At 42.9% G+C, this 143,149-nt stretch overlaps 3 protein-coding genes and 1 pseudogene across 12 annotated transcripts; 2 read left to right on the plus strand and 2 right to left on the minus strand.

The window, feature by feature from the left end:
- The first annotated feature begins 1,536 nt into the window (after positions 1-1,536).
- SLC35B1 (solute carrier family 35 member B1) lies at positions 1,537-8,342 on the plus strand. 4 transcript variants are annotated; one of them, XM_081272321.1, is made up of 9 exons: positions 1,542-1,831; positions 2,630-2,733; positions 3,299-3,429; positions 3,721-3,751; positions 4,334-4,491; positions 5,285-5,411; positions 6,590-6,696; positions 6,869-7,022; positions 7,612-8,342. In XM_081272321.1, the coding sequence occupies exons 1-9, from the start codon at positions 1,620-1,622 to the stop codon at positions 7,662-7,664; spliced, it is 1,077 nt and encodes a 358-aa protein (XP_081128447.1). In that variant the 5' UTR covers positions 1,542-1,619; the 3' UTR covers positions 7,665-8,342. The 4 variants fall into 4 exon arrangements, with proteins under 4 accessions (XP_081128448.1, XP_081128447.1, XP_081128450.1 ...); XM_081272324.1 differs by having other exon boundaries at positions 1,796-1,831; positions 3,324-3,429; XM_081272323.1 differs by lacking the exon at positions 1,542-1,831 and having other exon boundaries at positions 2,636-2,733; positions 3,324-3,429.
- Positions 8,343-23,890: 15,548 nt separating this feature from the next.
- Positions 23,891-98,648, plus strand: SPOP (speckle type BTB/POZ protein). Of its 6 annotated transcripts, XM_081270467.1 has the most exons (12): positions 23,891-24,180; positions 29,009-29,120; positions 32,217-32,241; positions 77,638-77,781; positions 78,431-78,552; positions 80,691-80,842; positions 80,942-81,069; positions 87,875-88,052; positions 91,842-91,897; positions 92,361-92,483; positions 95,973-96,115; positions 97,600-98,648. In XM_081270467.1, exons 4-12 carry the CDS (start codon positions 77,704-77,706, stop codon positions 97,742-97,744), a joined length of 1,125 nt encoding a protein of 374 aa, XP_081126593.1. In that variant the 5' UTR covers positions 23,891-24,180; positions 29,009-29,120; positions 32,217-32,241; positions 77,638-77,703; the 3' UTR covers positions 97,745-98,648. The 6 variants fall into 6 exon arrangements, with proteins under 6 accessions (XP_081126593.1, XP_081126591.1, XP_081126594.1 ...); XM_081270465.1 differs by lacking the exon at positions 32,217-32,241; XM_081270468.1 differs by lacking the exon at positions 29,009-29,120.
- On the minus strand, positions 41,891-44,186 carry LOC308636334 (U2 small nuclear ribonucleoprotein B''-like; annotated as a pseudogene). Its single transcript has 2 exons — positions 44,168-44,186; positions 41,891-42,513 (listed from the first exon to the last, which is right to left on the minus strand). The product of its transcript is annotated as a U2 small nuclear ribonucleoprotein B''-like (transcript).
- A 17,032-nt stretch (positions 98,649-115,680) lies between the features above and the next one.
- NXPH3 (neurexophilin 3) lies at positions 115,681-120,153 on the minus strand. The gene is made up of 2 exons (XM_081271699.1): positions 119,651-120,153; positions 115,681-117,253 (listed from the first exon to the last, which is right to left on the minus strand). Exons 1-2 carry the CDS (start codon positions 119,702-119,704, stop codon positions 116,549-116,551), a joined length of 759 nt encoding a protein of 252 aa, XP_081127825.1. The 5' UTR covers positions 119,705-120,153; the 3' UTR covers positions 115,681-116,548.
- Between the last annotated feature and the right edge of the window lie 22,996 nt (positions 120,154-143,149).

The raw sequence follows: 143,149 nt of genomic DNA on the forward strand, positions 1-143,149 counted from the left end.
TGACAACCACCCAAGGAGAGAAATGTAATAAGTCCCATTGTACTGATGTGGGAAGGTCAAAAAGATTGAATAACTTTTCCCAAAAGACAGACACATAGTGGGGGAGCTAGGATTGGAAACCTGATCATTTGAATACATTGTCCATGCTTCTAATGACAGTGCTCTCCTGCTTGTTATTATATTCCCATTAATTTTACATGAGGAAACTTGACTCAGAGGTCAGGTGAATTGTTTGAGGTCCCAGCTGGCAAAGAAGCAGAGCTGGAACTAGAACTCAGATCTGGTCCCAGCTCCTGTTTGGTTCCCAGGAAGTGCCGCCTGATTCAGTGGAGTAAGCTAAGAGGCAAGAGAGCAAAGGTGTGGGGACCCCTGTCTCCCACCCATAAAAAGAGCTGGGGACAGACCTTGTATTCTATCTACTACTCCTCCCACTCCATGAAAGATATCTGGCTTGCCCCCAAAGCCTTAGTGAGTCAGGCCCCAGGCGATGGGTGTGGTGCTGCCCAGCGTTTCCTTCCTTTGCCTGAGGTGGTGCCAAAGGAATAAGCTGCTAGAGAGAAGCTCAGAGTCCAAGGGGCCACCTGAGAATTGGGCCAGTTATTAAGTGGAGGGTTGGGGGTGGCAGTGGAAAGACCTAGTGTCAGTCTTGCCCTGGCAATTCTGTTCAGCGGGTGGAGATCTAACCCTTGGATGGGGGGGGGGCGGGGGGGCGAGGTCCCAAGAGGGCTTAATAATGGTGGGAAAGAAGCTGGGGGGCAGCCAAAGTATTTGCTCCATTGTTGGTGAGCTGGAAGGCCTTTAAGAAAATTCACTTCAATAAGCTTGCATTTCCACCTCCAGGATGTGATGAAATAAGATCGGAGTTGAGAAACAGTAATGACCAATAATATCTTAAATTTCCACATCACAATTTACAGTTTATAAAACACTTTCATAAACCTCAGCTCATTTGATCCTCAGAACAGTCAAGGGGCGACAACGCGGCTATTACTAATTATCTCTATAGTTTTCTGAACGTGGCTCAGAATTTAGGCTACAAGTGTAGGATGCCCAGATCTAAAGTGACAAGAGCCCTGACCCACCGCTTTGTAAAGAGCCCTGCTCCTCTAAGCCAGGCCTTGAACGCTCTGGAGGAGCCCGCTCGAGTTGCTGACGCTATGTAGCAGCTAGAGGGCGCCAAGGCTCCACCTGCTTCTTGGTGTTAGGACCCAGCAGAAGCCGGGCTGCCGACCCGTAGAAAGACTATTTGATCGGCTCCGCCGGCGCCCCTCCTCCTTCCCCGCCCACCCGTCTATCTTCACGCATTGCAGCCAATTGGTGACCTCCACATCCTTATACGTCATCATTACACGCCCGGTTATCTCCCAAGCCACCCCGGTGAGCTCCGGGTTGCAGTTGTCTTCGGAATTGCCTGGTCAAAAGAATCTCTTTAGCGAGGCGTTAACCTTGCGAATTCCTATTCTCCTGACCACTAGGAATGGAGCCAAGGTCTCAGCGTCGCTATTCTTTCCTAGAAGGCGGTTGCTGGGTTCTAAGGAATTTCCCTCTCCGCAGCCCTGAGCTGGCAATTCTGGAGGTGACTTCTGGGGCCTAGTGAGAGGCGGTCGCATGCAGCTCCTATGAGGCCCCTGCCGCCGGTCGGCGATGTCCGCCTGGAGTTGTCGCCTCCGCCGCCGGTGCCGTTACCGGCTGTGAGCGGGTCTGTGGTCGGCTCGTCCGGGCGTCTCATGGCCGCTAGCAAATCTCTGGTGCCCGACCGGCTGCGCCTGCCGCTCTGCTTCCTTGGTGTCTTTGTCTGCTATTTCTACTACGGGATCCTGCAGGAAAAGATGTGAGCGGACCCCCGGGGAGGGAACGCAGACATTCCCCCTCATCCAGTTCCCTCTGCCCAGCCTGCGTCCCAGTTCTCATTTTCTGGCCCTGGGCTTTCCTCTTGTTCTTCCGCCTGGCTCTGGCCCTCCTAGTATTCCGCTACGTTTGTATCCCCAGTTGAGCCACCCGCTAATTCCAAAACACCGGAGTTGGCCTCTGGATTTTCGGTACCTGGTTAATTTTCTTCCTTTAGTGTTTTTGCTCTTGCTGGTTTCAAGAACCTGGAACTGCTGGGCGTGGTGGTGCACGCCTGTAAGCCCAGCGGCTGGGGAGGCTAAGGCTGGAAAATCCCAAGTTCAAAGCCAGTCTCAGCAACTTAGCGAGACCCTGTCTCAAAATAAAATAACAACAACAATAACAAAAAACCTGGAACTTTACCCCAGAGCAGGTTTCCTTGACCTGAACCAGCTGCTCTTTGAAACTCCCAGATGCTTGCACCCAGCCTGTTCTTTTGCTCTCGGCTTTGCTGTCTAGTGCAAATACTTCTGCCTGGGGTACTTCGTTTCACTGTCACATTTTACTTGTGTCCTTTATCTCTGTCCTTTATGGATATTATTTCCTTCGACTGTGGGATACACAGGCTGAGATGCCTATGTCCCTTTTGTAAATGAGCCCGGTGATCCTTACAGACACTCTCTCCCTACATCCAAAGAGGAAAGGTAACTCCAAAGCCTTCAGTGGCTCTGGACACACTAGATGAAATTGAGTGAAATATACTAATTTCCCCCCTTTTTTTTCTCATGCATTTTATTTTTAGAACAAGAGGAAAATATGGGGAGGGAGCCAAACAGGAGACGTTCACCTTTGCCTTAACCCTGGTCTTCATCCAGTGTGTGATCAATGCTGTGTTTGCCAAGATCTGTGAGTACCTAAATAGTAAATTGTTGAGTGTCCCCCACCTCCAGCCACCCTGGACATTCACCTTAAAGTTTTACTTTTTCAAACTCCACCCACTTTAGTAATCACACAACCTCTCTGCAGTCTGTAAAACTAATAATTTTGAAATGAGATTAAATATTATTTCCTTACATTAGCCCAACTGTTGAGTTAGAAATATGCAGAAAGTGGATCTTTTGTGTTCTAAATCCCTATTGAGAATACTTAAAACTTTTTTTCCTTTGGCCCTTTGACTTTCCTTTGTGTGTCATCTTCAAACATGTTTTGAACTTTTTTTGTTTCCAGGAGACTAGCAGCAGGGTTAAGTCCTCTCTTGAATGGAATGAGACCCCCATCTCCACCCAACATGTCATCTTGTGTTAGCTTAGGTGGAATTGGGGAGTTGAATGATTTTCAGCAATTCCTCAGTCTAAGAAGATAGAAATAGTTTGGCGAATTCCTTTCATGCAGCTTCAACTTTTGCTTAGTGGTCCATCCTAGCCCCACCAGGTTTCTCTTGTATGTTTTTTTTTTCTTCTTCTTCTCCCAGTGATCCAGTTTTTTGACACTGCCAGGGTGGATCGTACTCGGAGCTGGCTCTATGCTGCCTGTTCTTTGTCCTATTTGGGTGCTATGGTCTCCAGCAACTCAGCACTACAGTTTGTCAACTACCCAACTCAGGTGAAACTTCAGGGTGGGATGAGTGTTGGCTCAGAATTGTTTGAAAAGGACTGAGGGGGCTTCTGTCATGTCTGTGACTTAAATAAAAAGAAACAGCCCTGGGAAATAGTATTTGAGAAATTCAGAGTATAAAACCTGGAGCTAGGGTATAGTGGTGGGTTGGGCCATGACAGGGCTGCTTTCTGAGGCTAATGTGCCCCATGTAGGCCTTTTGCTTACTTAATGTGACATGCAGTATGGTTCCTGGCATGTCACAAATGCTCAGAAATTATTTGCTGAATTTAATTTCAGGTCCTTGGTAAATCCTGCAAGCCAATCCCAGGTAAGCAGAAGAAGATGGTCTCCATCTTCTGTCCTCACTTTTCCTCTGCCAGAGAGATCTATGTCTCTCTGGATTTCATCATAGCTTTCTCCAAAGAGTTTCCTTCAGTCCTTCTCCCTGCCCATCTAGGCATCTTTGCCATTTCCTGTGGTGTGTATTGGCTGGTAAACCTCAGTGCAAGCTGGAGACTAGCCTAGTCAGCTTCACGTGGTCACTCATTTTGGTGTCCATGTGTTTACATTATTATTACATATCCTAATATTCTAAGTCCCATTTTGCTCATCAGTTTCTTTTTCTCAACCCCTCGTCTTTCCCCACTGTTTCCCACTCATGCTGCATTTCTTCCTGTAACTTTCACCTTTGTCCTCTACCTTTTCCCTGCCTTATACTCTACTCAAGCTTGTTGCTCAATCATCTTTATCTAGGTGCCAGCTTGACACCCCTCCTCTCGCTTTCTTTAGGACTTCTTTCTCAGACATTCTTTTCTTCCTGAGTCTTTTCTTGGCTCCTGGGAGGAGGGTAACCGGGGTAATTGATGCCTGTGAGTACCTGAATTTTCCACTCTGTTTTTTTTCCCTGTAGTCATGCTCCTTGGGGTGACCCTCTTGAAGAAGAAGTACCCATTGGCCAAGTACCTGTGTGTGTTACTAATTGTGGCTGGAGTGGCTCTTTTCATGTACAAACCCAAGAAAGTAGTTGGGATGGAAGAACACACAATTGGCTATGGAGAATTACTCCTGGTATGCAGTCCTGGGGAGGGCAGACTTTTCTGGCAAAGTTAACCAGAGGACAGCCCTGGTTAACTTTGGAGACAGAAGGCTAGTTATCTTAAGAAAGGTTGTGGTACTCCTTGCCCTTTTTTTGGGCTCTGCTACAGGGCTCTGCTGAACCCATGATGGGAAGCCTGAAATATTTAACTACAGCTTCTGGGGAACAGATAACTCTGAGGTTTGTGTCTAGATCATAATGTGAGGTCATGGAGACTTGAGAAAAAAGGAATAATGTAGCTCTTACTGTGAACTTCTAAGCAGTGTGGAGGCCAGGGTTAAAAATAATACACTGGGAGCTATTGCTTATATGTTAGGGACCATTCCAAATCTTTTTCATATTAATTGATTTTTACAACAATCTCCTAACACAGGTAATATTTTACAGATAGTGAAACCGAGGCTTGTTGTCCATGCTATTTAAATGGTGGAGTCAGGATTCCAAACCAGGCAGTCTGACCACAGAATCCATTATTTGGAGCACTGTACTTCAAGCTAGGGAACTAACCTGATGGGATTAGATTTCTCCAGCTTTAATGAAAGCTCTACTCTATTATAGTTCCATTCTACATCTCAGTTAGGCTGTCAATTCAGTGCCTGGGGGACGGACATCATCTCTGCCCACCTTCTACGCAGGACCAAATGACATCAGGTCTCTGTCCTGGGGTAGTGGCTTTTTGAGGAGCCCTGAGGATAGGAATCCTGTGTCCTGAATTAGGGAGAGGACTTGGTGGTTGCATTGCAGGTTGCTCCCTTTCTTTCCCAGCTATTGTCTCTGACCCTGGATGGACTGACAGGTGTTTCCCAGGACCACATGCGGGCTCATTACCAAACAGGCTCCAACCACATGATGTTGAACATCAACCTTTGGTCGACATTGCTGCTAGGAGCTGGTAAGGAGCAGTTCTGCTATTCTTTCCATGTATCACCAGAGGGCAGACTGCACTTATCCAGTTGATCCTGTCTCTGCTGCCAGTTGCTTACTTTGTGCAGACCAATGCTTGGTTCCAAGATGCCCTTCTGTCTAAACCCTGAGAAACCTTCCTGGAATGACCTGCACTAGCGGGATTTGCTTACTACCTGTCACAAATGCAACAGGGGTCTCTCTCTGCGTCAGATATCACGGGAAGACACACATTGTAAAACACATGGAAGTGGGGCTGGGGATGTGGCTCAAGCGGTAGCGCGCTCGCCTGGCATGCCTGCGGCCCGGGTTCGGATCCTCAGCACCACATACAGACAAAGATGTTGTGTCTGCCAAATACTAAAAAATAAATATTAAAATTCTCTCTCTCACTCTCTCTCACTCTTAAAAAATTAAAAAAATAAATGAATAAATAAAACACATGGAAGTACCTGGGAACTTTCCCTCTTAGAGGCAAACAAGATATTGGAATAGTGTTCATAGGAAACAAACAGGTATACACTGAATGCAATTCAAATGTGAGTGCATTTTTCTCCCCTGGTACTGGGGATTGAACCCCAGGGGTACTCAACCACTGGACTATATCCCCAGCCCTTTTTATATTTTGAAACAGGGTCTCACTGAGTTTCCCTGGCTGGCTCCAAACATACAATCCTCCTGCCCGAGTCTCCCTAAAGCCTGGGATTATAGGCATCTGCCACTTTCCCTGGCTTATATTTTGCTTTGAAATGATTGTTTACTAATTTTTCAAATCTGGGCACCTGTAGAAAGTATTTTTTGTGTAGCACATCAGGTTAGTGGAGGAGGCTAGAGGTGGCTGGAGGTGACTAATGCAAGGAGCTTCCTTGAGTGAGAGGTATATGGGTCACTTTCTCTCTCCACAGCACCCAAGGATCTTTGCTGCCTCCAGTCACTGGAGTGGAAGTAACTCCTTAACTTTCAAGCCTTTCTCACCAAATCAAGTCCTTAGTTAGTTTTTCTAATCAGAAAACAAAACAAAAACATAAGAAAGATGCGTGACAGGCAATATAAAGGCACTCCATATAGTTTTCCATACTCATCCTCCTTCATAGTACTGGAGCAGACCATGCATAGGTGTGTGTGCCACATAAGATGTGCCATTTATCTTTTACTGTTTCTTCTTAGGAATCCTGTTCACTGGGGAGCTCTGGGAGTTCTTGAGCTTTGCTGAAAGGTACCCAATCATCATCTATAATATCCTGCTCTTTGGCCTGACCAGTGCCTTGGGTCAGGTGAGTTCTTGAGAGGGGATATCTTGGCTTCCTTGTGGAAGGGCTGGTTCCTTAGGAAAGACTGGCCTGGCTGGGATAAGAAATGTCAAGATTAGCCCTGATGTCTGTTACTTTAGACCTAATGGTAAGATACCCAAGAATCAACCTGAGCCACCTTTCTCTCATTCTCTAGAGCTTCATTTTCATGACAGTTGTGTATTTTGGTCCCCTGACCTGCTCAATCATCACGACAACTCGGAAGTTCTTCACTATTTTGGCCTCTGTGATCCTCTTTGCCAACCCCATTAGCCCCATGCAGTGGGTAGGCACTGTGCTTGTGTTCTTGGGTAAGTTCCATCCAAAGAAGACACCTCTCTTGGCTACACAGAGGGGCGATGACAGAGCTCTTTATGTTTTTTCCCCTAAAATATAGTTATGTATTTGAAAATTTAGCTGTTTTAGAGAAAACTTTCTCAAAAGAGAAAAGGAAGCATTATTTCTCATGTATTCTTCTTAATGTGCTTTTCTTCAGTGGTCTCCTTCCACTGACTTGATTTACCCAGATCCTGAGCAAGACAAAATTATGCTATTCCCTACTAACTTGTGATGACATAGATGAACTGAGAAAACTATCTTAGACATTCTGACTCAACTTTCTTTCAGACTTGCTATACGTACACACACACACACAAATATGCATATGTGAACATGCATGCGTGCACACACATATATTTGTCATTAACCAGTATCTTGGTCATTTTGTTTGTTTGTTTGTTTGGTGCTATTCTGTTGTCTCTGAGAAAGTTATGTAGAACCAGTGTTCTGAAATTCAGTTTATTTAAAGTCCCCATTTGGAGAACCAAGACTAACTCCCCAAAATCATTGGTAGGTTTTGTGTCTCCCCATGAAGCTAAGTCCATTTTCTCCTTTCCATAGGTCTTGGTCTTGATGCCAAGTTTGGGAAGGGAACAAAGAAGACAACCCACTAGGAAGAGAGAGACTACCTCCACTCCAAGAATACTTAAGTTATTATCTCCAACAGTGACATCTCCTGGGAAAATGGACTTAGTAGTGATAAGGAACTGGGTTCCAGATTTTGTTGTTGTTTTTTTTGTTTTGTTTTGTTTTTAATCAAAGGAAGCAAAATCACATACTCTAAAAAAAGCTCTTGGATTTTCATAAGATGAGTGGGCAGTTTCTGTTCTTGATCAACTGGGACATAGTCTAGTACAATTAAAGAGAGAAGGAAGAGGCAGGGGTCTGCTCGCATCCCACTCTGCCCCTGGCTGCTCTCTTAGGTGTGGGTGGCATGGTTGGCCAAGTGATTCCCCAAGAGTCTGAGCATGATAAGGTGGAACCTTGAGAGATTGTATGATTGTATGGCTGTGCCAGCAGTCTCTGTTCCTACGGGCGAAGCTCTAAATATGCTATGACAGGTGGCTGTCTGTTACAACTACAGATGTAGGCATCACTTCTTAAGTTTGGGTGGGCAAGCATGTCATGAAAAACCAAAGGTATGTTCTCTCCTTATGAAGTACCTCAAGGTTAGGGTTAAATGAACCCAGATTCCCAGAATTTGCTAGTTTTTCTCTTTTCCCCACTGCTTCTCTCAGCCAAAGCATGACAGAGAGACCCCATGCATGTATCATAAACAGCTTTGGAAAGTCTGTGAATGTACTTTTCCTATTCCCTCCCTCCATCTCTCCGTCTGTTCTCAGTCCACCTGGTCCCCTCCAGGGAGGCTGGATTAATCCCTCCTATTCCCTTGCCCCCCTTCAGCTGCAAAAGCATTGCAGTCCTCTGCCATCCTGGCTGTGCCAAGGTGTCACCATGCCAGCTTCTGCCTGTTGAAAGGGATGCTGGCGGAAGGCATGGTGGCTGAGTCCTGGCACAGAACCGCTGTAGAGTTTTCTGGGTGGTAATGGGGGGAGAAGGCGGAGCATGGAGCAGAGCCACCTGCCCACTGCTGCCTTCAGAGTTGGAAATCACAATCCTCCAAGGACCAAACTTTACACATGAAAGTGCATTTCCACCAGCTGCAACTTTCCCTCCATCTGTTCAACAGCCCCAGCCCCTTGGCTCTCCAGATGGGAGCGCGCGGCCTCCTTCCTGAGCACTGCCTTGGCACCCCCCTCCCCCTGACTTTCAAGCCCTGCCTCACTTGCACTCATCTTGCTCCCTAGGGGCCAGGGTGTCACTGCAGCCCTGCCTCCACAGTGGCTCCTTCCCCCATTTTTAACTCCTCCTTGAGAAGTTTTAAGTACATCTGGCTGAACTAACTTCCTTTTTCCACCCTTTCCCCTCTGTTTTTTCATCCTGAAGGTTTCATCATTTGGCTTCTTGCCTGCTAGACTGATAGTTCTTCCAGTGTCTTCTGCAGATTAGTTAGATGGTTAGATTGGGTTACAGGGTCAGGGCTGACAAGCAAGCATCATCCAAGCCTGCTGTTTAAAAAAGAGACATCTTCCCAGCTATCAGACTTGGCCCTTCCACCTCTTCCCTCTGCCATTCCCAACTAGCTGTCTCAAAAATGCCTGATACTAATCACCAAGAGCAAGACGGGGTGACAGCAGCTCAGCATCCTGGAGAGATGGCTCACAGGGTAAGCCTGTTCTACCAGTGGTGGCTGGTCCTGTTCTAATGTGTTCACTCAATCTCTTGTCCATTCATCCAACATTTATTTCCTTCTGGATGCCACCCACTGTGAGCATGCTGGGAGTTCAGTTAAGTAGAACTAGTACTTACCCTCTAGGGGGCTCACAGTCTAATTGGGAGATTGGAAAACCGAATCACTGCTTCTCAGAAATGCAGGGATAACAACGAAGGAAGGTGTCCAGGCAAGGTGAGGCTTGACTGGAAAGTGTAGGAAGATGAAAGTAGCAGATGGAGCTTGGCAGCATTGCCAAGCAGGAAAAGGGTTTTCAACTGCCTGACTGCTCCCCCTTTTACCCCTCTGGTCAGTTCCAGTGAGAACACATGGCAGGACAATAGCTTTCATTACTCAACGTGAAGATAATCTGAAAATGTTTTGTAAGCTGCCAGCTTATCCCGGGTGACATACTTACCTGTAGCATCACAGGGACGGAGAGTGCCAGATTTGACTAAAATCGGTACCACTGTTCACTTGTAACATTAGGGCTGATAAATGTGAAATACCAGACAAGTTCAAACAGAAGCGTTGTTGATCACTAACCCTGGGCGGCCTGATGCCTCAGGTTTCTAAAGATCAAAGGACTTTCATCTGCAGTTAATTCTCAGCTATGTGCAGAAGGGAGGGAACCAGCATGCAAATTTCTCCAAGCCCTGTGTTTTCAGTTTGGGGCACGTTGTACTTATTTCTATTTTGGTCAAAGCATCAGGTCCACCTCCTTTGCTGTTCTTGCACAGGCTCATGATATAGTGATTTTTCATTTCCTGTATACCTCAGTCTACAGCAAGGGGAGGGACCCACAAATGTAATTTGGGGTACCATCCTAGGATAAGCTATTCTGGAAGTAAACATTAAAAGAAATAAAAATCACATTGTTTTATAAAGGACTTCAATTGGCAGGAATTAAACATTAACTGGATAATCAATGGGATGGGTATTTAGGAATAAATGATGTGTTTTTCCACTGCTCTATAATACTCTTGTAAAGAGGACTGAGCAAACTTCTGCATTTTTTAGAGATGGAAGACCCTAAAAGAATATAAGGTGACTAGCAGTAGGTTCCTGGGTATGTCCCTGAGTTGTGTCCTCCAAGGAAGGAAAATAAAGCTCTTCAGAAGCCCTATAGCCTCCACTGTCTGGCTCCACTTGTCAGGGAACAGTTTGCACATTTATGAGTGGAGCTGGTCATTTTCCCCAGATGCCCTGGCAGAGAAATTGTCCCAGGTCTCTGCGGGATCATTCAGCCCTTCCCATCAAAAACCTACCAGCTGTCTTTAGGAACAGTAATCTCATATATTTATAGAGCTCCTGTTTTCCCAAAGCTCTTTAGTACGTGACATTTTATCCTTAGAACACTCCTGGGGGAGAGGTTAGGCCAGAAGCAGGTCTCTCCATATTTGGAGTAGGAATCCTGAAACCCACCCAAGTGTATCACCTGAAGGTGGCAGGACTCCATGGGAGGGTGGGAATCAGAAGTGAGCCTCCTGTCTGACTTCCCACCACTGGGGGTCAGGGAGCTCTTTAACCCTCATCTAAGCCAGTGGATCCCAGCTGTTTGGGTTCTCTGGAAATTCCCAGTTGAAATTCCAAATAATTTGGTGGTCTGATACAGGCATGCTGGCATTTTCTTTTTTCTTTTTTTTTTTTTAAAGAATTTTAATATATATATATATATTTTTTTTTAGTTTTCGGCGGACACAACATCTTTGTTTGTATGTGGTGCTGAGGATCGAACCCGGGCCGCACGCATGCCAGGCGAGCGCGCTACCGCTTGAGCCACATCCCCAGCCCCTGGCATTTTATTTTTTCAAGGACAGTTTTTAAAAGTTAATTACCATTGTAGGTTAGAAAAGGACATTTTAACTAAAAAAAAAAAAAATTTGGAAAGGCTTTCTGCCTTCCAAGGTAATTATAATTAGAAACTATATTGCTATTGTAAATTGCAAGTTAAATGCAGAAAATATTACTCTGATAATATATTGTAGGGTATATTGTTATGATTATTTGCCTGATACAACTTGGGGTTTGGCAGCTATGTTCCATGGCACAATGCAAAGGAACTACAATATCAGATAAATGTGGAGAACGATAGAAGCAGACTGTGATGAGATTTTTCATGACTTAGAACATTCTGAGAACCCAAAAACATCCCCTGGCATTGGCTCCTGCTGCTTTCCCTCTGTGGGGCCACGAGGAGAGTAGGCTGTAGAGGCTCCAAGGGCTTTCCAGGAAGGGTTGCAAGGAGACCTGGGCAGCCCTACCAGATATATATCCCCAGCATGCTCACAGTGATCAGACTGTGGCTTTGATCACTCAGTCGAGGGTCCAGACTGTATTCTAAAGGGTAGCCATCTACTGGTGAAAGCCAGTTTCTGACAGGCAGTCCTCAGACTGGGAGCCAGTGGGCTGGGCCTGCCATTGGCATGAAGGATGGGAATGGGAACTGAGAAGGACTTGAATTGAAGAGTGATTCATATAGTACCTTCCGCTTAGCTGAGGCACGAGCCCACAAGGGCTGTTGGGTTTTCTGTCCCAATACGCCTGACTCCCTGTAATTTCTGGGAGCAGTAAAAAAAAGAATTGGTTCAAGGCATTTACCGAGGGGGAGGGACAGTGCTATTTCTGGTTTTGTCACAGTGTTCTGGGGTCCAGAGCGAATAGAGGAGCACCGTGGTTTAGCTTCAATTTGGACCAGATGCTGTTTGCTCCTATTCAGGACCCCAAACTGCCCTAGAGGGAATGTGTTACTCCTATGTAAAGGCTGGGAACTCCCTGAAATTTTATTAAATTGGGTGTGTGGATGTGCGCTCACACACACACAAGCACACGTGAGAGAAGAGAGGAGATATGTCAAGCTGGTAGGTTCACTTTTTTTTTTTTTTAATAAAAGGAATCTACAGTTCTCTTCAGATTAACAAGGGGGTTAGTACATAGGCTCCACCATACTCATTGGACTCCATTAATTAAAGGTGATTTCCCAAATAGAATTGTAAATATGAAAAGCCATCACCTGCATCTCTGCTTGCATGGAGGACTAGGGTTGAGGATACAGAAATACCTGAGGAGAGCAACCCATCCAGCTTCATTTCTAGTTTTCACCTGGCATCATCCACACACTATCTAGGGCTAACAGATTTAACAAATAAAAATACAGGATGCTTGGCTAAATTTGAATTTCAGATAAACAACACATACTTTTTTGGTTTAAGTATATCCCCAGATTCAAATTTAACTGGCATTCTGTATTTTATCTGGCAACATTATCAGTAGCATTAGTCATTATCACGAATGTTCTCATGGTCTCCTCTCTTCCTAGGAAGGCACTTTCACATACATCACAACTTGAAGTTCTGTGTGCAAGGCTTTCAGGTGCTTTTGTTCTGGGCCCAAAATTTTATAATTCCTCTCATGGACCAGGGGAGGTGCAGGTTCAGACTCGGTCAGCAGGGGGCACCATTCTCTAAAAATAGATTCCCAAGAGAGTTCCAGGGGCTTCAGGAAGGGGAAGGGGGGACACCTGAGAGTAGAAGGTTCTATTTGCTGCTCCTGTCTTTCCTCTGGAGCTCACTTCTCACCCTGCCATCCTGCCAAAGCTATTTTTGTGAATCAAGAATCTGATCCTGTCACTCCACTCCTCACAGGGTTCCACCGTTACCTTCTTAATGCAGCATAAAATAAGCCCTTCAGGATCCTACTGGAGTCTCTTTTCCCAGCATCATCAACTCCTGCTACTTCCAGCTTGCTTATCCCATCCACCTCACACTCCCGGCACCCCCATTCACCAGCAACTATTTGTAGTTTCCCTGTATGCTATTTACTGTCATGCCTTTGTGCCTGAAATTTCCTCTTAGAATTCCTTTTCCAATTGTTCCTTCTAGTGACTGTTCATTCAACACATTTCACCATTATGCATTCAGATGGATCACATGACAGGCACCACACTCTGCATTGCAGGTACAATGAAGCAGGCCACTGACTGGAGCCTTGATTACAATTCACATTGAGGGTGATGGGAAGAGGGACAATAAACAAACAAATAAACAAGGCAGTTAGTTCAAGGGTTAACTAACATGTTTTACTCAAATAGAGTTGACTGTTCATACCTAGGGCCTCTGATGGCTTTCATGTTGAAGGTTCTAAGTCCCAACACCCACAAAATCATTGCTGAGAACATGCAGGAGTGAAGCAGTTAGGTTTAAGTCAGTAGGGAAGGGAGTGGGCAGTGGGTGAAGGGGAGTATGACCTGTGATAAATTGAGAGTGCCTGTCCCACCTACAATGTGCAGTGACTTTTCACTTCCTGATTGAGGCCAAATTTGTTATTTTAAGAAAAGCTGGGGCTTGGGATGTGGCTCAAGTGGTATTGTGCTTGCCTGGCATGCGTGAGGCACTGGGGTTTGATTCTCAGCACCACGTAAAAATAAAATAAAGATATTGTGTTCACCTAAAAAACTAAAAAAAAAAAATAAACATTAAAAAAAAGAAAAGAAAAGCTGGAAATCCTGATTTTTCATGAACTCTCCCATTTTTTGGAATTCTTTGCCAGATTAAACATATAAGCAGGTCAGATTTGGCCCAGGGCCACCAGTTTGCCACCTTCCATACTGCACCACTTGTATCATTGCTTTTTTTGTTTTAAAGAAGTTTTTAGTTGTAGTTGAACACAATACCTTTATTTTATTTATTTATTTTTATGTGTGCTGAGGATCGAACCCAGGACCTCACATGTGCTAGGCGAGTGCTCTACCACTGAGCTACAATCCCAGCCCGCCTTTTATCATATTAGTGCTCATAGATGTTTTTAATCCCAAGACTATATATTTGTATCTTTAACCCCTAATGCAGTGTGACGGGCTCATCTAAGAGTTTGATAAATGTTGGTGGAAGGGAGAAAAGAAGGAGAGAGGGAGGAGACAAAGTGGGAACAACAGTTTATTGATGGAAGTTCTTATTGCCATTGCTCTGGGCAGAGGACAGATGGAACAAGAAAGCCTGATTCTGAATTTATTGCTGAGTGTGAGTGTGTGCATACAAGTGTGAGTTCCCATGTTAACAGGTGTGACAGCTGGAAAATGTGTCCAAGACCCATCAGCTCCTTTTCCTGTGGGCTCTCAAGCTACTCCTTCTTGTTCTTGGAGGATGAGGGGGAGGAGAAGAATGCAGGTCTCATGGTGGACTTATTGGCTTCCTTCCAGGACTGGCTGCCCCTGGCACAGAGATCAGAAAGAGCTTAGATAGGCTTTTGGCACCAACTGATGCATCCTCAGGGGAAGGTGTCTGGCAGCTGCTGCCACCCACTGCCTACCCACCCGAGTGCCCACTGCATAGCAAGCAGTCATGCAGATCAGAGTTAAAAGGCTTTCTCTTCTCACTTGTCCAAAACGGGATCATCAAAATGATCCTTTACCCTGCGTTGGGGGAGGACACTTATGAGCAATCAAAACTCCCAAGTAAAAGAGAAGGATGGGGGTGGCTTACACTCCTTGTTGTAGCCCCCAGAAGCAAAGCAGGCACTTACCCCTGAGTAGTCTGCTACTTTCCATGAAAGGTATGCTGTCCTTTTTATCCAGCAAGGATGCTGCCTCACGCCCACACGGAGCAACCCATATGAGTTCTCCCCCTCCCAGTGAATAAGGACATATCTTTGAAAAGTAGACACATGAGCTTCAGAAGGTATATTTTCTCTGAGAAGTAACTAGATCATTCAAGAATCAGAGCCTCCATCTTGGCCCCGAAATCTCCTGGGAGGCTTGGAAGTGGCAATTTTCTGAATGGGACAGAACAGAGGGTATTGGGGCCATCTCAGTGGGTTGGAGTCACTTTCTAGATTGGTCTATGGAAATTTCTGTCCCATGCTTCTCTCTCTGAAGAGAGGTACCTTGAAAGCCAAAACCACCCCGGTATCCACATTTCCTATGCTCCCTACCCAGCATTAGGCCAGCCAGAAGCTTGAAGTAGGACTTCCCAGGAAGCAATCCCTCCTGCAGGCAGTGCTAACTTGGCCCAGACTCCAAGCTCTAGATCAGGTTTCTGTCCCAGAGTGACCAACTGAGACAGGAGCACCCAGGGGACTGTGGTCCCGAGCTGTGTGTGGTCTTGGGGAAAAGGGAATAAGGGAAGGGAGGGCAGAGACAGTGGGGCAAGGATCCTGAATTGTTTAGGCTTTTGCTCAGGGAAAGGACAGAATCAAAAGTGAATTGAGTCATTTGGACAATACCTATTTTTCCTAAATTTCCAGAGGCAGGAATGCTGACCCAGTGTCTTGAATCTGGAAGTGAGAAGATTCCTTAATACCTTCCTGGCTCTTTTCTAATCCACATATTAGAATTTCTAGTAAAGCATCTCCCTGGGGTTGCCACCTGATTCTAAGCCCCTTTCTTCCCAATTTGCCCCACTTGGATTAAAGGGAAAAGGCACACTCCCTCTTTCTCCTTTCCCTCTGCACAAGCTACCTATGATCCCCTTCCATTCCTGCTGTTTCCTTCCTTCCCTTTCACAGCCCTCCTTTCCTCTGGTCCTTCTCTGTCTTTCCCCTCTCTCCACACTTTCTTGCTCTCCATTTCTGTGGTTCTGACAGTGAATCCTTTCCTTGGCACAGGCCCTCAACTGCTCACCAGCCCCGCTGGATATCTCTCCTTATTTCTGTAGATTCTTCCAATTATTTCTCTGGCCTCTTTGGGAGCCTTCCCCTCTGGCCACAGCAGCCTCCTGTGATGATCCAGAACTAATTTCCATTAGGGGGTGGGAGTGGGAAACCAGTTTGAATAAACTGGAAGCTGTTTGGCAGTCTGCTCTGCTCTGCTCCGAGGGCCTTACCAGAGTTAGGTGAATCTTAGGGAAGATGACACCATTGCATAGACTATTAAGAGCTACAGGATCTAGTTTTAATGAATGGAGGATCAAAGGCATTTTAGAGTTAGCCAGTCCTTAAAAACAAGGGTCAATGATGGGGAGGATCCGAGGCTCTTACCACAGAAAACAAAGCTGTGACTCAAAGCCATCATCAAGATGTTTCCTTGCTCATCCACGTTCCTGAGTTTAATGTTGTTGGCTTGGGAATTAACTTTGAGGCTTTCCAATGTAGATAAAAATAGAGCTCATAAATGCCATCAGAGGCACTTCTGATAAGGTGGCCTTTTAAGGGAAGACTGGCTCCCAGCAGAGGGTCTGAGTCAAGAAGCCTTTTGGAGGAGTGTTTGGGGCTCTTACAAGCTGCTGACCAGCCTGTGGCTGGCCAAACAATGGATGGATGCAGGAAGAGGAAGCTAAATGGAGGCTTTTATGGCTGAAATTCCAGGAACAAAGTTCTTGAAAGGAATGTTTATTTCACTGATTCATTTATTCATTCCACATGCATTTATCTGAATACCTTTATGTGCTAGGAATGCTATTTGATGCTGGAATCATGATAGAGAAAAAGGAGATCCCTGCTCCCAAGGAGCTTACTGCTATTTGAGGAACAGAGGGTGGGACTAGAGCAACTGCAGTGCAGGTGAGATACAGGGAGGAGAAGCAAGGCAAGAACTAGCTCAGGGTTTTGGGACATCTGACAGCTTCCTAAAGGAATAGCAGGAGGAGTTGAAACCTAAAAGATCAGCAAACTATTACAGGGGAGAGGTGGGATGAGGGCAGGGAAAGATGTAAAGAAGACTGTTCTGAAGACAGGGACTGTCCTTCTTTCACCAGGAACACCTTGACTTCCCTTTGGGAAATTCTGTCCTCTCTGTTCTCAGTACTGTGGTTTGGCTCCCAGGAGAGAAATACTGTGTGGCTTTGCCCAGTGCTGCTAACCCATCTCAGATGGCCCTCCCACTTGCTCTCCACACTCCAGTCTCAACTAATTTTCATATAATTTCTCAAAAATGCCATGCCCTCTCTGGCCTTAGGATCATTTTCTGAACTGTTTTTTCTTTCCCATTCGCCTTCTCCATCCCTTTTGTCTACTAACCTTCCATCCATGCCTCTAACCTTTGCCCAAGTCTTCTCTGCCATTCAAAGCAAAGTTCTGTTACATATTCATTCAGTAAGAATGTGCGGAAAACCTTCTGCCTATGTGTCAGCTGCTTTGTGCTGGGTGCCAGGACATAATGCAGAGCAAAACAGACATGTCCCTGCCCCCATGGAGCTGACAATTTTGTAGGGGAAACTAGTTATAAACAAGGAATACACAAAACAATTACAGATTGTTGTTTGTGTTGTAAAGGAAGTAAACAGAGTTCCATGACAGAAAATAACAGGTCTTTATTTTAGAGTAGTGGGGGGTGGTTAGAGAAGGCTCTCTGAGGATGTAACAATTAAGCTGACACCCGAAAGAAGAGGCAGAAGCAGCCACATGAAGATGGAGGAGAATAAGGGCAGAAGGAACAGTAATATCAAATGCCTGTGGAGGCAAAGGGCTTGCCTTTTGCAAGGAACGGACAGATAGCCAGCATGGCTGGAGCAAGGACAAGAAACAAAGCAACATGATATGATTGAACATGAGGCCAAGCTCCTGTAGTTAGTGATACAAAGTTTGGATTTTATTCTTGGTACAATGGACATTCAAAAGATTTTAGATGGGCAGCAGCGTGATCTGACTTCAGTTTAGTCAGATTGTCCTGGTTACTAAGTGAAGGATGGATTAAAGTATACAAAAAGGATTAGGGAGATTAGTTAGGACCCTTTTTCTATGGGCAGCTAGAATTTGAATGGGTCAAGAAAGATGGAAAGAAGTGGCTAGATTCAAAAGATACTTTTTTTTTTTTTTTTTGGTATTGGGATTGAACTCAGGGGCTCTTAACCACTGAGCCACATCCCCAGCCCTTTTTAATATTTTATTTAGAGACAGAGGTCTTGCTGAGTCACTTAAGGCCTTAATAAGTTGCTGAGGCTGGCTTTGAACTTGCAATCCTCCTGCCTCAGCCTCTGGAGCTGCTGGGATTACAGGTGTGTGCCATCACGCCTGGCTCAAGAGATACTTTGAAACTAAAATTTATAGGAATTCCTGGTGGATTAGATGTGAGGCACTAGAGTAATAGAGAAATCAGGAATGATGTCGGATTTTTTAAAAATATTTTTTAGTTGTAGATGGACACAATATCTTAATTTTATTTATTTATTTATTTATTTTATGTGGTGCTGAGGATGGAACCCAGTGCCTCACCCACATTAGGTAAGCACTCTATCTCTGAGCTACAACCCCAGATTTTAGACGGGCAGCAGAGTGATCTGACTTCAGTTTTAGTCAGATTGTCCTGGTTACTAAGTGAAGGATGGATTAAAGTATAAAAAAAGGATTAGGGAGACTAGTTAGGACCCTTTTTCTATGAGCAGCTAGAATTTGAATGGGACAAGAAAGATGGAAAGAAGTGGCTAGATTCAAAAGATACTTTTTTTTGATATTGGGATTGAACTTAATGAACTTAAGATTTTTTAATGAATGGAAAGAGAATCAGGTTTGCTCCACTTGGCCTACCCCATCCCTATTATACCCCCACTTCCTTGGAACCTCTGAGAAACTCTTCAGAAGCTCAGAGTTTGAGATACCAGCCTCATTTGAAAGTCAGTGGGTTGGAGAATCTCTAAGGTCCCTTCTAGTCCTAAAATTCTTTTATTCTGAACTGAGAAGTCTGTGAATAGGGACAATAGTTCTATTTCTTTTGACTCATCCTGTAGTATCCTGATGGAGCTCTGTACCCAGGGAGCATTCAGTAAGTGCTAGTTGACTTTTCACTTTGGCAGACATCTTCCATAATTGAATTTTAGATTAAATTCCTTTTTAAAAATAGGATTCTAACATAGAGTAAACTTTCAATTGAAATCAATTCACCCTGATAGAGTAGAATCACGGCAAAGAAAATCTAAAATTGTAAAATCCAAGGTAATTCCTATTTGAGTGGAGGCAGAAAAAAATTTTGTTTTTTGCTAAACTAATTATCTACAATTAGGTAAATGTTATTTGGGGGCAAATGCCAATAGGTGGGGAATCAATCCCATTCCAAAAACAACTACTGAAAATAATTCACAACAGTGAATACAATCTCTTCTTGATAAGATATTCTTTTTTGAAAACAAATATTAACCTTCTAAAACTTATTTTGAAGTATGACTTCAGATAATTTTTAGACCAGTTTTAAAGGTGAATGAGATGGAGATGGAGTTGCATTGCCAGTCCAAGACAACAATCAAAAGCTAGGATTTAAACTTGCCATTTCTTGTGCTCTCCTGCTCTGCTGCTTTGCCTGCAGCTCCATCCTTCAGCGATGGTGTTTGGCAGCATTTCCCCAGGTCAAAAAATCAGAACATCAATGTCTGTAAGCACATTGATCAAATCTTTGGGTAAGTACATTTCAAACCTTTTGTTTTATTAAAGAGAAAAATAAAATGACAGAATGCTTTTTATATGCCAGATTCTTTTGAATAAATGTGTCATTAAATGCTGTTTACTGCCTGATGATAAATGGCCCATTTTACTGATTAGATAAGGGGATTGGTGGTCCAGAATCTGACCCACTTTCTGTTTGGAACAAATCCCTGCTGTAGATAGCATCAATGAGAAGGAAGGCTGAATATCACACTGTGGACACCACCATGGATACCATAGAAGTGAACCTTTCCCTGAAATGGACAGAATCCAGGATTAGCCAACAGGGTGCTGCTGCATATGAGGCACAAAGATGGAGAAAAGAGTAGATATCCTTTGAAGCAGTGGTGATGTGTCTGATGGTGGCACTTTGTGGCAGTGCCCAACAGTTGGACCTCTCCTGTCCAGCTAGGAAAAGGTTGTTTTTCTTCCTCTACAAACCCTTTGCTCACAGCTGAATTTCCAAGCCTGTTCCTTTAACTCCTGTCAATCTTGGGAGTCAGCAGTTCAGTATTTCTTTGGTAAATTCCAGTTCTGTTTGATGTAACCAGAGTTGGTGCAGTTCTTGCAACCAGGATCCCTGACTGATGCATGAGGAAATTGGCTCCAAGGTTGAAGAGCTTGCTCATTCAGGAATCATAGCAAGAGAAAGTATTCTGACTGAGAAGTCTTCTGTTTTCCTTGACTCCAGCTTCCCTGGAGAATTCTAAAGAAAGCACAGAGAGGGCTGGGGCTGCAGCTCAGCAGTAGCACGTGCAAGGCCCTGGGTTGGATCCTTACCACCATATAAAAATAAATAAATAAATAAATAGAAAAAAGAAAAAAGGTATTGTGAAAAAAATTCTTAAAAAATAGCACAGAGACAAGGAATTAGCATGGTGTACAGCAGGAATTGAATACCAGTAAGTTTATGAACATTTACCCCTAAAATCCACATACAATGACACATCCATAAATAAGTGGGTCTCCTCTATGCCAGGGACCATGCTGTTTTCAAATATTATTTTAGTTCATCCTCACGCCAAGGTGATAAGGTGGGAATTGTTTCCATTGTTTCAGTGGAAAAACTAAGTCCCGAAGAAGTTTGTCCAAGTTTACATTACAGTGGTAGTGCTGGGATGAACTTGACTCTCCAGAGAAGAAAACTGTTCATTAATTAATCCACAGCTCCACTATGAAATTTAATCAATCAATAAGAACTTATCCACTGCCAATTTTCTATTAACCCCACTGTGGCCCTCACATAGCTTCATCGGTGTATTCTTGTTCTTTCTTTTTGTGTGGTCTTATATCTGTCCCTGGGTGTGTCATTTGACTTTTTTCCTTTAGGCCGGGTGTCTGGACTATATCCCTACTGAGGTCTTCCTTCCTGTATATCCAACTCCAAAGTCCACCATAGCAGTCACTGGAGCAGGCACCAATTGAAAGTTGGCCATTGACTGGTCAAGGAAGAACAGTACAGACAGAAAGACTTATCTTCCTAAAGAGCTTACAACCAAAATCGGAGTTTGTACTTATCTTCTGTGCTGTTCTGTTTGCCTCTTCCTCCCCTATAGCTCCCAGAAGAACCATGCCTTAACTTACTAGACTGTAAAATGGAGCAAAAGATCCTTGTTGGCAGAATAAATAAATACCAGACATTTCAGGGTCTTTGGGGACAGATCCCTTGCCCAGACCTGGCTCATGACAGGCCAATGAACACTTCGTTGTTTGTGTTTTGGATTAAGAAAATGAGTTCTGCATATTTCCTACCATCACAAGAAGCAGTGAATTGAATTGGTGCCATTGTAAGCTTGATTGTTGTTGCATAGATAAAAGCCTCATTAAGTCCCTCATGAGGAGAAAAGAATTTTATTTTGAGGAAAGAGGAGCAAGGAGGGCTTCTTGCTTATTGTGGTTACAACAACAAAACATTAAATTGAGGAAATAATTAAATAACTGCACTTTTTTTACCCTCGTCAAGAGACTTTAATTAGTGCTGCATTTTCAATAAATCCGTATCTGTACGTGGTGCCGATTCTTTCCTGGATAAGGAAAAGATAATAATGAGAATCCTATTTTTTCAGCCCACACTAAAGGGATGCCTGGTATATTTAATCATGCTGTAGAAATCCTGGCAGCTTTCTCTGAGCCCGGCCTCTGCTCTAATTACATTTCTAGATTTTAGTAAATTGAAAGGGAAAATGTAGGAACAAAATAATTAAAACCGAAGAGGAAGTGCATATTAAAAAGGAGAAGCTGTTTAAAATTCTTCCACATAGTGCTTCCAAGGACATCTACAATCGTTTAATCAGCTCCACACCAAATCAAAGTCCTTTGTACAGAGGCTGGTAGGATCATATCTCAGGTGGGTGGTACAGTCCCTACAGTAGAATGGGAGCCTCATGGCATGGAGCTACAGATGGGGATAAGGACCTCTTCCAGATGGGGATAGGAGCCATAGATGTGAATAGTGTTCTTCCATATCACTGGGGATTCAGGCCCAGCCTGGATAAGCTGCTGGCATGAACTCACTTGTCCTGAGGAGCTCCTCCCAGATCCTGGGCAGAGCCTGACTAGGCTGCAGGGATTAGTTTCAATTGTGAGAAAGCTAAAGCAGGTTGTCAGTGTTTTAATTTTACCTCTTTCTGCATTGATACCCACCACCATGCTCCTTTCTCCAAGGACTACCCTTTTCTTTCTTCCCTGCCTCCCTGTGATCTCTGGTTAAGAGTATAGGTAACTGAACAGTCTCAGTGACATGAGAAGCCAATTGTAACTGGTTATTACTGAGTTACCTCTGGGCCTTTCTGAATTTTCACAGGGACCAAAAACTTTGCTGGCTTTAGCTAGAGGAATGAATGAATGTTTGTTGATAATGATAAATGAAATCTTAAAAAAATTAATAAGATTAGTGTAATCTAATTGAAAAGTTTCAAGTGTCAGCCCAATACACATGAACAAAAGCTCTCTTTGTTTTGAAGTGGAGCAGCACACTAACCACATCATTGTAGAATTTGAGATCTCCATCTTTTGGATCATTTTGGCTGAAATAAGGTTTGTGTAAGCTCTAGGAGTTTGGAGTATTTTGTCCATGATTCCTAGGAAGTTTTAAGATGTGGGATTACTGGGTCTACTTTTGCAGCTAAAAGTAAAAGACAGCCTGGCACTATTAGAGGTTTCTCTCCAAACCCCTGTGGCTTTGCTCCTGGGCTGCCAGCCTTCCCTGCTGAACAGGCTCACCAGCCAACTGATGCCAGCACGCATGTGGCAGGAGACAGCAAGCACTGTCTCCTGGAGACTCTCCCATAGGCCTGAGAGGCAGCAGGACTCCTAGAAGTTGTTCCCCAGACAGGGCCCACACTGTTACCCAATGACCCACAGGTTGATCTCTTTCATCCTATGCTCTGGGAGTGTGTGTGTGTGTGTGTGTGTGTGTGTGTGTGTGTGTTATGATACTATCTCAGTACAGAAGAGGCAATGCAGGATTATTTGGTTTGATTCAGTAAGAATAATTTTTTAAGATTTAAGCTAAGGAAAAGAATCATAGCAATAAAATATATCCCATTACTGACATTATTACTCCCATACAGAGATTATTTTCCCCCCTTGCAGGGCCAAGATGCTGTGAGACTTTCTTTTACTCAACCCAGGAATTAGTGATGGTCCTTGGGAGCTAAAATGTGAGGCAAACTGGGGATCCAGGTGTCCAAGACCACAAATGTCAACTGAATCAACTTCCTTTCAGTTAGTTAGGCCACCTACATACCCTGCCTTCCCCAGAAAGAATGGTCCTTCTTGGTTTTGTTTCGGAAATGCTAAATTTTAAAAGATATTTTTAGAAGTCTCTATCATTGAGATAAAGTCCAAAAAATATTTTACTGAGTTGGTTTAAAAAAAAAAATGAGTGAATACATGTAAAAGTCATTGGTAGTCCATAAACTGCTTTCAAACATAGGTTTTCATTGTGAAATGCCTTTAATATCATATCGCCCACCCTGTCCCTCGACTTGGTGCTCTTCCATCGGGTCCTCGCACCTCCGCGCGGCCTCCTGCACCTTACACACGACCCCCTCCAAGTTCCCGCCTCTTTCTACTCAGGCCCCACCTTCTCCTTAAATTCCCAAGCCCTGGCGAGGCCCCGGGACGCATGCGCACCAGGGAAGGTAGGCGGAGTCTTGAGGAAGAGAGAGGAGGGGCAGGAGAGCCCAGGGAGGGGAGGGAGGAGAGGGAGAGGAGGAAGAGGAGGGGAGGGGAACAGAGGGGAGGAGGCCGCGCGGGGTGGGGCCCGGCGGGTACGCGCTCGCTGCGTCGACGTGCTGACGCCAGGACGCTCCGGCCGGTGTGTGTCGGTGTGTGTGTGTGTGTGTGTGTGTGTGTGTGAGTGTGGTGTGTGTGGTGTGTGTGTGTGTGTGTGTGTGTGAGTGTGCGCGCTCGGAGTGTGTGTATTTGTGTATCGGCGGTCCCGGATGTTGCGGACAGTATGAGGCGAGCGCAGGGGGACGGGGACCAGCAGCTGTCGCCGCCGCTCTCAGGTGAGTGGGGGGAGGAGTGTCGAGGGAGGGGGTTATCCTGCCGGGTGGGGGGGCGCCTCCCTTAAGACGTGACTAACCCCATTACTCCCCCCCACACATATTCTCTGCCCCATTTCCTACTCCTTGGTTACTTGGCCTATGAATACCAGAACCTAGTCAACCGTCTCTTCTCCCTATCCCAAGCATTCAGAAGACACAAACGCGCCCCCTGCCTTCAGCCCCCCCATCATTTCCCAGCCCCATCCCCCTTGCCAAATAGTGAGCTGTCGCCTGCGGCGAGATGGGTGATTGCGCATGCGCGAGTGTGAACGAGCTCCGGGTGCCTGTTCGCTGCCCTTGGGGCGCATGCGCATCACTGTGTTGCAGGGACCTACGGGATAAAGAGCCCCTTCACCACGCGCCCGCCTTCTTCCCAGGCAATGGGCTAGACTTGCTGCCCAATAGTGAGCCTGTTGCTACTATCTGAGAGGGAGAATTTAAATTATGTGAGTGGCTTAAGGACAAAGCACTATTCGCATCTGGTGTTGCCCTAGAGACTCCCAGACTACCACGCCGCCCACAGCCAATATGTCCCATGCTGACCCTTCCTTTGAAACTACCACTGCAACTTCTGGTTCTAAGATTACTTTTCCTCTACTCATGTTGTGTCTTTAGTATAAACTTTCCCTAAATTTAGGAGTAGATGTCCCAACCCATTTATTCTGGCGAGGGATTTTGATAGCTTTGCTAAAAGAAATGAAGGGGGAATTCCTTTTTAGTAAAATTCTTAATTACCCTCACAGAATTAGGTAAGGAAGGGCTGAAGAGCACGCACAAAAGCTTAGGTCACAAAAAGTAAATCAAGACTTAAGGATTCTCAGTTACCAGGGCTCCTACTTTGTGTGACCTGTTTGCCTCTTTTTTTTTTTTGTCAAAGATCTTCCTTAGAGCTTTTGTTTTAGCTGTACATTATTAATGCCCTATGACCATCACATGAAAACAAAGGCAGTCTGAAACACTTGATGAACAATAATTTGTCCAGTGAAGGTTTTAATTTTAAATAATGAGTAAGATGTTTTCTTTCTCATTGGAAAATCACAAAAACAATTTAAAATAAAGAATTTTAAGGTACAATAATGTTCCAGTGAATTAGGACCTGGGTTTCAATTGGCTTGTTATATTTGGTCCTTTAATTTGCTCCTGTGTTATGACTTTCTTGGATAGTTGGCTGCATCTTACCTCTGCCATCAGAAAGAAAAGATAAACTCTTTCTTAGCAGAAGACTTTGCTGAAGAGTGTTGAAATGAATAGCTAAATTGTGGGGGGAGCACAAAGGGGAAGGAAGGGACATTTTCTGTTTTTCAGTTATCCTGCCAAACTTGTCTCCTAAGTGGATAAATGGAAATGGAAAGTAAGCCTTTCTAGTCTTTTCCTTTAATATTCTTTTCTCAAAGTCTCCCCATTCTTAAATCTAGGATCTCATGTTTTGAGGCCTTAAAGTATGTATGTGTGTATAAGTATGTAATGTTATGTGTGTATTTTTTTTTCCACTTCCCCATTTAACCCTGGTCTTATGTGGTTCAGCTGACTTTTGTGTCATTTCCTGTTGCCATAATACTGTTGGAGCCAAGAGATGAAATAAGAGAAACTACAGGGATTTGGGGTACATATGTCATTCTATGTGCTGGGAAAGAGCTAGAGACTCACCTTTTTTCCCCTCATGCTGAGAAGTATATGTTATTGTGACAGCCCCACACTTAGGATCCGAGTAGTTGGTATCCATTTGGTACTTTGATGATTTCTCCTTTTGGAGCAATCTGTATAGTGACTAGTTTTGTAGTTGGAAATACTTAATGTCACCCATGATCCAGACTTGGATCAAGGTTCTGGCAAAATCTAGAAGTGAGGTAATAAATTCTATCTTCTCAGTAGGCTTCTGTCATCTGGGATGCTTTGTTCTTATCTGGAAACGTTTCATCTAGTGGAATTCATTGAAGCTTTGTTTAAATTTTTGATGGTACAAAGACATGAAATGCTTTTAGGATTAAGATAAGTATTGTTAAATAATTTGTATTGGTGTAGAGCCGTGTTTAAAAAAATCACTCTTTAAAACAAAATGGGTAATACATGTACATACATATGAAATAAAATTCAGAAAGTACACAAAGAGAATGAAAAGCTTTTTAGCACCATCCTCCTATCCATCTAGAGACCCTCCCCAAAGTCAGTATCTTGTTTATCCTTCCAGAGAGAGTCTATGCAGTTTACAAGTACATATGCCTGTACTTTGGTTGGTTGGTTGGTTGGTTTTTGTTTTACACAATGATAGATACTGTACCTGTTATTCTGAAATTTTCCTTTTCACTTAGTTTTGTCTTGGTGATCATTTCATACAGTATATGCAGTATCTCCTTGTTTTTGAAAGATGGCAGGTATTGCATTTTTATAGAGGTATTTCAGCCAATTCTTACTATTGGACATTTGTTTCTGGAGCTACAATTAATTCTTTATGTGTACTTGGATATCTGATTAAATTCCTAGAGAAGTGATAGATCAATGTGTGTGTGCATTTTTAACCTTAGATATTGCTAAATTGCTTTCTATAGAGGTTGTATGTGCAACAGTGCAAGTCTGCCTGTTTCCTTACCAGTACTGTGTTATCAAAATTTTTAATCTTTTGTGCATTCTTTATGATTTTAAAGTTAATTATGTAGCTTGTTACGCTTCATTACACAAAGGAGTTGTGAACAAATACAGTCACTGTTTTTTTCTTTTTTAAAATTTTTTTAGTTGTAGATGGACACAATATTTTTATTAATTTGTTTGTTTATTTATTTATTTTATGTGGTGCTGAGGATCAAACCCAGGGCCTCATGTGTGCAAGGCAAGTGCTATACCACTGAGCTACAACACCAGCCCACAGTCACTGTTGTAAAGATCAAGGATGGTAGAAGAAATTGTGCAACTGAAAAATAATGCATATAAGGCATATAAGACCTATATTCTAATTTCTTCTCTTAACTCTTAGATGCTAGTTTCTTTTTTATTATTTTTTATTCTAATTTGTTATATGTGATAGCACAATGCATTACAATTCATATTACACATATAGAGCACAATTTATCATATGTCTAGTTGTGTACAGATGCTAGTTTCTTTATGTGAAACTCTTAAACCTGTAAGTGATGTTTTGTGATATCCTTTTGATAGCTGTGATGTGAGATTGATTATCCAAATGAATTGCTGTTCTCTTGAAGAACCAGTTAGTTAAGGTGCTGTACTGAGTGCCTACTGTTGGTATTTGCACTTTTAAAAGTCTGCTGATTACAGATTACTTCAGTATACGCCATGAAGAAATAGAAAAGAATGAAAAGATGTCTGTGTTTGGAACTTATAGTCTTACTAGGAAACCAGATCTACTGAATATATGAAATATAAGAGGACAGTTAGACAATAGATGTGAATAGGATTATATTGGACTTTGTGCTGAAACAATCTTGCAAGGAAGTGATCAAAGGTATAGGAGAATTTGCTCAGGAGGACTTCTTGGAAGAAGTGCATTTTGAACCTTTTTACCCTTTTTTCTTTTGTAAATAACTGTTTAAGTAAAAATTAAATATACAGAAAAATGGAAAGAATAGTATAGATAACGTCTTTATGCCCATCACTTTGATTTAGCTGTTGTTCACATTTCTGCTATACTTGCTTTATCTATCTATATATATACATATGTGTTTAGATACATAATATGTACATTTTTTTTAAAGAGAGAGTGAGAGGAGAGAGAGAGAGAGAGAGAGAATTTTTTTTTTAATATTTATTTTTTAGTTCTCGGCGGACACAACATCTTTGTTGGTATGTGGTGCGGAGGATCGAACCCGGGTCGCACGCATGCCAGGCGAGCGCACTACCGCTTGAGCCACATCTCCAGCCAATATGTACATTTTTGTACTGCAGATATCATGACACTTTACCCTTAAATACTTTAGATGTATCTCCTTGAAATACATTGTTCTATTTAATTGTCCTTACAGTACTTGTTACAGTTCAGGCAGTTAATAGTAATGCTGATATTCAGTTTCTTTCAGATTTTCCCAGTTGCCTTGAACATGACACTTTTTTTTTTTAGCTGTTTATTTATTTTCTTTCAAACATGTCTCTCTAGTCTTAAAAATACAGAAAAGTTTAGAAACCACACAACATGGGTTTTTTTGTTGTTGTCTTTAAGAAACAAGATCATTTATGTTGTAGCATATACCTCTTCTGGAATTTTCCAGTTGTTTCCTAACTATTTAATTTCTTTATCCCTGTATTACCTATAAACGGGTATTAAGTCTAAAGGCTTGATTACATTATCATTGAACATTTTTGGTAAAAAATACTTCTCAGATGTTGTTCTGTTCCTCATGGCATCATATTAGGAAAAACATTAATGTCATAGCCCTGTAATGAATAATATTAAGTTTGATCATTTGTGTTTCAGGTGATAAATAACAGATCTCTTCATGGTAAAGATGTTTTTCACTTTGTAATTAGCAAGTAATCTGTAGAGAGGTGCCCCTCTGGCACCATACTGTTAATACTTCTCCTGCATTCTTTAAGAGGATGGTCCTTGCCTGAATCAGTTAATTCACTGGTTGTTACAAAATGGTGATATCTAATTGTACTAGACCTTTTTACATTGGTTTTAGATTGGTTTTCAGTCTTCAATGAAGATTTTTCTCATCACTTTGGAATAAATTATAATTTCTACTAAAAAGAGGATTTCTTAATTCTTTCAATGCTTTTCTAAGAAGGGAGATGGTCAGCTTTAATGGTGGTAAATGAATTTTCCTTTTCTCTCTTTTAGTATCATCATGAACTCATGGCTTTTAATTTATTGTGTTCTACCAACAATTACAATCTTTGTGATGCACAAGATGTTCCATATTTGGCCTGTGGGAGCCCTTTCAGCTCAGTGTGTGAGTGCTTCCTTGCTTTCTGGCATAAGTTGTTCCTGGCTCACTTTGTATTTTTCCTGTCCCAGATGTGAAACCCTCACTCTACCTTTATATATCTTCCCTTTCAATAAATTAGGTTTTTCATCTCCCTTATGGAGCTTCTGGAACCAAATTCTCAAAACTGAAGGTGCCTTTATTTAACCCGGTGGACTTAGTGTTTTACTTCTGTGCCACTGGCATTGATGGATTCTAGATTTTAGAACTCACAGCTTCTTTGTCTTAAATATTGAATATTCTTTTCCACCCCCTGTACTGGAGATTGAACCCAGGGCCATTCTACCATTGAGCTACATCTCCAGCCTTTTTATTTTTACTTCTTTATTTTGAGACAGGTTCTGAGTTTCTGAGGCTAGTCTGGAACTTGTGATTTTCTCGCCTTAGCCTTTCAGGTAGCAGGGATTAGAAACATGTGCCACCAGGCTCTGCTCTCTTAAATATTCTTTGTAAAAGACAGCTAGTGTCTCTGAAGATAGTGGTGCTTTCCACCCCACCTAAAAGTTTAGCTAGAAAGGACATGGGGATTTTTTTTTTTTCCTCATGAGAAACCTTGCTTTTTTCTGAGATGAAAAGTACACAGAATGAAAGAGACTGAAATTTGTATTTATAAGTTTTGTTGGGGGTGTGGCATTTTCATTGTTGTATAAAAACATCTTCGTATGTATATGCATGCATGTTTTTCTTCTGTTTTCTTCATTTACATGAATTTCTTACATGGTTGAAGTATTATGTAAGATTATGCTGTAATAACACATTTTTTTCCATTATCATTAGATTTTCATCATAAAAAAGGAGTAAGACAAATTGTTCTTAATTAGGGAATAACTTCAGCTATTCGTGAACCCTGATATCCAATTGTCCTAACTCGGGGTCTGGAACAATGCTGAATCCTGTGAATTTCTTTTGTGTACTGTAGACTCAGGAGAAATGTCAGTGCATCTGCAGTGTTTTCTGAAATTCACCATGCTAATGAAGATTAATACAAATGAAAGAACAGAACTGCATTCTGAAGCTGGTTTCAGGGGCTAGACTAATTCTAGCCTTAGTTAAAAAAAAAAAAAAAAAAAAAAAGAGTCTTATTAAATTTTTCCCATGTATAGTGGTATTTTGAGTTTTGTCTTACTGATTTCAAGTTACTCAAAGTCAGATAATAACAGTATTCTGATACTTATCTGAAATTCATTTCTCAATTTCTATTTTACTCTCTTGTCATATTTACAAGATTATTTGTCTTCAACCTGGTTTCATAACATTACTGGCTCCATATTAATTCTGGTTGTGTATTCAGAGAAGCACACCTGTTTCTTGTATTTATAAGGCATGGCTATGCTGACACATTTAATAGTAAGATCTAGTAGCTTCTTTCCCCCCAACCCTCACTCAGTGCCAGGAATTGAACCCAGGGCCTCTTGCATGAAAGGCAAATACTGTATCACTAAGCCACATTTTCAGCCCTTTTTTTACTTTTGTTTTTTTAATCCCTCCATATCAGGAAAAAAAAATCCTTACAGACTCTTTAGGGAATGTAGAGGCTGTCATTCATAAAATTACTGTCAGGATTGGCAAGGAGTTGCCCAAGTGCTCTGTATGGCAGAGCTGGTCAAGGCAGCGTTGGGAGACCTGGGTACAGACCTTAGAGTGGGTATAACCAATGTGATCCTGCAATCTGTACATGTGGTAAAAATAAGAATTCATACCCCACTTGAATCAAATGTATGAAATATGATATGTCAAGATCATTGTAATGTTTTGAGCAACCAATAAAAAAAATAGAGTGGGAATTAAATATTCAAACAATAACTCTTGTTTGGCTAGGAAGACCTTTGCTCTTGGATGTTTCTTGCTACGAAGCTGTTGGCATAAATCTTCATGCTGTGGCGCCATTTACATCAGAGAAGGGCCTGCAGTAGTTTTCTAAAGCCTCTGGTTTCTCCTGTCTGCCTGTTTATTTATTTGTAAGGGGAAAAATGTGTGTGTAATCATTTTCTCCTTAAATTGAGATTTATATAATCCTTTACTTGATATTTAGAAATAGGTAAGCCACATAAAGCTTGCTGTAAATAGAAATGATCTTTTTAGTGTAGAACATCATTTGTGCTGTCTTAATTTTTAAAATATAAAATGTGTTAAACAGTGGCACATGCCTGTAATCCCAATGACTCCAGAGGCTGAGGCAGGAGGATCTCGAGTTCAAAGCCAGCCTCAGTAAAAGTGAGGCACTAAGCAACTCAGTGAGACCCTGTCTCTAAATAAAATACAGAAAAGGGCTTAGAATGTGGCTCAGTGGTCCAGTGCCCCTGAGTTCAATCCCTAGTACTTTCCCCCACCAAAAAAAAGTAACACATCCTGAGGCATGATGTGCTGGGGAGTGACAGTGCCCAAATTATATTGTTATATTGTGTGCATGTATGAATATGTAACAACAAATCCCATCATGATGTACAACCATAATTCGCAAATAAAAAATGTGGGAAAAATAAATTAATTAGGGCTGGGGGTTGTGGCTCAGCGGTAGAGCTCTCGCCTAACACATGTGAGGCCCTAGGTTCGATCCTCAGCACCATATATAAAAAAAAGATATTTTAAAAATTAATTAAAGTGCTGTGAAGGAATAGAAAAAATATGTATTAAATATTAAAAAAAACTTAACACTTTTCTGAATTTGGTTTTTATCAAATTCTAGCTTTGCTACAATTCAGTGTGCACCCTGTAATTCTGTATATCATTCTTTAATATTTGTGTTTAATATGGTTTTTGAGATTTACTTGGTTTATGTATAACTGGAGTTCATTTTAATTGCTGTATGGTATTTTACTGTATGAATGTATTGTGTTAACCATTTATCCATTTCCTGCTAGTAAACATTTTAAGATATTTCTTATTTTTTGTTATTATGCACAATAATAAACATTTTTATTATATTTCCAACATAACCACTTTAAAGTGTACAATTCTGTAGTTAAAGTACATTCACAATGTTATTCAACAGTGTCTAGAACTTTTTCATCTTGTAATGCTGAAATGCTAAACAATATCCACCCCTCTACTTTCTATCTTTAGGAATTTGACCACTCTAGGTGCCACAGTAAGTGGGATCATACAGAATTTGTCTTTTTGGTGACTTTTTTCACTTAACATAATATTCTCAAAATTCATCTGTGTTGGGACAGGGTTGTGGCTCAGTGGTAGAGCGCTTGCCTAGCAAAAACTAAAAAATAAAATATTAAAATTCTCTCTCTCTCTCTCTCTCTCTCTCTTTAAAAAAAAAAAGACTAATCGATATCCCATTGTATTTGTACACCATATATTGTTTATTCATTCATCAGTTGGTAAACATTTGGTTATTTCCAGCTTTTGGCTATTGTGAGTAATACTACTGTGAACATGGATTTACAATATCTCCTCAAGACCCTCCTTTTAATTCTTTTGAGTATATACCCAGTCTTAAAATTTCTAGAATATATGATGATTCTATTTTTAATTTTAACTTTTTGATACTAGGAGTTGAACCCAGAGGTGTTTTATCACTGAGCTATATCCCCAGCCCTTTTATTTATTTTTAAATTTTGAGACAGGGTCTCACTAAGTTGCTTAGGGCCTAACATTGCTGAGGCTGACCTCAAACTTGCAATCCTCTTGTCTCAGACTCCCAAATTGCTGAGATCACAGGCACGTGGCACTGGCTTATTGTAATTTTTTAAAAAATATTAGTTTTAGGTGGACACAATATTTTATTTTTATGTGGTGCTGAGAATCAAACCCAGTGCCTCACGCATGCTAGGTGAGCGCACTACCACTTGAGCCACATCCCCAGCCCTTATTTGTAATTTTTAAGGGAAACTCCGAGGGGCTCAGGATATAGCTCAGTTGGTAGAGTGCTTGCCTTGCATGCACAAGGCCCTGGGTTCAACCCCAGCACCACCAAAAAAAAAAAAAAAAAAAAAAAAAAAAAATTTGGGCTGGGGATGTGGCTCAAGCGGTAGTGCGCTCGCCTGGCATGCGTGCGGGCCAGAGTTCGATCCTCGGCACTACATACAAAGATGTTGTGTCTGCCGAAAACTAGAAATAAATATTAAAAATTCTCTTTCTCTAAAAAAAAAGGAAACTCCGCACTATCTTCCACAGTAGTTGCCCCATTTTACTTTCCCTCCCTCCAACAGTGCACAAGTTTCAAGTTCCGTACATCCTCACTAACATTTTTTTTTGTTGCTTTTTAGTAGCAATCCTAATGGGTGTGTTTTAATTTGTTTTAAGTTTGTCTTTATTATTAAAGTTGAGTTTTAAGTTTTAGCATGATTTCTTTTTATGGCTTTTTAAAATGTTTTCTTTTTATGGCTTGTGTTTTTTGTGTCTTGATGAAGGAATACTCCATTCTACTGAGGTAACATTTTCTTCTAAAAAGTTTTAGATGGGCTGGGGATATAGCTCAGTTGGTAGAGTGCTTGCCTTGCGTGCACAAGGCCCTGGGTTCAATCCCCAGCACTACCAAAAAAATAAAAAAAAATTAGTTTTGCTTTTCACATTTTAACCCCTAATCTACCTGGAATTAATTAATTAATTAATTTTTAAAAAGACTTTTTAGTTGTCAATGAACCTTTATTTTATTTATTTATGTGCAGTGCTGAGAATTGAACCCAGTGCCTCCCACATGCTAGGCAAGCACTGTATCACAGAGCCACAACCCCAGCCCCCTGAAATTAATTTTGATGTTCAGTGTGAAGTAGGAATCAAAACTTTTTTTTCCCCCTCTAATGTTAACCCTGAAGTATGGTTCTAAATTTCTTTTCTTTTTATTTTTCATAAGGATAATCCAGTGACCCAGCATCATGTATTTGGTAGTCTATCTGCTTCGTTCTACTTTGTAATGCCACTTATATGTTTCCATACATAAAAGCGCTTGCATGTGTTTTGCCTCTATTCTGTACCATTAGTCTGTTTGCTTTATTGTGCTGGGTGCTGCCTTAATTATCAGAATTTTATAATAATTGTTCTTATTTGGTAGAGCAAAACTCAGTACCTTTTGTTTTTCTGTTTATCAAGCTCCCTAAAAAACTTTGTCAGATTGGTACATTTTAATGAAGCCATTTGCTATCTAAATATATTCACATAAAAAAAAAATAGGCTTGCCTTATCTAATTAGCAACTGATTATTCTGAATGAGCCTACAGTTTCCACTCAATTTTTAATTTTGTTGGAGTGATTTTCATTTTTATTTAGGAATATGATTCTTCAAATGGAAGATACCAAATAAAACAGTTTGGTATTGAGGTTTATGATGTTAAAGCTTTCTTGATCTTAAGAAAATGGAACCTATTTAAACTAGCTCATATAAAAAGATTTATCAAAAGGAAATAATAATTGTAGAATGCAAGGCAAAGTTGACCAACCAGATTTTCAAAAGAGCTGGAACGAAAAACAGTTCCATAGACTTCAGCAATAAGAGCTGATGGAGTCTTGTTCTCTGCTATAAATAAACTTTAGTTTCTATGAGACTTTATTCAGATTCTTGAGGGAGATCTAATTTGGTCAATCTAAGACTTGATTTCCTCCAGGTTCACCCCAGTTGTGGAAGGAGAGAGGTAGATTTGGTACATACAGCAATTTGGGGGTTGGCTAGACTCAGAGACAGATTTTCTTGAAGCAGGGATCTCAAACATTATTGGTCATAGGACTGTTTACACTCTTAAAAATTGAGTACACTAAGCTGGGTGTGGCAGCATATGCCTGTAATCCTAGTAACTTTGGGTGTGAAGGCAGGAGGATTAACAAGTTCAAGACCACAAGACCAGCCCCTGTCTAAAAATAAAAAGGACTGGGGTTGTAGCTCAGTGGTAACATGCCCTTCAGTTCAACCCCAAGTATCAAAAAACAAGAGCTTTTGTTTGGGTTATATCTGTTGATTTTTATCAAAGGAGAAATTGAGATGGAAAACATTTACAGAATATTTATTATTTAAAAATAACAATAAACCCATCTCATTAATGTAATATTCTTATGAAAAATAACTTCAAAAAATGAGTGAAAAGGGTGGTGGCACTTTTTCATTTTTGCAAATCTCTTAAATATCCAGCTTAATGGAATACCACTCAATTCTCATATCTGCTTTTAGATTCAATCTGATGTGATAGGTGGTTTTTATTGAGGTATTTAAAGAAATATGACTTCAAAGGATATGTAAAAAGTATATGAAGAAAATATGGCCTCAAAGTATAGTTGAAAAAGGGAGAAGTTTTTTTTTTGTTTGTTTGTTTGTTAGCATTTTCAGACAGTTGTGTACATTCTCTGATACCATACCAAAACTTGACAAGTGTTTCTTATAAGTTAAGTTACATTGTAGAATCTGAAATTGTATCATGTTATTGTTAAATTCAAATTCATTAGTCTTGTGTTGTGTTTGAATGCATTATTTATTTAATTTTTTCAGGAATGGGATCTCACTATGTTGCCCAGGCCAGCCCCAAACTGCTGAGCTCAAGTAAACCTCCTGCCTCAGCCTCTTGAGTAGCAGGGACTACAAGTTCATGGCTAAATGGATCTTTTACCCATACATGATTTTATAATAGTAGGCATTGATCATTTAGGAAATTTAGGAGTTAAGCAGATCTTCCATATGTTTAAACATTTCACAATGCAATATTATTTATTTATTTGTGTTATTTAATTTTATTTACTTTTATATGGTGCTAAGGATTGAACCCAGTGCCTCACACATGGTAGACAAGTGTTCTGCCACTGAGCTACAGCCCCAGCCCCACAATGCAGTATTTTAAAAGCTCACATTAGTTAATATTACCATTCCATTTCATGAGAAAAGTTTGCTAGTATTGGGAAGATGTCAGGCAACTGTAAGTTTTCTAAAATTGTAAATTTTTTCATTAAGGCTCTGGTTTTATCATTGGCAACAAATACTGTCAGTTGTTTTCCTTTATGTGGCAGACTCCATTTTCAAGAAAATGTCTGCTAAATATTCTTGTCTGAATAACCAGTTTGTTCTTTGTTCCAAGAAAAAGTAGTTTTCCATAGAAAAAGTGACCAATTGAGCTGACAACCCAGTCTTAAGTGCTTTTTTGAAATTATTGTGCTTGAGTGTCCTGTGAAGTGCTTTCTTTCATTACACAGAATATTTAATAACCTATATTCAAAGGTTCAGATTTGATAAAATAATTTTTATTACTTCCATCAAGAAAAGTCCTAGCTGGGTGATGTGGTGCATGCCTGTAATCCCAGTGGCTTGGAAGGCTGAGGCAGGTGGATTGCAAATTCGAAGCCAGTTTTAGCAACTCCATGAGATTCCATCTCAAAATGGAAAATAAAAATGCCTGGGGATGTGGCTCAGTGGTTAAGTGCCTCTGATTTCAATCTGTGGTAGGAAAAACAAAACAAAACAAAAAGAAAGTGTTAGCACAATTGGCTTCCCACCCCCTATCACCTATGCATGGTGGTGATTCTAGTGCAGTTTGAACAATCAAAAAAAGGCAAGATTTTTTAGTATTACTATAAAATATTTTTGACTTAACAGACCTTTTAAAGGGGAATTTCAGGGATCTTTGGGGCATATTCTAAGAACTTATAGCCTTAGGAGAGGATGTGGTGGGGAGAAAAGGTCTGTACTTAGATATAACAAGCATTTCATAATGTAATTAAAAAAAATATTTATTTTTTAGTTGTAGTTGGACACAATACCTTTATTTTATTTATTTATTATTTTTATGTGGTGCTGAGGATGGAACCCAGGTCCTTGCATGTGCTAGGCGAGTGGTCTACCGTTGAGCCACAACCCCAGTCCCTCATAATGTAATTTTACTGACTTGCTAGTGAAATCACTTAGCACGCTTAATATGTCAAAATGAATGGAATATTTTAAAAGAGCATAAAAATCTTGAAATGTCAAATTGAATAGAAATGCATCCCTAGGAATTAATGTTTTCAAACACCAGAGTTTTAAGATTTTCAACCAGGTAGTCTTTCAAGTCTATAATAATATTAGAATAAACTGTCTTAATAAACATAAAATTTGTGTTATGTAGTAGTGCATAGAGTTTAACATTTTCCTATCGGCCTCTTTCTTCCTTCCTTCCCCCTCCCACCCCTTTCTCTCTGACAGGGTCTTATTATGTTGCCCAGGTTGCTCTTGAACTCCGAGCTCACAGGATCCTCCTATCTCAGCCTTCCAAGTAGCTGGGACATAGAGGAACATGCCACCACACCTGACAATTTTATATATATATATTTTAATATTTATTTTTTAGTTGTAGTTGAACACAATACCTTTATTTATTTTATTTTTATGTGGTGCTGAGAATTGAACCCAGAGCCCTCTACTTGCTAGTCAAGCGCTCTACCGCTGAGCCACAACCCCAACCCCTTAAGTATATTTTTTTTTTAATTGCATTTGAGAAAAATTTCTCTAAAAATTGTGTTTAGGAAAGTAATACCTTTTCAGAAAACACATAAAAGAAGAAAAGTCCTGAAAGGAAAGGCTGGGAGTCCACCATACCAGCTTTATTATACCTTTTGGTCATTAAAGGGTCTTGCTAAAGAGAAACAGCCCCCACTTCCTTCCAACTATTTAAGTATGTTTTGTCATAGATAAGGGAGTAGTGTTGTTAACTGACTTCATTTCAGTGAATATCTATTAGTGACTAGGGAAAAGGTGTTAAAGAAGGTATGTTCTGAAACAGTGGAGCATTAAACCAGCATTATGTATTTGGTGTTTAGAAGAAGAAATCACTGAATTTAGAAAGCTGGGGTGAGAGGAAAGTCTCTGTGAAGGTTAATTTGCCCTGGGTTTTGAACAACAGGTATTTTGAAGGTTGGAATTTTGATTGGCAGAGATGGAGAAGGGAATTCAGGAAGAAGATATGTCATAAGCAAAAATGTGGAGGTAGGGAATTTCTGTTTGTTAGTAGAGGGTTTGTACTGGAAATCATGAGTGTAGTGTAGCTGAGGCAAAAGATATATGGGATGATGAGAGATAAGACTGAAAAGTAAATTGTCTGAGAACATGGAAGGTTTTCTACTATTGCCAGGTTTTCTACTATTGGGTTTAATGTGGTAAACCATGGGGGACATTGGAAATTTTTGAGTCGGGCATGGTGGTATATGCGTGTAATCCCAGGGACTTGGGAGGCTGAAGCAGGAGGATCTCAAGTTGGAGGCCAGCCTTGAAATTTAGCAAGACCCTGTCTCAAAATTAAAAGGTCTGGAGGTATAGCTTAGTGGTAAAGCTCCCCTGGGTTCGTGATAGCAGTGTACTTTCAGAAAAATTTTTTACTTCATTTATTTATTAATTATTGACTAGTTTTTGAATAGTTATTCTGTACCATGTAAGCATGAGCCAAGGTATATATAATGGCCACCTAAACAGAAAATTTCTACTCAGAATTTGCAGTTTAGGAGAGGAGTTTCAGCAAATAAACACAACTATAAATTATAAATGGTATGAAGGAATGGGATAAATTACTAATAGGATAATGGGGGGAGATTAAATTTAATTTGGGGAGCCAGAGAAAGCTTGCTGAGACATTAAATATTGAGTTTCTACTAGGTACCAGATGCTGTTCTGGGTCCTGGGAATATAGTTAAAGAACAAAGCAGACAAAATCCCTCTCTCATGGAGCTCATATTCAGGCAGCAAAGGATTCAATAAAGTATGTGGTATGTTAAAATGTGATCACAAGTCCCAAGAAGAGAAATTGATAGGAAATATTGGGTGGGAGTAGGAGTTGCATTGTTAGGTAGAATAGTGAAGGAAGGCCTTTCAAAATCACTACAAAGGTAATGTTTGAGTAAAGGTCTGTAGAAAGAGGAAGAGTGAACTAGCACTCTAGGTAGAGGCCTCAGTGAGGGCAAAAGCCATGAGGCATGTATAAGCCTGGCCTGTTCAAGGAACCAGCAAGTCCAGTATAGCTAGAGTTAAGTGAACAAGGGGAAAGTAGTAGATATTAAGTCAAAGAAGTTGACTCCTATATAACAGTGAAGTCCAAATCCTGTAGTGTTAGAATCACCTGTGGAGCTTAAAAACTCATACCTGGGCTGCACTCGTACCACTTAAACTAGAAACTGCTGGTGGGACTCAGGAGGTAAGAGATGGAGAGAAGTACATATATTTGAGAAGTATGTTAAAGATTAATTATAGATTGAATGTGGGGATTGAGGAAAAGAAAAGTGTCAAGAATGACTCCCAGGTTTCTGGCTCAAACAACTGGATGGGTAGAGGTGTCACTTACTGAGATGGGGGTGGGAGATAAAGAGGAATGGGAGAAGTAGGTGTGGGATTTGGAGGGAAGATCAGAAATCAGGAGTTCAATTTTAGATACAAATAAAGCTAAGTATAAATATGTTGAGTAGGCAGATCTGTGAGTGGAGCTTCAAGTGAAAGCAGAGCTTGAGGTAATAAATTTGTATATCATATGCTTATTGATGGTCTTTAAATTGTCTTAATGACATCATATGGGCTAAATTTGATGGAGAAAGAAGTGGAGGTGTGGAAACTAGCTAGCCTATTCCAGTAATCAGAAGAAGAATTGGTGCTAGCATAAACTAGGATAATGTCAGTGGAACTGGAAATGAAGGAGTAGGTTGGGGATTTTAAGGACCTGTGGAACCTGTATTCAGTGGGGGTGGGCAGTAGGCAAGGAAATAAAGATAACATCAAGATGTCAAGCTTGGATGAATTGATGGGTCTATTAGCAGATATAAACCAGTCAGAATGAGCTGCTGTGGAGAAAAAAGTGCACTTGGTTTTGGATGTGTTGCCCTTTAGGACAGAGATCCCCTCCAGCAGGCAAGCAGTTGGATCTTTCATACTGAATTTTGGGAAAAGGAGGTGAGGTTTGAAACAGCTCTAGAAATTCATTTTCATACGTTGAAAATGAAACTTTTATGTACAATTGATGCACCATGGGAACAGCAAGATTTATGAAAATGACAACATCCACTCTTCATTATGACTTCTTAGGCCTTCTATTGTATGGTCCTTGCCTTTGTCTTACATAATAGTGTTTCCCTTTGGTTGCCATGTATAAGCTTACTGCCTTTTTTATTCTAGTATATCCATTCAAGTCTTCTCTTGGGACTTTTACACTTTGTTTTCTCATATTGACTCTTCCCTTCCTCTTGGTAGGGGCTTAGAAATGCACACATAATCCAGAAGTTAGTATCTGGGAAGTGGAGGAAGTCCAAGAGATCCTTGCTGAGGAATTGGAGTATGGATGAGCATCTGAAATGGAATGGCTCTGGAAACTTATTAAATTGAAATCCAAACCCAAAGACACCAAGTATTGGGCACCCCAGTACTCTAAATCTGTTGACTAGAGGTACCAAAGCAGTGGTGGTTCCCTGAACCTTGGTCATCTGTGATGATGTGGTGGTGGTGATGGTTGACGTTTGGAATATAATTTGACTTGGTGATGACTTGACTCATTGCCATCTATCATGTTTACCACTTAGGGAAATATCTTCTCCATAAAGTAGAAACTTCCTTCAGGGAAAGTTATCATAAATTATTTCAGAAATTTCTGGCTTGAAGAATCAATATAATGACAACAGGGAATTTAGTTACATATCAGTTTTGACATATTTTTTAGTAGTTATAACTTTTTTTTATTTTGGTACTGGGGATTAAACTCAGGCACTCAAATCACTGAGCCACATCCCCAGCCCTATTTTGTATTGGAGACAAGGTCTCACCGAGTTGCTTAGCACTTCGCTTTTGCTGAGGCTGACTTTGAACTCATGATCCTCCTGCCTCAGGCTCCTGAACTACTGGGATTACAGGCCTGTGCCACCATGCCCAGTGGGGTTATAACTCTTAATAAGCGAATTTGGCACTCTGAGTGGTGGTGATTGTAGTAAATGGGAGTAATACACTGTATACAGATTTTTAAAAAGAACTTCATGTAATTTAAAAACTTACACAGTATTTTTTCATAATAAAAGTTTTCATTTTCTGATTATAAAATAATTCATGGAAAAAATAGAAACATATAATGAAAAAAAGTAAAAAAAAAATTGCCCCAAATACAACCAGGCAGTTTCTTTTTTAAAATATTTTTTTAGTTATAGATGGACACAATATCTTTATTTTTACGTGGTGCTGAGGATCAAACCCAGTGCCTCACATAGGCAAGTACTCTACCACTGAGCTACAACCCCAACCCCAGACAATTTATTATAGTTAACATTTTTCTGAATATTATTGGGTATTTCTCTAAATGTGTATTTGCATGTGTTGTTTATCAGTGTATTTTTTCATGCCAGTAAAAAAAGAAAAATCTCTTAAAGTGACTACATAGAATCTGTTGTACGGAGCCATCATATTTTATTTGTCCAAGTGCATATTGTGGAACTTCTATAGTTTTTGTTTAGATAAATTATGCTGTCACGAATAGCCTTGTACATAAATCTATATACGCTGGTCACATTGATTCCTTAGACTTAACTGCTGAAGTGGCACTACTGTGTTAAAGAGTGTGCAACGTTACATTTTTTTCTCAATCATTCCTTAGATTTTTTTTTTTTTGTATAGGATATAAAGAAAAGTTTATTGTACAAAATTAAGGCCTTTGTATCTCATAGTTCACTAAGGTTAAAGAAAGAGTGGATGAATTTTTTTAAGTCCTTCGCAAAAATTTCACTTTCACTTATCCCCCACCTTGAACGACTTGACTAAATGTTATCAAAGCAAACACTGTGGATAACATCAAGTCCATTAAAAATGACTATCCCAAGTGTTATTTCTTGGCATAGTTGATCATAGCATGGGATAGGGTGATCTTAAACCACCCCTGGCATCTCCAGCCTGCTTGTCATTTTCAAAATTGACAAAAGCAGTGTCATACCTTCCAAGTATCAGACTGTATTTCCTTAAAACCAGGGAACAGATTAAACAGCATGGATAACATCATCTTCTTCTCTTCTGGTAAATTATTAAGGAATAAAATATAGTTTTGAGGGTAATCAGGAATCTGAGGATTTGGTGTTGAATTTCCTTGGGTGTTAGCTGAATTTGGAATTTCCCGATCAGGCTTTTTGTTTGCAGTTGTTGCAGTCTGTTCCAGTTTTGGCTTTTTTCTTTTCTTTGTCAGCAAAAAGTGCCTCATATTTTAAATATCGTATCAGAATCTGTTTTTGCATACTGGATTCACATTGGTTTACCATAAAAATGGAAATCCTTGTAACTGTCTCAAAGCATTTGTAAATGAGCTCAGTTCCTTAAATAGAGCCCTGCCCTCTCATATAGAGATCTCTTCAGTTCTTAATTTTGTCATTCATATTGTTGATATAAATTTATGATTTGGCTTAATATTGAAGTTTGGGTTAGGTTCTTCAAGTAGCTTTAGTGCCCCATCTGCTTCTGTTCAAACAGTGAAGAGGTGGGCCAGCCCAGTAGCCCCAGCAACTATGAAGTACAAGTCACTCCAGTCCACCTAAGGCCTTCACTCCTTAGATATTATTTATTTATTTATTAAGTTATACATTGACACAGTATCTTTATTTTGTTTATTTTTATGTGGTGCTGAGGATTGAACCCAGGGTCTCACAAGTGTGAGGCAAGCGCTCTACCGCTGAGCCACAATCCCAGCCCACTCCTTAGATATTTTTATAGTTGAAAAGATTTATCATCAGTAAAGGACTTTTTAATTTTTTTTTTTTTTTTTAAGTAAAGGACTTTTTTTTGTGTGTGGTGCTAGGGATTGAACCCAGGGCCTTGTGCATGCAGGGCAAGCACTCTATCAACTAGCTATAGAAGCCCCAGAAAGAACTTTTTAATAAAGGAAAAGTTACATTCTTATAGTAACTGTTCTTACCATCTGACAAATTGTGTTTTTTCAAAGTACTTATTCCTATGTCTCATTAGATCCATCAAGAGAATTTAAGGCCAGCTGCTATGGCATATGCCTGTAATCTCAGTGACTCAAGCCAATTTAGTGACTCCACAATTTAGTGAGACCCTGTCTCAAAATAGAAAATAAAAAGGGTTGGGGATATGGGTAAGTGGTAGAGTGCCCCTGGGTTCAATCCCAGTACTCCCCTGCATCCTCTCCCCTCTGCAAAAAAAAAAAAAAAAAAAAAAAAAAAAAATTTGGGATAAAGAAAGACATATACTGAAGGATTATAAGTCTGAGCATCCTATGTTCGTTGTCAGCTCATGGGTTCTAAGTAATAATTATTAACTGCTAAGAAGGTGACAGTAAGTACGATTGGAATTCAGAGTGTACTGGGGTGACAGGGTAGAGCTTGATCTGAATCTGGAAATATAGTATTCAGATAAGAGGTAGGAGGATCTTCTTGGCTTTCAGAGGGTATGAATAAATGAGAAAGGGATATAGTAATATGAATGAGCTGACCAACAAGTTAGAGTCAGCTAATTGTGGAGAGGAGAGTTTATGTTATGATGTAGTGGAAAAGCATGTATGGGAGTGAAGTTAGATCCCAGATGATTGCTTTTATTTTTATTTTATTTTTTTAATATTTTCTTATTTTTTTTGTACTGGGGATTGAACCCAGGAGGGGCTTTACCGCTGAGTCACATCCCCAGCCCTTTTGATTTTTTTTTTTTTTAAACTTTGAGACAGTGTCCACTAAGTTGCTTAGGGCCTCGTTAAGTTACTGAGGCTGGCCTCAATCTTTTGATTGTCCTGCTTCAGCCTCCTGAGCTTCTGTGATTACAGGTGTGTCTGACTGCTTTTATTTTTACAACATCTTAAGTTGTGCAGTATGGAACTATAAGATAAAGCAGATGTGTAGATATGGCCTCATTTTAAGCAAACTAGATATATTAAAGTAACTTTTTACAAGAAATGTAGGAGAAGGGTCATTTATTTATGTATTTATTTATTTTCATACACTTATTTATTTTTACGTGGTGCTGAGGATCAAACCCAGTGCCTCACACATGCTAGGTGAGTGCTCTACTGCTGAGCCACAACCCCAGCCCCTGAAGGGTCATTTATTTATGTGTAAATTATTAAAATAACAAACTTTCCAATAATACGTATTTATTTTACCATGTAATTCAGTAGACATGTTGCAACTTTGTGGATCTTAGTGTCTTCTATAAAATCAAAGAGTTTAGGCAAGGTAGTCTCTGAAGTCCTTTTCTGACACTGAGATTATTACATAACTGTTGAAGAATAATATCTTGATTTTATGAATTAAGTTGGCCTGTGATCAGGTTGGTACCCACTTCTAGCTCTGTAGGTAAAATATAACCCCATATCTGTGGAAGCAAAATCCTCAACTGAATGATTCTGTAATGGCCTTGCAGATTTAGATTGATTCACCTTTAGAAATTCAGTTCTCATCTTTTATTTCAGAATGACAGTTATTCAGATGAAAGAATGTTATGGCTAAGAGCCACAAGAGGATGCTGTGAGGTCAAGAGGGATTATTACATAATAGTCAGTTTTAACATTATCCTCATGTAAATTATCCCTCAAAATTTTCTCAGGTTGGCTTCCTGTTTTATGTTCAATTCAGTCCCATGATATCTTTAATGTATGTCCAGACTATGTAAATAATTATTATAAGTTCAGACAAAAGATAATTTGGATGTAAATCTTTAGAAGAAATGACAGTGTATTCAAAAGTAAAATGTGTTAAGGATTTCTTTTTACTATATGTTTTGAATTATTCATATCACTTTTTACCTCCCTTAATACGAATAATTGAGAACTGACTAGTACTTTCTTAAATTCAAGGACTTGCTCTGTAAAGTACATAATCAAAGCTAGTTAATGGCATGCTTTGTGTATTTCTCTCCTAATGTAACATTCTTTTCAATAAATTTTACTACTTTTGACCAAAATAGTACATTTTAAAGAGAACTGAGGTAAGGTGTCACAAGGTAACCAACTAGCTCTTCTGACAGGCTGTCTCAGGATGCCATTAACTTGGTGAGATCTTTAAGATTCAGGCTTCATTCTTCAATTTTGTTGGTAACTTCAGTTGCTTCAGTGTCACTAGAATTGATTGGTGTCAGTTAAAATAGCTTATTCACAGGAGCTGACAGAATGTCATTTTATTAATGTATTTTAAAAAATTTTTTTAGTTCTAGTTGACACAATATCTTTATTTTATTTATTTATTTTTATGTGGTGCTGAGGATCGAACCCAGTGCCTCGCACGTGCTAGGCGAGCGCTCTACTGTTGAGCCACAACCCCAGCCCTTATTAATATGTTTTGAGAGGTAGTCTTTTCCATGGCCTAGAAAATATGTCATTACTGTCCATTCCCTTTCTAGAGTCAAGATACTACTTTAAAAGGAAGAATATCTAATATTTACTGAGCAAGTTACCATGTGTCAGGCATTTACCTGTGTTGAACTCATTTAATCTTCAGAATAACCTTAAAGAGGAGGATAATCTCATCTGTATTTTATAGATGAGGAGTCTGTGGCACAGAAAGGTTCTTAAGTAATGTTCCTGAGATTTTACAGCTAGGAAACATACTGTACCATACAAATGAACAGATCACTTGGTGGGGCTGGGGATTATAAGTGGTTGAGTGCGTACCTACCATGCACAGAGATCCTGGGTTTAGTCCCCAGCATGGTGGGGCAGAGTGGGGCGGGGGTGGGGGAAAGTCTACTGGTAGCATGGAATCTTATCTAAGAGAAATAAAATCCTTGATGCCATTTCATTTGGATCGTGTTAGAATCACTCATTCTTTTTTCAAGCATTTACTATTTGCAAGACACTTCCTAGACACCTGGCTTACCTTGGTTAATATAACATAGCAAGTGCACTCCAGGGACTCTCAGTCTAGTGGGAAAGAAAAATAATTACAACAGCAAGAAATCTACACACAGAGATTGAGAAGGAAGTATTTAATTCTGTTTGGAGAGATCAGAGTTTACAAAGATGAGGGAGAGGCATTCTGGGGAGAGAAAACATACTCAAAAGATGTCAGCAAAAAATAATTTATTCTGTTTGTAGGAATAGAAAAAGAAAATATAGCAATTAAAGTAATACTGCAGTGTGCTAATATCAGGGACTTGACTGCTTGTGGTTGTGGAATGAAGAGAAATATGGGTTTGGGATGTATTTCTGAGGTAAAATTGGTAAGATGTGATGACTGCATTGTGGGACGGGAAGTAGAAGAGTGTATAGGGAGGGGGGTGGGGAATTGACGCTGACTCCTAGGTTTCTAGTTTGAACACTTGAATGAATGATAGAATCATTGGAAAAATAATCAGTTTGTGGGAGGAAGTAGGGCTATCATTTTGGACTTGTTGAGTTTCATATGTTTATGGGATAGCCATGTTGAGATGTTTAGTAGTAGAAAGTTGGTTTATGGTACAGAAGAGATAAGCAGGCATAGAAATCAATGAAATGATAATTGAAGAGTGGCTAGAAGGCAGGATCAAAAGAAAAGGACCATTATTTCTTTTCAGTAAATCCTTGCTTAACCTTTTAGATTTTGTTTTGCCTGCTTTTGACTTGGTAGAAATCTTTTCTTTTTAATTCGCAGAACTGTACACCAGAAAGTATAATTTTACTGTATGTAAAATTTTAAATAAACAAGGATATAGCTCAGTTGGTAGAGTGCTTGCCTCCCGTGCACAAGGCCCTAGGTTCAATTCCCAGCACCGCCCCCCCCCCCCCGAAAAAAAGTAAAAAATGCATCTAGAGTTTTTATCCCAGAATTCTGTGGATGATCTACTCTTTGCACTCTTAACAATATATGGGTAGGTCTTTTTGTAATGCAAAAACCTCATTTTATTTTATTTATTTAATTTTATTTTTTTGGTACTGGGGATTGAATCCAGGGTTGCTTAACCACTGAACCACATTCCCAGTTCTTTTCATTTTTTATTTTGAGACAGAATGTCACTAAGTTGCTTATTAGGACCTTACTAATTTCCTGAGGCTGGCCTCCCAACTTGTGATCCTCCTGCTTCAGCCTCCCCAGTCTCTTGGATTATAAGTGCACATCACAATGCCTGGCAAAAACCTCATTTTAACAAAATTATCTAGGCTTTTCCAACAGTACTGTGACCATGTTTGCAAATAAGTAAGTGTTGAGTTTTATTTTGTCAGTTTTTCTTTTACTTGGTCATCAGTACTTAAGCAAGCAAGAAAGGACCTGAAGAGTCCTCAGACTGAAAGGCACAGTACTAATTCTACTCTTTTTCCAAACAAATTGTGAATGACTTTACCATACAAATCTGAGTTTTGTTTTAATTTTTTTTTTTTTTGAAATTTCCTCTTGAATAAGATTTTTAACCTTAGCTATGGCAGGAACTGAAATAAAGATCATAGTTTCATTCCAGAGTAAAGAATAAAAGTATCATCTTTTGCCAACTACAATATAAAGACATTGTGAATTAGCTAAATGAACATCAATTTTAAAAGTCAAAGTTTATAGACGTAAATTATCTGTAGAAGTGATTGGGTTAATTACAAGTAATATGAAAGTCTCAAGAATGTTGGACATCAATTTTGAAGCTGAATTTGAAAGTTATTTGCATCACATGATCTGATTGGATAAAATATTCTGGTTGCAATGTCAATAACCAATGAGTGTGTACTTTAGTTACATGTCTGCAACCAATAATGACCTATTAATGGTTCTCTTTTATGTCATAATAGTTTGCATTTAACATAGCAACCCAACCAAACATTGCTTCAGTTTGTTCTTGACAGTGTTAATTGGCAAGCTGTGTGTTAAATTGAGTGTCTTTGGATTTGACTTTTGGACTAGTTTCAAGTAGTCATTGGTCCATTGCCACATTATACTAATCTCTAATCCAAGAAACACATTCTTATGTATCTTGGAAAGAGTGGATAGTGTTGTTTGAGGCTTACCTCTTTTTTGTATGATTGAGATTTTTTTCTTTGGTGTAAAATTTTCACTTGAAAATTCTTTACTTAAAAATGTTATCCACTTACCTGTGTAGTTCAGTCTGATAAACTGGACATTGAACTCTGGTAAGTAGAATTTGTTAGCATCTAGAAGACTTTCATAATTTTTCAGTTACAATCAGTCTTGAAGGGCCTACCCATATACCTGCAGGTAAGGACTTATTTATATCATGGGTAGGACCCTTACCAAATAACCCTTATTTGACTTTTCATCCTGTTAATGTCACTTCCTCTCCTTTTCTATTGATATCCTATTGGATGCCTAGAACTATTTGCTGTGAGCCCAATATCTTCAGCTGAGCCCTGACAATAATTTGTGGCATAGTTATAGTAAGAGCTAGAAGACAAACCTTCTTTTTGAAAGATATTTCTGGCCTACGATCCTGATTGGCTAGTTTTATGTGTAGGTTTTTAAGGTTGGCCTTGATTCTGAGTGCTTCCTGTTAATGCCTAAAATCATAGGGCTTGTGCTTTAGTGATCACTGGGAGCTTAGTTTTCTCAAGAGATTTAATATTGGATGCATCTGGTTTATGTGAGTGAGGAAAGAATATGGTGAGAAGTCTTATGAGTTCATAAATTTTATTTTTTCACTTATAAATTTAAAGGAATGTCTGCTGAAAACATACAAATTGGATGTATGTTTCCCTGATTCTGGGTTTTTTTTTTTTTTTTTTTTTTTTTGAGGTGCGAGTAACTGAAGCTTGAACTCAGGGCAATCAACCACTGAGCCACATCCCAGCCCTGTTTTGTATTTATTTAGAGACAGGGTCTCACTGAGTTACTTAGTGCCTAACCATTGCTGAACTCACCATCCCCCTGCCTCAACCTCCTGAGCCTGCGGAATTATAGGCGTGCACCATTGCACACAGCTCTGTTTTTGTTTGTTTGTTTGTTTTTTGTTTGTTTGTTTATTTTTTGGAGTGGGGAAGCAGGTACTGGGATTGAACCAGTGGGAGCGTAACTACTGAGTCACATCCCCAGTCCTTTTTTATATTTTTATTTAGAGACAGGATATCACTGAGATACGTAGCGCCTCACTAAGTTGCGGAGGCTGGCTTTGAACCTGTGATCCTCCTGCTTTAGCTTCCTGAGCTGCTGGGATTCCAGCTTGTGCCACTGCCTGGCTCTGATTCTGTAATATGCATTTTTTTCACATTTCAATGTAAGGACAAAATATCTTTAAATTTTGCATGATACAGTTGAAGTTGTAATAAATGTAATAGTTACAGGAAAGTAAAATGGGAACTTTGTGTATATTTATTTTGATTTTAGGAGATCATGGGAACCCACCCACACCCACACTCTTAGAGTTGCCTGTTGTTTACATGGTCCTTTGCAAATACTTTCTGTAAAATTAAGATGATAATTTCCAAAGTGGATACTATGAATTAATTTAAAAGTTGTTTACTGGGTATCTGTACCACTTGTTTAATTTAAAAATGTAAAATCATTCTAAGAGCTGCTTCTTGTGTGTTTCATTAACACATTTATCAGGTCTGATATCATGCACTATCCTTTTTAATTTGGGGATACACAGTTGACTTAATGGGAATCTTGTCAATGACAAAGACAAGGAACTAAGTTTACTTTTATGTGTGCTGATAACATTCTCTGAAAGCGGACAGATTATATGTGGAGGAATTTAGCCACTGCTTGTTTGCAATGTTGTGGATTAAACCCAGGGTCTCAAGCCTGCTGTGCACGCCTTCTACCACTGGCTGAGCTACAGCCCCAGCCTGCAATACACCTTATTAAATCCACATTCTGATGTAAGACAGAACTGGACTTTTTGTGGAGTTTCATAGAATTTACAATATAAATTGTTTGCCTATTCTGTGAATAGAAATTTATTTTCTGTCAATATCTTTTTTTACAAGCACCACAAGGAAATATCAACACTTAAATCTTGTAAGCAACCAGCAGGCAAGTACCATATATTATGTTTGCTATATTTTTGGTTGGAGTTTGTCAATAAAAGATGTGGCTGTTTTTTGTTTAAGTCTAAATCTCGATGTTTCTTGTACTTTGCATGTTTGTACCCATTCTTTTTTTTTTTTTTTTTTAATTCTCTCTGTCTATCCTGAATGGATAGTGAACTAAGAGGTAGATGCTCAGTGGGGAATCACATTAGAAGCATATATTGATAACTTTGGAGGGCAGTTAGAAGTATCTATCAAAATAAAGTGTGCAGGTTCTTGGGCCTCCTTGTACTTTTTTGTTCAGGTATCTCACTCATGTCTTGCATGGGTGAGGGAACAGGTTCCCATTGGAGGTCTGGGCTGACTCTGAAATAAAAGCTACGAAAGTAGAACCAAGATACAGCCACAAAAGACCAGAAATATGTTTTACAGAACAGGGGCAGTGCCAGGTTAAGCCAATCAGAGAGGGAAATGGGTTTTGGTGCACTTGCCTTATTTATAGCGGTATATATCAAGAGTAGATATAGGGCTGGGGATGTGGCTCAAGCGGTAGCGCGCTCGCCTGGCATGCGTGCGGCCCGGGTTCGATCCTCAGCACCACATACCAACAAAGATGTTGTGTCCGCCGAGAACTAAAGAATAAATATTAAAAAAAAAAAAAAAGAGTAGATATAAAGTTTCAGTGTGGGAGGAGTCTTCTCTAGGTGCTTGCTTTTTCACAGAAAATAGGATATAGGTGGGGGGGAAACAGGCTGTTTGGCTCTTAGTAGGTCATGCCCATCTCAAGTGCTGTGCTAGAGCTTAAGATAAAACTAGGCAGGACGCCATGTGAAACAGGCCTTCTCAAACCAGCAGGGTTACTGCTGGGAGTTCCTGATACCAGGCTTTCCTGTCTAGTGCTTCAACAACCACTTGTATTTCATGCACAGGTACACTTGTTTGCCGCATAGTTTGTGAGAAAAATCTGAAACCACCAGGTGTGGTGGCGCAGGCCTGAAATCCCGGCAGCTGTGGAGACTGAGGCAGGAGGATCAGGAAGCCAGTCTCAGCAAAAAAGCCAGGAGCTAAGTAACTCAGTGAGACCCTGTCTCTAAATAAAATACAAAATACAGCTAAGGATATGGCCCAGTGGTTGAGTGCCCCAGAGTTCAATCCCCAATAACTACCCCTCCACCCTAACCCCCCCAGCCCCCCCCCCCAAAAAAAATCTGGAAACCACACAGCATGGTGCAGTAGAATTCTTTACAACCTTTAGAAAGAATAAGTATATGTATGGCCTACAGGGAATTTGCTGGTACATGCCTTTTTTGTTTATTTATTTTTATTTTTTTTTTAATTTTTAATTTTTATTTTTTTGAGGATACAAAACAAACAGTGGTTGTTTTAGGCTTTGGAGGGACTCAGGAGTCTAGGAGGAAACTTATTTTTCAATTAAAGCTTCCTGTAATTTTTGAATTATGTTGTGTGTGTGCTGGTTTTAGTTTTTTAAAAGAACATACGAAGAGAGATAAAATTTTAACAGTCTTTCCAAAGCATTAGAGCTTTAGCACTGGTTATGACTTTAGACATTCTTATACAGTTGTGCCTTTAATTTACAGATGAGAAAATTTAGATTTAGGGATGGGACTGAGGCTCAGCAGTAGAATACTTGCCTTGCATGGGTGAGGCCCTGGGTTGTATTCTCAGCACCACTATAAATAAATAAAGATCTATCAACAACTAAGGGAAAATATTTTAAAAAAAGAAAGAGAGAGAGAGAGAGAGAGAGAGAGAGAAAGAAAGAAAGAAAAATTAGATTTAGCTAAGATTGCACTAGAATTCAGGTCCCAAGGATAGCAGTAGCTTATGAATGTATTGACTTGTTTTGTTCTTATTCTGAGTTTATTTAACTGATGTCCATTTCTCATGGTGAAGAATTGATTTTGGAAGACCCAATAAAAAGTTGACCTTTGTAAGACAATTCTTAGAGTAACAACCTCTGGCAGTAATGATAAAATGTTAACTCTTCCCACATTTTAGAACATTGAAGTACTCAATACCTTAAAAATGAATTTATGTATGAAACTTTGAAGTATTTATTTGAATGAATTTGTATCTAGAGTCTGGAGATTCCCTGTTTGATTTAAATATCTAGCTGACTATTCTGTATTTTTAAAATTGATTTTTATTGTGTTTTTTTTCCATCAGTGTCTAGGGGTGAATAGATGGCTAAGAAAGTCTTGTGGTATCTAAATGGCTTGCTATTTAAAGGCAAAATTATCTGTAAGAGATGGTGGAAAGTGGCTGGAGTTGTGGCGCAGTGGTAGAGCACTCGCCTAGCACATGTGAGGCACTGGATTCAATCCTTAGCACAACACAAAAATAAATAAAATAAAGGTATTATGTCCAACTATAACTAAAAAATAAAAAAATAAAAGAGATGGTGGGAAATTGCTTAAAGAAGGAAATTTTATGTATTGAGGAGAAGCTCTCAGTTCTTGAACATATGAAAGTTCTTTTAACTCTTCCAGACTAGAAACATTTTTGCATTCAAACCATCCAAAGAAGTTGGTCATGGGGCCAGGCTTGGGAGGCTAAGACAGAAGGATCCCAAGCTCAAAGCCAGCCTTAGCAAAACCAAGTTGCTAAGCAACTCAGTGAGACCCTGTCCCTAAAGAAAATACAGAAAACGGCTGTGGATGTGGCTCAGTGGGTGAGTGCCCCTGAGTTCAATCCCTGGTACCCCCAAAGATAAATAAATATATTGGTTATGGTGATTGACAGTTAAGTATGGAACTATTGGGGATATAGCTCAGGACCTAGCATGCACAAGGTCCTGGGTTCAATCCCCAGCACCATTAAAAAAAAAAAAAAAGTAAACCTCATGTTTTGGGCTGGGGTTGTGGCTCAGTGGTAGAGCACTCGCCTAGCAAGTGCAAGGCTCTGGGTTTGATCCTCAGCACCACATAAAAATAAATAAATAAAATAAGTATGGAACTGGACATTCAGACTACATTCAATGAATATTTTTTATGATTAATCGAGTTTAGGGCTCAAGCAGTAGAAACCCATTTATTAATGTTAAGATCAGTTGTTAGATTTGAAATTAAAAATCTACTTGTGACTCTTCTACTAGCATAGGTGGAGAAAACATACTTTTCCAAAATTTAATTGATACATAGTCATATCTCAAAATACTCTAAATATTTGATAATGATTTGACTAGGCTGACATAAAGAATCTGCTTTGAAGCAAAGAATTTTCAGGAAGTAAAGAAACCTTTCACATATTGAACATCAGAGTCAAATTAATTTTTCTGTGCCATTTTAATTAGTAAAGGTTTGGTTGAGTTGAGAAGGAGAAAAGGTTGTAGGAGCCAAGAACAAATAGATTTGCAAATTTATCTTTGTAACTCTGTATTCTTAAGAAGGAATCCAGTTTGTATAGCCACTTTAATTTTTTTAAACATTTATCTTTTAGTTGTAGGTGGACACAATATCTTTATTTTTACGTGGTGCAGAGTATCGAACCCAGTGCTTCATGCATGCTAGACAAGCACTCTACTTCTGAGCCACAATCCCAGCCCCACTTTAATTAATTTTGTCATAGATGTAGACTGAGCAGTGGAATTGGGTGGCTTAATATGAACAGATAACTTAATTTGGTCACATTAGATAAAACTGGAAAGCTAGGTTGGGGGTATTAATGTTGCATGTATTTTTTGGTTTCTAGTATCTTTTCTGGTAATGCAGAAAATTTGGTTGGTTCCTTGATTCTACATAGTGCCTCACCTATATCTTTCTTGAATTATTACAGTTTATCTGTCATTGAGCCTGACATCCTTAATTATAGCCTGATTGTATCTCATTAATGTATTATTTTTCATTTTACTCACTTTGAAATTCTTGATTCCTTGGGGCTGGGGTTGTGGCTCAGTGGCAGAGCATTCGCCTTGCGCATGTGAGGCACTGAGTTCAGTCCTCAGCACCACATAAAAACAAACAAAATAAAGATTTTTTTTAAAAAAAGAAAGAAATTCTTGAGCCCAACATCTCCTTTTTATAGCAAAACTGTGGGGAATGATAGTCTGACTTCTGGTCTTTGCTCTTCTGCATGAAATAAATACATCATTGGGCAAGCCACTATTCTGGTTTGGGGTTCAGTTTCCTGATCTCTAAAACAAAATATAATTCTAGATTTGTTTTATTAATTCCTTTATTCATCAAACATTTATGAAGCACCTTCTGTGTGCCAGGCATAATACAAGATGCTCTGGGTATAGTCCTTGTCCTTGAAGAGTAGTCCAATTGAAAGAACTTCTTTTATTTTATTCACAATACACATTTTTTGGTGGTGGTGCGTGGGGATCAAGCCTAAGGCCTTGTACTTGCCTGCTCTCTACTATTAAACCACATCCTCAGTTCATTTTTTTTACTTTATTCAAATCAGCTTTGTCTTTTACTTCTGGAAAATCATGGGGTATTAACAGTTTTCTTGATTTTTTTTACTATAACCCTATAAAATATTTATTTAAAATGGTATTGTTTATATTTTCATTTCTAAAAGTACTCATGTCTCGCTGGGCACAGTGGAGAATGCCTATTATCCCGGGGGGTTAAGAAACTGAGGCAGGAGGATTGTGAGTTCAAAGCAGCCTCACAACTTCATGAGGCACTAAGCAACTCAGCAACACCCTGTCTCTAAATGAAATATTAAAAAAGGGCTTGGGATGTAGTTCAGTGGTTTAGTGCTCCTGGGTTCAATTCCCAGTGCAACAACAACAACAACAACAAAAACACCTCACCAGAAAAAAAAAAAAAAAAAACCTTATATCTCTACCCTTTTCTATTTGTAAGCCAGTTTCCATTCTGGAAAATAACCCCAGCTCTCTGGTTCCATTATAATCAGGTTTTTTGTTTAATTAAAAGAAAACAAACTATCTATATCCTACAGAATAAGACTTAGTGAGCAAAAAATAGTGATTTTTCTTTTCTTTTTTTTTTTTTTTTTTTTTTTTTTTGCAGTGCTGAGAACTGAATAGAATAAGATTTAGTAGTCAGAAAAACTGGTGCTATTTTTTTTTCTTTTTTTTTTTTTTTAAAGTTCTGGGGTTTGAACCCAGGGTCTTGTACATACTAGACAGGTTCTCTATCACTGGGCTATACTCCCAGCCCTAAACTAGTGATTTTTTAAGGCAAATAAAAAGTAAAGGCAGAGTCTAGAGATGTGGTTTTACAGTTTTCAAAAAGAAAGGCCTGAATAATATTATTGGAGAATTTTCAGATATTAGAGTATGACTTTGTTTAAAAACTTTATACTCAAAGGAAAAAGAAATTTTGATAGAGATTCTGTTGGGTGCTAAAAAGACAAGACCAGGGAGCTGCTTCTGACTTGATATATGGGCATTATCTTAACAGAGCCCCACTGTACAGGCTCTAGTTCTCAAGTCGGCAGGAATAGAAGTCATTATTTTAAGTGCACCCAGAAGATTATCAGGCTAGACTGTAGATGGTGTAGTGAGTAAATTCATATGAAATAAATTCATAGAAGAGCAGGGTAGTTATTTTGGTAGTTATAATTTTGATTATGGTCAAAGATGTGACTTTTGAACTGAAGCCTGAATAACAAGCGGCAGCAATGAGAAGATCTAGAAGAGTCTTCCAGGCTGAAGGAAAGAGTGTGTAAAGTCCCTGAGATGGAAACAAGCTTTGCTTGTTTAGAAAGAAGGCCAGTAGTGTGTTTGGTCAGGTGAGTAGTAAGAGGCAGGGGTAGGTGATAAATTTGGTATCATGAGACAGCTCTTTTATGAGGACCCTATAGAGTTAAAGACATTGAATTTTATTCTAAATGTGGTTAAATGGAGGAGGTACATAGTTTGATTAACATTTTAAAAGCTTCCTATGCCTGCTATGTGGAGAACAGATTGGTGCAAAAGAAGCTGGGAGATCAGTTAGGAACCAGTAAAATCTGGTCAGGTGAGAGAAAACTGTGGCTTGAACAGAAATGGGTAATTGAGAAGCAGCACAGCTTACAAGTCTTGCTGATTGATAGAATATTAAAAAGATAGGGTTCTTGGCTTGAGCATCTTGGTTGAAGATAGTGCCAGTTAGAATTTTAGTCATTTTAGACACCTCAAATGAATATAATTAAGGAATTGTGGAAATTGTGCTTTTTAATTCTATAGGCTTATGGCAAAAAAGTGATAGAAATCTCTAGGGTGGAAAGACATTGGCTTCTTAGAAACTCAGACTAGAAAATTACTCCAGCATGTTAGAGTACTTTTTAATTAATTAATCTTTTGCAGTAGAGATTGAACCCAGGGGCACTCTACCACTGAGCTACCTCCCCAGGCCTTCTTAATTTTTTTTTTTTTTTTTTTTAGACAGGGTCATGCTAAGTTGCAGGGCTGGTCTAGAACTTGGGATCCTTCTGCCTTAGCCTTCTGAGTTGCTGGGATTATAGGTGGGGCTCCACTGTGCTTGTTTAGATGTTTTATTTTTTAAATTAAAGATGATGAGGTGCTAATGCATTAAAAGCCATTGTAAAAGAATTAGGGCTTAGCTGGGCATGGTAATCCCAGCAACTCAGGAGGCTGAGGAGAATCCCAAATTTGAAGCCAGCCTCAGCAACTGAGCGAAACCCTATCTCAAAAATAAAAGAAAGGTCTGGGGGTGCAAGACAGTGGAGGAGTGTCCCTGAGTTCAATTTCCCAGTACTGCAGGATGAGGTTGGGGGAGAGGATATAGGGTTTGTTTCTAAGATTCAGTCTTGGAAGTAGGCAAAAACCCATCAATGATTTTTCTGAGGTCTCCATTAATAAGGGTGTTTAGTATTCATTAGAACTAAAAAGCATTTGTAGAGTTGTCACTTGAAAATTAAAACCAGAATTGAAAGCTATATTATATCAATGTGTCTTCTCATATTTTTCCAATTTCTGCATGTTGAATAAAAGACTATACTTGATCTAAGAATCAGCAAATCATAGAATTAAAAAGTACTGGATTAGTAGTTAAAAAGGTTTGCATTCTAACCCAAGTCCCTTAATACGCATGTGACCATGACAAATAGAAATCTTTGTTTCCTTATTTGTAAAAATACTTGCTCTGCATGCCTCGTAGAACTGTTGAAAATCCCGAATAAGATCAAGAATGTGAGAGAACTCTGAAGACCATGAAGCTTTGAAAACAGTGCTACTTTTGAGGGGTGTGTTACACAGCTGCAGCATTTAATGCAAAAGGTCTTTGGAAGGCCTTAGAGGAGACCAGAAGGTTGGGGGTGGGAGTGCACAGGTTGTAAGTCTCCTGTGAATTTTGAGGTTGTGGTTTCCATTAGACTGTAGTACTCAACTGTATAGATGTATTCTAAGTGGCTTTATAATTCTTAGTCAAAGGGATTTGTGAAACAGATGACCCTGAATAAATTTAAATGCTATAAAAATAAAGTGTACAAGTTTGATTTTACTTCCTTATTTGATAGTCAGAAATTTATTTCTAGACATAATGCTAAAATGAAAAGCAGCAAAAAAAGGAGGGGTAGTGTTTTTTACTTTTTAACTTTTTTGCTGCTTTATTTTACCTTCGGGCTGTGGAGTGGGATGTTATTTGGTTTATTTGGGAATATCTTTTCCTTTAAGTGAAAAGTATAAATATGCCAGAGGCATGCTGGCAGTTTAAAACAGTTGGTCATTGAGAGAAGGGAAGAGGAAAAAAAATAGTTTGGAACAGGACATATAAAAGGAAGAGAGAGGACAAAACATATTTGAAAGAAAAGACTTAAATTATTTCAAGAAAGCAAAGGACAAAAAAGTCTCAAGTGTTCTTTCTTAAATCTGTCTTTGAGTTTACAGATACTAAAATTTGAGATGATTAGAGGAGGAGGAATTGGTCCTTACAGATAATTAAATAAAATTGAGGAAAGGGAGGACAAATTACTTTAGGAAGTTAGAATGGTGGAGAGGAAAGAGAAGGTGCTCTGTGGTAACAGTTTCCTTATAAGGATTTACAGTCTCTCCAAAGATCTGTTGGATTGCTTCTGAGCATTATTTTTATTTAAGAAGTGCTTTCTTACTAAAGTATATGAAGTCTCTTTATTCCCTTTGCCTAAGTAACCTCAGTGCTATATAATTCCCATCAACTATAGGAAAAATATTTTACCAACATAGGATTTTCACTAATAAGATAATTTGGACAATTCATTGCCTTTTTAAAATTTTGATTTAGACTACAGTATTGACTGTTTAAAATATTGCTCTCACTGGGCACAGTGGCACATGCCTGTAATTCCAGTCAGTGACTTGGAAGACTGAGGCAGGAGGATGGCAAGTTTGAGGGCAGCCTCAGCAATTTATCGAGGTCCTAAGCTACTTAGTAAGACCCTGTCTCAAAAAAGGGGGGGGCGCACTGGGGTGTAGCTCAGTGGTACAGTAGTACTGGCTTCAAACCCCAGTACCAAAAAAAAAAAAAAAGTATTCAATAAAATAAAATATTACTCTGGCTGGGCATTGTGGCACACACCTATAGTCCCAGTTGCTGGAGAGTCTGAGGAAGGAAGATCTCTTTTTGGGGGGCAGTGGGAGGTACTGAGGATTTAACCCTAGGGGCACTTTACTACTGAGATATATAGATGCAAATATAAATATGTAGATATTTGTTTGTTTATTTTGATACTGGGAATTGAACTCAGGACACTTGACCACTGAGCCACATCTTCAGCCCTATTTTGTATTTTATTTATAGAGAGTCACTAAGTTGTTCAGTGTTTCGCTATATTTTTTATTTTGGACAGGGCCTCGCTAAGTTTCTTAGGGCTCCTCTAAGATGCAGAGACAGGCCTTGAACTTAAGATCCTCCTGCCCCATTGTGCTTGCCCAGGAGGATCTCTTGAGTTCTTGAGGCCAACCTGCACAATAGCAAAACCCATCTCAAAAAAAAAAAAAAAAACAGTTCTGATGTTCTGAGTTTTGTTTGTTTTTGACTTACATTTTTTTTCCCTGGTATTAGGAATTGAACTCAAGGATGCTCTTTTATTCAGTCACATCCCTAGCCCTTTTATTTTTTATTTTGAGACGGTCTTAGTAAATTGTCTGGGCTGGCCATGAACTGGGATCCTCCTGCCTCAGCTTGGGATTCAGGCATGCATCACCATTCCCTGCTTTTGTGTTGTTTTTAAAGCTTTTCTACTTTACCATTTCCCTGAATTCATTGATTTGAAATGTTTTATTAAGTTCAGTGTGGTGGTACATGCCTATAATCCCAGTGGCTTGGAAGGCTGAGGCAGAAGGATTACAAGTTCAGAGCCAGCCTCAGAATTTAGCAAGGCCATGGGTAACTTAAAGAGACCCTGTCTCAAAATAAAAAGGGCTGGGGATGTGGCTTAGTAGTTAGGCATTCCTGGGCTTAATCCCTGGTACCAGAAGAAAAAAAAGAAGACTTCTAAAAAGATAATACAAACATAATTATATATTTCCCCTAACAAATGTGCAACACCTATTTTAATAACAACAATATTGTTGAGGGCAAAAAGAGACAAGAACACTCATATATTCCTGGTGTGGTGTAAACTGGCATAACTGTTACGAGAACCACTTGACAATATATAACATTAAGACTGAGTGCATGCTTCCTTTATACTTCTTGCTATTTTTTTAAGTTTGTAAAAAATTAGCACATTTTATTTTTATAGTCAGAAAAAATATTTGTTTGAAGAATCATGCAAACAAAATATATCTTCAAGAAGAAAGTTCTTTATATTTTATTCTGACTCCTACAGAAACAATAAAAACTTGTTATGTATGCAGATGAAATATCCCAAGAGGGCAACTATGGTTCGAAAAAAATTATTTTTGACTTAAGAAATAAAAAAATTTACAGCAGAGTTCAGAGTAGAAGGGAAAACAAAACTCCATGGTGTTAGTGTTTTAATAAGAATATGACATTATTCTAAATAAAGATTTAAGATAGGAACATTTTTTTTCTGCTGCATAAAATATGGGGATGATATGACAAAGAGCAGGCAACAAACTCCATTCAGTGATTACAGTGGCATAAAGAAGGATCATTCAGTAAGCAAAACTGCCTACTGGGTAACATGACAGGTATGTCTGAGTATACAGATAGCACTCGTACCCTTGATGGAATATTTCGTCCACGTTAAAATCAGAGTAAGCCTAGATCCAAAGGAACTTTCTAACCAAAATACTTATGACCTGAGCCATATTTTAAGAACAGATCTGAGAAGAAATACACAGGCATCTAAAATTCTAGTTATATTTATTACTCTGATTTCCATTTTAAGCTCCTACTGGTTGTTTAAAAAAAATACTCAGCATATAAATTCCCTTCAAATTCTTAAAGATAGTTCATATATTCATGAGACAGGTGGCTGCCCAAACTAGTTGTTAAGAAAGGAAGTCCTCCTCAAACACTTGCTGCAGGCAGAGTGTGTTATTAGAGAAGAGTAACAGTTTTCATTTGTAACACTTCAGGATTCCAAGTACTGGAAACTCTGAATGGGATCCAGGTTTAAAGGAGTAAAGACATGCAGTATAAAAGTAAAAAATACACTCAACCTCACAATAATGAATAAAGTACATGGATTAAAGACACCTATGAAATTTTTTTTTAAATCATTGGTCACTGAAACATATAATCCTTTGAGGATATGTTCCTATCTTAAATTTTTATTTAGAAGAATATGTTCTTCTTCTTGGAACATTAACACCATGGAGCTTTGTTTTCTATTCTGGAAAGTGTCATAAAATTTGAACAAAATTTATATGTAATAATTCTAACACAATAACAATGTAAGGCCTATCTTTTAAAATGCTTCCTTTGGCTTAGAATGCTCTAAGAAACTGCTAAATAGCTGTGTCTGAATCATGTTAAGGTGACACAAAAATCATATGAACTGGATTCTACAGATCACTAAATAGTTTCACAGTTAGTGGGTTAAAATATTATAGGAGTTAAAAAGTAGTAAATGAGGGGCTGGAGATATAGCTCAGTTGGTAGAGTGCTTGCCTCATATATACAAAGCCCTGGGTTCAACCCCAAACCTCCCTCCCCCCCAAAAAAATTAGTAAATTAAAACTTAGGAAAAGTGGAAAGAAAACTGAAGTTTATAAAAAAACAGCTCTTGTGGGGGCTGGGGTTGTGGCTCAACAGTAGAGTGCTCGCCTTGCACATGTGAGGCCCTAGGTTCGATCCTCAGCACCCAGTCAATCAATCAATCAATCAATAAATGTATCGGCAACTACATTAAAAAATAAAGAAGTGAAAACAGTTCAAATATTCATCTAAGAAGTTGTAGAAGTGCTGAAATATTGATTCTGTGAAGTTAAATGGGGAAACCTAGCATACCCACATAGATTTTAGAAAACAAGAATAAATGAAAACAAAATGACTGCTATAAAATGTCTACATATATATACATATACACATGTATATATACTCACATAATTCATTATGTAAAAATTAAACACATGAAGCAATACATTTTTATACACAGATTCACATACACTGCTCTGGAAGGATACATAAAATTCATTGCAATAAGATTTCTCTGTGGAATAAGGGTGGGAAACGGTGAATAAAGAGGACTTGAGTTCATAGTATTTGTCATAATTGCTCTTTGGCTTTTTAAATAAAGCATTCCTTCTTTTTTTCTGGTATCAGGGATTTAACCCAGGGGCACTTAACTACTGAGACACATCCTCAGCCCCTTTTCATATTTTATTAGAGACAGGATCTTGCTGAGTTGCTTAGGGTCTCACTAAGTTGCTGAGGCTGTGTTTGAATTTGTGATCCTCCTGCTTCAGCACCCACCTCCCTCCACCCAACCTCCCGCCCAAGTTGCTGGGATTACAGGCATGCGTCACTGTACCTGGCTTTTAATTTCTTTTAAATGTGATTTTTTTCCTTTTTTTTTTTTTGGTGTCTTCTTTCAGAACCTAACAATATATGATTATGTAGAACTATAATGCATTTTTACTTTATAGAGTTGGCTATTTTCTCTCTAGGAGCAATGTCTTATTGCTATATAGCATTCTACAATGTGAATATACTGTAACATCCATTTCGTTAATGGACATGTGAATTATTTCTAATTAGCTGTTATGAAAGAGGCTGTTATGAACATTCTTGCTAACATGTGCTAATAGTTTCGTATTATTGTACAGAAGTTTCTCTAGGCCATTTGGGAATGGAATTGTTGGATCTTTAATGTTATTATATTATCTTATAACACAATATTAAATTGTTTTGTACTCAGCAGGAAAAATGATAAATATTTGAGGTGATGGATGTGTCAATTACTGTGATATAATAATCATTACACACTAAATGTGTATTGAAATATCAGTGTTCCACAAATACGTGTAATTATTGTGTGTTAATTAAAAATTGAAAAAAATAATAAACTGTTTTCCAAAGGAGTAGCACCAGTTTGTCCTGTCAGCACAATCAGAGTGGCCTTATTTCTCCTAGTCCTTGTGTCTGTGTATGTGTGTGTGTGGGGGGGTGTGGCTGGAGATCAAACCCAAAGCCTCACAGATGCCTGACAAATGCCGAACCACTCAACTACAGTCTCAGACTCTTTTAACATTGGCCAGTTCATTGAACCTGAAAATGTTAACTCTGGCAAGTTAACTAGAATCCAAAACTTTAAGCTTAAATAAAAGAGAGGAAAGAACTAAAGTTATGGGTTTCTGCTTTAAGAATCAGATCATTTTTACTTTACAGAGTTGGTTATTTTCTCTGTAGGAGCAATGTCTTATAAGATCTTAAAGGCAGAAGGTCAGGCATCTTGCCTGTCTCTTTCACCACTGTCCCCCAAAATACCTTGCATTGTTGGTGCTCAGCAAATATTTGTTGAATGAGTTCCACCTGATTCCTGCTACATTTTTTTGTTTGTTTTTGGTACCAGGGATTGAACTCAGGGGTGCTTTCCCTCTGAGCCACATCCCTGCTCGACCTTTTTGTCTTTTTATCTAGAGACAGGGTCTTCCTAAATTTCTCAGGGTCTAAGTTGCTGAAGCTGGCTTTGAACTCATAATCTTCCTGGCTTTGGAGGCTAATCTGCTGTGAATACAGGAGTGCTCAACACTACACCTGGCGATTCTTGCTACTTTTAACTGAACTACTTGACACATTTGTAGGCTTTGTTTTATGGTATCTGATCAAGACTGCCCTGTTTTGGCACCAGTATAGTTTTGGGTGATGGCTTATTCCATTACTGGTTTACCAAAATCTATTATATTCTATAAGAAACTTAATTGTACCAACATACTGGTTAAAGTTGATGTTTCAGGAGATATTAGTTTTTTAAGAACAACTTATCAATGATTAATGCAGTACTTTGTTTTCCCACAAAAGGGAAGACAGTATCAGAATTTTCTGCCTAGGTTAAGCTCCTAGAAGCCTTGCAACCACTTTTATTTGTTTCTGTTTTGAGTCACCTACTAGGATATGGCAGATTATTAGAGTAGTGGTGTTGTTTAACCAAGATATCTCACTAGTCTTCAGAAGGAACTTTTCTTTCCCTTGTATAATCACTATACAAGGTCTTTTTTGGAGTGGGGGGGTTACTGGAGATTGAACTCAGGGGCACTCAACCATTGAGCCACACCCCCGCCCTATTTTGTATTTTATTTAGAGACAGGGTCTCTCTGCTCACTGGTTGCTTAGCACCTTGCTGTTGCTGAGGCTGGCTTTGAACCTAGGATCCTCCTGCCTCAGCCTCCCAAGCTGCTGGGATTAATGGCGTGCACCACTGTACCCAGCACAAGGTTTTAACATAGCCCAATCTTCAGTGAAATCCTGCCCACACCCCATCTTAGTGTGGCAGCTGCTTGTTAAAACCATAGGGTACGTGGCTTTGTTTAAATATGTCTTGTTTTGGAGTAATTTAACCATATAGCAATTTTAAAAATATATTTTTTAGTTGTTGATAGAACTTTATTATTTATTTATATGCAATGCTGAGAATCAAACCCAGTGCCTCACATGTGCCAGCAAGTGCGCTATGGCTAAGCTGCAGCCTCAGCCCCATATAGCACTTTTTAAAATGGGAATTTTACATAAAAACTCAATAGTAATTCTTTCAGCATTTTGTTAGGGAACTGGAAAAAATGACCACTCCTCTCTTGTGAATATTGACAGAGGGTAAGTCATTTGTTTTATTTTTGCTGCTCTCATAGGCCAGTTCATTGGAAGAACTAACTCAGATGTTTCTTTCATTTCTAAACATGATCTTTTTTAATATTTTTATTTTTTAGTTGTAGTTGGACACAATACCTTTATTTTATTTATTTATTTTTATGTGGTTCTGAGGATCGAACCCCCAGGGTCTTACACGTTCTAGACAAGTGCTCTACCGATGAGCCACAACCTCAGCCCCATAATCTTTTTGATAGATGACTAAAAAATAGAGCATTCAGAACTAGTGATGAGATATAAGAATGGTAATTTTGTTTAGTAAATCCTTTTTACCAGTCATTTCTTTGAAGATAAATCACTTGATTTTTGTGAGCTTTTCCCTTTAAAGGATAGCCCAAGTAAAGACTTATGATTCAGAATCTGGTTAACTCTGATTCATTATCTTTGTTTCCAACAAGATTTCCTGTTAGACAAATTAGAGTTTTTCTACTGACTTTTGACTGAGTGAATTTTAAAAATGTAGTTTAATTTCAAACATAGTTGTGGGGGAAAAGCAGAATGAGATACATAGAAATATTTACCATTGCTAAAAAATGCTTATCTTGAGTGTAATCTGCTGTTTCATTTCAGTGCAAATGGTAGGTATAGTTGAAGTCATAAGGTAGGCATGTATGATTTTTTTTTAATAATAATGAAGCTTTACAACATTAAACATTTTTTTATCACTGACTTCAAAAAAGTTTTATTATAAATATCCCTACCTGGAATAAACCAGAATTATTCAGATCTTTTCTGGTGGCTACTATATACTGGGATAAGGCTGTACATTGATGGTAGAAGGAAACAAAGATGTTTGGATTTAAAATTTTAATCAATGATTGGTAATACATGATACAGAGGCCTTAGAATAAGATTATTTTTCTCTTTAGAAGAGATCTTTAAGGAAGTTAGAATGATAATTTATTTTTAAAAAATTATAATGATAATTTATTTTTAAAAAAGATACCTTGAAGCAATGTTATAGGCTTCATTTTACTATATAAAATGAGTTTGATTTTTTTTTAATAGACTGCCTTTGGGTATTGTACCTTAATCTTTAAAAAAAAAAAAATCTTCTCATGAAGATGACTACCACCTTAAAATTTTTACTTTGCAATGTGAGACTTTTACTTGTGGTATGAGATTGGTGTGGAGGGTGACAGTACTGGGGCTTCAATCCAGGAACAGTCTACACTGAGCTACACCTCCATCCCTTTTTTATTTTTATTTTGAGACAGGGTCTTGCTAAGTTGCTAAGGGTCTCTGAGTTGCTGAGTCTGGCCACAAACTTTAGATCATTCTGCCTCTGCCTTCTGAGTACTCAGAATTACACGTGTGTACCATAGTGCCCAGCATGGTATGAGAATTTTGCCTCAAATACTTATGTATGTTTTTATAGTCTTGTTGGATGAAATAGGTGTTAATGCATTTTAATCTTAAATTCTGTCACTGTTCATCAGGAGCCAGGAAATTCTGTTAGGATAGACATCCTGTCTAACTTTCCCCTGTTTTGTCTGCCTGTGTGGTTTTACTTTTTCCTGGAGTAACGAATTTTGGAATGAACACTTCAAACTGAGAACTTCCTGCCCATCCTTTGTTCCATTTAGTTTAGTCTACTTAGAACTTTAGCATACAATTCAGCTTATTTTTAATAACTTTAGAAGGGAATTTATTTTCTTCAGATAATTTCCAGGTAAGGCACAATGGTCCACATAAACAGTAGTCAGGTATCTTCTGTTAAGAACACAAAGGAGAAGATGAAACACTCCCACCCTTATAGTTGGAAGAAGGTCTAGTATATTTTGTTAAAAATGTGTCTCCACAGAATAGTGAATTCTGTACTGTTAGGTAGTAGTAGTTAATGCCCAACATAATTGGTTTCCCTTGTAATATACTAAATTCTCTGGAGCATGTGAGCCTTTTTAGTTTCCAAGTTAATGTACTTATTCCGGATTGTATACCCTAAGACTCATTTAGACTTTTATCCTTGAAACAGATTTCTTGGGCCCCTTCTGTAGCCAAATAATGTTAACAAGAAATATTTTTAAATGGTATGATTAAAGTTTAAATGGCCAAAGAGAGGGCTGGGGCTATAGCTCAGTGGTAGAGCGCCCGCCTTGCACATGTTAGGCACTGGATTCGATCCTCAGCACCACATAAGAATAAATAAAGATATTGTGTCCAACTACAATTAAAAAATATTTTTAAAAAATAGATTAATAAATGACCAAAGAGAAAAACACCTGTTGAATTTGGTTTTTGTAAGACCAGAGGACCCTGAGGGGTTGTGCAACCTCTGCTTATTTTATGAAATGACTCTTTTTTTAATTCTTTGCAGACTGGACATACTTAAATAGTATTAGAGCCAACACTGTTTAGATTTTATAAGGTTCTTTCTAGTCATAGTTGAAGAAGAGACCATAACCTCTCAAATCTCAAAACAGCTTTGGGAATATAAGTATTTAATAAATAGAATCTTCTTAACCATAGGGGGTTTCCCTTACCCCGCCTCTCCTCCTACTCCTCATTTTTATTTATTTATTTTTATTCTTTTCTAGCTGTTGTTTAAGTGGTTTTTTCAACCTAAAAAATCTTTGACCACATGTGGGATGTGTTAAAAATCTTCATCTTTCCCACGTTCACCTTTTGTGACCCTAGAAAATTTTGCCCAAGTCATTCATTGAAATTGACGAATGATTCTGATTTGTGAAAATGGAGCCAAAGCTGGTAGGTTGGTTTTACCTAACCTTATTTCTAAAGATGTATTCTTTTGGAACTGAGACCCACTTTGAAGTGAAATAGCCCCTGCATAATCAGGTTTGTTTCTTGGTTTGAATTCATGTCATTTCATTTTAAACATCTCCTAAGTGATGGATTTTCAAAGTAATATGTGGAGAAGCTTAATCTTGTGAGTTCTCTTTTTTTGCCTTTTCTTTTCCTCCCTCCCTCCTTTCTTCTTTCCTCTTTCTCTTTTTTTCTTTCTTTTATAGGCTGGTTGAGTTTTTCTTCCCTATAGGGGTTCTGTAATTAACAGCAGCAACACATCACCTGATGGTATTAACTCAGGCTTTGTGAAATTTGTGCTTGTTGCAGCCATGGTTATTTGCTGGATCCTCCATCCAAGCAGAGAGAGTAATTTTTTTCCTCTTATGTTGTTACGTGGTTGTATTTCTCTTACTAGTCATTTGTGCCTAAATTAAAAAGCAAAACATAAACTCCAGAAGTCTTGTTAATATCTCAGTCCCACAAGAAGTATGACTGGCATCTGTCCCTTTCCAGGACAAGCCTCTCTGCATTTGGAACAAAGATGCATTGCATTCCCCCTTGACATATTTTAGGTTAGAGAATTGTACTGATATGTCTATATCAATAACTCTTACATAATGGATAGTTTTTAAGGGGAAGGAATGATTCCCTGGTCATTAACTTAAATCAGCAATAAATTTTTCTGCTCTGATTATTTTGCTAACTGAAGAAGTTGCATTGCTACTGGAAAAGTGAGAATTATTCCATGTTCTAACCTTTGAGCTGGCAGCTAAGATCTCCTTGGGGACAAGGACAGTTTGTAGTTATTTAGAATCTGTAAGAAGGACAGCAGTGCTGTAAACAGCCACTAAGAATGGGGGATTCAGTGGAAGCATTCCACTGCTGTCCTACTGCATTCAGTGACTTGAGAATCATGTTAACTCCTTGTCATCTTCAGGATGAACCTTCTAGTGAGGCTATTTCTATAAAACACTATCGTATAATGCTTGGGTTGAGAAGAAGGAAAAAAGGCTATTTTTAAATGTACAAAAGCATATCTAAACTTCAAAACCATTTCACAATCTGTACTTGCCTAAGAAATATCTGCAAACTGGGAACATCTTAAATGTATTGACTTGCACACTTAATACTATACTTTTATAACAGTAGCAAGAACAATTCAGTTCTTTTTTTTTTTTTTTTTTTTTTTTTTTTTTGAGATCAGGTTTTTGCTTTGTTGCCCAGGCCAGCCTCAAACTCCTGAACTCAAGTGGTTTTCCTGCCTCAACCTCCCAGATGCACACACCATTATCATGCTGGCTTTAACCCTTAATTAGAGAAGTCTGTGCCAGAAATATGGTCCTACTTCTTAACCTGGCCTAACAAAAACTTGAGTTATGTACCTAAACATATTTTTAAAACATATCTTCATAGATACATGTTTACACATTTGTGTATTTAATGTTACTTATCTTTCTCCACATGTCATTTTAAGGGAATCAAACCCAGCATCAGATATTAAAATTATAGGTCAGATCTAAGGAAATGCCAATGATCTGCCTTAATTTGATCAATACTTGGGAATTTTATTATGTAGAATTTAACTTGAAATAACCTGAGATTTAGGCTGGGTTCCTGACAGCTGCTGTAAATTGTACCTTCTGTACTCGGAATTATTCTGAGAAGTGTGCTTCTCTCAGTTTTGTCTTGTGGATTCAGGAAGCCCCTTCCCCATGTCTCTTCAAGTTTCCCTTTTCTCCTCAAGTTTTCTGGAATTAATTTTTTTAAAAATTAAATAAGAGTATAAATAATTTTGGAATGAACTCTTAAGTTCTTTATAATGGGAATGAGATGAACTGATGATTTTCTTTTTAAAATGTTTTATTATTACAAAAGTATGCCTGGGTTTCTATAGCTGCATTTATTCAGCAATTCCTAAACTTTTAACTTATTAACTAAAATTCACTAAGGAAAAATATATCCTAATGTGGAAAAGTCTAGTTATTCAACATAAATTTCTTGTAACAAATATTAATTGAGTACCTTGATACCTGTCATTCTAGGCACAGGGAAATTTTGTTCTCCATTGAGTGTAACTTCTACTGGGGAAGACAGTAGACAAGAGAGAAAATAAAAAGATAATTTGAGATAATGGTAATAAAGATGACAATAAAATAAGGTAATATGGAGAAAGGAGCAGGGTAGAAATGGAAGCTACTTCAGATCAGTGGTCAGGGAAAGATCTCTCTGAGGATATTACATTTTATAGGAGACCTAAATGATATGAAGATCTGGCTATGAAAAGACCTAAGGGAAAAAAGAACTTTCAAGATTGAGGGAAAAGCTGTGTGTTCATAGAATAGAATTCAAGTCCTGAGGACTGCAGCATAGTGATTGAGAACGGAGGTGTGTCAAATCAGGACAAGAAGTTTGATTTTATTTAGATAGCAGTGGAAACCACTGAAAAATTCCTGTTTTGTCTCTCATGGGTCTGATTTATTTTATTTATTTATTTATTTATTTAAGAGAGAGTGAGAGAGGAGAGAGAGAGAGAGAGAATTTTTAATATTTATTTTTTAGTACTCGGCAGACACAACATCTTTGTTGGTATGTGGTGCTGAGGATCGAACCCGGGCCGCATGCATGCAAGGCGAGCGCGCTACCCTTGAGCCACATCCCCAGCCCCCATCATGGGTCTGATTTAAAAGCTTTCTTATAACTTGGAAAGATTCATTGTAAAGGCTGCTACAATGCCCTTAAAATTTTTTAAATTTACTATTTTAATAGGTAATAAATATATTTACATGGCTCAAAACTGGAAAAGACCAAAAGGAATACAGTGGAAATTGTTTTTCCCATGGGGTACCCAGTTTCCATCTGAGGAAGTAAGCAGTGTCCCTAGATTGTTGTGTAGCTTTTCAGTGATATTCTATATATTTTTAAACAAAAACATTTTTATTAAAAATTGATTTTTACAGATGTTTATTATATCATATCTGTCATAATTATTTAATCTATTCACTATTGATGGACTTTCAGATTACTTCCATTTTTGTGTGAGTTTACAATTAGTGCCATATTGAAAAACCTTTTATATTTGTCACTTTAAATAAATTAATAAGGATAATTTTTAGAAGTGGAATTGCTGGATCAAAGGGCATGTGCATTTCTTAATAGATATTGCCTTTCACAGAGATTGTAATGATTTGTACTACAACCAGATTTGTTCTCCTTACCTTTTGTTTCCTTACATTTTGATCTTTGCCAATTCAGTGGTTGAATCAATGTTTAATTCAAGTTGCAATTATCTTAGTAAGAATGAAAGTTGAATATCTTTCCATATATTTAGAAACATTGATACTGCCATTTCTGTAAACCATTTTCCCCCCATTTTTCTTTTAGGCTATTGGCTTTTTTCTTCTTAATCTCTAGATTCATTTAATATTGTTAAATCCTTCTATAGGTTCAGTGTTTAAGAATTTTTAAAAATGAAATGAAAGACCAGTCATCTTTATTCATATAATTTTACAAAGCATGAAACTGATTAAAAAATAAATAAGGAAACCTTAGTTCTTCCTTTGGTGATTGAGGTTACTCTTCATTGCCCCTAGGTTCATTTTAAGAAGTGACTCTAATTAGAAAAACAAACATACATACACACATTTAGTATTTTGTTAAATTGAACTCCAGAAGATTTACTCATAATAGATATTCAAAAGTCATTCAAACCTTGCAACAAAGGAAAGTCAGTATGACCTGTAATAACTGTCCTTGAGGTAATGAGAAAGAAATTATTACCTCCTGGGCTGTATATGATTGAGTACACTGTAACAGAAACAAAAAGGAAAAGCTCTTCTTAGGTTACATTAGTTTCTCAAAAATGAGTATACCCAAGTCTTTTATAGTTGTTGGTTTTGGTGGGGTGTTTTTTTTTTTTTTTTTTTTTGGTGTTTTTTTTTTTTTTTTAAATCAGTGATCTTTTTTGGCATCTCTGATTTGGAAAATGCAAATGTCTCTCAGGTTTAAAATAGATACGACATTGGATTTTTCTTTACTTGGAAATTGTACAAGGCTTTAAACCAAAAGATTGAAAAAGAGAGAGAGGGATAGGTTTTTTAAAGTCACTAACAAACCATTCTCTGGCAAGAAACTACATTCCCAGCTTGTGCATATTGTGTATTTTGTTGTACCACATGAAATTGCCTATATTCAACTATTTTTTTGGCACACAAAACAATAGTTTCATGGTTCAATCTAATAATTTCACAATCTTATTCCTATCATTTTAAAATAAATGGACATAAAGCTAATTCATAGAACTCATATATGAGATACGTGTCTACATGTGTTAATTGGTTGATTTTTTTTTAATTTGGATAAGTAGATTAGATTGATGAGAGGGATGAGAGGAATGGTCATGGAGGAATCAAAGACAAACAAATGACTACACAGTGTGTAACACTTTCCAGAGAATATTCTAGCCTAGTCTGTATTCTCTATGGGATAAACTATTGGGACATTTCCCTTTTTGTACAAGGAATTTATATATCTTGAAAGAATTCTGATAATATAGGAGTTTAGCCCAAATTGGTTCAAGAATAAAGACAATTATAACCAGTCTTTCTCTTCTTGTAGAATGAAGATAATACTGGGGGGCTCACTTTTATGAGAATTGAGATTGATATGCCAGGTTGAGAGTTTGGGGCTTTGTAATTTATCCAAAAGAATAAATTAATGTGATCTGGGGTTGTGGCTCAGTGGTAGAGCGCTTGCCTAGCATGTGAGAGGTACTGGGTTCAATCCTCAGCACCACATAAAAATAAATAAAATAAAGGTATGTGTCCATCTACAACTAAAAATACAAATAATAATTCCACTTTTAGAATTTGTGTGTGTGGTACTAAATTCAATAAATAAATAAATCAGTGATCCTTATTACACTGCAGATCTGATACACTAAACATTGTTGAAAGGGCTGTGAAGAAGCAACAAATTAGAAAATATAAAGAACTTAAAATGCAACTGGATAAATACTGAGTGAATATCTTTGGTTAAAGGCAAGCTATGCCAGGTAGTAAGGTGATGGATACAAGGAACACAGCTGTATATTCTTAGTAGCTTAAAGTCTGCTGGAGGCAGCAGAATTTTCGAAAGTATCAAAGAAGGCAGGAAAATATAGGTTTGGTTGGAAATTGAACAGTGTAATTTCTTTTTTTAATTTTTTAATTTGTTTTAATTAGTTATACATGACAGAAGGCATTTATGCACTTTGATATATTATACATAAGTGGATATAATTTCTCATTTTTCTGTGTACATGTTGCAGAATCACATTGGTCATGCAGTTACATATATACATATGGTAGTAATGTCTGTTTCATTCTACTGTCTTTTCTATCTCCACATTCCCTCCTCTCCCCTCCCATCACTTCCCTCTACCTAATCTAAGGTAATGCTATTCTTCCCTAGTACCCCCACACACATCTTATTGTAAATTAGTATCTGCATATTAGAGAAAACATTTGGCCTTTGGTTTTGTGGGATTGGCTTATTTAGCTTAGCATCATATTCTCCAACTCCAACCATTTACTGGCAAATGCCATAGTTTTACTTTACTTTAAAGTTGAGTAATATTCCATTGAGTATATATATACCATATTTTCTTTATCCATTCATCTATTGAGGGACACCTAGGTTGGTTCCATAGTCTAGCTATTGTGAATTGAGCTGCTATAAACATTGATGTGTGGGGCTGGGGTTGTGGCGCAGTGGTAGAGTGCTCCCCTAGCATGCACGAGGCAATGGGTTCAATCCTCAGCACCACATAAATATAATATAAAGATATTGTGTTAAAAAAAAAAAACATTGATGTGGCTGCATCACTGTAGTATGCCGATTTTAAGTCCTTTGGGTATAAACCAAGGAGTGGGATAGCTGGGTCAAAAGGAGGTTCCATTCCCAATATTCTGAGGAATCTCCATACTGTTTCCATAGTGGTTGCACCAATTTGCAGTCCCACCAGCAACGTATGAGTGTATCTTTTTCACCACATTCTCGCCAACATTTATTGTTGCCTGTATTCTTAATGATTGCCATTCTGACAGGAGATGAGATCTTAGAATAGTTTTGATTTGCGTTTCTCTAATTGCTAGAGATGTTGAACACTTTTTCATATATTTGTTGATCAATTGTATTTCTTCGTCTGTCCAGAAACAGTGTAATTTCTGTTCAAAGCATTATTTGTGTGTTATAACAGCATCAGTACATTTTATTTTTTATATTTATCTGTCCTCCGGAATTTAACCTTCTAGGTTGAAATCATATTATGTTGATTGACTTAAATCTCTTGTCAAAAATGGTTAATGAGGGGCTGGGGTTATAGCTCAGTGGTAGAGTGCTTGCCTTGCACGTGTGAGGCACTGGATTCAATCCTCAGCACCACATAAAAGTAAATAAAGTTAATATATTTAAAAAGAAAAAAAAATAGTTAATGACCTCATGGTTTCATAATGCCTGCTAGGAAGCATTCTGTCTGAGAGAGCTATTAGTTGTTAACTGGTACTAATTTAAGTGATATTACAAAGATTGACAAAGATATTTTGAAGTATATTTCTTGATGTAATCAGAAGAGGTCTTTCTTCACAAGTCAAGATTGGTAAGCAGGAAAATAAGTGATGGTATATAACAGATATGTTCAGCCTCAGAGTTGTCAGCATACTAGAAGCTTGGCATTAAGAGAACTCGGACGGTCTTGTCTTAACTTGTTTGAAGCTATGAACAAACATATTTTGGCTCTAGTTGTCTCCTGCAAAGATTCTCAACCTATGACCCTCAAATAGATCTCTCTTTTCTAAAATTGTTTTTCTGCTGGGCATCTGCAGCAATTGGCATGAAGTGCTAGAGAGTTCATGTAGCACCAGGCTACTTTGCTGATGAAAACTTTGCCCATGGTGCCTGCTATAAGTGAAATTAATTAGACTTGTGCTATCCTAGTCAATTTCCCTCCCAGCAGGTTGTATGGTTAGAGCTCCTGAGAGTCTAAGACTGAGTCTTCAGTTCCACTAACTGCTGGGTTGTACATTTTTAAAAATTGGAAGATGGGTGGTGATACACACACATATGACTTGGCTGCAGCAGAGAAGATGCAGAAAAATAAGACCAAACTAATATTTTTTTCTTGGTTGTAGTAGTAGACCAAGATTTTGTAGCAATAATTAAAGTAATCTGGTTTTTAAATTTTGTCCTTTTCTTGTGCTTGAGAATTTCTAGATGATTAATTATCAGATAAATTTGAAGTTTACTTTTTTAACAAAAAACTTCAAATTAGAATTTTTATGATGGCTTAGTGTAGAGAGAGTGTGAAGCACGCACCTCCAGAGCCAAATTTTATGCTAACTACTATGTAAAATTCACATCTCATTGCCACCTTACCCAAAAGTGGGACTTTTGAAATTTCATTCTGACCAGTAATGGTAACTAGGATGTGTAAAACTGCATAAGGTATATTTGCTTGTTACTGAACAAATAAGTAGTTCTGTGAGAATGTTTTCTTTCAAATGCAGGCTTACTTTGAAGGTGATCACAATAGTATTTGGTATTTTGTTTTGTTTTTTATGGGGGATTGAACTCAGGGGTGCTTAACTGCTGAGCCACATCCCCAACAACATGTAAAAGACAACAGTTGAGAGAAAAGGGAATAATTAGAGTTGTTACAGAGTGAGTATATGATCATTTATAAGATGTAAAATAATTAAACAGGCATATGAATCTGTAGTTCTAAGATGTAAGTCACAGATTTGTCTTAGGGCTTCCTGCTGGCCCAGTAAAGAGGGCAACATGATCAGTTATAATATTTAAATTGTTTGTCCATAGTTGAAAACTAACCAGGTGTTCAGGAAAGAAAATTATCCCTTGGTTATTATAAATCAGACAATATCCTTAAACTGTTGTACTATACCCAAGTACCTGTCATCCCTAACAAATATTTGTATTCTCATATTTGCCTCATGTCATCCTTATTTTAAAACAAACATAACACAGTTGAAGTATCTTATATTCTCTTCTCAATCTTATTCTTTCTCTCCTGTGACCATAAAACTTATAACTTGTCAATGTTGTTTTTTCTTTCTTTTTTTTTTTTTTTGCTTCTACTTCATGCATATATCTGTAATAGTACTTAAATCTTAAATTTGCATAAATAATATATTGCACGGCACATGTCATTCCAGAACTTTCTTTTTTCATTAGTTCTGTGATGTCCATGGTGCTATAGATCTAGTTTATTAATTACAAATCATGAAATAATAGTTTCCCATTATGTGGAAATAATCTAATTTAATTATCTGTTTCCCTACTAATGGATTTTTAGTTTGTGTCTAGTTTTTCACTGTTAGAGTGTCATTTTGAACACTCCTGTCTATGTTTTCTTGTGCCTAAGCATAGAGATTTCTAGGGCAATGGTTCTCAAATGTGGCTCCAGAAGAAGCACATCAAGATCACCTGGGATCTTGTGCCCAGCCCAAACCTCTGAATCAGAAACTTTGGGGGTGGGGCCAGCAATCTGTTTCAGAGGTGATTCTGAAGAGCTCCAAACTTGAGAACCAGTGCTCTAATGCATACACAGCTAAGAATGAGATTATTAAGGCTTAGGGTACATATTCTTTAAATTTTGCTGGACATGGCCAGATTCCCATATGTAGTATAGTTACTGCTTTACAGCCTTACCAATAGTTTATGAAAGTTCCTATTTTCTCATTCATACTATGGTTAAATATTTTTTTCTTGCTGGTCTAGGAGATATAAAATGTTTAAGAGATTTTTTTTTCTTTTATTGTTAGTGATAACTTGTACAGGATAGTTGTCCTTTTTCTTATTGACTTTTGTATGAACAATTTATAATTAATTTTTATATGTTAATAAAATTATTAATATATGCACTACAAGATCTTTTTCCTTTCCTTCTGTCTTGACTTTGTTTATGTTACTTAAAAATTGTTGCCAAGCTGGGCACAGTGGTACATGCATGTAATCCCAGCAGCTCGAGAGGCTGAAGCAGGAGGATCATGAGTTCAAAGCCAGCCTCAGCAAAAGCAAGGTGCTAAGCAATTCAGTGAGACCCTGTCTCTAAATAAAATACAAAATAGGGCTGGGGATGTGGCTCAGTAGTCAGGTGCCCCCTGAGTTCAATCCCTGGTACGCCTCCCCCCAAAAATTCACCAGTTTTAAAATCATATGTATTTAAGGTATGCAACCTGGTATTTTGATATGTATATGCATAGTGAAATGATTACTTCAGCCAAGCCAATTAACTTATTGCCCACATGTGTACATGTGAAAAAAGCACACGAAGTCTACCCTCTTAGCAAATTTCCAGTATAGAATACAATACAGAATATATTACAATTAACTGTAGTCTTTATGTTGTTAGATCTTTAGACTTACTCAGCCTACCTATGTGCAACTTTGTACCCTTTGACCTATATTTCCTTATTCCCTCCTGCCCAAAATTCACCAATTTTTTTTTAATGTCCTTTGTATTTAGAAAGGCCTTATAGAGAAGTTTAAGTTGGATTTGCTTTGCTGCTGGAATACTATCCCACTGAGATGTATAGCAGTTATTTGAAAATAGGCTGGGGCTGGGGCTGGGGCTCAGTGGCAGAGTGCTTGCCTAGCATGTGTAAGGGACTGCGTTGGGTCCTCAGCACCACATAAAAGTAAATAAATACAATGGAGGTATTGTGTCCATCTACAACTTAAAAAAAAAAAAATAGACTGGGGTTTATGAGAGAGGTAAGACTTAGAGATTTGGGAAACATTTGTGTAAGGCCCATAAATTGACACTGTTAAGATGGATAAAACTGCCATAAAGATAATGTAGATTGAGAAAATGATCAAGGATTAAACCATGGGAAGCAACAATACAGGAAGAGAATCCAAGAGATTTGAGGAATGATCAGCAACAGAAGGATCTAGAAAATCAGATGGTAACAAATTATGAGGAGATATTCTCTAATGCCCCTTAGAGAAAGGAGCACATTTAAGAAAGGTGTAAAAATGTTGCCTTTAAGAATGCAGCTAGCAGGCTGGGATTGTGGCTCAGTGGTAGAGCACTCCCCTAGCATGCAAGAGGCCCTGGGTTTAATCCTCAGCACCACATAAAAATAAATAAAATAAAAGGTATTGTGTCCAACTACAACTAAAAAAAAATAAAATAAAAAGAATGCAGCTAGCAAAGGTTTGAGGAGTAAAAAGATTTCTACTACTTTAGCAGCAAGTATAAGAGATGACGCAAAGTTAGAGCAATATTGCCGGGGATGTAGCTTAGTTGGTAAAGTGCTTGCCTGGCATGTACTAGGCTTTGTGGGGTGGGGTAGAGGGGTAACAAGGTCATTTTGTGTTAGGAGAGGAACATTTGTGCCCTTAGGGAAGGAGCCAGTGGCAAGTTGGGAAGTATGAAGTTGCATCTGATAATCTTGCTGGCTCCTTTGCAGGCAGCCTTTTCATAGATGTTCTTTATCTACGCTTTGAATAAGATAATTTGGTAAGATAATATTGAGGACTGTGCAAGGGTTAAGATAGGCTGCTATAACTGAGTAGGAGACTACTTTAGGTGGTCTTCTCTGAGGTAAATATTAAATTTGAGACCTAAGTGGTAAGGAGCCATGTGAATGGTCAGGATAAAGCTTTCCAGACAAACCACAAAATTTCCAGTCTCTAGAAGATCAAACAAAGAATAGTAAACCAGTCTAATAAATATTGTTTGTTGGATTCAACCAGAGTGAAGAAAGAACAGAAATCTTTGTTCCCTGACTTTGGAAACCTTGTTTAACCTTCAAACTGGCGATGTCAAGGGTTCCAAGTCCTCCACCTCCGGCAGAAATGTCGAGTGGCCCTGTAGCTGAGAGCTGGTGCTACACTCAGGTAATTTCTTGATTCACCCTGTAAATCTTGCATCTTGGGAGGATTTGATGAACAAATATTCTTTTTGCTTTTCTATGTTGTGTTTCCTGCTTTCTCTGGAACATTTAAAGTGCTTGTCAACCTTGCATTCTTTTCTTGGTTTTTCACATGGAATCTGAATCTCCAAGACTAGTGCTTTTCGATGGTGGTTGAAAAGGGGGAATCTTAGAAACTAGATTTGTTTATATCCCCTTGATGGAAATATGCACTAAGGCTCCCCTGCTTGGAGGATCCATGTCTGAGATTTGCAACCCCAGGCAGTGTTCTCAACATCTCAATTGGAGACTCATTTTAGGTCTGGTATTATCATCTGCTTTTCCCAGCCCTGGTTTGATACTGGTCCCTCTGCTCCATGTTTTTTCACTTTCCATCCAGTGTTTCTCAGAAACTCAAAAAGTTATGAAAAACAATTGGTCAGTGTGAGACTTTTTAAAAATGAGGGAACTAAAGCAAGAAAACGCTGAACCTCCTTGCTAGCCCAGCCATGCTGTCTTCCTAGCGGGCCGGCATCACGTAGAAAGAGGGAGGAGGGAAAATGTTTATCTGATCTTCAGCCTTTTTTTTTTTTTCCACTTCCTATTTAATTGCTTTCCTGATTTTCTATCAACAGATCAAGGTAGTGAAATTCTCCTACATGTGGACCATTAATAACTTTAGCTTTTGCCGGGAAGAAATGGGTGAAGTCATTAAAAGTTCAACCTTTTCATCAGGAGCCAATGATAAACTGAAATGGTGAGGAAGAATACCTCTACCTGTAAAATTTTTTTTCCCTAAGTTGCCTGTTTTGCTTGCTTTTATGGGACACTGATTAGAATGTAAGTTCTTTTTTTTTTTTTTTTTAATATTTGTTAGTTGTAGTTGGACACAATACCTTTAGTTTACTTATTCATTTTTATATGGTTCTGAAGCTCAAACACAGGGCCTCACACATGATAGGTGAGTGCTCTTTTGCTGAGCTACAATCCCAGCCCGAGAATGTTAAGTTCTTGAAAGCAGGGACTTTGTTTTGTTTTTACTATGTCCCCAGTGCTTAGAACAGTGCCTAGCAAACAATAGGTGATCACAAAAATTTGATTAATTCACTGAATTTATTAGAGATCAGCAAACATAATACAGATGACTAAAGAGGACCAATGTTAAAAATGATATCCATACATGGTATGAGTGGTAACTACTTGGCAATCAAGTAGGTATCCTTCTAAAAGGAGCAGAGGCTACTCAACTCAGCCAACCATAGCTATCTGATAAGGGCTGACTATCACCAGATTTTCTGGTTTTCCAAGAAAATCTAGAAATCTAGCTTAAACAAAAATTTTTGACTTTTTAATTGCTTATTTTTAAGCAGTAAAAGGGGGGAGGTTATTTGCCTATGGACTGGACTGACCAGGTTGTAGGATGGAATTTAGCCAGCAGGCTAGTGGTTAGAGTAAGGACTCATCTCTCTCTTCTCAGCCTGCTCTCCATGCTAGCTTTCCTTGTGCTTAAAGGCTGACTAGTAGTAGCAATGGGCATAACCCACTGTGTGCCAAGAATATGTCACAGTAGCATTGAATGGATGAGGTCTGAGTTCTCTAAACTAATCCCTATGGCAAGGGCAACGTGATTTGGGAGTGGGGATCAGTCATCATCAACTGTACGATGTTATTTATGTAACTGGACTGAACTGATTTTTCAAGGTTGTTGGCATCTCAGCTTTACCCTTGTTACTGTTCATAAGAACAAAGATGGTGTGCTGTCTTAGTATACATCAACATTGCTTAGGTCAGAATTCTGGCTTTTTCACTATGGATATTTCAAATAGCATTTGAAAAATCAAAATCATGTGTCATCTTAAAGAAGAGGAGCAGGCACTTAAGGATATACCCATATGCCCATTACAAAGACCAAATTTGGAACCAGTTTGGAACTCTTTGACAACCAACTGAAGAGTTGTTTATTCATTTATTTTAGCTATGTACATTAAGCAGTGAACCACTAGGTATTGAGAGAGCTGTTTATTCTTAGGCATTGTATTTAAATTCATATCTGTAGCATATTGTATAGTGATGTATGTGGCATCTGTACTCCCTAGAGAGGCACTGGATTGGGCCACCTGTTTAAGAGAGGTGTCATAATACTGGCAAGGCCTAAGGATACATATGGCCTATGTATTCTATGTGATAGAAGCAGTATCTGAACCACATGCAGTTCAGCTAATGACATTTACAACTTAACTCACTTGAACCTATTCAGTTCTGCTTAAATTTTATTTTGATCCATCCATAACAGATTGGTGTCTCTAACTATTTAAAAGCCTAGTTTGCAACCCTACCGTGTATAATGGGGATTTACTTTTGTCTGTGCTTCTTCCATACTTCCTTCTTTATTTTCAGAATATTATTGCCAGATTGATAAAATAATCTGTAAAAGATTAGGTACCATTTGCATATTTCTCTAGAATACTTTTTCTCTTCCACAGTGATATTAAAGGGTTCACTGTTTTTTGTTTCTCTGTTGTCTTAACAAAATTAAGGGCTGCAGTTCCTGAGATTGAGGATTGGAATATAGCAAGACTAGGCTGAATTTTAAAATGTTTTAGGGTGAACAAGATGAAAGCCCCTTTATTTTTGTTGTTTACTTTTAAACAGGTTCACCCCCCCTCAAGAAAGGAGTTCAAGAAAGCCCCTTTATTTTTGTTGTTTACTTTTAAAAGGTGACCCAAATTGCTCTAGAAAGGTGGTTCCCAAGTAGTAATTCTACTGAATCATAATCTGATATGAGGCCTAGACTTTTCTTTAAATATCTCCCTCTTGATTCTGATGTTCTATTCTGTTACTTCACAAGCATTTAAGGATACTTTTGACACCTTTTTTTTTTCCTGTTTTGGCAAGGTGTTTGCGAGTAAACCCAAAAGGGTTAGATGAAGAAAGCAAAGATTACCTGTCACTTTACCTGTTACTGGTCAGCTGTCCAAAGAGTGAAGTTCGGGCAAAATTCAAATTCTCCATCCTGAATGCTAAGGGAGAAGAAACCAAAGCTATGGGTAAATGTTCTTTTTGTTCATTTCTCACATCCAGTATCTTCATACACTGACTGTTTTTTGATAACCCTAAATATGACTTTTTTTTTTTTCCCATCCTAGAGAGTCAACGAGCTTATAGGTTTGTGCAAGGCAAGGACTGGGGATTCAAAAAATTCATCCGTAGAGATTTTCTTTTGGATGAGGCTAACGGGCTTCTCCCTGATGACAAGCTTACCCTCTTTTGTGAGGTGAGTCCTTTTACCCTGCTTGAGACTGTCCGTTCCCAGACTTCTTGGGCATTTGCGACTTGTATTGTATCAAGAATGTGGAATGAGAAAAATTCCCAAGTGGAGTAGTACTGTACAAATGTTATTTATGTGACTGGACTGAACTGCCTCATGATTTCAAGGATGTTGGCATCTCAGCTTTACCCTTGTTACTGTTCATAAGAACAAACATGGTGTGCTGTCTTAGTATACATCAACATTAAGTTGCTTGGGTCAAGATTCTGGCTTTTTCACTGTGGATTTTTAAGATAGCATTTGGAAGGGCTATCATTTCAAGCTGAGGGGGGTGACCAGCAATTAAAAGTATGTGTCTGTTCCTTTAACTTCCTGGCTCCTCCTTGAGTCTGAAGTCCCTGTATATTTGACAGTGCATTACTTTCCCTTTCAGCTATTTGAATTAGGTGACTCCCATTGGGTTGTATGCCTATGGTTTGTCTTGCTGGAGTCACTGTGAAATAGAAAAGTGGAAGCTACTTTTCCCAGGGTAAAGCTTGCTTACTCAGAGAGAGCTACCTGTAGTCAGGTAACTTTTTCTCACCAAGAACCTAAGAACCTTTTCAGATTTATAGAGGAACCTGTGAAGTAAAATTCCCCAACCAAGAGAAGCTGGTTTCTTTAATGAGTATTGTTTATTCTAATTAGTCATTTCAAGTTGTTTTCCATATATTCAGAAATGCTCACAAACTCATATTGAACTCCAGTTCAACTAGGACATTAACATTCCTGTGTATCATATGGTCTGGGAATCACTTCCTGAGCAGCACCACTTGATAAGAACAACCACTATACCTTCATGGGGGAGGGTGCAGGCAAACTCCCAACTGCCAAATCCATCTGTCAAATAAGGGGCTCATACCGTGAGTTAATGACAGTTCCAAAGGCATATCACCACCATGTGTCAGGAAAAGTTATCCCTTAGGAATCTTGCCCTTTTGCCAGAGAAGTCTGGCCAGCAATAGCAGGCTTCTGTATTTCAACAGAATGGTTACTAATGATTAAAAAACTTTGCAGGCATGGTTTATTAAAATACTACACTGAATACATAAAATAGAGTTTGCATAATAGCTGCTCCGTCTCCATTTTAATTGCTAAGTAAAATAAATATTAGAGTGATAGCATCTATATAAATATGTAAAATGTGGCAGTTGTTTTATGACTGAACTTGAAATTTGAATTCCATATAAGGTCCTATTGGTCACAGATCCTACTCAGTTGTCTGAGTGAAGAAATGAGAACAATTAGGTGTGAGGTTAGATGTTATATATACAGAGCATCAATTTTAATCTTTACCTATCTTAGAGTCTTGTATTTCAAGAAAACTTTAAAATAGTGAAGAAGTCTAATTTTGTTGGAACCAAAAGCCAATCTTCAAACCATTCTCTGAAGAAAATCTCTACATATTGCATCTGTCATTTAAGGCAGAGCCATCACCTTTATTGCAGCATTTCCAAGTCCACAGTGGATCCAGATCCAGCCTTTTCTCACATTGTATCCTCCGCTTTCCCCAGTCCATTCCAGCTGCTCCAACCCCTGTATTGACATTCTTGATTTGAAAACCCGTTGGCCTGCCCTCACTTGGCAATCTCTCATCCTATGGTTAACTTTGAGGCTGTGTTCCAGCACTCACTCTCTTCACATCTCCATATAAAATTCTCTTAGGAGAAATCCTGTGGTTAAGTTTAGATTTGCCTTACTGACTTAGAAGGGAAGTGAGATGACACTTTGGAAACGAGGAGATGTTGAACAGGGAAGCGTCTGCTGGGTTCTGCTGATGCCATCGGTTTCTTACCATCGAACCAGGTGTGCCATCTGTTCCTCTCACACTTCTCTGTTGGCCACAGGTGCTGAGTGTTGCTTCTCATACTTGGGCTTGTGCCTAGTGAGACTCGTTTCTGTTCCAAGGCTCTCTGTGGATTTAGTAGCATTCAGCATTGCAAGACGGTTGCGTGGGCGTGTATATTGGATGTGTGGGTTTTAAAAATGTCTGCGACTCATCTAAGTTCTTAGCATTTTTCATAGCTCAATCATTTTTGGTGCAAGTTTTATCCCTTTTACCTGTCATTTACTTTAGGCCTAATTAGTATTTTCTTACTATCTAGAGACCTTTATAAAGGTGATAGCTGCATGGAAATTTAGATTTTAAGTGCCTACTATGGCCTTGGCCCCTGACCTTGGCCCCTGACCCTCCTGTGCTGTCCTGATGAAGGAAGTGCAGTTGTTTCAAGGACTTTTTGCTGCTCCCAGAGGCCCAAAGAAGGAATCCTAAGGTGAAAGACTGAGGGTCACACTTTTGTGTACTTGGCCATTATTTTAGTATTTATTGTTACTGAATGTTTAAATTAAATGAGATTATAATTATAAAATGCCAAATGAGTGGTCTTGTTTGTAATGTGCCACATTAGGTTCACTTCCAGTTTTCAGTGATGCTTTGTCTGACCATTAGGAAATGTGGCAATTCTTCCAAGTTGATTTTTCTTAATTAACTTATTTAAAAGCATTATTTGAATTGTCCCCTTATTGCAATCCTTTGAGCTGAGTCAAATTCTGTTTTCTTCATTTCGTTTATAGGGGGAGAAGCAGTGTCTCAAGAGGTCAGGTAATTTTTCCTAACATTGTGCAACAAATTAATGTCAGGGCCACGTCAGCTCTGCAGTTCCCATCTCTAGTCGGCTGCACTACGCTAAGTGGAGTTGAACTTCATTTACCTCTGGAAGCATGGGCGCTCCCAAGTTTTCTTGACAGAGAGTATTTACTTTTAGTAATGAAAGAAAGACATGAGAGCATGCTTAAATTACACTTTTAATTTTCTCTTTAATAATTTGGACCACAGAAAATCTTCATGAAATTTTTCAGTTCTCTGTCTAGCTATTTATGTTGAAAACAAATGGCTGTTTGCAATAAAGATGCAACATATTCCTCCTTAATTGTACATGCCTTTGACAAACAGAAGATTCTAGTGCCTCTTGTGATGTTGCAATTAAAAATGAAAAGGAAACACCATTTGAAATATGAAGTACCAAATATCCAGATACTGGTTAACTCTTTCAAAACATCCCATCTAGCAGCTGAGCTTGGTGGCACACACCTACAATCCCAGCTACTCCAGTCTGAGGCAGGAGGATCTCAAATTCTAAGCCAGATTGGGCAATATAGCAAAAGCCTATTGCAATATATTTTTTTTTAATTTTTAAAAATCCCATCCATTCCATGATTGTTCTTGACCTACAGAAATGTTGATTTAATATGTAAAATCATTATAGTTTATAATACATGATGATGTAGTAAACCCTACCACCCAACCTCTCCCTGAGATTGAGCTCCCTACTCAGAATGAGAAACAGCTATTTTGAATTTTATGATAATCATTCCCTTGTTTATTATTTGTATTCATGAATAATATATTGTTTAGGTTTGGCTTATTTTTGATCTTTATAAAAATGATGTCATACTATATTCATCCTCTTATTGATCGCATTTATGTTGTTGCTAGTCTTTTGCTGTGAGAAATATTGCTACTATATAAACATTTTGTATGCAGTATCTGTTTATTTTTCCAATTCTTTTAATTGTATAGAATTTAAAAAACCTATTTCCATGGGTTTTGCTTTGACTTTATGTATAGATGAAGTGTATAAGAATTGGCACATCTTTAGTCTTTTATGAAATTTTCTCTTTTAAGAAAAGGAACTGACTTTAAAAGTGAGACCCTTTTACAACTTGAAATTTAGGGGATCATACAGTCTTCCTGAGACATTTTCATGCATTCATTTATAAGACAACATAAATGTCACAGTCACGTCATCTTCACAGCTGCAATTCTGAATGAGTCTCTATAGTCAACTTTATAGGCATTAAAAAAAATCTTTAGTTTTTCTCAAAATGGTCTCATTTTAGCATCATCATGTTTGCAGAGAAAAACAATTCCTTTCTAAGTTAAAAGTTTGGGCTCTGACGACTCATTTGTGAGTGCCATTTAAAATTTATTTTTAATTAAGCGTATTTAATGTCGGTAAGAGGTGCCAGACATTCAGAGCTCTGGAGACTCCAAGCATCTATATATCTACAGAACAAGCCTAGCCCAGACAGTACAGGTACATTCTCCTTCCTGCTGTTTTTTTTTTTTTTTTTTTTCCCTTCTGTGTCCAGAGAAAGGAATTGTTCCAGTGAGAGGTGTCACAGTCTTTGGGCCCCACTCATTACCAAACATATATCTAACCAAGAACATCCAACCATAGTTGATGAGAAATTTAGCTTAGCTTTTGCCAATTCATTTTACCCAGTCTACTAAATTGCCATCAAGTGTTAATGACTTTGGGCTTCTGTCAGCCTGGTTTAATTCAAGCTAGGAACACAGTGCCAAAAGCATTCTCCATTCCCTTCATTGGCCATCCCCAGAGATTCCTGCCTTTCCCTCTGAGGAAGTTGGATTTAATTTGTCCTTCTTTTTCCTTTTCCTTTTTTTTTTTTTTTGTTTTGTTTTGTTTTAAATCAGTATTTTAGATCCATGACTGGGAACAGGCAACTTCTACTTTTGGTGTTAATAATATGAGAAAATAGCTGAACTAAGAAATCTTACATTTGGGGCAGGGGATGTGGCTCAAGCGGTAGCGCGCTTGCCCGGCATGCGTGCGGCCCGGGTTCGATTCTCAGCACCACATACAAACAAAGATGTTGTGTCTGCCAAAAACTAAAAAATAAATATTACAATTCTCTCACTCTCTCTAAAAAAAAAAAAAAAGAAAAGAAAGAAAAAAAAGAAATCTTACATAGGACAAGAGAGAATCTCTGTGGGGTGATTTGTGCTAGATCCCAGACTGTTAAAATAATGTTATAATCTACCTCTGATAAATGTGATACTAATGCTAAACACATTCATAACTGATTAATTTGACCATTTCATTGCTCAAGACCATAACATCTAGTTTTAAACAAATGAATAATAACTTTCTCGACTTGATAGTAAATATCTCACTCTGGGAAGGCATCTATGCTCATCAGTATATCATCAATGCACTTTAATATCTCACTTAATATAGAAGGGACTAAGGTCATTTGGATGGGGCATTAACTTTGCCTCCAGGTTTATGACTGTGACTAAGGGATGACTTGCATCTTGAAGGTTAAAAAAAAATCTGGGTCATTAAGGATGTTCCTCAGCTGTCTTTCTCATCTGACCATTAGAAATAGCAGTAGTTGAGCTAATTCTCAAGGTTTGCAAGTTCTGTTTAGATTTAACTTTTTTACCCTAATGTGATGTAGGAGACAGAGCATGACAATCATTGTTAGGTGGATGACTGCTGTGCAGCATCTTTTCTTTTCTTTGGTAACTGACATTTATTTTATAATGTTATGTGATTTATTAACTCCTTAACTTGGTACCCCCACAGATTTTTCTGAATTTCACTGATTGAACTAGAAGTTGGCTTGGTTTCTACCTAGGCCTGAACAGTTAATTCAGCTGGTTAAAACTGCTACCACTGAAGTCATGGTGGGAAGTTGGATCTCTCTGTGAAAGTGGAGTTGTCATTCTATTCCAAAGCTATAAGTGCATGTATAGCTATGACCAGCTATCCTGTCTCAAATGACTGAATATAGAGATGTTAAAATGTGGGATATGCACCCATTTATTCCTGCCAGAAAGATCTTACTGGTAGTGGGTCAGCAATGTTGATTAAACTATCATTTTTGAGGAAGTACCAGTTAATCACTAGGCCCTTTAGAAACTGCACTTCAGCTGGGTGTAATGGTACATGCCTATAATTCCAGAAACTAAGGAGGCTGAGGTAGGAGGAGTCACAAGTTCAAGACCAGCACTTAGCAAGACCCTCAATAACTTAGACCTTGTCTCAATAAAATAAAATAAAACAAAATAAAAAAAATAAAAAGGACTGGGATTGTAGCTCAACGGTAAAAGCATCCCTGGGTTCAATTCCCAGCAGCCCCAGAAAAGAAGCTGCACTTTATTTTCATGTTCCAAACCTAACTAAAACAAATGAAGTACCTTTAGATTTAAGTTACTAGATTCTTGGGCTGGGATTGTAGCTTAGTGATTGAGCTCTTGCCTAGCATGTGTGAGGCACTGGGTTTGATTTATAAATAAATAAAATAAAGGTCCATCAACAACTAAAAAAATATTTTTTTAAAAAAGTTACTAGGTTTTTTTCTCTATAGTGTTTTAAGTGGTAGTTTCTATATGAATTCCTTGTATTTGATGTTTTGTCTATGACAGGATTAAATAAATACTTGAAGCTTAACATTTATTTCTGTCAGTTTTTCCCCCTGGAGGCTTTGCCCAGGTTTGAGTGCAGGGGAGGTGGAGCATATTAGAAATTGGAGAAGGAGATTTGTGGGGCTCTCTTGCCATTGCCCTGAGATGGTTTAAAATAAGTATGATTGTGATAAATAGAAAATTACTTGATCCAGAGGATAAAGCCTTGCTTTGTGCAGGTGGTTTCAAGAGACTATGACTGAATGTTCTATGGCAATGAGGTCAAAACCTGTCTCTACTGCTGGAAAGAAAATACCTGGATGGGGCTGGGGATGTGGCTCAAGCGGTAGCGCGTTCGCCTGGCATGCGTGCGGCCCGGGTTCGATCCTCAGCACCACATACCAACGAAGATGTTGTGTCCGCCGAGAACTAAAAAATAAATATTAAAAATTCTTTCTCTCTCTCTCCTCTCTCACTCTCTCTTTAAAAAAAAAAAAAAAAAAAAAAGAAAATACCTGGTAACAAAAACCTTGGATTGTGTTTTCTTGTATTTCACAGGTGAGTGTGGTACAAGATTCCGTAAACATTTCTGGCCAGAATACCATGAATATGGTGAAGGTTCCTGAATGCCGGTTGGCAGATGAGTTAGGAGGGCTGTGGGAGAATTCCCGGTTCACAGATTGCTGCCTGTGTGTTGCTGGCCAAGAGTTCCAGGCTCACAAAGCTATCTTAGCAGGTAGGTATTTATTTATGGGTTGTTTTATAGTTTTGGTGAAATAAACAGTGACTGTGTAATCTCCTTTTGAACAACTTCAACTTTTTAAACTGAGCTACAAAAAGACCTGCAGATAAATACACTTTTATATTATGACATTAGCTCTCATAACCAAAAGATTGATATCCATAAAAAAATGGCATTTCTGTTTTTCCTCTCTGTAGTGGACTTAGGCCACCATTTTCAAAGAGTAAAAAATGATGTGCAAAGGTTTTGAATGCATTCGCACCAAGAGTAGTGTCAGGATACTTGTTAGGAGCTGGTATCAGCTCCTAGATAGGGTTCAGATATAAAAGAGAGGATTCTGTACTCAGGATAAGTACCATCTGGCTGAGTCCCAATCCTAGAGGGCCTAGCCCTCACTTTGATATAAACATATGAGAGTGACGTGATTGTCCCTGACACGGAGGGTCAAGTCTCCATCTAATAGGTCTTTTGCCTGTAAGACAAGAAACACTGACCCAAAAGAGGAACTGACCAGAGAGGACTGATTTCACCACACAAGAAAGAGTAGCAGAGGGCTGGGGATGTGGCTCAAGCGGTAGTGCGATGGCCTGGCATGCGTGCGGCCCGGGTTCAATCCTCAGCACCACATACAAACAAAGATGTTGTGTCCGCTGATAACTAAAAAATAAATATTAAAAAATTCTCTCTCTCTCTCTCTCTCTCTCTCTCTCTCTCTCTCTCTCTGTCTCATCTCATCTCTCTCTCTCTCTTTAAAAAAAAAAAAAGAAAGAGTAGCAGACAGCCACACACATTTCTCTTCAGACCATAAGATCTGTGAGGAGATAACATGAATTTTAAGGCTTCCTCGTGCTAAAGTACAAACCTGGCAAAGCATAATCTACCTAGTCTAACATCTTCCCATTCCCTGTTTCTACTCGACATCTACTAACATTAAAAGATGTTGTTAACTCTTAGGTTAGTGACATATCTGCATGCTTAGCAAGGCCCTCAACACTGCCAAGATGTCTTTCTATAGATGCAAAATTCGTTCCCTTTATTTCTTTCAACAATAGATATTTTAGCCACTCTCCTTTAGCCTCCAGCTCCTGTAAGATGTCCTTGCCTACTTCTTCCAAGAGAATATCGAAACCCTTTTACAGGAACACCCTTGACTCTTGCCTCTCGCCTACATTCTCAGGGGCAGAGGAGTTCCTCTTCAGGTGGAGAGCAGACTGTTTCTTTCTACTTCTTCTCTGTTCAGATCCTATTTTGCCTTCCCAGAAACCTTACTCTAGCAGTTATTCATATATATTCATTCTCATTCTCTCCCCCCACCCCAAAGCTGAATTTCTTGAGTTAGCACATTCATTCTCTACTTCATTTTTCCCGCTTATCCTCAGCTCACCTCCAGGCTATGAAAGCAGTTTTCCAAAGTTATATGTATGACCTGCTTGTTCCTAAATTTGAGAGACTCTTCAGTTCATATATTACATGATTCCTTTCTTTGGTTTTCTAGCTGCTTCTAATGTGTGGCCTTCCTCTTTTTCAACCATTCCATCAAATATTGGTGAGGTTTAAGGGTGTGCTTCAGTTAGTTTTTACTTGACTCTCCTTGGATGATTTTATGTATTCCCATCGCTTGAGCTGCTGTCTGCCTACTCTAAGACATAGCTACTGCTATGGACCCCTCTCTGTTTTTTAAAATCATTAGTTCTGTAATCTTCAACTATAATGTTTATTAGTACCTGTAGTCTATAAGTCTTCTGATATAAGAACAGTGAGAATTGCTGTGTTTTTGGTATAGATTAAAATATTGAAGTTCAGAGCGTTAAGTGATTTCCCTAGAAAATGGTGAAGGCTATACATCCTGGGAACAAATTTTTACCCCTCACACATCAAATAGAACTCTAATCTTTAAGGTATATAAAGAGCTCAACAAGATAAGCACCCCCTTAAAAAATGATAATCCAATCAATAAATGGGCCAAGGATCTGAACAGACACTTCTCAGAAGAGGATATACAGTCAGTCAACAAATATACGAAAAAATGCTCATCATCTCTAGCAATCAGAGAAATGCAAATTAAAACTACTCCAAGATACCATCTCACTCCAGTAAGAGTGGCAGCCATTATGAAGACAAACAACAACAACAGTGCTGGCGAGGATGTGGGGAAAAGGGTACACTCATACACTGCTGATAGGACTGCAAATTGGTACAGCCAATTTGGAAAGCAGTATGGAGATTCCTTGGAAAACTGGGAATGGAACCACCATTTGACCCAGCTATTCCTCTTCTCGGACTATACCCAAAGGACCTAAAAATAGCATATTACAGGTACACAGCCACATCAATGTTTATAGCAGCACAATTCACAATAGCTAAACTGTGGGACCAACCTAGATGTCCTTCAGTGGATGAATGGATTAAAAAATGTGGCATTTATACACAATGGAATATTACTTAACAATAAAAAAGAATAAGATCATGGCATTTGCAGGGAAATGGATGGCATTAGAGAAGATTATGTTAAGTGAAGTTAGCCAAACCCAAAAAAAACAAATGCCGAATGTCTTCTCTGATATAAGGGGGGTGACTCGAAATGGGGTTGGGAGGGAGAGCAAGGAGGAAGATTACCTCTAGATAGGGAATAGAGGTGGGAGGGAAAGGAAGGGAGAAGGGGAATAGCATGGATGGTGAAAGGAGACCCTCATCATTGTACAAGATACATGTATGAAGATGTGAGTTTGGTGTCAACATACCTTATATATAATCATAGATGTGATAAATTATGGTATACTGATGTATTAAGAATTGTAATGCAAAAATAAATAAATAAGAAAATGATCAGAAATGTTTTGAGGCCAAAAGTAAAAAAAAGAAAAGAAAGAAAGAAAATGGTGAAAGCTAAAATTAGTTCTTCCTGACAAAAACTGTAGACCAAAAGTTCCCGTTCCCTGCTAGCTCAAAGGCCTCCTACATGTGCCATCTGTTCTTTCACTCTTAAGTAGTGATTGGTAGTCTCAACTTTGACCCATACCCCCAGTTGATTTGGAAACATGAAAATTTTGAGTTCTTAGCCATTTTATCATTGAAATTAAATTTATTTTTCATGCTGTTCATTAAACTAGAATGTGCATGGGGTAGAGAATTGGTTTTCAACCTCTTTCATTAACCCTACTCCTAAGGAGAAAAACTAAATTTAAATTCTCCCTAATGAGAGAAATTAAATATGAAAAAAAAGAGGTCATTTTATCAGGTAGAGTGAGTTTTTGAAGGGCCATGAACCACTGTGCTATATGAAGCTTTTTTTTTTTTTAAACTTCTTTTGAGGAGGGGATATCTCTGTTAAGAATGCATAGCTTGGAAGAAGACATAAATGAACATGTACTTTATCTGGTTGGTGCATGCTACTGAGCCCAGCTCTTGACTTTCTTGCTGTGTGGTCCCTAGAGGTAGAGAAAAGTACAGTGGCATTGTTCTAGTCCAAAATCTAGGTGTAGGACTGCCTGTTGGACCATGAGGGACCTTCCATTTGTACCCTCCAGATCTGTACAAAGGACATAGCATTGTCATCCAACAAAAGTAACTGTGGAATAATTTCCTTAAAATATGGATGTTTGAAATATTAAGAAAGAAATTTTATAATTATGAAGAAAGGTATTTTATAATTCTGGTATAATTTGAGGCTGAGTCCCTTTTCTATAGTAATGAACCAGAAGGAAAATGATCTCTTGTCATAACTGGGGAGAACCAAGAAATTTTCATGGGATAACTTATATTTGTTCCCCTTTCACTTTGTAGCACGTTCTCCAGTTTTTAGTGCGATGTTTGAACATGAAATGGAGGAGAGCAAAAAGGTATGTTAACAGGACGGAAAAGTACGTTATCCAGGTGATTTATTTTCCTATATACATTTTTTTCTTGCTATTTTATTAAAATGGAACACAACTCCCTGAACAGATACTTTCTGAGAGCAGAGTGAGGTGGTCTGTTAGTATTCCAGGTAAAGTGGACTCATTTAATCCCCAGGCAGATCATGTAAACAGTGTTGGGTGAGGTGTGTTTCTACTCATAGTACTCAGGAAAATCAAGGTGGAAAGTCAAAGATACAGTTGTTTTACTACTGTATTTGAGAAAGCAAAGGTGGTACACAGGATGGGAGAAAAACTATTACAGTCTGTAGGACAGGGAGACATTTTCTGTTCATGCTAGGTTTAAAATGATACAAGAGTCTCTCCTCAGTAAAGTTTAAAATCATGAAAATAGTCTAGGAAATTTTTTCTGTTGGAGTGTTTCTCATTTTCTATTTTTCTGATATAGAATCGGGTTGAAATCAATGACGTGGAGCCTGAAGTTTTTAAGGAGATGATGTGCTTCATTTACACGGGGAAGGCTCCAAATCTCGACAAAATGGCTGATGATCTGCTGGCAGCTGCTGACAAGGTGAGATAAGAATAGAAAAATGACTATAGGACTTAGGAATTATTGTGACCTGTTGAGTTCTGTAAATAGGCTTCTGTGTTGCATTGTGGGTAAAATAGACATCTATCCTAGCTTGGCCAGAACAATCTGTTTTATATATGTTTCTTCAAGGCAATTAATAATTTGTTCTCAAAAGCGTACTGCCTTGAATGGTGAACTATAGGGTCACCTCAGCCTACAGAAAAGGAGGATAAGTACAAGATTTATCTCTCTTCTTTTCCCTACCTCAAATTCAACCGCATTGAGAATAATGTTTCATACTAACATTTGAACTGTGCTTTATAATTTACAAGATGTTTTACAATTCATTGTTATTTAAACTTTGTCAATGAGAAAATAGTCTTTCACTGTTGAGCATTTTCAGCTTAGTTAAGTAGCTATTATATTGAAGGTATATTGAAGTATACCTTCAAAATTATAAGACAGTTAAAAGCTTTTGGGGGCAAAAGAGATACTGAACTTATCTAAATCAGATTGTTTCCATTTTGCTGTAGGATTTCTCAGAACCTGTGACGTGTTAGTATACACTACAAATTTTCTGAAAAAGAGTATGATAGACAGCATTTCTCCAGTTTAGTTAGCCCTGTCTCAAGGGTCACCTCCGAGGATTAGTGGTCCCTAAAACATACCAAGAAGCTGATTTTCACTGGGTGTGTACATCAGATGGAGCTCAGTGGCTGGCCGGCCCACCCAGGCCCTGGATACTGTGGAAATGCCACCTATAGGGCAAATCAGAAGGATCAATATTTGCCCTGTGGAAGCTTCTCTTGTGTAGAGGGTAGAAGTGGTTGATGTGACTGAGCTAAAAGGGCTTCTGACCCCAACAGAGAAAGAGGGTGTTCTGTCTGGAGTGCCCCTCTTCCTGCTGTGAGTCTACAACACCCTTCTGAGGGGGAAGTGGGCTTCAGCTGAAGGGTCCAAGAGCTTTCCCAAGATTCATTCAGGGAGATAATGTTCCTTTAAACCTGAGGACAAAGGAAGGTTCCTGGGTTTTCAGTGGAGGTTTTCTCTTTATTGATCAGCTTTTTTGAAATGTTTATAGAGGGTGAGGCATGTGGATCCAGTCAATGCTCCTGATAAGAGATTGGAATAATAACTGTATCCTTCTTATCACCTCTGAAGATTTTATTAGTACAATTAGCAATGTGAAAATTACAAACTCTTCAAGTGTACCTCAGTTCTGACCAGGGAAAACTTGCTTTCAATGGAGACAGCAAAATTATATTCACTGCCAGTTCTGGAAAGGTAGAAGACACAGCCCAATATCTGCTTTTCATAAAGTTTGTATGGATCTACCTCATCTGTTCTGTGGTTTTTAGTAAAGTAGTCACTTGTGCTTATATACATCAAGTATTTTTTCACCTCATCTTCAATATCCTGTTAAGGATGAGTAGTATTGCAAGGCCCGCTTTTTAGGTTTTTTTTTTTTTTTCTCCATGTACTGGAGATCAAACCCAGTGCCTCATGCATGCGAGGCAAGCACTCTACCGCTGAGCCACAACCCTAGCCCACAAGGCCCACTTTTTAAACAGAAATACAGAGGCTCACAGTTGTGCATCCTTTAGAGCCAAGGTTAAACTTCTGTGTCCCTCAAGTTTTGGTTCTTATTCCTCATCCATAAACCCTACTGTTCGCTTACTCTAAACACCCAGAGCAGGGAGATCAGTCTGAACTTCCCAGCAAAGGATATTTCCAAGAAAACATTTTTTTAAAAGAAAAAGCAGTTGAATCACAAATGTGTGAATGAGAAATAACTGAAGGGTGTATTTTCAAATTCCATTCAGAATTTCCCATTAAGATGGCCTTCACTCTGATCCTACTTGAAAGTATTTTTACCTTTACACATCCCTATGAGTTTTAGGAAACCAGAGGTAAGAAATCTTTCATGGAAGGATCTAAACATCTAGAATTTACTCAAGAGGCTGAAACAGCTTCTTCTGAGCTTTTTCAGTCTCTTGGGGACATGTGTAATTAGACCAAAAACAAAACAAAACACGTTGGCCAGGCCTGGGAGACACAATTTCAATCTCCCGGGTAAGTACTGCCATTAGGCAGGTTTTTCAGAAGCATAATTAAGAAAAAAAACTTTGTCCCCCAAGGGACAAGAATGGCTACTTTTGTCTAATTATGCAGTAGGGATCAGAGCTATTCACAGTGAAAGTCCTTTTAAAAGAATGTATTAGAAAGGATAAGAGGAGTAGTCCCTACAGCACTGTATAAAGACTGAACGGTTACTCAACCTTTTCCAGCCTTTTAAAACAAAAACAGCAGCCTCATTTCTTGCTTGTCTACTGTCATTCCCATTTTCCATGGAAACTGTTTTTCAGTTACTCAAATGTAAAAAAATTAAAGTTGCACCAAAACCAATAAAACTCTTCTTGCTGCAGGAGATCAGAGAGAGTGCCAGCAGATATGCCTCCTCACCCAGAATTCATAACAATAAAAATTGTCCTGATTTGATTGCCAGGATTCAGCCTGGAGGGGCATCATGTCATTGAGTTCTAAGGCCCTCAAGATGGGACCTGTAAGGAGACTGGATAGCCTCAAAGCAAAACCATTCTCCTGTGAACTGATTAATGACATTTTATTTTGTGACGCCTTTTATTTCTTTCCTCTTTCATTTCCCTGAAGTTCCTTAGTAAGTTCATAATCTCATATTAGAGAGTAAGTAGTAGAGTTGCATCAAACCAAATCAGCTAGATCAAATGTGCCCCAGCATTAACCTAGACCTTCCATTTCCAGAACATTTATGTCCTTTGCTTAGAAGACAGAAGTTTTTGAACTGAAAGTGGATCCAGGGGTCTCTGCTGCTTTGTTCTTTCACCCTGAGAATCTTAACCTCAACCCCAATAAAATGGGACTTCATTCATCCTTTCCTATTGAAAAGGAGGCCCTTGGATGACCCTCATTCAAGATCAACTAGTGGCTGAGATGCTGGTGAAAGTCACCATGGGGCTCCTTTTCACTGCCTGATGGGCCAGTTGGGAGATCCTGCAGAGCGAGGTAGTGACAATGCTTAAGTAGAAGGGACTGTGCTTCACCCTAGTCAGCTCTAAATAAAAGGATTGCAGGAAGCTTAATGTTCCTGTTGGCTTGTAGCATTAATGCCCTTTGTAAGCTAGGTGGCAATGGTTGAAGAAAGACTTTAAACATAGTCAGCAGATACAGTATAACTTTAGGATTCTGTCATTGCCTATTTTTTCCTAACAGGTAGACTTTAGAATTTGAATGGCAGCTGCTCAAGTTATTTTAGCTGTCTTCATTTCAAGTTTAAACAACTAACCTTTAGAGTATGGTTATGTTTTATAATTGCTGTTGTAGCTTTTCATGCTCTGTGTAATTCTGTTCAGGTCTCTGGTTATACAGCAGTACTGCTGAAGAAAACAACTTCAGTAGCAGTCAGCCCAGAGCCATTATTGCTCTGAGGACAGTAGTGCTTGTGTTTTACAGTATGCCCTGGAGCGTTTGAAGGTCATGTGTGAGGATGCCCTCTGCAGTAACCTCTCCGTGGAGAATGCCGCAGAAATTCTCATCCTGGCTGACCTCCACAGCGCAGATCAGTTGAAAACTCAGGCAGTGGATTTCATCAACTAGTGAGTTGGCATCTTCAAAGTTCCTCTTTCAGAATAATTGGGATAGCTAAAGAAATAAGAAAGACTTTGAATTAGTGAGTAAAATAGGCAAGTAGCTTCATTAACCTTTTTGGTAGTAAGTATAGAGTTCTCATCTTTTCCTTCAGCTTTATAATGTGGAAAAATAGTTTGCTTTCATGGATTGAATCCTATTGGTAAGTTAAGTGTTTTAATGTTTTACTTCCAAATACTGAATGGAATTGATGAAAATGATCACTTGCTTCCTGAAAAGCTGTGTGCCCACAGATGATAGCATCTTTACTTCACCTTCACTGACTTAATAAAAGACATAGATTTCTGGGAGAATAGAAGCATATTTTTTAATGAATTAGTAAAATGTATCTATTGTAGAATGGGAAAAAGAGAAGGGATGATCGGTAGCTGAGATGTAAACATTCTGTTTGGAGAAACATTCAACTAGATGTGTTTTTTTATTCTAAGTGACAAGTGACCTGGCCATAGTGCTTTTGAAAAACTTCAAAGGGGCCACAAGAAGTAGTGACTGCAGCCCATCTTCTCAGAGGGGAAAATTCTGTTCCCTTGCCTGATGGGGAGCAAAGTTAGGGTGGGGAGAACCTCATAACAGTAGCTCTGGGGTGGGACAGGTCAGAGACATTCCAGGTAGATGAACAAACAATTTTTAAAATAAAAAAATGCCCAAAGAAAGGAAGTAAGGTCCTCTAGATGTAGTTTTTGTGTGTGTGCTGGGGATTCAACCCAGGGGCACTTAACCACTGAACCACATCCCCAGCCCTTTTTTGTTTTTTATTTAAAGACAGAGTCTTACTGAGTTGCTTAGGGTCTCACAGTGGCTGAGGCTAGTTTTAAACTCCTGATCCTCCTGCCTCAGCCTCTCAAGCTGCTGGAATTACAGGCATGTGCCACCATACCCAGCATAAGATTATTTCTAAGTGGGAGGGAGGAAACCAATAAATGTTAGTACTATTGAGTGTTCACTATGTACTAGATTCACTATGTACTAGGTGTTTTTTTATAAATTAATTCAACCATTGAATGAAAAGTGGTTTATTATTCTCTCTTTTTTGACAAATAGGTAGGCTCCAAACTATGATCTGCCCTGAGGTTACAGACGAGCCAGGTGGACGCTCAGAGCTGTCTGTCTGAGGCAACCCTTGCTTCTCTCCTTATTAACGTCATTAGTGAATGTAAAGAACATTGACAAAGTTAAGAAGAGCTAAATTCCACTTTTTTTTTTTTTTTTTTTTTTGATAGTATAGTGGCTCAAAGTCTTGGTATTCAGAATCACAATAGCCACAGTCTGGTCACCAGTCTGCCACTGTCTACCAAGCAAAGTCTTGTGTATATGAAGTCTTTCATTAATACCCTTTACACCAAACCTTGGAAAATTAGGCTGTTTAGGTGGCTGTTCATCTGTCTTGTGCTCACTTCCTTTGATAATCCCTCTCTCTCTGCATTTCTCTTAGTCATGCTTCAGATGTCTTGGAGACCTCTGGATGGAAGTCAATGGTGGTGTCACATCCCCACTTGGTGGCTGAAGCATATCGCTCTCTGGCTTCAGCACAGTGCCCTTTCCTGGGACCCCCCCGCAAACGCCTGAAGCAATCCTAAAATCCTGCCTTTTGCAAGACTCCGGATTTTCCAGAAGCAGCAGCCCCTGTTGCTGCCACTGACCACCAGGTAGACAGCGCAATCTGTGGAGCTTTACTCTGTTGTGGGGAAGAGACTGCATCGTGGCCCCAGACTTTTGAAACAGCACTAAATAACTTGGGGAAGCCGGGGGGAGGGAAAGGCCCAGGACTCGGGGCTACTCAACCTAATGAAAACCCTGTTGCTGCGTCACCGTGTTCCCTTTGGCTTGACCAAGTCTGACTCTGGGATTCAGTTTAGGTGCTGGCCCTGAGCACATCCCAGTCGTGGTACTTCGGAGAAACCTACCTGCATCTGACTGAGCAGAACAAATTGTCAGGTGCCTGGAGCAAAAAGGAAAAAGAAGAAAGAAAAAAAAAAGGACATTTAGTTTTAAGAGAAGGGAAAAGGAAAGAAGAGTTTTTGCAGAATTTTTCAAAAATCAGTTTGTGAATTCTAATAGTATTTATGTTGAGAGAAGCAAATTTTAGTCCTTCCAACTGTGCTGAAGCTTGGATGTTTGTGAAAACTCCTCACCACCACACAAGTATCAGAAGAGCTCTCTCGTTAGCACTTATTGTTTGCAAGAACAGAATACATCCTTTTATCCTCTTATGAAAGTTACAAGCGAAGGCAAAAGGGGAAGAGGTTATTTGATCTGGAAGATAAGTGTTCTGATGATAGTGGCTTTTGCAAAAATCTTTATTGGTGTTGAAAACTGGAAAAAATAATTCATCCAGAATTCATGCTGTCTTGACAAGAACTATGGTTCTCTGTTTTTAGATATTGTGGAAAATGTTTTTTGGCATTTTTCTCTGATTTTATTTCTCTTCCCTCCCCCCTCCCTTTTTTCTAAAAAAAAAAAAAACAAAAAAAACACAAGAAATCTGAAAACACACAAAACAAAAACAACAAAAAGAAGAGAAGAAAAAAGGAAATTTTATTATTAATGCTGTGTGAAAAAAGTCCCAGCACAGATTGCTCAGCTGTTCGTACCTGACTTGCCACCTGCATAGGAGCCAGTCCTGTTCCTCCTTCTTAGCCCTCTTCCTACAGGGGAGAACTTCCAAATGTTAATTTTTTCTTTTTGAAAATATAAATAATTACTATTTTGTACTGTGTGGTATCTCTGGTCTTTTGTTTTCACTCACCTGGCTTGTCTCTCGAGTCTGAGTTCCTTGCTTAAGGGATTTTGAAGGCCTAGTTTGATCATTCATCTTGCAGGGATTATGTTTGAAATGTCTAATAAGCAGAAGGGATTTATTTATTTTTCATAATCTCAGGTTTCCTTTGTGAGCTATCAGCATCTGCCAATCTTTTGTTCTTGAGTATTGAGAGTCCATATCCTAATGAAGGACCAGGCCCCTACCTCTGCCAAGGCAAGTGATTGTACTGGGCTTTTCTGCATCCTGTATGTTTTAAGACTTAATCCCCAATCTCTTTTCTCCTAACTAAATATTAAAAGATCCAGGGGACACAAATGTGGAGATCAAATAAAGGGAAATTATTGTCTCTGACTGGTCCTGTCATTGACTTGATGTGTTTCCAGAAAAATTGTCTTAACTCCAGTGAGCTCACAAGAATATTCTAGGGTTCCCTGTTAGCCTGCTTCATAGCATTGTTAGGACAAGCAGGATACACGGGAAAATGAATTCGCTGTTCTGCCAAGGTTTTTTTTTTTTTTTTTTTAGTTTCAATGGAGCTTCAACCTATTTAATTTTCCATTTCCTTTTGGTGAACTTTAGCCTTTACAAATTTAATTTTCTACTTTTTATTTGTCTCACCAACCCCAAAATGAATAGATATGATCTATTATCAATATAATCAAGGGCAGAATTTGTTTATTAGAAAGCACTGCATTGGGGCTAGGGTTAGGCTCAATGGTAGAGTTTTTGCCTGGCACATGTGAGGCACTGAGTTCGATCCTCAGCACCACATAAAAAATAAATAAAATAAAGGTATTGTGTCCATCTACAATAAAAAAAAATATTAAAAAGACAAAACATACATTGCACTTCCCAGGTTCCTTCCTAGGTAACAACCTGTGTAAGGAAGTGCCAAGTTCTCTGTGTGCTGTTGTCCTGTGCCGGCTCAGCCCTGCTTTCCAGATCAGCACTCAGACCCTGAGAGCAGTTGCAGTCTCCTCTACCTATGTTGTCTCAGATAACTGCACTTGCTCTCTACATTTCTCAGTTCTCAGTAAACTTTCATCTACAGTATCTCATTTGAACTTCCCAACCACTTGATGAGTTTTGTTGGGCAGATGATAGATCGCCTCTTCCATTCTGTAGCTGGAAGAAGGTGAAACCCAGGGAAGGAACATGCCTAAGGTCACACAACTATTGAGTGCCAGATCTTCTAATGTCACATCCTGAAGATTACGTAATGAACTGCAGGAAGTTCCATTTCTGGAATGTTAGGTACAAAATTGGAAGTAAGGCTTGCTTCCTCTGGGAATAGCAAGAACAAAGCTTTGGAAAGGTGCCTCTACTGGCCTGTTCTTCAGAGGTTCCAGGAGGTCAAACCAGATTTCTTTCTCTTCATTCACAGAAAGCTCTTGGTGGGGGACTGTTGGGTTTGGGGAAGGTATCCTTCGGGGGGTAACAGTCCTAGCACCTAGCTTCTGGTAGGATGAAGTTTTCTTCTGGGATCTTGAATATTTATGGAATTTCCAATGTGGACTCTACTATGAGTGTAAAGCTATGAGTATTTCAGGCCAGGTGAAACTGTGTAGTGCTTCTCCCGTGATATTATTTCTGGACATGTTTGTTTTTGTTTTAAATGATAACAGTTGAAGCCATCTGGTTATGACAACATCAGAGTCCCAGCATACTGTTCATAAACCTCCCACTGCCACCACCCCTTCCCTTAGCTACCCCACATCTGAAATTTAATTCAAGTTAACTCCACAATCTGGGGCATGTGCTGTCACTGCAGAGATGTCCGTGCCAGTGGAACAGTTGGAGATTTCAATTCCACAAGGATATGGCTTATTTATCAAAACAGTATTTCAGGCAAGTAGTTTCACAGAACCTTTGGAGTTGCATTTTTGGGTCCAAATAGAGTATCTGACATCATCGCCATCTCCCCTCCTCCCCTATTATCAGTCCCCCTATATGTGGCCATCCATGGCAAAACTTTTCCCATTCCCTGTGTAGATATTAAACCTTTCTGTGTTGTGATTAGGTGGCTCGGGTGCCTGTATAGGTTTTGACAGTTTGGGTAAGAGATGCCCCCCTTTTCCTTTTCACTGTAAGGCTGCTGGTCTTTTAGCTTTTAAAGAACTGCTGTTGCTGCTGCATTTTGTTTTTTTAATTCCAGCCAAGGACATGAAGCTCTTCTTAGACTAAATCTCTGGCTTGTCCACTCTGTGCTTTCCCTTTAAAATATAGCTTAAACCTGTTGTGAGATCTCCATATTGTATGAGCCTGTGCAAATGAAAGGAAACAGCTTGTATGTTTATGAGCAGAACAACAAACAGAGGGGGAGTGGAACTGCACTTTGAAACTGACTGTTGCTTTGTTCTGGCCCTTCAACTCCTATAAAAGGAACAACTGAATTCCCCCAACATGGCTGCATTGGATCCTTTGGTTTATCTTTGTCAAAGACAAATTTTTGGCTAGAGCCCAACCTTATTTTCCACAACTAATTATCTTTTTAATCAGCCTGGACCCTGTGTGTTTCCTTTGTCTCATGACTTTTCGCTGAACTATGCCCTCCATCATTTGGATTCATTCCTGATGGCTTGCTGACTAATCTAACATTCAGGTGAGTAGCATTGGGCTGCTCTTTATGTACGTGTGCATGCAAGGTAGATGTGCTTTTCCCTTTTAATTTCGGAGGTGACTGTGCCACTGTAGATCCTTTGACCCAATAAGTGGACACCTTGTGGAGACAGTAAGCAAGAAAGCAGATGTAGGATGATCAGTCTCTGGGATAATGAGCTGGGAGAACCAGAAGCTCTGACCTCCAAACGAGAACAGAAACTTGAATGTTGTTGACTGATGGGATCTCTACGCCACCAAGCCATTAGCAAGATGATTGCGCCCCCTCTGTAAATCCCGTGATGCTAGAGTAGAAAGTGACATCTGGAATGCTGTTTGGTGCTGATTTCTGCAGCTCTGAGGAAAAAAAAAAATTAGACTTGAGGGAATTCAATACAAGCAAGAGAAATGATTAAGGAGTTGAAGTGGATCAACTCTAGGGAAAAAATATTATGAAGATATAGTATCTTCATGTGACTTCAGTATGGGATGTAGCACCAGTACCTGCAGTTGACAGATGTCACAGGCATTCTGAACACTTGAGGGCTTGTCTCATACAGCTCCCCTTCATTCCATTTGTGTGGCTTGGGGAGGTGGTACTGTGACTTCCTCAAGGTCACTCAGCCTGGCCCAGAGCCAAGAAATAACAGAAGGCAAAGGAATTGTAGGCCCGGGGAGCAAAAAGAAGGTGAAAATCCAAGAGCTTTCCTGGCATTGACCTGGACTGGTCCACTAGAATGCTCAGTTGAAATGGGGAGAGTTTTAACCTCTCAAAACCTTTAAAGGTGAGCTCTTCACAAGCAAGGAGAAGGAGGAGCCTCATCTTGTTCACTTCCTGTTCATGTAAACAGACATACAGGGAAGTGGGGTGACATACTCAAGGTCACAGATTAAACTCAGGCCACTGATTGAGCAATTGCAGAGCACTTAGAAGACCCCAGACATTGTGCAAGATTGAGCCTAGGACAGAGGATAGGATTTCTGTTCTACTAACTAATGGAGATGGCAGAAATAAACCAGAAAAGCCACAGAACTGACAGCTGGGAAGAAGCTGTTGAACTTAGCAGTACTCAGTCATTGGTTATTTTAGAGTAGTATCGATCAAATGATAGGGGGAGAATACAAGAATGTGGAGGAAAGCAAACAAATTGAGTAAAAGCTTAGAAATTTGGCAGGGAGTGAGGAAGGGAACCTCTCCAATTTTTAAGAATTTATATATCTAGTCAGTCAATACATTTGTTATTGTCTAACAATAATGGTGTACAGATTATTCCATAAATTATGGGCACTTTTAATAACTGATACATGTAGTGAGACTACAAACTCAGTTTATGGAATAATTACATAAGCATGACTATAATCATGAGAAAGAAAACAATCAGGGGCTGGGGTTGTGGCTCAGAGGTAAAGCGCTCAGCTAGCATGTGTGAGGCATTGGGTTCAATCCTCAGCACCACATGAAAATAAAATATATTGTGTCCACCTATAACTAAAAAAATAAATATTAAGAAAAATCAACTTCAACCCTTACACTATTTTTTTAATATTTTTCTTGTAGTTGTCATTGGATTTTTATTTATGTGCGGTGCTGAGAATCGAACCCAGTGCCTCAAACATTCTAAAAAGCAAGCACTCTACCACTAAGCCACCATCCCAGCCCCACCCCAGCCCCCCAGCCCTTACACTATTTTGAGAATGGTTTTGTAAAGACACATTTCTGTCCTCCTTTAACCTATCTATCTACTTTTTGTTTTTTTGGAGGGGGTGGGTAATGGGGGTTGAACTCAGGAACACTCAACCACTGAGCCACATCCCCAGCCCTATTTTGTATTTTATTTAGAGACAGGGTCTCGTTGAGTTGCTTAGCAACTCACAGTTGCTGAGAACTCTATCCTCCTGCCTCTGCCTCTGCCTCCCAAACTGCTGGGATTACAGGCGTGTGCCACTGCCCCTGGCCTAATCTATCCATCTTGTAAAAGTTTACTTCACACTAAGATGTTTTCATGGACCAGGGGTCTGGTTCAGTGATATGCTACTAGAAGTGTACCATTTGGTTCCCCAACATGGAATCCCTGATTGGTAGCTTTGCCAGTTCCCGTGGTGTAAATACTCCCATCATGGATGATTTCAAATCATCAAGGTGACCTTATCAGACATTGGGAGATCTGCACAGTGCACCATTATCTAGTATATCAAGCACACAGATGCAGTGGATGCAAATGACCTCATGAGCAGAGATAATAGTAAAATGTAAAATTAGGAAGAGATTAATTTTGAATATCTATTACCTTTATTAGTCACATGGTAATATAATTTTTAAATGTTTATTTAGTTATAGGTGAACACACAGTATCTTTATTTATTTTTATGTGGTGCTGAGGATTGAACCCAGTGCCTCACACATATGAGGCAAGCACTTCACCACTGAGCTACAGCCTCAGCCCTTATAACTTAATTCTTAATAATGGCTGCTTTACAAGCAGCTCACAGAATTCCTGAAAATTTAGTAGTTGGCTGTAGAGAATCAGTGAACCAGCTCCAACACACCACGGCCATGGTTTCAAATTGTCCTCTGATGTTTCTATGCCTCCTTATTTCCTATTATCCCACAGCATTTTTTAAAATATATATCTATTTTTAGTTGTAGTTGGTTGGACACAATACCTTTATTTAATTTATTTTTTTAATATGGTGCTGAGGATCGAACCCAGCGCCTCGTTCATGCTAGGCAAGCACTCTACCGCTGAGCCACAGCCACAGCCCCCCACAACACTTTAAAATGCAGTTATGTAGTTATAATGGCAAAATGAAATACTGCCTTTGTATTCATCTGCATTTACATTAACACATGAACCAATTGTCATATTACACATTTTAATCTCTGTAAATTAACACATTTTTATTTCTCCCTCTTGATAGTGTGTGTGTTTTATTGGACCACTAATGAAAAACAGACCTCACCACTGACAATTAGCCAACATAATCTGAGTCCAGGGCTGTGGTCTCTAGTGCATCCTTCATGGCCCCATTGTCTCTAAGCAAGATTTTTAGAAAAGAAAGAAAGGACCATTGCCAATGGGTAATCATCCCCAGTCTGCTCTACTCCACCAAAGGTGAAGAATTCTGCCTTGAGTTGGCCCCTTGAGAATGAATTTTTACAGCATTTATGTTTTCTTCACTAATTTTTTATTTATACATTTAGTACACAGTGTGCCAAAAACTGTGCTGGATTCTAGGTAAATGCAGTTAGAAACAGTGACTGCCACTGCCCTCATGGGAGGTTACAATCCAAAGGAGAGAGTCCTTGATAATCCACAGATACATGCTGTAAAACGGTGGCAAGTTCCCTGAAGGAAACAAGAGGAGGGGTCCCTGTGAGCCTGGGTCTGGGGTATCCGGAAAGGTTTTCCTAGGAAAGCAGCTTTGGAATCAGGTGCTGACAGATGAGAAGCTGCCAGCTTGGTAAAGCTGGGGGAGGCCGATTCCACACAGAGGAAAGTGCACACACAAAATCCCAAGGCTGTGTTCTAGGAGACAAGAGGAGGCTGGGAGCCTAGAGTATGGAGAGCAAGTTAGAAGCAAGGTGTACAGGTCCTTCCTAGGTCACATTTAGGATTCTGGTACTAAGAGCTGTGGGAAACCCACTGAGGAGTTTTAGGTAGGAGGGGATGACAAGATTGGCATTTTAATAAGTTTTCTGGCTGGTGTCTAAGGAAAGCTAATGTTGGACTTGGGGAGGAAGAAGACAGGAAATACTGGAACTGAAAGAAAGGGAGGTGGCAGAGCTGGAGAAGAGTAGATGGAATTAAGAATGTTTAGGGGCAAATTCAGCACAACTTAATGGTTTGGATAGAGTAAGAACAAAAAGGTCTCTGGCATGTGTGTTTAGATGGATTCACCAGAAGAGAGAGCAATGGGAAGGAAGACAGGCTTGAGGGAAGTCAGATCATTAATTTTATTTTACTTGATTATGAGATTCCTTGAGAACAAATGGAGGTACCACCATGGATTGTTGAATTTATGAGACTAGAGCTCAGAGGAGAGGTTGGGATTGGAGAGATAATCTGAACAATGCTGGCTTACAGGTGCCATCAAAGTCCTGGGGTGTATTAGATAACCAAGGAGGAGAGTGAGGAGAGAAGGTGGCCCAGGACTAAAACTTTAGGAATTCTTATAAGGCTCCTAGGAGCTGGGATGTAACTCAGTGGTAGAGAATGTGCTTAGCATATAAAGGCTTTGAGTTTGATTCCCAGCAACACACACACACACACACACACACACACACACAAACACACACACACACACACTGGTTAGTAAAGAAGTGGTGGCCAGAAAGCTAAGGGAGGAAATATAAAGTCAAGAGAGGGCTGGGATGTGGCTCTGTGGTAGAGCGCTTGCCTTGCAGATGTGAGGCACTGGGTTCAAGCCTCAGCACCACATAAAAAATAAATAAAGATATTGTGTGTCCATCTACAACTAAAAAAAATATTTAAAAAAATAAAGTCAAGAGAACCAAGGGGGGAAAAATAAAATGTCAACACATGAGACTTTGAGGGACATTTCAGATCCAAACCATAACCAGGCCCCAATTGGGGTGAGGTGAGGAGTGGGTAGAAGGTGAGGAACCGGAGACAGTAGAGGCAAGTCTTCCAAGTCTGGCTGTTCAGGGAAGGACAAAGGACAGCCACTGGAGGAGGCAAATGAATCAAGGGGGGGATGGTGTTGTTTGTCTACAGGATAAAAGAGACATGAGCATGTTTAAAACTGGTGGGAAGTGCCCAACAGAGAGGAAACAGTTGAAGCCCCAAGGTCCAGAAGAGAGGACAGTCAGTACTGTGAGCCTCTCCCCCTTCTCCCAGTACTGCTGGGAGAAGGGGGAGAGACTCAGGCAAGGAGGCAGCCCAACTTCTCTCTGCAAGAGGAGAGTCCTACAGAAACAAGCAGGCTTGTCTCACAATGGGAAGGTGAGTGAGTTTGCACCTGGTGGCTTGGATGTTTCTCAGTGTTGAGTAAAAATGAGGTCAATGGAGAGGACTCTGGGAAAGGGTAGGGTCTGCAGCAAACTTGGGGGAGGCGGTGCTGAGAGGCCAGCCAGTTAGTGTTCAGGATGTACAGCATCTGGAGTCTGGTAACTTGGCTCTCACCTCCTGTGGCCACTTACAACCCTGGCTAGTACTGGCCTGAGTGAGCCTTTGCTTTCTTATCTGTAAAATGGGCATATTGCACAGGGGTCCTTGTGGGGAGTTAATGAGAAAGTATATGCCATGTCCTTAATGTGGTCACTGGATATAGGCTCCATAAAGGTAAACTGGAATTGCTATGTCATTATTTCTGTTTCTAACCTAAGCCTTACATGGCCTTTGGAGTCCATTTCCTTTTGGGATTTCTTGGATTGAAAGGTAAGTCTTTGATGAGGCACTGAAAGGGGCACCAGGGGGCCCATGGGGATCTTCTGCAGCAGAATGTGCTCAGGAAAAGCATCCTGAGGAGACCGGCTGGTCTGATGTCCTGCCAGGCTCCTGCTCCCACTGCATGGAGGAGGCTGGGCCCACTGAGGTCCTAGAAAAAGCCCACACCAAGTCTTTCAGGCATCTGGAAGTCCCTCTTCCATTCTTCATTTTTGATCCTCACTGTCAACACTGTGATCCTCTCCAGAGGTTGAGAGGAGGCAGGCCAGAAGCACTTTGCCTTCTAGGTGTAGAATAGGTTGGGAGAGGACGCGATGGCGTGGAGCCTGGTTCTTGGGCTGTGGTGCTCAGCTGGGGAAGGGGGGACCATCTGCTGGATCAAGCCTTTCTCCCCCACAGGGCTTTCTTCTTTTCTCCTTTCTTTTCTGCCGGCTGTTCCTCCCTCCTCTGGAGCATAGAAGCTTTCATTTATTTCTTCCCTGTTTTCCTAGACATTTCTCTCTCCATCTCCACTCTTGCTCACTAGAGTGACATCTTGAGCCTGATCCTGCCGCATAAAAAAAAAAAAAAGCCCTCCCGTTCTCATCTCCTCAGAGATGTGGCAGATGGCAGAGCCTGGCTGAGCGGCAGCAGCCCCCATCCCAGCCAGGGAGCTGCCAGGACTGGTGAATGGGACAGTGACATGCCTTTCCACAATTGTGGACCCCCTCCTACCCCCGACCTGGGGTTCCCCCAAGCCAAATCGCAGAAGCAGCGTGGGAATGTGGCTGCCTCCTGAGCTGGGTCTCCCTGTCTCTCTTGTGCATAGCGACTGAGCTTCTGGGTCAAGGCTCACTGATGGGCCCCTGAGTATGTTCCTCATGCACATAGCCCTTCTCAGGATATAAAAGAAACACGGCACACAAGGCCTGTCCTCAGGGAACTCACTGAGTGGCAAATGGACATGACTCTCACCATCAAGGGTGCAGCCCAAGACAGGGGCACATTTCACACACCCACTCACAGAGGAACCAGCAAGGGGCTCTGGAACCATCCAGGCCGATGAGAAACTCATCAGTGGGTGGATGGAGGTGGTGATGATGGGCGAGGAAAGGACGGAGCTGGATGTGAATGGAGGGTGGCTGCTGGGGTAGGAGGATGCCCCAGGCCTGGACACTGGCTTGGCTGACTACTCTATGGGGGTTGAGCTCAGTGCTTCTGGAGCTCGTGTGTGTTTATGGGTAAAGGTCCGTGGGCAGTAGACAAAGGAAACCTCTGGGTGCACTGGAGGGCTTCTGGAAGGCCTGCAGAAGGGGATTCTGGGCCCAAGAGCATTAGGAATTTAACAGATGCCTGATTCCTTATCCAGAATAAGAAAGGCCACAGTAGAGTTCTTTTTTTTTTCCCCTTTTTACTGGAGATTGAACTTGACCATTGAGCCACACCCCCAGCTCTATTTTGCATTTAGAGACAGGGTCTCACTGAGCTGCTTAGCACCTTGCCATTGCTGAGGCTGGCTTTGAACTTGTGATCCTCCTGCCTCAGCCTCCCGAGCCATTGGGATTACAGGTGTGCACCACTGTGCCTGGCATAGATTCCTTTTTATTTGACATATTTTGTAAACATGACAGACTTCTGGCCTTCCCTAGGTTCCCCCTTCCCACCCCTCACACATTCTCCCTGTAGCAAGGAATGATGGAGCACACAGCCACTGCTCTCCCTCCCTCCCTTGCAGGTGTGGCCAGGGTCGGGGGTGTGGTGTGGGGCTGTGATCCAAGCAGCTGGTCTTGGAGCACTTCCTTTATGCCCAACACAGTGCCAGCTGTCTTACTTATACCAACTCATGGCAAGCCTCTGAGAGGTAGAGAACATTTCCATTTTACAGATGAAAAAGTTGGGGCACAAAGTTGTTTGGTCACTTGCCCAAGGTCTATAATTAGGAAGTGGCCTGGCAAGGATTTGAATTGAGGCCTCCATTCTCTCAACTTCTGTTCTAAGAGGAAAGAGAAACCAGCACTGTCTGACCCTCCCTGGACTGCCAATAGGATCCCAGGGGCTGGGGGAGCCAGGTGGCAATAACCCAGCACTGACATGATACCATGGACAGCACCAGTCTGTCCCTCTCAGGAACCATGTGGGCAGGTGGGGCAAGAATTGTCACTCAGGGTCCAGAGAGGAAAGGACTGAATTAAGTAAGGAAGATTCAAACCCAGATCTCTTCAAACATCCTGGCCTTGTTCTGGCCCTTGTGTGAGGGGAGTCCAGGCTCCGTAAGACCCGGTAGGTCATTCTTCCCCAAACCATGAAGGGATCTGGGGTGAAGATTCCTGGCTTAATGGGAAGAGAAGTTACTAGATTAGGGGCCAAGAGGCTGTGGGTTTGTCTTCCAATCAGTGGTCCTGGGCGAGACCTTGCCCTGCACTGTGCTCCAGGAGCTCACCAAGATCTCTGAAGATCTTTCCAGAGAAGACGACATCCACTGGCAGAGGAGCGTGTGCCAGCACTGACATGCTGCCCCTCCTCTTCTGCCTGCACCCTTCCTGGAGGGCCTGGGAATGCGGGAGTGTTAAGGGTGCGGCAGCTCATCTTCCTGTTGCCACTTCCTCTCCCACTGGTGGCGTGAAGGCAGTGATCATGTGGCAGAGTGATTATCCAATGAGGCATAGCAGGGGAGGCCTCCTATGCAGACTTGGATGTGCCAGGGTACCTGCTTTCAGGGAGCTGGTTGACTACACCCCAGAGGAAGTGCCTTCTAGCCCCACCAGACAGGCCACACGGTCCCTCCCGCCAGGAGCCTCCAGGCTGATGGGGAGGACAGCTCCTGTTCCCGTCTCTGGTTAGTCTAGAGGGGACAACCCCATTTCCTGCTCTGAGAGTCCCTCAGGGGGCTAGTGCACAGCACTGTAGATGCAACCAGACTTTGGAGTAGGAGCAGCTCTTTAGAGGCTGGGGACGATGAGGGTGACAGCAGAGAGGAAGGGGCAGGAAGGCAGGTACACAAAGGCCTATGTTTTGGAGGGCTCATTCCATAACATTCAGAAGCTCCAGAGCAGTAGCTTTGGAAGGGAAACTGGAGGTGGGGAAGGGCTGGGCCTGGTGGTTCCCACCCGCCTCAAACTTCTCCCTTCTCTTGGGTCTCTTGCTTCAGTTCCAGCCCATGATGTCACATGGACCCCCCAGTAGTACATTCTCTGTAAGGTGACAGATGGCTCCAGTGTGAACCAATACCTTTCTCCCTGGACTACTGGCCCAGTGGAGACCAGCTGGAACTTTCAGAGGTTTCATTAAACAATATTTGTTGAGTGAATAAGTACTAAGGGAGAACAGAAGGGGTATTAACGGATGATGTCCACAAGGCCTAAAAATAGCCCAGCTCACGAGTCTGGATTTCTGAGTCTGTTCTTGCCAGGGCTTGGCAGGCTCTGGCCAGGCGGGGCTCCTTCTGCCTGCACAGGGAGGAGGTAGTTGAGGCCCTGCACCACAGGGGACCTTACTAGTCCCCAAAAACCCACATGGCCCATCTGTCACCCCCTTTCCCTCTCTCCCTAGAATCATGACCCCTTGAGGAAAGAGGCAGGGCTTTTCTTTAGTGGGTACAGAGGTGCCCCTGTTCCTTGAGCCAGGTCACTGAAGAGAAGTCAGAGTCACAGCTGCTCTTAGCCAGAGTGCCCTGGTCAGGGAGTGCCAGGGTCTCAGGCGCCCTCACACCTGACCTTAAACAGGTTGGTTGGTCTTGCCCCAGCTCAAAACAAAGACTGACAGCTTTAGATCCAACAGCCTGGTGCTCTCTTCCCAGGGGCTGGTTTACTCCTCCCAGTGCTTAGCTGTACCCTGTAGGCCAGACACACTGGCTGCTCCATATGGTTTGAGGCCACCAGGGTGGGCGAAACTCCTCGCAAGCCTGGGCTCCCTGAGTGCTGAAAGGGCAGCTGCCACTCTGCCCCTTCGACAGTTCCCCTTCCATCACAGGCCCCCTCCTGCCTTGGACTTCCAGAGCTGTGTTGTTGCAGGTAATTAAAGGGTTTTAATTAAATTAGGATCCCATCTGGCTGGGATCCGTCAGGCCCTTAACGAGGATTGTGTGTCACCAACATCAGAATGTGGATGGGGACTTAGACATGTGGGGGCTGAATTGGGGAACTAGAGGCCCTTCAGACAGGGGTAGAGGATCCTCTGAGCCCCTCCCAGGCTCCCAGCACTGCAGCAGCTTATTCTACCTCCAGAAATGGAGGCCATGTGCCCTAGCTGGCACAGGGGCCAAGGAAGACCAGAAATTTCCCAAGTTCATGTTTGCCTGTGAGTCTCCAGACCTGTCTGGCGTGTGGTAAGATGTGGGCATCATCTCAGTTCTACAGAGGACGAAACTGAGGTCCATAGGAACAAGGTGCAGTAACACCAGTGAATCACGTGGAGGTAGAGACCCAAAGCACAGTGGCTTAAATAAATGTAGATTTTTTTATTTTTCTCAGTTAGACACTGTGGCTGGTAATCCCAGCTATTCAGGGAGCTGAGGAAGAGGACCTCAAGTTTGAGATCAGTCTGGGCAACTTAGAAAGACCCTGCCTCAAAAAATAAATGGGTTGAGGATGTAGCTCACTGATAAGGAACCACTGGGTTTGATCTTCAGTTCTGCCAAATAAAGAACTTTGATTTTTCTCTTACCCCAAAGGCTGAAGGTAGGCCATGTGGGGCTGCTTTGGCATTTCTATTAAACAAATTTTCGGGGACCAAGACTTCTCCCAGCTCACCACTGTGCCATGTCTAAGGTACAGCTTGTGTCCCCATAGTCTAAGATGGCAGCTAGAATTAGCAGTCACAGAATTCCAGTCAACAGGGTGGAAGATGGAATAAAGAAGGAGCCAAGAGTATACACCGACTGCCTTAAGATTTCTGGAACTTGACATATAACCACTTGGCCTAAATGTCATTAGCCACATCGTAGTCACATGACCACAGCTAGGTATAGGGAGGTATTTCAGTCACGTGCCCAGCTAACAACTGAGGATCTCATTACTATGGAGAAAGGGGAAATAGATACTGGGGGACGATGGGCTCTCTCTGCTATGTATACCACAGGGCAGCACCAGGACAGGAACCCGGGTCTCCTACCTCCAGCCTGGGGCCCTTTCACTTATTTTTGGTGGGGAGAGGTTGAACTCAGGGGCACTCGACTACTGAGCCACATCCCCAGCCCTATTTTGTATTTTATTTAGAGACAGGGTCTCACTGAGTTGCTTAGCACCTTGCTTTTGCTGAGGCTGGCTTTGGACTGGCGATCCTCGCCTTAGCCTCCTGAGCCACTGGGATTACAGGCGTATGCCACTGCACCTGGTTCCTTTCACTTATTTTTCCAGGAACTGAAATCAACACAACTTTATCTCCAACAGCAAAGAGAGGAAATAGCATTCAAGGAGGATTTTATTCTATTTTCCCAACAGGTCTCCAAGGAGTAGAACCTTAGTTTTCATAGAAAGGGGGCTACAGGGGATTGTGTCTTTTGTCCAAGACTGCCCAGCTAATAAATTACAGGCCCAGGACAAGGACCTTCCTGGACCTCATGTACACCCATGATACTTTTTCATTGATTCAGGAGGAGCTGTCTTGTCCCTTGGAACCACCTAGCCAGGTGGCCCTGCAATGATGCAGGAAGAGCCCTTAAACTAGGCATCCTTGGTGGGACTTATTATTGGACCAACCTTTGAGCTCAGCAGGCCAACAGGAAACAAGATCCCCTGTAGAACAAGGACCAGCCCCCAGGTCTCCTCTGGTATTTGTGCCTTGGGGATGGTGTCAGCTGCCACTCCAGGACTTTGGCATAATCAGCAGGTACCACCCCCACCCCATCTTGCCTCTGCCTGGTGGGGCTGATGGTGCCTCTTGTCGCCTGTCACCCCAGCCTCCGATTCTCCTGGCAGCACCGCAGGACTCAGAGTCTTTGGAAGTAACATTTCTCTCTCCCACTCCCAACCATGACATTGGATCACTTCCCACAGAGCAGAGCAACTGGTTCATTGTGTCTCCCTCATCTCCCTACACTGGGTGATCCCATCCTTGGTCATCCTATGACCTTCAGTTAACTCCACCCCCATAGTCCCTTCCCCCAGCTTCCCCAACCACCCACCCACCTCTGTGCCTCTGAGCAATGGGCCTCTCTGCAGGAGTCTGCCACATGCAAGGTCATCAGCTTTCCTGCCAAGGATGGGGAGGGGGTGACTCAGTTCCTGCTTGCTCATCTCAGGGAAGGAGAATGGAGGGACCAGACACCCATTCACTTTTGCCTTAAGCTCTGTCAAGAGGAGGACTCAGCATCACTGCCAGTTGACCTGACACGTGTTCGTTCCCTCTTGCTGGCTCTGCAGACTGCTGAGAAGGTGCACCCTGGAGACGGGAACAGCAGTGCCTCGGTGCAGAGCTGAAGGGCAGAGGCAGCCTTCAGGTGTCCTGTTGCTTAGAAAAAAGCGAGAGGTTCTCCCTTCCTCCATAGTGAGGTTCTGGGCATCGAAGGGGGGACTCCAGCATGATGAGGGAGGCTTGGTCTCCACCCAGGACCCTCAGTAGGAAGGGTCCCTGCCCTCAGGGAGCACTCAGTCTGATGAGGGAGGCACAGATGCTGGCCTCAGGAATTTCAATCTAATGAAGGCAGCCCAGCCCCTGGCTCTAGGTGCTCCCCAATTTGATGGGGTGAGGGATGCAGTCATATCTTCAAAAAAGAGCCCCTTGTCTGGTAGGCTTGCTTCAGGGGCTCCATTCTGATGGGGGAGACTGAATGGATGTGGGAACAGGACAGGACCAGCAGAATGGAGTCCAAGGAGAGTTCAGATGGCCCTGAAGGGCATCAGGTGTGGGGGGGTGTGGAGAAGCCACAGGGTTGGGGTGAAGGTGGGCCCTGGACTCTTTCAATAGGGAGTAGATGAGCTCCTTCAAGAGGAACCAACATTCCCATAAATGTGGGAATGGCTAGGGTGGGAGGTCACACCACTTCATGGGCCCCTCCTATGTCCTGGCACATGTCCCTGAGCCTTTCTGAACTCCAGCTGGGGTCCATCTGGGTGGGGGAAGCTGTAGACTTTGCCCGCAAGGACAAAGGTAGCTGCCTTCTTAGACCTGGGAAGTTGAGTGGACCTGTTACTCTTGTGAATATACGAGGACTCAGGATATGTCTGGCAAGAATAGTAGCGACCAGAGGCCTGTTCCAAAGAATTGAGATTGGGAAGGAAGTCTGTTAGCAAAATTCAAGCTAGAAGAACAGCGTGGTTGCCGGGGAAGGCAGGAAAGGAGGAATGAGGCAGCAGTGTGCATGAGGGTGAAATGAAGTTATTAAAATGAACCCACCCCCTGTGCAGGCAGAACTGTGTGCCAGGAAGGCCGAGCCCTCCAGCTGTCGGCAGCATCTGGCTCTCTGCGGGAGCAGAAGAGCAGGAGGGAGTGGGTCAGAGTGCCCCCAGGTCCTGCTGAGAGTTCAGCCGCCACATAGGACCGGGAGCTGGGGACAGCCCCACCGCTCCTTCCTGTCTTCCTCCAGACCCCACAGCATGATGCGAGGTCCTCCTTGGTGTCTGGAGAGCATCCGTAGGTGGAAGTACCTCCAGATTCCAGCAGCACCAAGCCTCCTGACCCTGAGCCTCTCTGAACTCTCAGCACCTGGCCACAGGGTAGAGAGGGAGAAAGAGGCTTGGAGGGGCTTGTGTGTCTCAAGTTGGCTCAGGAGAGGCGGCCCCAGGAAGCAAGGGGGCAGGGGAATGCTGGAATGGGAACATGAGCTCAAGCCACTTCTTTCTGGGTCACTTCACACAAGGTGGGTTTGCACCAAGGTGGCTCTTCAGCCCACATGGCTCTGTGCTGCAGTGTGCGGCAGCTAGGTGCTGCTGGGCAGGAGCAAAGGCCAGAGGTGGTGGGTCCATGCGTCCTTGTACAGGTCTTTCCCCACTGTGATGACGCTGCTAAAAGGGATCCAGGGAACCTGAGCACTGACCTCCCAAGACAGCAGACCCAGAATGACCACCAGAGGGACAGGGGACGGGGTGGAGTGGGGTGAGGCTCTAGCCTTCCCCTCACTGATCCCCTAAAGGGCCAACCAATTTCCTGGTAGGGAGTCATGGGCAACCATCCATTCTGAGGCTTGCAGGCTGGGAGAAGAGAATGGCTGCTTTCAGTCCCCTTTGTCCTTCACTCCACCCCAACCTTAGGACCGAGGAATCTGTGTGGTCACAACCTTCTAGGTAATCCGGATGTCCACTCACATTTAAGAACCCCTGGTCTGGGCAGACCTCTCCTGTTAAAACTGAAAGACACCAGAGAGGATAATGAACAAGGCCACACAGAAAAGTAATGGCAGGGCTAGGACCTACTGGTCCTCTGACACTAGGGCTGGCCTGGGTGGCAATTCAGGGAGGACAAGGTGTACCTGATTTGGCCCATCCCACCCGCCAGCTCTTCCTCCTTGAGCTGCTCTTGCAGAGGCCACCCCCAGCCCCAGGAGCACCAAGCATGGGATAGTCACTCTGGTTCCGGTGCTGGATCTGATGGCCTGGAAAGGGGCCTGGAGAGGGCAGCCCTGGAGCCTCAGCGAACACCAGCTATGGAGCCTCGCGGCTCTGCTGCCCAGCAGTGTCCTGCCCTTGAGAAATGCTGACCAGACCAGGGACTCTCGGGGACCCCTCCCTGGACAACTCAGAATGCAGTGTCCTGGGGGAAAGCTTTATTCCCTGTTCCAAGAACAAGACTCTGCACATGGAAGTTGACAATCAGGTGATTTCACGAGACTTCCCGCCCCTCCCCCCGCCCACAGACAGACACTAGGGAACAGACCCAGCATGCCCTCCGTCCTACCCCAGGCTCGTCCCTATCAGGAGAGGTGCAGTCTGACAGGTGGGGCTGACTATTGAGGAACCACTCTCAGAAGGGGGTGCAGTGCAGGAGGGACACAGCACACGGGTGGTCTTCCACCCATGGCCTTAGTGCTAGGAGGACCACCACTGTCCTGTCTCAGTTTGAGAATGGTGTACTATCAGCAAGAGGGTGGGTGAGAGAGCAGAGTGCTGGCAGGAGAGGGCACTGTGGAAAGGGGTGGCTGGCTGGAGGCCGGTGGTCTATTTGTCCAAACCTCAAAGCCCTCCAAGTGACCACTTGAGTCTCCTGCTGTTCTCTGTGCAGGAAAGGGGCTAGAGCTGCCTACCATGGGCTCCAAGGAAACCTTGCCTCAGCCAGCCAGCCCGAGCTATTACTTGGTGCATCCACTGATGAAACCCCCCTGCCTGATGCTGTCTTCTCTCAGGATGGCCAGGAGGGAGCCAGGGTCTTCTTCATGACTTGATCTGGGGCCATCCTGGTCTGCCTACTCAGGGCCTGGCATCTGCCTTGGCTCAATGGGAAGCCCTGTAGGGTGCCCAGAGCCCACTCCTCCTCCAGTGCTCCTGGGTTCCAGCAGCTCCACAACCTTGGGTTGGGGCCAGCACTGGGGACCCTTCCCCTCCACTAGAGACTTGGTCCTGGCCCCACCTGGCATCTCCTTCTCTCCACCCCCCTCCCTGCCTTGATGCCCATCCCTTTCCCTGCTCAGCGTCCAGACAGATGGCCTCCTGCACCGGCAGGCCTGTCCTTCCAGCCCTGGCCTGGCCTCTGTGGCCTGCCCAGGGTCACCCAGAGGGGTAGTAGGGGGTGTCGCTGTGGTAGTTGTAATCAGGGCACACCTTCTGGACCAGTCGGTAGTCTGTGCTGTAGAAGGCAATGTAGACGCAGACGACTTTGAAGGGCTGGGAGCAGCTCCAGGTGGCTGAGCTCTGCGCATGGTCTCGGGAACAGGTTTTGGCTGGGTCGTGGGTGCAGAGGGAGGTCCGGCGGCCCCGCTCTACCTTCTCCCACTCCATCCGGCAGTTGAAGATTTTGGATGCCTTGGCTTCAATGAAGATTTGCTGTTCCTGGTGGAACTCCACAGCTTTGCTGGGGGGCACAAGGCTGATGGAGATGTTGCCCTGACCCGTGGCATTGTGGCGGAAGTGGACGCTGAAGGTCCCGTTGCCGTGGTCCACTATCTTCCCCGTGACGAGAAGATTCAGGGCCACTGTCTTGATGTTGGAATAGAAGTCACCCCAGCCAAATATTTTCTTCACCTTGGCTGAGGGTGGTGGGGTGTGGTTTGGGCGGTTGGGGTGCTGCCCAAGGACCCCCCAAGCCTCCCCAGGTGGAACCAGCAGCCCTAGGAGAGTGGAGTTGGCCATGGGGCGGGACTTAGGTGAGATGTGGCCCCGCTTCCGAGGCACCCGGGGCCGGGGCTGGCCCTCATGGTCATCATGCTCAGAGTCCTCTGAGCCAGGGGGACCATCATCCTGGCCACAGATGACCTATGGAAGGGAGTTGGAAAGAGAGTGAGAGCTCTGTACCCGAAGGACCCAGGAGTTCTGGTCTGCCACTCCCTACCACAGTGTTATCTCTGTCCCTGTCTTTTCCTTCGACTCTGACTCAGGCTGAGGGGCTCCTGCAAGGTGCCCACTTATGCTGGGGTCAGCATGACTGTGGCTTGAAGGATGGTCCCATCTCTTGTTTGGACACTTAAGTCATTCCCACAACCTCTCCCCACTGTCCTGCCTTCAAATCTGGAAGGATTGTCAGAAATTCTTTCTAGTGGATTATGGCACCAGAGACCCAAGGCCCTGTCCTAGGCAGTCCCACTTTGATGGGGGAGACTCAGCTGCTGATCTTGGAAAAGTCCCATCTGATGGCGAAATCCCCTAGTCTGATGGAAGAGGTACAATGCCTGCCGGCCTCTGTGAAACACCCAGGCTGGTCCCAGAGGCACATTCTCTGCCCTCAAAGAGCCCCGAGTCAGCTAGGGGAGCCCCTTACTAACCTAGGGTCTTCTAGTAGACAGGAGAACAGTTCCTGCCTTTGGGGACTTTCCTAGCCTGTTGGGTAAGACACCGTCCCTAACCTAGGATAACTGCTACTCTTCAATGCAAAAAGAGTCAACAGTCAGTGAAATAAGATCACAGAATCCAGTGAAATTCTCTGTCAAGTACAAATAAATGCAGCGTAGGTTTTGGCAGGAGGACTAGGGGGAGACGGGAAGGGAGTGCCACACCCAGGATGGCCTAGGGTATGGAAAGCCAAACACTTCTCTGGGGAACATTGATGATGACATGCCAAGATGTTACTTGCATTATGAGTAGGAGTTCTGATTATTCCCATTTCACAGAGGACATCAGGGCTCAGAGGTTACATCAGAGCAAACAAGGCTAAGGTCACATAGGGTCAGCCTTCCTATTACGCCATGTATTCCCAGCCTCACAGACCAGATGTCTTTTAAAAAAGAATTTTATCCAAGCCCCATTCCCAGCCCAAATGTCCTGTAAAACTCTGCCAGGCCTGGAACTGCCTCTGCAGGCTCAGTTAGGTGTCAGTCAGCACCCAGGGAGGCTTCCTGGAGGAGTGATGAGAGCCACCAGAGCCGGCCTGACCCAGGTTCTTGGCAGCTCTGCAGGGCCTCACTCAGGGAGGTTAGAAGATTTCCTGAGGGCAGTGGCCTGCTTGTGTATTTGTTTAGTTTTTGAGAGTTCTCACCCATTTGCCTGCCACCAGCCCCAGGGACACCAATTCAGCCGGCAATGTGTGGGTCTGATGGTGATAATGGGATGGGGCTGCTGGATGTGGATAGCCAAAGGAGTTTGGGGGTTTCGTACCCCTTGTTCTGGCCTTGGAAGGGCCTGCCACTGTGCTGTGGCCAAGCCCATCTCTGCCCCAAGGCCAAAGCTGGCCTGCCTGGAAGGCCCCCTGGTGGGGTTCAGGAACATCCGGGAAGGGAGACTCCAGGGGCTTGGTTTAGGGCTGCTCACCTGTATGTACTCGACCCTGGGGGTCACAGCTGAAAGGGCCGCAGGTAAGGACTAAGCAGGGAAGGGCTCTTCCAACAGTGGAACGAGGGTGCTGGGCAGAGGGGATTATTGTTTTGAGATAAGAGGCAGATCCAGATGTGCAGCTGAGGCTTCTCCAGGATGGATTTGGGGCGGGGTGGGGCGGGGGGCGTCGGGCTAAGAGTAGCAGGGGAGTTAAGCCCTGGGTTGGGGTCGGGGGTGGGGTTCTCTGCGTCCTGGACCGCCGGGAAGCCGCGAGACAGCGCCCGGGGAGCGGGTTCAGGGCGCTCCACTCATCTACCGCGAGCGCCCGGGGCGGGAGCCGCCTGCCCAGGTCCTGTGGGGCTTCGGCTGCGCGCAGCCAGGAGAGGAGAGGAAAACAACAGGCGAGGAGGGAGGGAGCGGGAGGGAAGGCGGCAGGGAGGGACGCGGGGGCCGCCCCCTGCCTGGACCGTCTCCGCGCGCTGGAGCACCCAGAGCCCAGGGCTCTCTAGGTCCCAGAGGTCAGGGGAGAAACCCGTGTCCCCTGACCTGGCAGGTCACGGGCTCCACACCTACCCCTCCATCCTCGTTCCGCGCCTCTCAGGGTGCTGGGAAGGGGTCGGATAACCCTTGGCGACCCGGCTCCAGGCCTTTTCCCTAGTGCTAGTCGCACCTCCGGCCACCAGCCGCGGAGTGGGTGGGCCAGTCAAGCACCCTCTCCCCGCCCCTATTAACCCTATCTGTCCAGTCCCCGGCCTCGGACCCGCCCTCTCCCCCAGCCTCCAGTCTTCCCCTCCATCCCTGGGATACCGGGGGAAGGGAGAAACTTTCAGGGCTCAGAAGCTTCCCGCGCTCTCCCCCGATCCTCCGGCCCCCGCCCCTCCGCGCAGCTCCCCGCGGACCACTCACCAGATAGAGGCTGCCCTGCACTAGGAACACGAAGCAGCAGCGAGTCAGTTGCATCGTCCTCTTCTGCTCTTGTCCGCCTTCCTCTCTTTTTCCTTTCGGGGTCCCAGGCCCCTTTCTCCCCTTCCTGCTCCTTTAGGCGCGCGGTCCCATGCTCCAGTCCTTGGCGGCTCGCGGCCCTCCCCTCAGCCAGTCTCCCAGGACCGACCCCGCCCCCTTCGGTCCAGCTGTACAGCCGCCGCCCCCCACACCGAGTCCAGCTGTGCCCGGCGCGTCCCCGCTCGAGGTCCCAGATGTGTGCCCCGAGCGCCTCGAAGGGCTCCAGCGGCTCCGCGGCTCTAAATATGCGCTCCGCGCCCCTCTCGGTTCCAGCGGCTCGGCTCTCGCCCAGATGTGCTGGGGACCAGCGCGCGCGCCCGTCCCCGGTGCTAATTCCCCAGACCAGACGGCCCCTCCCGCCCCGTCGCAGCGCGCCCCCTGGCGGACGCCCCGGGCTGCGCTGAGCCTCGGCTGCCCGCTCCCCGCGCTGCGCCCCGCCAGACTGGAGCGCTCCTGGCGCCCAGGCGGCTCCGGCTTCCTCGTCCCTCCCACTGGCGGCGGCGGCGGCGGCAGGTACGGTGAGCCCAGTCGGTACCTCCAGAGTTAACTCCTCCCCTGCCGGCCCACAGCTCGGGGACTGAGGACGCTGGCTCTCCAGCGAAGGGGGCAGGATGTGGGGCGGAGTAATTGGGAAAGGAACAGAGAGGGTGATAGCAAGGCATAAGGGCTCTACCTTTTCAACCCCTCTGTCAGGATCCTGTTTTCCCGAAGCAGGCATCAGAAATCTGCTGCCCTACCCCCAACCCTGAGTCCTGGAATTTGGAAAGATAATTTTTCCCAAACCCATTCTAAGAGGACATCTTCCTATTGCAGTCTTCTAAGTGTCTAGCCTTCACTCCCTTTGTTATCACGGTGCATTCCGTTTCTTCTTAGAGGACCTGGGAGTATCACTAGACCGTAGTAATAACTGAGGAGCGTTTGTCTGGGGTCCTAATCACTAGGCACTAGGTTGGATTCTGGGACAGGGGGCAAGGCTAAACCTCCTGAGAAGTAGGGCAATGAGGTGGGCAAGGCCTCCCGGGAGGCTGTCCCTCTGTTGTTCACTACTTACCCTCTCTGTGACACAGAGGGGTCACCAAGTTGAGAGGGATTCCCGAGGCTCTAGTTGGATCTCTGGTCTCTGCAAAGGTTTGCAGAAGGACAAGAAGGAAGAACAAGACCTTCATATTAGATTCCCAAAGGCAGGGGCCTATCCTCCATCACCCCACTGCTTGACATTTAGGGCTTCTTTAGTCTTTAGAAAAATAAAAGGTCAAGCCCTGGTACCTCTTGGAGGCTGTGAGGGTGAGGAGGTACCCAGCATTTGGAGTGGATCCAGCCTGGGCTGGGTTTCGGGGGCATACACTCTTCCCTGTGGTCCTCTGAGGTCCAGCATGGTCCCTGGCTGCAGCCCCCAGCACACACCCAGCCTCCTCCCCCACCATCTGCCAGGCGGGTGCACGGGGAATGCAGATGAATCTTAATACCAGCCTGGGCCAAGTTTGAAGAGGGAGACAGACTCTGCAGAACCAAGACAGCATCACAGAGCCCCCTGTGTTTCTAGGCACCCTAGGTTCCTAGGCAGCAGCTCTTCCTGGTGGTGGTGGGGGCCTGTGTACATCTAGCCAAAGACCCCCAAAGCCAGGGGAGGAGGGAACAGGTAAATACATGTCTGGCCTCTCAGCCTCTAGTCCAGCTGAAAGGAAGAGGCTGTCAGGCTGAGCGTGGGCAGCTAGTTCCGGTGCTCAGCTAGGCAGAGGCATAGCTGAGCCCACTCCTTGTCCAGTTCAGAAGGTCCTGTCCCCCAAGGAGAGCAGTGTGGCTGAGCAGAAAGAGCTCCGTTTTCAGGCCAGACAGTTCTAAATTCCACTCCAGACCTGGACCTGCTGTGTGACCTTGGGTAGGTTACTTTGGTTCTCTGATGCCAGTTTCCTGATCTGTTGTTGCAAGAACAAAATGAGATGAAATGTGCAAACAAAGTGCAGGCGCGTTGGCTGGCGGGTAGTCGTAGGAGTGCAATAAATGGAAGTTCTCGCTTTTCTACTTCCCACACATGTGCTTGGGCTGCTTCTCCTGCTAGGCTTGCCCTCGCTCCCCTCTTGGTCATTTCTGGCTCTCACTTCCTTCAAGTTTCTGCTCTGCATTCATCCATCAACCACCAGCCCAGCCTGTCCTCACTGCCAGGCACCAGGCCAGGGGCTGGGATACAGAGATGAATGGGACACCATCCCTGCCCTCAAGGATCTCATTGACTACTGTGGAATAGAGACATGAAAATTAACAGGTATAACCCACTGTGGTGAATGGAATACCAGATCCTCGCACAGGGCATTATACGGATCACTAAGGAAGGGAGGGATGGGACAGGAAGGTCAGGGCAACTTTCTGGAGAAGGTGTCATGAGATTGTAGGGAGGTGTCTTGGCCAGGCAAGGGCTATTCCTGGCAGGGGGCATTGAGTGATCACAGGTCTGGAGGCTAGACCTGGAAGCAGGCTGCTGGCTGTTCCTAGAGCCCCGAGGGAGGAGGGGAGGCAGGTCAGATGATGAGGAGCTTACGTGTCAGGTCAAGGGGTTGGGACCCTGGTCCATGGGGCACCTTTGAAAATGTTGAAGTAGGCTGGTGATGATACCAGATTCACATTTTAGAAAGGTTTTTTTTTTTTTTTTTGAGAATTCATTAGAAAGAGGAGAGGCTAGAGGAAGAGAGAAGGGGAGAGACTCAATCAGGAGATGCCTGCACTGGTCTGGGGCAGGTGGGGAGGTGGAAGACATCTTTTGGAGGCAAAGAGATCAGACTGGGTTGATGCTGAGGTGGGGGAGGGGAGAGAGGGAGTGAAGCCTGCTGCCCACTTCTGTGGCTTGGGTGACAGGCTGGATGATCAATGAGGGGGCACCACAGGCGAAGGAGGAGGGTAGGACCTGGGGAGGGGGGTGAAGGAGTCAGCTTTGATCATGCCAATTCTGGGTGCTTTGGGCCATTCAAGGGCAGGAGAAAGCTGAGCCTGGAGTATGGAAGATGCCAGAGGAGCAGCAGGCCTGGATGGAGGTGCCCTGGGTGTGCTGGCATTTAAGAGATGGGTAGAGGAAGAGAACCACCAAAGGATCCCAGGAGGAGTGGGTGTCCAGGGGCAAGGAAGGCAGGTGGGGTCGATCCAGGAACTCCAGGAGGGTCTCATGCTGGCATGAGTGTGCCCAGCAGAGCAGGCACAGTGCAGGGTGAATGCCATGCAAAATCTAAGGTGCCACCTCCATGGAGGTGGGGACCTAGGACTTTGTGTTTTTATAGCCCCTGCCCCACCCAGGGGATGTGGGATATGGATGGAAGTGGCCTCTGGACCTTACCTCATTGTGGTAAAACCCCAGTGTAAGGAGTGTCAGGAGTGAGCCATGGCACAAAGGAGCAGAGAGACCCAGCAAGGGAGAGACAGAAAAGTGACCACCCACCGGGTGTAGTTGAGATTCCTTCAGCCACTTCACCCAACCTTGGTCCCTCCAGCTGCTCCCAGGGCAGGAAGAAAGACTGCAGACACAGTGCGCTGTGTACCAAGCAGGATCACACAGCTCTGCCGGTGATACTCAGGGTGTGCCTGCCTTTCAGGCTCACGATCCTCTGTCCCCCAAGCCCCTCCCCCACCATGCAGTTCACACAGTAGGAGCTCATCTAAAGAGGGAGGAATGAATGCACTAGTCTCACCCTGTATTCACTAGGGTTGGCTGGGGCATTTGCTTAGCATCTCTGATGCCTTCCCCTGCTTCTCTCATGGCTGGAAGAATCCTGCCTATATGGCTTCCTTCCTCCCTGCCTCCCCAGTGCTCCTGAAATGAACACAACACAGTGGGCACCTGTTCAGTGCTTAGCCAATGAATGGGAAATGGGGTTCCCGATGGTTTGAAAGGCAGAGAGTAGATGCCATTGAGCCAGCCGGAGAGGAGAGGTCTGGGGAGAGGGGCGGGTGAAAGGAGATCATTATTGTTGATAATCTCTCATGTTTAGCTGGCAATTTGCAATTTTAAAGTGTTAGGATAGAGCGCTGTGTATAGGTATTAGGGAGGCCTAGAGGGAAACCCTAATTCAAATGAAAGGCCAAGCTCAGATCCCAGAGAGATTAGTCTGAAATGATGTGTGGATCAGCTCAGGTGGGAGGGGAAGGAAAGAACCTTCCAGGCAGAGGAAGCAGCTCATGCAAAGGCCAGAGATAAAAGCAAGCCTGGGAGTGGGGTTCTGAGGTGGATGGGATGAAAGACTCATTTGTTCCACAAATAGTTATCAAGTGTCTACTTTTATGTCCGGTCCTGGGCTGGGTGTGGGGTGCAGCTGCCAACGGTCTCTACTGTTCTGCAGTCCTTATTTGCATGGAGACTTTGGGCTGTGAAGGAGACAGAGATGAAATAGCAAAGCACATGAAAACATGAGCTCTGAGATGGGCAAGTGGTACAAAGGAGGAAGAAAGGCAAGTTCCAGGAGAGAAAGGAAGAGGGGTCTTCACTGACTCAGGCCTAAAGGATGAGGAGGCCTGAGTCAGCCAGAGAGCAGAGTGGCGCCTTCCAGCAGAGGGAACCACCCGGGTGGAGACCCTGACCCCAGGGAGTGCTTAGTACTTTGGAGGAGCTGAAAGAAGGTGAGCATGGTGAAGACAGAGAGAGGACATAAGGCCACGGGGGGGGAGGGGGGGGGCAGGGGCTTGAGAACCCAGGGCTTTTTGAGTCAGGGTATGGGTTTGGGGTTTCATTCTGTGATTAAAGGCATCTGTTTTGGTTGTGATTGTGAGTTGCAAACAGGATCAGATGTTTCCTTTATAGAGGGATCACCAGAAAGATGGTTCTGGCAACAGTGGAAAGGGTGAAGCTGAGAGGTGAAACTGGAGGCTGGGAGGTGATGGCAGTCTGAATTAGGACAGAGACAGCAGGGGTGTCAGGGAGCAGAGGAGACAGGAAAGGATGGCCCTGAAAGATGTCTACTGGGTGGAAACACAGGACATGAGAGTTGAAGGGTCAAAGCTGGCCCCCAGCTCTCTGGCCCAGGGACCAATGGTGTGGGGGAGAATGTGTAGCCCCATCCTGAACAGGTGGCCTGTAAGGTGCTCAGGGTGCTCAGGTGCAGTGAATAGCAGGTGCAGAGTGGAGTTCAGCCTGGAGGGACAAGACTGGCCAGTGTGGAAGCCTGGAGAGTCGTGCAGGGTGAGGTGGGAAGAGCAAGCAAAAGCCAGCCCAGCAGGGAATGTGCAGTAGGCCACCAGAGCCACCAGAGGGAAGGGGAGGGGAGACACCCCAGTGGGGGACAAGGGAACTAGAGGGGCAGCAGGGAATTCCTGGCTTGGAAGGCCCGGAGGGAAGCTGTTAACATCCCAAATTGTGCACACCTCAGTCCTGAGAGATCATTTTTCTATCCTCCTGTCTGCACAGGACCTCACCAGCCAGAGGGGGGACCTTCTCCTAGAAGTGGAGTCCTGCAGCCCTGCATTAGGGGTCTGGCTCTGAGATCCACTCCAGTGATTTGGGGCAGTCTCTCCTCTTCTTGGGCCTCAGCTTCTCCATCTGCAAAGGGGGATCATCCTGCCCATTTCATGGGGTGAGGATGTGGGAAAGGTAAGATAGTCAGCACTCTCCTGGGCACATCCTACTCCCTGGCCTTTTGTCTGGATGTAACTGGTAGAAAGCGATTTGTAAACAGCAAAGCGCTGAACAAAAGGAGTCATGCCGTTCCTTCCTGTTACATTTCAGCATCTTGGGAGATGAGAAGCACACGAGGGAGAAAACAGGGCCTGAGCGAGGTCGCTAGACAACAGGGCACCTGGCAGGGAGCCAACACCTGGCACCAGGTCAGTGGCTGCCCCCTTGGCCACCTGTCGGCTGGATCCAAGTCGCTGTGGTCAACAGCAGCTGTGCAGGGGGCGACGGAGAGACGGTGCGGGTGTGGTGGGCGGAGGGAAATGGGGTCAGTGTGCCACCTGCCGGGCACTTGAGAGAGAAGGCGCTGCGCGCTCCTGTACCCGGCGGAGGAGCGTGGGGCTCAAGCCCTTCCTGCTTGCCCTTGCCTGGCACACAGTGGGGCTTCACAAAGATTCTTCAAGAGTGAAGAGTGTATCCGGGCGCGGTGGCGCACGTCTGTAAGCCCAGCGACTCCGGGAGCTGAGGCAAGGGGATCGCAAGTTCCAGGCCAGTCTCAGCAAATTGGGGAGGCTCAAAACAACTTAGCAAGACCCGATCTGAAAAAAAAAAAAAAAAAAAAAAAAAGATGCGTCCTACTCAGAGACTTGGAGGCCTTGTTGTGCCCTTGAGCTCTGGAGCCAGATTACCTTCTCCCCGTCGTAGATTTGCCAGGGTGTCGTAAGCAAAATCACTTAACTTCTGTGTGCCCCCATGTTGGTAATAATAGTAACCGCTGCGTTGGCTATTATACTCACATTCTTGTACTAATTCAGATTTCCTAGTGTCGCCTTCCTGCCCTGGCGCACCTAGGGAGGCAGCTGTCAGTGGAAACAGGTTTGGCGGAAGGGGGACAGGGGTTCATGCAACTTGGCTCCCTGAGCCTCGGGTTGTTCATTTGTGAAAAAGGTCACTACAACCATCTTCAGCCAGAAGTTCCCGCTTCCGGTGCACTGAGGACACCCAAAGGGGGCGCAAGGTGGGCCGAGAGGAAGGGCGCCCCTGGTGTTCGCACGCTCTCCTGACCGGTGGCCACCGGCTTTGCCTCAAGAGGGGCAGCCACACCAGCCCGAATTCAGGTCGCACTTGTCCTTCTTTTCCCGATAGACATTGAGCCCATAACGCCAACTGGCAGCTGTCTCCAGGGAGTCTGAGGCCACCTACCAGGCCTACCCAGGCTCTGCAGCTGCTCGCAAGGCAGACTGTCCCCGGGGCGTCCGGACGAGCCTAGCGGCGCTTCCTTTTTCCAAGCTAGTAGTGACGCCTGGCGGCCCACAGGAGAACAGCGACCTGCGCTCCACAGGCTTCCTGCTTACCAGGAACCCCATCAAGCGAGGTGGGCGTAGAAGGACTCCCCATAGCAGCACTGACCTGGGCTTCTAGTGGGGAAATGGAATCTAGGAACTTAAAATGCCATCAGAGACGGGATAGAATCTAGGAGCTTTGAGGAAGAGACAGGGCTGCGGTGGTAGAACAACAGGGGCTTCAGAGGGAAGGCTTTCCTGTTTTCTCCCTCTGAATTATTTGAGGTCCTGATTGATCCTCTTTGGTGCCCCAATCCCCAGAGTTCTTAAATGGGGGAGAGGGGAAGGATTCTGGGTGTGGCCGCAGCCTGAAATCAGCCCTAGCCTGGGCTGCTCCTTGGTGCGGTCAGCCGCCACAAAGAGCCTAGAAGAGGGAGAGGCAGCAGGAAGGATGCCACTTGGATAATGCTTTTCTGCCTCTGGCTCACCCTGGGCCACTGTGGGAGTGTGGCTGCCCACACCTACTCATGCAAACTCAGCCTTGCCTGCTTCAGGGACTTACAGGCTCATGGGAGGCCTGACTTCAGCCAGGGTACAAACTTTTCATTCCTGAAAGCCAGGTCTGAAGTCCGCAGCCTCCAGACACAGTCCTAACTCAAGATAAGCCAAGTTATACTTGTCATATTCATTCTTACAAATCTGTAGACCCCTGTGTTCCACCCCAGGGAGGGCCCCACCTGCCCCTCATGAGAATCTCCTCTCCAGCTTTGTCTCTGTTCTCACCCCACCTCCTCCCCCATATCAACTGCACCCTCTCCTCCCCAGGGCAAGCTGCAGAACTCCGTATTGCTTATGGGGACCACAGCAGTATTTGGATTAGTCTCTCCCGGCCCTTTAAGATCCACCCTGAGAGCCAGCAGGAGATGGGGTTCTCGAATGCAAACTAGATGGTGTCTCTCCCCTGGTTCAGTTGCTTTTAAGTCTTTCTGCAGCCCAAGGTTGCTAGAGCAGATTCACTAAACAGTGCTCAAATTCTGTCATTTAACTGCACAGCCCGATGAGGCTGGTTCTATTATTGCCACATTTACAGAAGAGAACTGAGGCTTAGAAAGATGAGAGACATTCCCAAAGACTCACAGCTAGAACTCCCCAGAGCTGGGACTGAAACCCAGGCAGCCGGGTCCCCAGAGCCCTGGTTCTGCCAAGCCTGTGTTTCCTGAAGTGAGGTATGTGTGACTTGGCTAGAAGAGTCCTTTTTAAATAATACAGATGGAAATTTTAAATTTTAATAGAAACATGTTTCTTTTTAAGACTTTTCTTCTATTTTATTTATGGCAAGGGATGCTGATTTTCCATTTATGACATAAAGTGTAACTTTAAAGTAAATTTATTTGGGGGCAATAGTAATTGAAAGAAAAGTACTAAGTACCTGATGGCACGGTGGGGTGTGCATGTGGGAACAGGGTGGTGGCCTGTTGATGGCAGTGTGCTGCTTCTCACGAGACACTAAACTCTAGCACATTTATAGGTGCTCTGGCCCTGCTCACCCTAAGGCCCTCTCGTTTTCTTTCCTCACCCCCTATTTGGCCTCTGAGTCATTTGCAGCCCCCTCTGGCCTTCTGTGCCTTTGGACATTCTGCTCCCTCGGCCCGACCTCCTCTTCCTGCTGCTTGGTTTTCTCACCATTGGAGGCTTAACCCAGCTCAGGCATCACTTCTTCCCGAGGCTTTTCTAAAATGGAATGGAAAACCCTCCCACCATTGTACCTCGAGTCACCTGCCCTTAAGCTTATACACACACACACATACACACACAATTTTTTTGGGGGGGGTACTAGTGATTGAATCTAGGGTGCTCTACCACTGAGCTACACTCCCAGCCCTTGTACTTTTTTATTTTATTTTATTTTTGAGACAGGTCTTGCTAAGTTGATCAGGCTGGCCTCGAACTTGGCCTCCCAAGTTGTTGGGATCACAGGTGTGCACCCCCACGTGGCTCCCTAAACTATATCATACTTTGTTCTCCTCTCTCCTCTCACCACTTCTAGGAGTTCACCCAGACTGTGAACTCTGGGAATCCTGGGATTCTCTGCTTTGATTCAGCACCTGACACCCAGGAGGGGCTCAATATTTACATGTGCAATTAATAAGTTCAGTGAGAAGCCAGGTGAGGGAAAGGTTGGTTCCAGATGGGTGGACAGGAGACAGATGGCTATAGCTTTTGAGAAGGTGGATGTGGGTTTTTGAACTGGATGTTGAGGCAGCATAGAGAACCAGGGATGATGGTCACCTGGAAACAGTCAGAGATCTTTGAGGGAATCATCTGTCCAAGGGGAAGTGTCAATTTACTTAGTAAATGATGCTGTTTTATCAGTGATCCATCTGGAAGAAAATAAAGGTAAATCCTCCCCTCGCTTCTGACACCACCTACAAAATAGATCCCAGATGGATTAAAAAAAAACTTAATTATATTAACAGAAACTAAAAATATTAGAAGATAATTTAGAAGACTAGCTCTTTAACATGGGGATGAGGAAACTTTTCTTAAGACAGGGAACTGAGAAGTCATAAAAGAGAAATGGATTTGGTTATGAAAAATTATTTGTGTGACAACAGGTTCCATAAATAAAATAAAAAATAAACAATAGACTGAAAAAATATTTGCAATATGTAACAAAGAATTACTATCCCTTCTATAAAAAAATAAACTATGAACCAATAAGACAAAAAAATAACAAATAGGTTATGGCATAAACAAGCGGTTACAGAAGATATATGTGAAAAGAGATTCTGCCTCACTGGGAGTCAGGGAAATGCAATTTAAAACAACAATGAGTTGTGTATTTTTAAAAATTAATGGACGTTATTTTCGAGAGCAGTTCTACAATTACAGAAAAAAAAATATGATAGTACAGAGAGTTCCCATCCACCACCCACCCCCAGCTTCCCCTATTATTAACAACATATATCAGTGTGGAACATTTGCCACAATTAACGAGTCAATATTGATATATTATGATTAATTAAAATTCATAGTTTTTCAAATTTTCTTAATTTTTACCTAGTGTCCTTTTCCTGTCCTAAGATCCATTACAGGATACCCCATGACATATAGTCATCATTCTTCCTGAGTATCCCCCTTGTGTGTGACCCTTTCTCAGACTTCATTGTTTTTGACGACCTTGACAGTTGGAAAATTATTGGTCAAGTGTATTGTAGGATGCTACTCTATTGAAATTTGTGTGATATTTTCCTCATAGGCTGGGGCTATGGATTTTGGGGATAGGTAGAGTGCCAGTGTCAAGCGTTATATCAAGGGTCCATGCTGTTAGAGTGACTTACGATTCTTGATGTTGACTTTGAACACCTGGCTGAAGTACTTTGTCAGATTCCTCTGCTTTAGCACAGTACCCTCCTCTTCCACAGGATACTCTCTAGAAGGAAGTCATTATTGAGCAGCCCACAGTTAAGGAGTGAGGAGTTATGTTCCCCTTCTTTACAGTAAAGTGTCTATATATTTGGAATTCTGCACAGATTCATCTCTTCTCCCTCACCTATTAATTTATTCAATTATGTAGGCATATCAGCATGAACTCATGGATATTTATATTCCACTTTGGGTTCTATAACCCAAAGTTACTTCATTTTTGGTGTTTACCTCGTTATGAGGTGTTTTTTACCCTTCAGATTGGAAAAAGGAAAAAATCTATTCCAAAGCAGGGCTGCAGCCCAGAGGGTAAACAGCTGCCACTTTGGGGTTGGAGCTGCATGTTCTGACCTGAAAGTTCTGGAAGAACAAAGAACAAAAGCAGAGCAATTTGTGCTGTCTAAGCCCATTTTTATTTAAAAAGAAGGAATCTACCTATTTATCTATCCATCCAACTATCTAATTGGTCTCCTGGCAGCTGCTACTGCTCCATTCTCTATCCGTTCTCTACCCAGTGGACACCTGAATGTCCTTGGGCAACACACGCATTAGAGATCCCCTCCTTGCCCACATGGCTTTCCTGTGTCCTTAGACTAACCTTGAGAATCCTTATGATGGCTCACAGCGCCCTCTATCGAGGCTCCACTCAGTGTCGCTGTGCGGAGAGCCCTCCCCAGGTAACCTTACCTGAAGCAGCCTGGTCCCTCCCCCAGGCCACATCACTGCCACCCATCAGCCCACGGTTTCCCCCAGAAAATTCATCTCTGTTTAATGTACCCCTCCCTCGCCCCAGATTCTAAGCCCATGAGGGCAGGGCGGTGGCCACCTTGCTGTTGACTTGTTTGCTGTTGAGCAGTGGCCCAGGGAGAGGCAGAAAAGTGCTTCTCAGTGCTCCTGGCCCCGGGTAATGGGGAGAGGGGGCTGGGAAGGGAGAGAGGAGATTATCAATTTTGTCTTTAGATACCTCTGGTTTGTTTAATGGGTTACAAAGAACATGTAGTACTACGGTTTATAATTAAAAAGAAAATCCAATAAAGTTAATAAAAAAAAAAAAGAAAGAAAGAAATTAAAGTTTTCATTTCCCCAGGACAGAATAAGAGGGACGCAGAAGACTTCAAGAGAGAATCTGGTTGGTGTGCCAGGGAGGCAGGTGGTCTCCTGAGGCTGGGGATTGGAGGTGGAGATGGTGGAGACCTTAAGGGATCAGTGGGGAGACTTGAGGTCCCAGAACAGTTAAGAGACTGTAGTAGAAGCAGCAGGGCGGGAGGCACAGGTGGGGACTGGGGGACCTAGAAGCTGTATTTGTGCAGCCGGCTCCATGTGGGTTTTTCTGGGGTGGTGGTAGGGAGCATGGCTGGTAGGGGTGGCTAAGATCCGCTGACCCTCGCTGAAATTTGGACAGCCCAGTCTAGTCCCTGGCCCCAGCATTTCCCGTCTTAGCATCAGTTTTCCCCGTAATAATATAGGGGTTAACACAGGAGTCCCCAATATTCCCCAGCTCTGATATCCACTTCAGTGGAAGCTGGTTCCTGGGGTCCCTGGGAACGCTAGGATCCTGCAGAAGCCAGGTTTCCCGCAGCCCCTAACAGAGGCCACGAACAGGAGGCTTCCGACTCTGACCAACAGAGGGCGCTGTGGCGCCGCCGCCGGGAGGTCAGCGCGGTTCAGGCTGGTTGTTTGAGGCTGCTAAAGCACGAACTGCGTCCCAAGTTTCCACTGCCTCCCGGTTCATGGGGTCCCTCTCGGTACCACCCTGGTCGCGCGAGTGTCCACAGGACTCGGGTGTCGGGTTCTCCAAGCCTGGGTCGAAGACATAAGGCTGGATCGGGAACCAGAAGTCATTCCTTCCATGCCCCTGCCTCCAGGAGGTTTCTCAGGGAAGTCCCTGCTGCGGAAGAGTGTGGGGCTGCTCTTCTCACTGGGCATGTCTGCACTTCTGATGCCCCGACTCTCTCTCATGACAGCCGAAAACCTCAAGGGCTGTTTTCAGAGATAGGGAAGTTGATGTTGAAGTCCCCAGAGGGGTGTGGGGGTGGTGGTGGGAGTGCGGTCAGCCTCTATCCTCAGCATCCTCGAGGCTTCCCCTGCCCAAGCCTAAGAGGGTGGCCAGCTTCCTGGTGCATGCTCAGGACTCACCTCCTCTGCCCAAGGCTAGACCATCCCTGGACAGCCTTCCTTGTGCAACAGCGTCCCCTAGCAAGGCTTTCCCAAGTCTCCCTGTCCCAAGTCACCCACTCCAACTCCTTCCATGGCCAGGGCTGGCTGGGCTCCAGTGGGGACATCCCCGGGCAGGATCAGCTCCAACCTGCAGGCCTCTCAGTCTTGTATCTTGCTTCCTCCTTCTCAGTCTCATGCTTCACTGACTCTGCCATCCCAGGCCTGGCAGGCTCTGGGATGTCCAAAGAACAGAGGAAGCTCCACAGCCTCTTAGTCACCCAGTTTGTCCCTCTTGGAATTCTGGTCATCTGGGCTACCCTTCTTGGAGTGGACTGGGCGCACAGCATGGGACTAGGTCCTCATAGAAAATTCTGGGACCCTAGCCACCTGATGGCCAAGCCCCCTGGAGGGTCAGGGAAAGGAAGCTCCCTCTGACGTGGCCCAGACTGTGAGTTGGAGGAGCCACAAACTGGCTTCATTGTCCAGATTCCAAGGGGAAATCCATGTGTCCTTGGAGTAAGGGCTCTAGACCCTCCCTTCCCCCACGGCTCTCCTTAGTAGGATGGAGGGACCACATTAGGTTTTTGGCCCAATGTGGTCCAAGTTCTTGGTGGGAGTGAACTTGGGCCACTGGGCTGCTGAGAAGCACACTCCAGGCCAGCCTCCTGGGAGGGATGCCTGGCACTCAGTGTGGCTTGTGGAGTGGAAAGTATCTATAGCAGGGCCCTCTGGCCTGAGATGCTGAATGGATGTGCTGGAGGGGGCTGAGCGACCAGTACCCTGGACCAGTGTGGACAAGAGTTCTGCCTCCCGCCACCTTGGCCCTGCTGGCCCTCCCCTTGTGCAGTCCTGTTCTCAGGGTGATACCGTGAACCCCTGTTGGTCATGGGAACTGGGCCTATGGAAGCTGCTTCTCAGGATGTCCCTCACTCCCATCAGTTGCTGATTCCAGGTAGAGCACAGGCCTGTCTGCTACAGAGACACAGTGAATATCGTGGATATGTACAAAGAGGCCATATCAGAAAATATTTGACTAGACATTTGCCCATGCCCAGAGCTGTCCCCATGTTTGGCTGACAGGAAGGCAAAGTGGTTAAGATCTTGCCAGGTTCAAATCTGGATTCTAATACTTGCTTACTCTAGCCCTTGGCAAGAAAGACCCTAAACCTTCCTAGCATTGCTTTCCCCACTTGATGTAATAGCTGAGAGGGTCCTCACCAGAAGTGAGCTGAGGTGTGTGTCATACCTTTGAACCTACAAAACTAAGCCAAATAAACCTCTTTTCTTTTTGAGTTAGGCTGTCTCAGGCATTATGTTATAGCAACAAAATACAACTAAGAGCGGGCTCAATGGCACACACCTGGGGCTGGGGATGTGGCTCAAGCGGTAGCGCGCTCGCCTGGCATGCGTGCGGCCCGGGTTCGATCCTCAGCACCACATACAAACAAAGATGTTGTGCCCGATGAAAACTACAAAATAAATGTTAAAAAAAAATAATAAAAAAAATGGCACACACCTGTAATCCCAGCAACTTGGGAGGTTGAGACAGAAGGATCACAAGTTTGAGATCAATCTGAACAACTTAGCAAGGCCTTATCTCAAAATAAAAAAATAAAATGGCTGGGGGTGTAGCTTAGTGGTAGAGAACCCTTTGGTTCGATCCCCAGTACTGGGGAAGGAAAAAAAAAAGCTTATATATCACCCAAGGAAGCTGCATTTAGGGAGTGAGAGCAGGAAACTTGAGGAAGAGGAATAACAGTGGAGATGAGATGGGAACAGCAGGCTAGAGACAAAGCTCTGACCAGAGAACTGCCACTCTGACTGGAATTCCAGGGACCCACTGGTGGTAAAATCTCTGAAGTAGCTACTTGATCAGTCACTCACACAGGACAGCTACTGCTGGACCTGCCCAGGTCGGGGTCTGGGAGGGATCTGCCACTTGGAGCACCTCACTGGCAGGCCGGCCAAGCACATGGGTCACGTACAGACCCCAGGCTCTGTGTGAGGCTGAGTTGAAGGTGCTTGTGCATCGTGTAAAATGCACTAGAGGCTCTGGGAGTGTGTGGATACGAGTGTGGACAAAGGAGTGTGAATTTTGAGCATGTGTGTGAAAATACATAACTATGGGCGTCTGTGCAGCCACATATATGTATATACATATGTGCATCAGTGTCTGCCTCTACGGGGTCTGGGGTTCCTTTTTGCATATGCACAGAGCTGTGTATATACTCTTGTACATGAACTCAGTAAATATAGGTGTATGTAGGAACAGGACTGTAAGCATCTGTGTGTGTGTGTGTGTGTGTGTGTGTGTGTGAGAGAGAGAGAGAGAGAGAGAGAGAGTGGGAGTACTGATTCTTACTAGGCTTCTTGGTCAAGGGGCTATGGAGAGAAGCAAGCCCCCAGAAAAAGGTGTCAGAAAAGCTTGGGCACCCTGTGAAACTGGAATTCCGTGGTTGCTTAGAAATGGCCAACCGGGAAGCGTATGCAAATCAGATAAAAGCAATATGCAAATGAGCAGATTTCTCTTTCCTGGCCTGTGCTGGGGCCCAGGAATCCTTCTGGAGCCCTGGGGGAAGGGGGAGTGGAAAGTGGGGACCCGAGCTCCCTGTCACCTTGGTTCCTTCCAGCTTGTGGATTAAGGCTCAAAACCTCACAAGACTCCACGGCTACCATGAGACCCCATGGGAGACTTTCAGCTGCCACCGAGCCTAGTTCCCAGCTGTGGTAGGGATAGAGGAGGAGGGGCAGGAGCTGGGTGGGAGCTCCCAGACCCCACCACGGAGAATGGATGTCACAGTGACAGCTGGCCCGGCCTTCATTCACCAGTCAAGCCCAGTTGCTGGGGCGCCAGGGTGAGGAGGGATCAAGGGCAGACGGAAGGCCTGGGGATGGGCATGCAGGGCCTCCTGGGATTCACTGGCGCCCAAGTCACAGAAGCGGAGAAGCTGGTAGCCCTTGACCTCCTCCCTGCCTGCAGGGGACTCTAGATGGCCCAGCGTGGAGTCATGGGACCAGGACTATGCCTAGGCTCCCAACTCTAGGCTTGTCCCTCTGCCAGGCAGGGTGCCTGCTGCATATGTGCCGCAGGCGCAGTGCACACCACGCGTGTGCCTCACACCCCGCAGGCCAAGCGCACAGAGCACCTGCACCCAGGACCCGACCCTGGTGCGCCCAGCGCAGCTCCTGGAACACCTCCCTCCAAGAGCTCAGGCCTCAGGGGGCCTTTCTTCCTTTACTCCCAGGCACATGTCCCCCACAGGCTGGCCAGGGGTGCATGGCTTCCCCGCCTCCGTGGGCTCCCGGAACACACCATGCTTGAGCCATCTCTGCTCCCCACAGCTCGTGATCCAGTTTCCCTGATGCAGAGGCTGTGACTCCTCCCTTCAGCTAAGAGCCCTGAAGGCAGGAACTGTGTACCCCTCCAGCTAAGAGCTCCTCGAGGGTGGGAACTGTCCCCACTCTCCGGCTCTCCTGCAGGTGGGTGTGTCTGCGGTGGCCCCATCAAGGCTGGGATCGGCACAGTGCCAATGGTTTGGGGTGAATGGACAGATAAACGGCCTTGCTTCATGCTTAATAGAAGGTCAAGGGTCAAACCTCATGAGGACCAGGAAGGGAAACCCCATCTGAATCTCTGGAGAACCAGCCTGCCTAGGATAAAACCCTGCTGTGCTGCCATGGCCACAGTCCTTCCTGCCGTCCAGCCAGATGAGCCCTAGAATTCCCCAACACAGGGCCTGTTCACAGGTTCATATCCCTTTCTCCCAGGAAGTCCTTCTGAGTGTCATCCTTAAATCTCCTGTGTTGTGGCATTTCTTCTCTGTGGTTTCATGAGACTCTTATCTGGGGTAACTCCCAACCCTTTGTTTTTCCAAAGTGTTTTGTCCCTGTCGAACAATGTGAGGGCCTGGAGAGGTCTCCATGAGCATTCCAGGGTCATCACCTCATGGGTAAATTCAGGCCAGCAGAATGGACAGAAAAAGCCCACAGGAATCAAGGGCAGAGGGCCCCCAGCCCTTGCTTGTTCCTGCAGCACTCTCCAGTCTCCGCCCCAGGACCCCTCCTAAAGGTGAGAGTGAACTTCAGGCCTCTGTCCAGTGCCTCTTGATCCCCTCTGCAGTCTCCCTGGCATTGGCAGTGGGGTGAGCTTAGAGCTGGGACTGTGTACCCCACAGGCAGCCACAGCTGGGGCTGGGGAGGGCTGTGGGGCGGGGGCTGAGCCCTGGTGGGGACCCTCTGGACCTCCCGCCTGGCCTGCTCACACCCCGGAGAGAAGCTTCCAAGATAAAGTGGCGACCCTGCTGCCCCAGAGCAGTGAGCTCCGTTCAGGAGATGGAGGGCGTCTGGTGAGTGTTTCAGAATAACATGACCCACTCCCTTTGGTCCTGGCCCCTCAGGAGGTTGGGGAATGGGCAGAGTCTGGCCGCCAGACCACAGTCCCCGCACTGACAGGAAACAGACCTCTCTGGGGAGTCCTCTATCCTCGGAGAGCCTGGTGCTCTGACCTCAGGCAGCCCAATGCGAAGGAGGAGGCATGGCCCATGCCCTCGGGGCTCCAGGTTGAAAGCAGGCAGCCCCTGGCCCCCTCTCCTTTAATAATTCATAGCCCTCCCATTGCGATGAGTTTAATGTCTGCCTGTCCCGGCAGGCTAGGATCTCTGCAAGACCGCTCCTCTGGTCCCCGCTGTCTGAACCCAGCTCAAGGCCTGGCCTGGGCTGGCTGGGCACTGAAATGCGTAGCCTGGACAGGGAGCCACAGGCCAGCTGCCAGGGAGAAGCCAGTGTTTTTCCCCCGCTGCAGGTCCCATCAGGCCCCAGAAGCTACTGATTTTCCTCCTAAACATAGACTTGACCTTCCCTGGGCTCCCTGCCCCTGGAGACCCAGCCATTCCATTCCCTTCTTACAGAAGCCAAAGCCAAGCTCTCCAACCTACATGGGAACTGCCCCCTCGCGTGGCCCCAAGCCTCCCATGGCTCCCCACTGCCCCTTGCCTGGCATTCTTGGGCCTTTCTCACCCGGCCGCACAGAGCCACCCTGGAACCTTCTCTCAACAGCCCTGTCCCTCCTCTCCGTCACCCACTGGGGGCTGCAGGACTCCTGCTGTGCTCCTGTGGCTTTGGGTTCTTCACCTCTCTTGGTGTCTGTCCATTCACCTTTAAATCTGCCTCCCAACGTACCCCAGGACGCAGGCGCAGAGCTCAGTAAACGGCTGCTCTCTGGACACTGGAGCCACCAGCGCTGCCTCCTCCCCCAGCCTCCTCTTGGCTTCCTCTGTCACTTGTCACATCAGGGATGGTTTTGTCTGCTGATGTGCTTGTGTGTCCAACTCCTGCCTCGCCAACTGCAGCGTGAGTTCATGATGGTGCTGATGTCACTACCCGGAGCATGATGGCACCTACTACTGTCACCAGCAGCCTTGGTAGAGCAGGTCTTCCCTTCCTCCACCCTCCCGGTATCGCATGCTGTAGCGTCTGCGCCCACTGTCACCTTTCAAACAGGAGGCAGTAACTCAGTTACCCGTCCAGGGTAACTGTGACTCCTGTGACTCCTGTGACTCCTGTGACTCCTGTGACTCGTGGGTGGGGAACTACGCTGGGAGCCCAGGCTTCGCCACTGCACCCTGCTGCCTCCAGGCCCTGCCAGGCCATTTCTCCTGCTCCTACTCCTCCTGGACCCACTTCCTGTTTCTCTGCTGGGAGGCTGAGGGCAATTGGAGATCTGAGGTGAGGACCACTGGCCAGAGGGGGGCAGTCAGTATCTGCCATAGAGATGGACTACAGTGCCGGAGTCAGAATAGATAGGCGCAAGGTCAGACAATAAAAAAAACTTCCAGATCCTGGCACCTTTGAGGGCAAAACCTGTGTCTTGTTTTTGTAAACCAAATGAATATGTGAACCAGAAGCAAGGGTGGACTCTGTCTAGACAGAGGAGGCTGCAGAGGTGGTTGAGGGCTGGGGACAGGGGGATGGCAGCGATGAATTCATAGGGACAGAGTGGGGAGGGGACATGCTGGGAGAGGAGGGGCTAAGCACCCCTCCCAGCGGCTTGCTCAGGCCTCTGACCACGGGTGCTCTGGCTCAGGGTGTGGAACCTGTTTGAGACGTCCCCTCTTTGTCCTCCTGCCCGGGTTATTGGCAGGCTTGCGGCTGTGGGGCTGTCTGGGGCTGTGTCTGGTGCAGTGGGGTGTGAGAACATCTGGGGCTGGGTGAGCAGAACAGGGAAGACATGGGACCGGGGGACGACGGTGGGGCCTGCCGAGGTCGGCACAGCAGGGCAAACCACAGGGGAGCAGCCGGGAACCCACTGCGGTGTCTGTCTGGCTGCGGGTCTCTGTACCCTGCAGGTTGGCCGCGGGCTGGGCGCTTCCCTTCACAGGGTGCGGCTTGGAGGGAGGATTCTCAAAGCGGGCAGCCAGGAGTCTGTGCTGGTGGCCTTGCTGGGAGAGAGAGGGAGAATCGGAGACAAGGAGGCCGTCTTCGGACCGAGCACGTCGTGGCCAGCGGGAGAAGTGCTGTGCCCCCCTTACCACCTTCTTTCCTGGGGTGTGGTCCAGAGGCACCACCTCAGCCAGGCTGCGTCCTGACACCACCCCGCGCCCACGGAGGACTCGCCACTAGGTCAGGTAGCTGGTGCTTTGATTTACAAGCCCCCATTCTTTCCTTCCAGTTTATATTCCAGATGTCATTGATGGTCTGGTTAGTGGCTGTGTCCCCACTAAGATCCCTGAGGTCCCCTCTCTGATGATTCAATAAAGCACTCCCAGTGCCAAGCACAGAGAAGGAAACAGGACTTTTGGAGGTGTCCATGACAAGATATCATCATGTCCTCCCCGCCCCACAAATGCTCACAGCTGCCCATGCCCCCAGCCACTGGCTTGCCTCGGTCGGATCTCTCCATCTAAGGCCCTGCAATCAACAGCGACGTTGTTCACCAGATTAGCTTTGCTGGGGCTGCCTTTTTGCTAGAACTGTCCTTTCCCCTCCCCACCCCAACCATGGTTGCCTTCAAAATCCCACCAGGCGGAGCTCAGAGCACCCCAACTCTTAGACACTTTCCCAGAGTCCCCAAAGGATCTAAGGTGACTTCTTCATTTGGGGTGGCCCTTCTCCTTGCAGATGGGGGTCCCAGAGCCTCATCAACCTGCCGTACCCTGAGCGTGCCTGGGGGACGCTCAGTAGCCCTTTGTTGTGTCAAAGGTGAAGAAAGGGTCCACACCCAGCCCCCGCCCTGTCCTGTTGGCAGGTCTCTGTGACTGATGGCGGCAGGAGTCTATAGAAGGAGGGGTAGTAAGGTGACAAAGCCCCTTAGTGGGATGGTATGGCAGAGGCATGTGAGGTGACCCCCTTCCTATAATCCTCTCCCCACCAGTGGAGGCAGGACATGTGACTAGCTTCCAGTCAGCAGAATAAGTCAAATGTGCAACGAAGGCCCCAGATCAGCTGCCTTTGGGTTGTCAGAGGGAGGGTTCTCTGGGTGGGCCTGACTTCATCAGGTGAAAATTCTTAAAAGAAGGACTGAGGCCCTCCCTGAGGTCAGAGTTACCTACTAGGTGGAAAGAAATAACCTTCCCTGTGGTGGGAGGGCCTGGGAGAGGCCTTGAGGAGCCAAGAGCAGCCCACAAACCTGAACCTCAGTTCCTCACTGAACTGTGGCCAGTACCACATGACTTTGGTCCCTTGAATTCCAGAAAGGAATGCATCCTGGCCAACTCCTTGACTGCAGCCAGTGAGGGCCTGAGGACAGCACCCAGACTTGTGACCCCGGAACCTGGGAGACATTGATACGTGTGTGCTGGCTGAAGGATTGGACGCTCAGAAATGGACAGGGGAGGGAGGCCTGAGAGGAGAGGCCCCAAGGGAGCCAGGGTGGGGCAGAGGCATGCAGGGTGCAAGGACCCCTGGAGGACAGGAGGCTGAACTTAGGTCTTCATGCACCCACCTGCGCCTCTCCTGGAGTCACCCACCTGCTCATCTCCTGGAGTTACCCACCTCTGCCAACCCCCAGTGCTTGGCTCAGTGAGCCCATGTGAAATCTACCTGGCCTCAGTGGGTGACTAGGGGGTACACGGTTTGGGGGTCTCAGGCTCGGGTCTCCTTGAATTCAGACCAACATCAGGATAACACTAAACCTATCCCAAACACATACCCCAACACTAACACCAACTGTAGGCCCCAAATTACCAGAGAGGCGGGTGAAACACGGATCCCCAACCCTCACCACCCCCCTACTGGGCCCTGGCGCCGCCTGTGGCCCAGAAGGCCCCAAGCAGACAGCTGCTGCTCCCCTCAGCTCTTCTCCGGTTATTGTGACCAGGCGGGCTGCAGGGGGAAGAGTTCACAGTCAACCATGGCGGGTCAGCAGCTGGGGCTCCAGATGTGGGGGAGCCCAGAGCCCGGGATAGTGTTACACCCAAGTGGCTGGTCTGCTTTCCCAGGAGGGACAGGGATGTTAGGGTGGCTGGGGATGGAGTCGGGGGTTCCTACCCTATCCTCACCCCAGCTCTGCTCTTGGGCCCCTCCTGGGTGTGGGCAACCTGCGCCCACTGAAAGGGAAGGAGAGCTGGATCCTCACTCAATAGGGGTGCAAACCACCACCCGCTTTGGTTCCCTCCTGCCCTTGAAGGGAACCAGACCCAGATGTCCCAAGGCCTTGCTGGAAGCCTCCAGCCAGAGCAGCTGGTGGGAGGAGGCTGACCCCTCTCCAGCCCCTTCCTGTTGTTCAGAGTGAATACACCAGGATTCAGTTTCTCCACTGACCCCCTCCCCTGCCAGCCCCTGCCCAGGGCTCCAGTCCATCCTGCCTCTCCAGGATCTAGACAAAGAAGCCATCTCAGGTTCCCTTGTGAGGCGCCTGCCCTTTGATCTGCCCCTCCTCCTGCTCAGGGGTTCTGGGGTGCCCCGGGGTGGGGGAGCTCCATCCAGGGACAGGCACCCAGAGATAAGATCTGGGATGGGAAGGAGCCCAGGATAAAAAGGACTTGAAAGGGTGCCGACAGGCCCCATTTCTCCGGCCTTCCCTCTGCCTGCCCGCCCAGCCTTACCCCATCATCTGCCTATTGTCCTCTCCCCAGGCCCTGTGCTCCCGTCAGGACCCTGGCTGGAAGGTTCTCAGGGCACTGACTTCCAAGGCCCTCCAGCTTCCCAGAGACTCTGTGGGGGAAAGATACCCATTGCATGGAGCAGAGCCGCTCAAAACAGAGTCCCAGGACACCTGCTGCAATGGGATCACCTGGGGGCTCAGGGCCCTGCCCTGTCCTACACCCACTGAACCCATTACAGGAGGGGCCCGGGCATAAGCACATTCAGCAAGTTCCCAGTTGATACCACAGGACCCCTTGGTCCTTACTCTCAGAATCTTCAGGGACACAGCAATGGATCCATCATGAGCCACCTCCTCACCCAGGCCTTGGCACCATGCAGGGACTGGGTGGGAGCTCTGGTCTCCTGCCAGACCTCCAGGGCCTAGCCCCTTACATCACAGGGGCCCTCCTTTCCAGGAGACCCCAGATCTGTCCTCTTCTGCTGCTCCCCTTGGGGGCTGCAAGCCTCAGACAGTGTCCAAAACTGGACGGGGCCCCAGACAGGCCCCTCTCTCCTTTTCACGAATTGCCAGGTCCTCAGGGCAGGCAGGGTGGCAAGCAGTTCCGAGTTTGTGCTCCAGGCCCAGCCCCAACCTCACCATGTACCCGCTTGGAGCCTGGGGTGACCCCCGGGTCTCCCTTGGTTTCAACTTCTGAGATCTTCTCTGAGTCCCACCCCTCTGCCAGCTCCTCTTCTCTCTAGCCATGGACCTTTTTCTCCCTCAAGTTCACTTTCTTTTATTTTTTATTCCCATGCCCCCAACACCTCCTGCCCTGGGCTTCCTCCCCTTCACTCTGCCATAGACGCCCTTGTTCTCTTGCACCCTGGCAGTCTGACCCTTCAGGGAGGAGACCTGTGTGGGTCAGGAAGACCAGGCAGAGATCCTCATTACCTGCAAGACTCAGGCTGCTGCTCCAAATGGAGTAATTGGGATTGTATTTGTCCCCTCTTCAAAACAACTGAGACAGCCAGAGGGAGCGTACCAAGGAGTGGTTTCAAGAGACTGGACACCCCACAGAGAAGAACAGTGGTCCCCTAGAGAGGGGGAGCCAATGAGCTGAGCCCCAAGAGTCCCCCACTGTGGCACAGGGAGGGAACCAAGGCAGAGTGGAGAGGGGGTGCCCAGAGAGGAGGAGATGGAGGAGAGAGTCAGGGGGACCTAGGTGACTAGAGTTAGCAGGCTGGAGAGGAGAGGCCTGGAGAGCAGCCCGCCCTGGATGAGCAGAGGGTGTGCGGCAGAGTAGTGCTTAGCGTGTGTGAGGAGACCTCCCTCGGCTGGAAAAGCCGATCCCAGAGGATTTAAGAACAGGGCCTGATGTTCACCAGGGGCTGGGAATTGTGCCTGTTTCCATCAGCCGGACTGGAAAAATTCATCATTCAAGTGGCATTGTGCAGAATACTCAGGAAGGTTTTACTTTAATCATGGGGAATAATGAGCCCCAGACCCAACACTGCTCTGGACCTGTTTTTGAAAAAGAACAAAGTTGGGCAACTAACTCGACCTGGTTTCAAGACTTATTATAAAGCTATAGTAATCAAGACAGGATGGTGGACAAATAGATCAATAGCAGAAATAGACACCTGCACACTGGCAACTGATTTGGGACAAAGGTCTGAAGGCAGTTCAGAAGAGAAAGGAGAGCTAAAAAGAACGGTGATCCATATATCTCAACCATACACAAAAATAAACTCAAAAAAATTCAGAAATCTGGGGCTAGGGTTATAGCTCAGTGGTAGAGTACCTACCTAGCATGTGTAAGGCACTGAGTTCAATTCTCAGCACCACATAAAAATAAATAACATAAAGATCCATCAACAACTAAATTTTTTTTTTAAATTAAGAGATTCAAATGCAAAACTTAAAATTAT

The sequence above is a fragment of the Spermophilus citellus genome (assembly GCF_964194105.1).
Source record: "Spermophilus citellus genome assembly, chromosome: 17".
NCBI lineage: Eukaryota > Metazoa > Chordata > Mammalia > Rodentia > Sciuridae > Spermophilus > Spermophilus citellus.

What these genes read in the sequence shown, in the direction of transcription:
- NXPH3 (XM_081271699.1), bottom strand. Translation starts at nt 119,704, where the DNA reads ATGCAACTGACTCGCTGCTGCTTCGTGTTCCTAGTGCAGGGCAGCCTC. An exon ending in TGCAGGGCAGCCTCTATCTG is followed by an intron (nt 117,254 to 119,650) that starts GTGAGTGGTCCG and finishes TCCCTTCCATAG; the next exon opens with GTCATCTGTGGCCAGGATGA.
- SLC35B1 (XM_081272321.1), top strand. Translation starts at nt 1,620, where the DNA reads ATGAGGCCCCTGCCGCCGGTCGGCGATGTCCGCCTGGAGTTGTCGCCT. An exon ending in TGACCAGTGCCTTGGGTCAG is followed by an intron (nt 6,697 to 6,868) that starts GTGAGTTCTTGA and finishes CTCATTCTCTAG; the next exon opens with AGCTTCATTTTCATGACAGT. An exon ending in CACTGTGCTTGTGTTCTTGG is followed by an intron (nt 7,023 to 7,611) that starts GTAAGTTCCATC and finishes TCCTTTCCATAG; the next exon opens with GTCTTGGTCTTGATGCCAAG.
- SPOP (XM_081270467.1), top strand. Translation starts at nt 77,704, where the DNA reads ATGTCAAGGGTTCCAAGTCCTCCACCTCCGGCAGAAATGTCGAGTGGC. An exon ending in TGCTGGCAGCTGCTGACAAG is followed by an intron (nt 92,484 to 95,972) that starts GTGAGATAAGAA and finishes TGTGTTTTACAG; the next exon opens with TATGCCCTGGAGCGTTTGAA. An exon ending in GCAGTGGATTTCATCAACTA is followed by an intron (nt 96,116 to 97,599) that starts GTGAGTTGGCAT and finishes CATTTCTCTTAG; the next exon opens with TCATGCTTCAGATGTCTTGG.